Source organism: Acomys russatus, chromosome 21 (genome assembly GCF_903995435.1).
Source record: "Acomys russatus chromosome 21, mAcoRus1.1, whole genome shotgun sequence".
NCBI classification, from domain to species: Eukaryota; Metazoa; Chordata; class Mammalia; order Rodentia; family Muridae; genus Acomys; species Acomys russatus.
The window spans coordinates 33550607-33687309 of record NC_067157.1 but is presented as its reverse complement, the minus strand read 5'-3'; the positions used below and the strand labels follow the sequence as shown (position 1 = coordinate 33687309).

The 136703-nt window shown below is 43.4% G+C and overlaps 2 protein-coding genes across 2 annotated transcripts; both read right to left on the bottom strand.

Moving 5' to 3' along the window:
* Nucleotides 1-60888: 60888 nt before the first annotated feature.
* On the bottom strand, nucleotides 60889-63246 carry Slc35d3 (solute carrier family 35 member D3). Its single transcript, XM_051164275.1, has 2 exons — nucleotides 62792-63246; nucleotides 60889-61849 (listed from the first exon to the last, which is right to left on the bottom strand). The coding sequence occupies exons 1-2, from the start codon at nucleotides 63228-63230 to the stop codon at nucleotides 61023-61025; spliced, it is 1266 nt and encodes a 421-aa protein (XP_051020232.1). The 5' UTR covers nucleotides 63231-63246; the 3' UTR covers nucleotides 60889-61022.
* A 10091-nt stretch (nucleotides 63247-73337) lies between these two features.
* Nucleotides 73338-132290, bottom strand: Pex7 (peroxisomal biogenesis factor 7). Its single transcript, XM_051164228.1, has 10 exons — nucleotides 132085-132290; nucleotides 130455-130512; nucleotides 129145-129295; nucleotides 116568-116645; nucleotides 116071-116179; nucleotides 107564-107670; nucleotides 106135-106248; nucleotides 104507-104562; nucleotides 88158-88257; nucleotides 73338-73824 (listed from the first exon to the last, which is right to left on the bottom strand). The coding sequence occupies exons 1-10, from the start codon at nucleotides 132203-132205 to the stop codon at nucleotides 73756-73758; spliced, it is 963 nt and encodes a 320-aa protein (XP_051020185.1). The 5' UTR covers nucleotides 132206-132290; the 3' UTR covers nucleotides 73338-73755.
* Nucleotides 132291-136703: the final 4413 nt, after the last annotated feature.

Here is a 136703-nt window from a genome sequence, read left to right as displayed (position 1 = left end):
CATCAGCGTTTTATGTGTTTGTTTAATTATGAACTCAGTCCACAGAGACTCTTTCAGGAAGACAGATAGCATCCTATTTCCTCAGTCATATTTTTGGCAGAAGCAGACAGCTCTGGTAGGAGAGATAGATTCTAGGGTCATGGTCCTTTTGAAATTATCCACAAATCCAAACAGTTTCTGATTTAATGGTTTAATTTAGAGCATAATTGCATTAATCAGAGTGTTCTGTTCTTCTTGGTCTTTTGCAGAAATGATTCTGGTGGCTTGGAAGAACAGATTTATGATACAAACTGGAAGCCAAGTTCAGGAGTCAGAGAGGATAGGCTGTTTTTAAGAACAAAAAGAAAGATAACTGATAGTTTGGCTTTATTAATTCCATTCACACACAAAAATATTTATTCGTGAAGTGCCCACTACAGCCTTTAACATCCTCATCTCTGAAATACAAATATAAACTTTGTTATGGTTGTTAGGGGATATGGGGCCACTTAGAGCAAGCAGCACGTGGAGTGACAGCTGTGTGACACGGTCATGCAGATCTGTGTGCCACTGTGACACAGGAGAAAGATGCAAATGTATGCCTCGCCTAACTTTGGTTTTTTTTTTTTTTTTTTTTTTTTTTTCCTCACCTGAAACGACAATAGCAATTTGCTTCCTACTCTGTTCCTTCGCTGAAATCTTTCCGTGTTAACCCTCATTTTCTGCCTTTGTGAAAAGTATTCTAATTCTGGGCTGTCTTCCTGTCTCTTGTCACTGTAAGCATATCAGAGGTATTCAGCGTTTCAGTTGTCACCCAACATGAGAACATACAGAGGGAGACAGACAGACAAACAGAATCCCCAACTTAAAGAAGATTCAACTTAGATTTTTTTTTTAATTTGCTCATGAGATGAAAGGTGTGTGCATTCTATAAGAAACTGCGTACCTCCAGTTCTGAGAGTTGCTTGCTCTCTTGTCTAATGGTGTGGGAAGTCATTGTCCTTTTTAATGCTGGGGAGTAGCAGAGAGCCACAGCTTCTGGTCACACCTGTGGTCACGAAGGGGAAACAGCTCTATGGTGGACTGAGTTGCCATGGTAACTAGGATAGTGATGCTAACATTTGAGCGACTGTCTCCTCGAATCCGTATGTTAAAAGGTTGGTCCCCAAGGTCCCCAATTAAAGAGCCCTATGAGCCTCAAGAGGGTAGGGCTCAGGAGGACTTAGGTCAGATGCCCCTGAAGGGATTTGTGAGATCTCAGTCTCCCAGTCTTTGTTTCCTGTTTTGTGCTGTAAACACTGGTTCCCTTGGCCACTCCTGACCTAGTACTCCACCCTCAAAGAGGCCCAAATCCACGAGGCCGTCCATTTTCATTAGCTCAAACCCCCAGAACTGTGAGCCAAACATTATGATGTCTTTACTTTGTGACTAGCCTGTGCCAAGTATATTGCTATAACTATGCAAAGCTGACACCGTGTATTAAATTCATTTTCAAGTTATATTTTCAATCTATGACGAATTAATTAGAGTGATAACATTCATACAATCAAGCCAGTGGCATATTTCTTATAGGGCAAGGTCACTACTTCTCAGATGTGGGAGGCAGTGCATGCGGTTTGCTGGATGTTGAACCCAGGGCTGGATGCATGCTTGTCATAAAAATATAGTAGGACTAGTTTGAGCCCTGCAACCCACATAAAGGTGGAAGGCAACAATCGATTCCACAAAGTCGTTCCCTGTCCTCCGCCTGCCCACTATGGCAGGCACACAACGATAATAACAAATGGTAAAAAAAAAATTAAGTCCAAGGCTCTTGCCATATATTTTCACAGGCAAAAGTTTGGCAAAAAAATTCTATTAAAATAAAAAGTTAAAAATTAGAATCACTGATTACTAAAGGTTTACCACTGAAGCTTACTTTCATAACCTAGAAATGAGTGACAACTGCAGCCTGGACCAAAGCCATATAACCCAGGCACTGAGACAGTCTGCACAGAAACCAGTGCCCCAAAACTCTTCTGCTTTCCTGCAGAACAGGGACTCAGAGAGTTCACACTCTTGATTTTGATGTTGTCCAAATAACTGTGCTGGTTTCCTTGGCTGGCTTGTGGCAGATGAAACCAACAATGTCTTAAGTAGCAGAATGCTTCTAAAATATTGAGGGTGGTTATCAATATCTTTCAAGGAAAAAAACCACAGTTGTCTGGAGACAGCCACTGACAGTTGTATCCACACAGCACTCTTGAATGCGTGTAATAAGGCTGAGCTGAGGGCCTGGCCCTAGCCAGTCACAGTGCGCGCTCCTAGGACACAACAACAGTCAAGAACTTGGTGCCCACTCGAGAGTTACACTGTACTATAAAACAACACTATAATAATGGAAATGGAGATTGACTGGGATTTTGCCAGAGCAATAAGCTAAAATGCACTTAAGTGCTCCCGATGAGAAAATTAAAGCCCTGAATTAAAGCAGTGGCCATAAAGTCAGAGAGTGGGTCTTTGAGCTTGGCTTTCTGTTTGGGTGATTAAACACTGTGACCCTGATGCAATTTACAGAAGAAGAACAATAGTTTACAGTTCCAGAGGATTAGAGTCCACGGAGGTGGGAATATCATGGCCACAGGTAAGGTGGCTAGAACAGCAAGGGACTCACATCTTAACCCGAAACACAAAGCAATGGCAGGAGTCTTTAAACTCCCAAACCCTGACTGCAGCAAGGCTGCTCCTGCTACCTCCTGCAACACTACCGCCAACTAGAGGCCGAGCGTTCAAATACATAAGCCTGTGAGGAACACTCTTGCTTGAGCCACCATGGTGGACAAGACTTGAAAGATCAAAGGCGTGAAGAGAGTTTCTGGTGAGGTTGAGAGACTAGGTGTGAGGAGCGGGGAGCCTAGGACACAGCTCAGAGTTGGCTGGCATGAAAGTGTTTGGTGCTCCTGACTGTGCACGATCATCATTTTTATCCCACGGACATTCGAAATGGGGACTTGGAAACCATGAAGAAAAGGTCAGGGGAAAGAAGCATCTCATTTTAAATGGCTGGTGCACAGAGAGCCTTGTAAGTTCCTTGAGGGCAGGGCACACATCCTATTCCCTATATTCTCAGTGTCCAAATGTGGTAGGTACATCATCATCATCATCATCATCCATTTACTTGATTCCTAAAAACCAATCAAAGTCATCTTAACCTTTTCTCATCATCTCCCAGTAGCAAGTGAAAAGACCAGTAGCGGTCTTTTGTCCCTTAGCTAATCGCAGTGCCCTCATACCGTCCAGGCCCTCAAGAGCTCAGACTGGCTTCCAGCTTGCTACGTAGCTAAGGCTGGTCTTGAACTCCTCGTTTTCTTTTGTTTTGTTTTGTTTTGTTTTTTCCATATGCTGAGACATGATGTACCACCACACCTGACCATATTTTTATCTTTTAACTTGTTTCTCTTCAGGGAATTGAAAGGTCTGTATTGTCTAAGGGGACAAGAGTTTGTGACAGCAAACTTTTTATCTATCCAGGCTTCAACTGTTCTTGCCTTTTGGTTGTTTTGTGTTTTGTTGCCATCTGCCTGGCTCAGCAGGAGCAAGGAGCACTGAGGGAACTCTTCCACTCTCCATGTGTCACTGGCACACTGTATGCTTACAGATCCAGGCAAGGGGTGCCACTCCCTGAAGAGAGGAAATTTCCCTTTTCCAAATTTGGAGCAAATTGTCCCCTGAAACCTTCCCAGGCCCTAGTATGTTCCAGGGAGGCAGGAAAAACTCATCTTTACCTGAAAACAAATCAAGATGTACTCTAAGGAAAGGATCTGAATTAGGTCAGATGTGGACAGAGGAAAGAACAGTCTAGACATATTATGGAGCTTCTTGGAAAAGAATGCTTTCATGAATTTAATTACTGAATCTACTGTGCCGATTGCTTTAAAAATTTTTCCCCCATTTGAATGTTTAGTTTTTAAGTCTGAGAAATGGAAGCGTTTTATCCTTTATCAAATAGTTCTAAGTCAGGGTTGATCTGTCTGACAAAAAGAAAAAGAAAAAGAAAAAGGCAGTTTTAAGATCTCAGTTGTCTGGAAAGCAGGAACACAAACAACCCCAAAAATCTCACAAGGAAACAAGAACCAAAACCCCTCCCAAGTATGTTTATTCTTTCATGAGAAATATACTCTATTATATCAGAATCAGCTCACCGAATCTGTGAGGTTGAATAGCAGGTTTTGCACTCCCCAGTCTCTGCTTGGCAGCATCATGTGTAAGCTGCTAAATGACAAAAACATGGCAGTGGGCTTAGTGCATCTGTCTCCTAGCCAGAGGAACCATTCTTGCTTTATCTACTTTGTTTGTAATCTTTTGGAAATAGTAGTGATTTCCTACAAACCTGAGGTGAGCGATTTTCACCTTAGCTACATCTTGCAGGGAGTTCATTCTGAAAGCATTTTAGCAGGGGAGAGGGAGGTCTCAGGCTGCCTGGGGCAGAGAGTGGGTGATGCAGCAGCCAGGACACTTGGGCATCACTGGTTCTTATCATCCTACTGTCCCCAGTGAGGGGCCATGGTGATGAGATAAAGATTTGGTTAAGACTAGAACTGACCCAGTGTTGGGAAGATAAGTGGAAAGTGCAGTGGGAGGGAGGGTACCAGGTGGGTGGGTGGGGCAGTGACTAGACTCTATTCCGTTTGTGCACGGACACTACCATCTCCCTATTAGGAAAGGATCCCGCATGATCAGGACGCGACAGTTTTCTGAGAAGACTGTGAGATCAGATGGAGTCATTTTTGGATATAAACGCCTGTGGCTTCCCCTGCGCAGTTCAGGGAAGACTTAATTGCTGTGTTCTGCCTCCTTGCACTCCTCTCCCTGCACTTAACCACCCACCTTCCAGGAGCACATCTGCAGGCTCCGCAAAGACCTGGAAGGCAGCCACGATTCTGTCCCACACTCAGCACTGTCTCAAATGCCAGACTTGCAGGGATTCTGCAAGAGGGCAGAGGGCACCAGAGCAGTTAGGGGAAAGTTCTGTTGATCCGGAGCAACAGCTTCCTAGGAACAAATTAAAACCTGGAATCTTCTGTGCTGAAGAGAAAGCAGAGTCTGTGTGTCTCACAATAAATGAAAATGTGTGTGTGTGTGTGTGTGTGTGTGTGTGTGTGTGTATTTATGCATTTTTGGTACTGGGGATTAAAGGCAGGATATTGTACTTGTCTCTTCACTGAACTGCAAACAGCCACTATCCCTGTCTCCAAAGTTTAATTCAAAGCCTAGTCTTCCATACTGATGCTGGAAATGCAAATACAAACACGAAATGGTCATATTCACTCACTCCCCTGTTGGGCAGGTAAGGTCTTTGTGAAATCTGTGCAAATTTTGAATCCTTAGTAATTTTGTTTTCTTTCATACCGAATGTGTGTCCTCGAATGATATTTAACAGGTTAAGACATTTACTTATACAATTATACATTTGTGTATCAGGTTCTTTTTTTTATTAATTTATTCATATTACATCTCAATAGTTATCCCATCCTTTGTATCCGCCCATTCCTCCCTCCCTCCCATTTTCCCCTTACTCCCCTCCCCTATGACTGTGACTGAGGGGGACCTCCTCCCCCTGTATATGCTCATAGGGTATCAAGTCTCTTCTTGGTAGCCTGCTATCCTTCCTCTGAGTGCCACCAGGCCTCCCCATCCAGGGGATGTGTATGGTCAAATATGGGGCACCAGAGTACATGTGAAAGTCATACCCCACCCTCCACTCAACTGTGGAGAATGTCCTGTCCATTGGCTAGATCTGGGTAGGGGTTTGAAGTTTATGGCCTGTATTGACCTTGGCTGGTGCCATAGTTTGAACCCGATACACAGCCTGTACAGGAGAGAACTTCCTGAACAGACTGTGTATCCGGTTCTAATTAAGCGCAGCACAGCTTTTCTAAGGGAACTTCTGTTCCACATCTAACATTAAAATAGAGGTAAGTTCACTTGAGCTCAATGACTCACTTATCTACCATGGTGAAGACCTAGTCCATGGTGCAGGCACGCCAGACAAGCTCTCCATCACTGAACTTTATCCTTGCCCTTCTAGTTTTTTCAGACGTGTGGGTCACCACCCGCAGAGGGCTCAAATGACCCTTTCACAGGGGTCATCTAAGACCACAGATATTTACATCACATTCACAGCAGTAGCAAAATTAGAATTAAGAAGTAGCAACAAAAATAATTATATGGTTATGGGTCACCATAACACGAGGAGCTGTGTTAAAGGGTCGCAGCGTTAGGAAGGTTGAGAGCCGCTGCTTTAGATGATTACAGTTCAAGCATCCCCGGGTTGTCCCCACTTTTCCTGTGGCTGAACTGAAGAACCACCATTGCTCTTGCTGAGAGTGGTATGTGGGTCGTTGGTACCAGGTGACGTCATCTGCTGTCGGGTCCTTATTCTAACACATTTTGAATCTGAGCTTCTATGACGCATCGTCTCCCTTTTTAACATGGCTGGAAAGATCCTACTCATTTAATTCTTACTATTTCATCTTCACAGTTTTTGCTAGAGGCTTTGGTCCTTAAAGATATACTAGCCCAAGGGCTTCTCTGTTCCTGAGGGTGGGGCCAATCACAGATTAAATGTGTCTAAAATAGAATTTCCACTGTTTCTTTTTCAAATAAATTCCTCCCTTCTGTTTTTGCTTTTTGAGGCAGGGTTTCTCTGTGTAGCCTTGGCTGTCCTGGATCACTTTTTAGACCAGGCTGGCCTCGAACTCACAAAGATCCACCTGCCTCTGCCTCCTGGAGTGCTGATGCAATGGGATTGATTGACCGTTTTTATTGGAGATGCAGTTTCTTTTCAGATCTTTGCTACTGTAGATGCAGGGATGGGAATCTTAGAGGTTGGTGTCTGCTCAATCTTTTTGATAATATAAACAGACCCGATTTCTTTTTCACCACAGCTCTGCTCATGGCCTCACCCTGTCTGCTTCAGTATGAACTGACTCTGTTGATTCAGAAGATGGTACTGCCTTCATGGGATTCTCCATATCAGCTCCTCTGGTGTAGACTCGTCATTGTGGTTGCTGCATCTTGCTATTTCTCACTTTGGGTTTCTGGGCTAGAGGCTGTCTAGAGTCGGCCAGAGTGACCTTGATAATCTCATGTCCCCTGCCATTTCTCAGCATTGCCCCTTTCGGTCCTTTCTTTACACATCTCAAAGTTTAACTTCCACTGAAACAAACTATGCTTTAGTTCAAAATCACAGCAACGTTAAAACAAATACAGAAAAGTTGGGGCAAAAAAACCCAAACAAACAAACCAAACCATTTCCCAAGGGGAAAAAAAACCCAACCCATTTCTCTCTTTTTGTGTAATCTTTCAGAATATTTTATTATATCTCATTTATTTATGTAGAGGTGTGTGTGTGTGTGTGTGTGTGCGCAAAGTTGTGTGTGCATGTGTGTGTACGCATATATTTGTATGAGATTTGTGTGAGAGTGCATGCATGGCACAGTGCACATGTGATGGTCAGAGGGCAACACACAGAAACCAGTTCTTTTCTTCCACCCAGGGGCCAGGGATGGTACTCAGACAGCCTCTCTGAGCTGTCTGTCTGGCCCATGCTCTTTTTTTAAGTCAAGGTGCATACTTATCCACCTCCACAGCCAGGTTGAAGTCAGGTAGACCTTGATGGACCTTCTCACACGGTATCAGTCTCCTGTAAAGCTCTGTAGTGACTTTCCACAGGTACAAGAGTGTAGCCCTGGTACTTCCATGGTCCCTCTGTCCCCTGCCTCATGTCCCAGCTGGCTTCTCTTGCTTTACTGTGACCACATGTCTCTCTCTCACCCTCCCATGCACACTGATTCAAGCCAGCAAGGGACCGCTGCCCTGCTCTCCCCTGTCCATAAACCCTTGTCTGGATTGTGGTTTGTGTGCTTTAGCTCAAAACCACTGCCAACCCCAATGTACATTAGATTTTTCCTCCATGGTATACTTTTACACATAAAATTAAATCTTCTGAAACAATAATAAAAAGAGGTCTTTTTAAGTCTTTTTAACTTTCTTGGCAGTTTTCCCAGAAGGCCCATCACTACCTGGTGAATGTACACTTTTCCTTTCTTTTGAATGGCATGTGTTTTTATCAAAGTTCAATTGACTTCATTTGTGTGGCTTTATCTCCTGATACTAATTCATAAGATTTGAAGATTTCGTTTTTTAATTTTTCTTTTTTTTAATTAATTAAACTTTTTTAATTTTTACATATACATTTATATTATTACACATATATACAATAAACTACCTATAGCAAGAAGAACCATGATACAATCAGGAATTATATAAATGTTATATTCTTAGTGTTTTGGGTGTTTTTATTTGACAGCCTTGAAGAAAACATCTTTCCTATCTTGGTGCATCGCTATTCAGTAGTGTTACCTACAATGTCGTTGTGCCAGATATCTGAGAGAAAAGACCTAAAGAAGGGATGGTTTATTTTGTCTCATGTTTTCAGAGGAATTAGTCCATGATTGGCTGGCTGCATTTCTAGGGGTCTGATGAGAGGCAGAAACGTCATGAGGAAAATCTATTCACCTCATGCCAGTTCAAGAATGGATACACTCTTGTAGGTTGGTTTATTATGACGGGCAGATCTGGGCCCAGGGGTCCTGCTCAAACTATGGCACCAGCCAAGGACAATACATGCAGTAAACTTCGAACCCCTACCCAGATCTAGCCAATGGATAGGTCATTCTCCACAGTTGAATGGAGAGTGGGGACTGACTTTCACACAAACTATGGTGCCCCATATTTGACCACACACATCCCCTGGATGGGGAGGCCTGGTGGCACTCAGAGGAAGGATAGCAGACTACCAAGAAGAGACTTGATACCCTATGAGCATATACAGGGGGGAGAAGGTCCACCTCAGTCACAGTCATAGGGAAGGGGAGTAGGGGGAAAGCGGGAGGGAGGGAGGGAGGAATGGGAAGATACAAGGGATGGGATAACAATTTAGATGTAATATGAATAAATTAATAAAATATATTTTTTAAAAAAGAATGGATACACTTTTGACAGACACGCCCCCAGTAGCCTCCTTCATCAAGCCAGGCTCCACCTCCTCAGCAGCCCATGTGGTGCGGACTCAACGCATTGACTCATTGATCCAATTGCCACCCCCTGGGGACCACACCTTTAACACATGAGCCTTTGGGGGAACATTTTATACCCGAACCATAACTGTCTTTGGGAGATTCTGGGCAACTGAGACAGGAACGGAGAGTGTTCTTCAGATAGAGGAGAGACATAGGCAGACTTTGGCAACTCTAAGTCTATCATTTATTTCTTGAATTGTGGCATTGTCCCTGTAATGTCTAGACTTGGTATAGAGTTTGAAGATTTGTGGGTATATGATTTCTTTGCCTAGTTGTAGGCGTTCCTTTTTCAATAACTCAAAATCTTCTTTAAGGAATTAAAAAAAACACACACACACAAGGAATATGCTTAAACAAGAGAAGTGATGGGACAGGGAGGAAAAGATGAGGTTTCTGGAGTCACACTAAGTTCTTGGAAGGCTGAACTGGGCTGCCTGTCCAGTGCCAACTCCTGAATTGTCTTGAATCACACGCAAGGAGAGGCACTATGTGGCCCTTTGTCCGTGTGGCCAAGGCCAGGTTCGTGGGAGTCTATGGGAAACACACTTTCAAGCTCATGAATTGCTCGGAAGAAAAAGAAGAAAGGAAGATGACTTATTTTATGTTTTGTATTGGATATTTAGGGATGGGAGATATTTTAGAGACCATCTATTTTAACCCTTTCCCCTGGGGGGTGGGGGAGGGAGGAATTCTCTCTTCAAAGGTTTTAGCACAAACCAGTCTATGCTTCACCCACGCAGTGGTGGAAAACTCAACCTCATGCAGTTAAGGATCAAGAGCTGCCACTTAATCACTTAAAGTTCTTCCAGACTTGGAACTGAACTCTGTCTTCTAGCAACTCCTAGGTGTCCGGATTCCACTCGGTGACATATCAGGCTGTGTCCAACGTCCGCTTCACTGCAGAGTCTTTGCCTATGGTACCTTCTTTCTCACTTCTCTGTACATTCAGACTCCAGATCCCTTTAAGGTAGTGTTCTGGCTAGTTAAAAGCCTTGCTGAAGTGTAATGCTCAGAAAAAACACACTGCTCCTAGGTTTTTAGATTAGGTTATAGTCAAATGCCACTAAATGTCTCCCTGACAGTTGCACTTCTATGTATACAAATATCTTTTTTTGTTTTGTTTTGTTTTGTTTGAGACAGGGTCTCTCTGTGTAGCCTTGGCTCTTCTGGACTCACTTTGTAGATCAGGCTGGCCTCGAACTCACAATGTTCAGGCCTGCCTCTGCATCCCGAGTGCTGGGATTAAAGGCATGCACCACCATGCCAGGCCTTTATACAAATATCTTAACTATACTTCTGTTTTTATTTTTATTCTTCCTCCTTAATCCCAGCACTTGGGAGGCAGAGGCAGGAGGATCACTGTGAGTTCGAGGCCAGCCTGGTCTACAAAGCGAGTCTGGGACAGCCAAGGCTACACAGAGAGACCCTGTCTCGAAAAACCAAAACCAAAACAAACAAAACACCTAAAGCATTATGCTCAGAGAAAATAATTTCCACCATACTGTTAAACTCTGCTATAAATAAAACTGATACATCAAAATGTACTCATTAGTTAAAATAAAATAGTCTATTAGACATCTTTAGGGTGAAAGGAGCGAGTACCAACAATTCAACATGCTCTCCATTCGGGGGTATATGTATGAAACTGTCTCTACAGCAGGGCTTGTTTGGGCTGGGCAACTCTTTGTTATTGGGCTTCTTTGTGCAGAATAGGATGTTTAATGGTACCCCAATTCTATCTCCATTAGATGTACTCCCTCCCCCAGGCATGACAATAAAAAGTGTCTCCAGGCCAGATGTGATGGCGCATGGCTGTAGGGCCAGCCACTGAGGAAGCCTATGGCCAGAGAACTGCTTGGGCCCACATGCCCAACAGCAGCTTAGGTTCCAAACCTATTTCCAGGTAAACCTGGGCCTCACAGTGAGACTCTGATCTCAAAAAACAAAAAAGAAAGTCTCCAGACATTGTCAATGTCCCCTGGGGGACAAAACAGTCCCCAACAGAGGATAGTTTCTCTGCCCTAATACACTTACAGTGGTAAAATCCATGTGGGATCTAATTATAAATAATTGAAACTGTTTCCATTCCTAGCTGCTCTGTGATCAATAAATATATATATATGCACATATATCTCAATGTATTTTATATAATAAAAATTAAAATTATTAAAATGCCAAACAGCCATACTATTATTATGAATTATATCCATTTAAAAATAAATAAATAAAAGCTTTAAAAAAAAAACCATGGTAGATAGAAAATTTATGGTTGATGTAATGTAAGGAACCAAAGAGGGAAAAAGAGAAAAAAAACCTAAGATAATTTCACTTGAGTTCATCTAGAAGATGTGGGGGTGGGAATGTATGGGCCAGAGAGACTAATTTATGACCCAATGCACCCAGCCAGGATGATCAACTCTGTTTAATGGTCTTATTATGGTTATCACACTGGGCAGGCTTGCGCTCTGGGCTGTGCAAAGAGTTTTTTCCTTGCTGTCCTGATTTCCTTGGAGCTGAGCACAACCCAGGACATCAGATTTTACTCCTGTCGCTGTCTGGAAGACAAATTCTCTTTACCCGCTATTACCCCATGGGCAAGATATGACACTTGGCTTCATTTACTTCTCAGTGGTGGAACTTTCTTTCTTTTGCTTAACATACTTATTTTATTTTATTTTTTTAATGTGCATGGGGGGGGTTTTGCTTGTCTGTATACCATGTCCCTGCCTGGTGCCTGGGGTAGACAGAAGAGGGCATCTGATCCCGCTAAAACTGGAGTTACAGATGGATGTGAGCTGCCATGTGGGTGCTGGGAATTGAACCTGGGTCCTCTGCAAGAACAGCTAGTGCTCTTAACCTTTGAGACATCGTGTCAGTCACAGTGGTGGCATTTTGATGTATCAGTTATTTAGGAGTTACAGGCTATGAGTGTAGCTTCAGTGATGAGTGTTTTTATGAGTAAAAGAAATCTAATGTGGAACCGGTAAGTAAAGCCCTGGACTTGCGTGATAACTAGTAATAAGACAGGTAGCATCGGTCAAGAACCCTGACACCCTTACACTTGGTCCTCAGGGACAGATTCCCTTGAGGATATAGAGGAGACAATGGAGCCTGGCCACAGAAGAAAGGGGACAATATAAGCACATGGGCACAATAAAATGAATTTAGATACCCTTAGCTAAAAATGAGTAAACATTAACATTACTCACTCAAAAATCTTCAAGTGATCCTACAACTAGTTGTTGTTGTTGTTGTTGTTGTGGTGGTGGTGGTGGTGGTGGTGGTATTTTCCCAGTACAACATACATCACTGATTTCTTCTTTCTACTATGCTTGAAGGAGCTAAGTACCCTTGTAGGAAGAAGTTGAACTGTCAATTGAAGCCGAGTTATCTCCTCTGCGTACATAGCAAGCACATCCCTTAGGAGCATGTCCCTCCCACCATCTTTGGAACTGTCTTCCACATGAGCCCCACACGTGACAAAAGAGGACAGGTGTGGCCGCAACACAGGGAACAGATGGGCGTGTGACATCGTAGGCACAGATCTGTAGGCTGGGATAAGCCAGTGAGGTTCTTTGCCCCACACACTTAGAATTTAGGCTCTAATTAGCTGGGCAGTATGGAGTGCTTTACCTCAGGACAGAAGCAGCTGATCAGGAAGAAGAGGCTGAGAGGAGCACTATTGGGAAGTTGGAGGGGAGGCACCGAATGACCTTAGTTCAGTCAGAATTGACTGTACACTTTCAGCACCTACCTAATGCAAAAAAAAGAATGTGCGAGGCTTGTTTTTTATTTTCCAAAAGCAAGCAGGAAATGTTATTAAATATACTAAAGTATAAATATGTTTTCTCCTTAAAATATTTCACAGGGGCTGGTGGTATAGCATAGCCTGGTGGTAGAGTATTGTCCTGGCACACGCAAGGCCCTAAGTTCAATCCCCAGCACTGCAAAAGAACAGAAGAGGAAATTGTTCCTGAAGCACAGTAAAGGACTCTGTGTTGCCTAGATGGGGAGGCCATGGTGAAATACAACAAGCCGAGTGGCTTAAACAAGTGACTTGCGTTTTCTCACCATCCTGAAGAGCACAAGTTTACAACCAAGATGGCCTCAGGGCTGGTCATGCTGCAGCGCTTCTTCCCAGCTTGCAGATGTCACGCACCAGCTCCCTGTATCCCTGCACAGCTGTCCTGAGTGAGACAAGACTGCCGAAACCTCTAGTTTCTTCTGCCTCTCACAAGGACAGTGGTCCTACAGGACTCGAGCCCCACCCCCAGGGCCATTTAATCCTGGTCACCTCATTAAAGACCCTTTTCTCCACATCCGTCACACTGGGACTCAAAGTGGTTCTGTCAACACACAGCAAGAGGGAATACTAATCCACAGCTTGTCAATTAAAGAAAATACTTAGTGTCATGATTTTGCATATCAAGCAATAATTTGTGTGATATCTTGGTTGAGCGTCATATTTTCCTTTCATTTCTGCATAGGTATAAACTAAGTCATCAAAACGCTTTCTTCTGGCAGTTTCATTTTCAATCACTATAATTAAAAGTAACGGTAAGTTTCTCTTCAAAAATGAAGACTGCAAGCATTTTTTGGTAATTTTAATTTTGAGGAAGGTATTTCTGATGATTCAACAATTAAGGACATTTTCTGAGCTGTGACAATACCCAGTATATTTCTGATAAATTATTTTTGAAATAAGAATATCAAAAAATCCAGGACTGATAATTATTACAGAAGAATATTTTACAAAGATTTGATTTTTCATACAAACCAGTTTCAAATCAGTATGAATTTGATTTTAAATGCAAATTTGTACAATGGTATTATGTTTCCTTTTACATTTTGTCTGCCTTGGGGAGACGCTGAAAAAACTTACTCTACAGTTTGTATATTACCAATATTTCTGTTTATCTGCTATCACTAAGTCATTAACTGCAAAAGAAAATTGAATTTAAAAGTGCCTGCTTTGTTAGTGACTGAGTCATCTGAGTCTTCATATGTAAATGTTCTATTCCATCAGTTGAGCTCCTCTTTAAATTTGATTTCTATGGCTGGGAGATGGCTCTGTGCTTAAGAACACTGGCTGTTCTTCCAGAGACCCTGAGTTCAATTCCCAGCAACCACATGGTAGCTCACAAACACCTGTAATGGGATCTGGTGCTCTCTTCCGGCATGCAGGTATAAATGCAGACTGAGTACTCATATATTAATAAATAAATAAAGCTGGTTTCTACTTCCAAATTTGTGAATATTTTATCGTTCAAAAGGTTGTGATAATTTTCAAAAACAGAATTTAAACTTTAAAAAAATCTTAACTCCCTGAAAGGCTTTATCACAACATCAATGTGTACATTTTTATTTTGTAAAAATTTACTAGCAAACTTTTATTTGCTGCAATTATTAGCCAAGGAGTTAAGATGTGTGCATGTCCTTCAGAAATAGACTGGTAAACTGGTCCCTGGGCAAGATCTTGGTGGAGCCAGCATAGAAACCTTTTCCTTGCTGCTGCTGCTGCTGCTACTGCTGGTCATGGTGATAGTGATGGTGATGGTGATAGTGATGGTGATGGTGATGGTGATGGTGATAGTGATGGTGATGGTGGTGATGGTGATAGTGATGGTGATGGTGATAGTGATGGTGATAGTGATGGTGATGGTGGTGATGGTGATAGTGATGGTGATGGTGATAGTGATGGTGATGGTGATAGTGATGGTGGTGGTGATGGTGATGATAATGATGGTGACACTGCTACCATCACCAACCTGGGATAGGGCAAAAGTTCTGGCTCTGTGGCCAAACACATTGCTAAATTCTTTTGCCTACCCCCTCCCCCAAGACAGGATTTTCTCTGTGTAGTCTTGGCTATCCTAGACTTGCTTTATAGAACAGGCTGGACTCGAACTCACAGAAATCCTCCTGCCTCTGCCTTTTTGTTTAAATCTAAAGAATATATATATACATATATATGTATATCAATGACTGAAAAATGATAACATACGAAGTATAAAAGATTTGGTATCAAAATGAAAAAAAAACTCAAAGATTTGAAAATATGAGCCATCATACTCTGACTAGGGAATGGAGCCACCCACCCTTGGCTGCAGCTTCCCAAACCAATTAACATAATAAAGGCAATCCTTCACCCAAGCTGCCCTCCCAGATCATTCTAGATTTTATCACACTGACAATTAAAATTAACTATCCCAATGATTAATTGCTGTTTGATTCATACTACTCTTGATTTTATTAGTGAGTATTTCTGGTAATGTTCCCAACAAAATTTAAGCATGACGTAACTCAGTCTCTACAGATGAATTATTCATCTTTTCATTAGACCTATGTAGGGACCTGGAAGTCAGCTCAAGGCTCCAGAATACCAAATTCCCAGCACAAAGAAGATTCATTTGCCCCAGGGAGACAAAAGGCAGGAATAAGGGACAAAGACAGGAGAAAAAGGATGAAAGAGAAGGGGGAGGGAACAAATGAAATGAGGAAAGGGCATTTGTCTCAGGGTCAAAGGGCTGCCTCTGGATGAAGAGGAGACAGACGTGACCCATAGGAAAATGACAGTTTATAAAGGTAAAGGAGAAAACCTCATGTTACGATGAGGTGTTTAACTTTAATTGGGCATGTTAAATAGGGCAGCCAAAGGGGACTTTTAATTGCTGAACGTCAATACTTTGACAGCTGGACCTTGGTAGTCAGCCTCAGGAGGAAGTGACATAATAAAGGAATAGACCTTGGTCTCTAGCTTTAGGAATGTAGCTAAAGGTGTTTAGCAAGGCAGGAGGAATAGGAGGAAGGCCAAGGCCTGCCAGAGCCATGTTTGCCATGCTCAGGCTGGCTGGCCAGGGTTCCTTCAATCTTATTTTCTTTCTTTTTTTTCCCCCTACTTTTTTACTTTCTCTCTGCACTCTGAAAATGACGAAGATGCTTTGAAATGCATGCAATTGTATGGGCAACTTTTCCTTATAAATGCAAATTCAGTCTGTTTCTCTTTAGAGTAAATTTCAGAACTCATTCTGGTTATACCGGCCTGTAAGGTCAGCAGTTTAGAAGGCTGAGGCAGGAGATCAAAGGTTCAAGACTTAACTGAGATACAGATTAAATTCAAGGCCACATCCAAGCAACTTAGTGAGACCCTGTCTCATAATATAAGAAGAGCTCTGGCGATATAGCAGTTCAGTGCTGGTGCCCTTGGCCCCACCAGTGAAGCCCTGAATTGCACTGGGGAGAGGCAGTTCTAGAAAGAGAGAGATTTATTACACCTAAAACTGTAAAAAAAAAAAAAAAAAAAAAATCAATGCCAATATATTGAGCCAGGCCTGGTGTTGCACTCTTGTCTGCCTTCTTCCTGCTCCCCTCCCTCTTCTGAGGAATGAAGACAGAGGGCCGGAGGGTCGAAGGGCAGGTCTCACCACCCTGAGAAGACAGCTCGCCACCCTGAGAAGACAGCTGGACCACTGTGCACTGCAAGCTTCCTGAAACTGCTACACAAAGCCTAAGCTGCCGATTGTCTCTGCATTTGCTGTAGCAGGACATCTTGGCTTCTCTCTCTCTCTCTCTCTCTCTCTCTCTCTCTCTCTCTCTCTCTCTCTCTCTCTCTGTCTCTCTTCCTCACCCCCACACCCCCCACTCCCCACCCCCAGTTTCTATTCCCTGCAGCCAAATGCAGTGTTTATAGAGACACCCCTTGCAGCGTTGTCTCCATTTGCGTGGCCTTCTCACACTGTGCTTCCACTCCTGCCCAGCAATACCTACCTCCCCTCTAGCCTAGGACTGGCCTCAGGCTCTGAAACCACCGGGGCTCCCATACACCTCCCCACCCACCCACCACCATCCCCCCACTGACCCCCAACCCTCTCACCCCCATCTCCGCAGCTACCTGCGGTTAGGAATTCTTCAGGAAGGATCCATACATTTTGTACCACCTTGCAGTATGCCTGACTTCCTAATCCCCTTCCTCCTACCAGTTTCTCACAAGGGCACGTTTGTATAGACTGCTCTCAGGGGAGTCCTCATTTTCTGGACCACTTCTTGGGAACCCAACCTAAGGCATATTGTGAGATGCCTGTGTCCGACAAGTGTTGCCTTGGAACAAAGGTAATTTACAAAATAATCAGCTTTGTGTCTCCTTGCTTCTTTGGTTTGTTTTGTTTATGAGACAGGGTCTTTCAGCATAGCTCAGACTGGCCTCACATCCATGATTTTCCTCCCTCTTGTCTTCCAAATGATGAGATTATAAGTGTCACATGCCCTGATGACAAGCCATGGTTGTCCCATGTCAGAAGAAACCTTCCACCCTCATCACACATCCAGGCTGAGAAGCCTTTAAAAAGTTCAAATGTAACAGTTACACTTAATTGGTTTAAATACACCCACAACTGGTACTACTCCCTGGAAACTGCTCCCAGTTTGACACCAACAAAAAGAAAAATAAGGGGCTGGGCGTGGTGGTGCACACCTTTAATCCCAGCACTTGGAAGGCAGAGGCAAGCGGATCACTGAGTTTGAAGCCAGCCTGGTCTACAAAGGAAATCTAAGACAGCCAATGCTACATAGAGAAACCCTGTCTCGAAAACCAAACAAACAAAAAAGAATATGAGGAAAAATACAGAGAATACAAAACATATTTGTTGACTGGAGGAGGGGGCTCCTTCTCACACCTGAGAGCAGTGTTAATGAAGACACTTTCCAGCATGGTAGCTGCTCCTGAAGAACATAGCTTGACACCCTAAGCCTCCTGTCACCTCCAAAGATATGATTACCTACTCTTAAAGTCCCAGCAGGCACGCTGGTCTTTTCTGTTGGCGATAGGAAATCCATTTCACAGCTCTGTTTTGCAGATAAAAGAAAACAGTTTTATTCACAGACTGCATCTCTCTTACCTTGATGTTGTTAGAGATCTCGATGCTGATGAGGCTGTAATTGTCTCTAACGACCTAAATCAATATTTTCACTGAGAAAATTGCTCAGTTCTGGCACAGAAACCAAACTGAGCCACTGAGGTCCTGGCTAGCAGTACCCGCCTGAGGCCTGAAACCGAAACTGATGGTTCAGTCTCCCTTGAGGCTGACTCAACTCCCTCCCACTGCCAGGGGCATGGTGCGTTAGTGAAGAGACACACAGACACCTCGTAGGAAGCAAAGGGGCCCTCTGAATTCAATTCTGGAAGGGAAAAAAAAATACTCCTTCTGTTTTGAGAAGAAATAATTTTCTTAAGATTGAAAAGTTCTTCCTGCCTTAAGGAATCTTTCTCAATAATACATTGCCTTGTGGCTCCTTTTTTTTTTTTTTTTTATTTTTTTATTTTTTTATTGATTCTGTTAATTTAGAGTTCTACCAAGCTGGGTTTAGAAAATATCCCAATATAAAGCTTCATTAATTGTAAAGATTCGCTGAACTGGCTGGGAGGAAAACTTCCACCTTGGGTTTATTTAATATTTGAGCTCAATGCTTTTGATTTTAAAAAGAGGCAAGCAACCCACTGCTGCTCTGAGACCAGAGAGGCGCAGGCTTTGTCCTGATCTATGGTGGATAAGAAGGTGGCTGCGTGCCCTGCAGAAGTGTTTCTATTACATTATCAGAAACCTACTCCTGAAGAAAGAGGAAAGTGTGCAAATGAACCGACCCTGCGCTTTTGTTTTGTTTTGTTTTTCACAGAATCCGAGGACAGAGTGTACGTGTAAACTCGCTGGCAGCGTGAGGAAGCTAAAAGCCCTCTGGACGTCATGAGCACCCTGCTGCACTCAGAACATCAGGGCTCCCTGCATATCTGCACGTTCGTCTTGCACGTGGCCCAACACGCTTGCCACCTGGTCTTTCTGGCGTGAGCTCTCAGCTGCAGAGCTCATCACAGAACTGACTGGATAAGCTAAATCCTCAAGAGGGGAAGCTAATTGGGCTCACTCACTGTTGAGCCAACCTGGCTGCTGGCTCCCTACCCCTCAGGTCAGGGGCTCAGTCCCAGCAGCCACCTGATGCCTGATGCCACCTAACATCAAATGATCTGTGACAGAAAGCTATGGGCAACTTAACAGCCTTAGATGGTTTGTTTTCCTAAAGATACTATGCAGTATACTGTGGAGCATATTAGAGTTTATGTAATAATGCAAGAGTACTCTAACATATTATTTATCCTTGTTGCAGCAGATAATACATCTATGGCCTTAAGAACAAGAGAGATTATCAATAGGTACCAGTGAGGAATTTGATAAATTCAGCAACTATTCCTGGTTGTCTAAAAGCACCATTAAAAAGGCAAATTGCAAACCTATTAAAATTTGTGATAGAAAAAGAAAAAAGAAAGAATAATGAAAAGAGAGAGAAGAAATGTTACAAGGTAGTAAGTCTCCTTACTAGCTCTCAGTGGAATAAATGGATGGAGACTGTGAAAACATCATTCATACACAGAAAGATTCTCATGAGAAATTAATATGCAAGTAAGTAAAGATTTAAGCAATTGACATCTCCAGGGTGCTTATGTGGATTAAATACACGGTCTCCTGCAATGACTTTAGAGGAGTTCAGATGTGTTCAGGGTAGTAACACCACAGACCCTGCAATGATTTCAGGAGCACATCTTGGTGAATCTTTTAGGTACATTTTTATACTATTTACCAAAAGCCTTAAAATAAATTGCTTTTCTAATGCTATGATAAAACACCATGATGAAGGTAATCTGTAGAAGAAAAATATTCTTTGGGCCTATAGTTCCAGAGGGGTGAGAGATGGATCACAGCGAGGATGTGCTACACATGGAGACAGGCATGGCAGCTGAAATACCAAGCCCAGAGCTTTCATCTTGAACTGCAAGCATGAAGCAGAGAAGATCATACTGGAAATGTCTTGAGTTTTTATATCCCGAAGCCCAACTCCACTGACACAATTCCTCCAGCAAGGCCACACCTCCTAAGCCTTCCCAAACAGTGCCACCAGCTGGGGACCAAGTATTTAGATACATGAGCCTATAATGGACATTCTCGTTCCAAACCACCGCAAATGTATTCATGCACCGCTGCTGGGAATTTATCACACACGTTCCAATAGCTGTGTGAGACCATTACCCTACATCCCTTATAAAACAGGAAATCATCAACAATAAAATAATGATTTATGATATTATAAAGCAGAGGTAGACATCAGAATCTGAGAAAGCACAACTACATGTGTGTGTAACCACGGCATTGAGGGTTGGAAACAGGCAGATTCCCTTTTAGCCGGCCAGTCTAGCCAGAAATGACAAGCTTCCCGTTCAGAGAGAGACTGTGTCAAAACAATAAGACTAAAAGTGATATTGGAAGCCAACCAAAATTCTGCTCTTGACTCCACATGCACACACACACACACACACACACACACACACACACACCCCTACACACTCCCACGCATACACTGTACATATAATATATTGTATATGTATGTACAGTGGAGAGAAGAGAAAAGGGGATGAATGGAGGGAGAGAGGGGAAGAGGAGGAGAGAGAGGGAAGAGGGAAAGAGAGATTCTTTAGACCTTGTAGCTGAGACTAGTGCTAGGGGCACTGTTGGACAGTATGGACGTAGGCCCCTCCCATTCAAATTTCCTTTTGAGTGAATTAGTTGGAAGGTAAAACTCTAACCAGAGGTTAAGAATCATTGTGCCTGGGAAAATGGGAGGGAGGGAAGAATAGGAGGATACAAGGGATGGGATAAACATTGAGATGTAACAAGAATAAATTAATAAAAAAAAGAATCATTGTGCCTTACTAAGTCACATCCTGGATTAAAAGCAGTAGCTCACACAGAGGGTAGTTAACAAATGCAACTCTGTAAGGGCCTGTTTCCAGTTGTGTTTTACAGATTTAACACTCCTGCTTTTCCATCAACATCTGTATCAAAACCCAGTGTTCCGTATCTCCTTTGGTGTGTGTGTATACCACACATACAAAAACAAAACTGCTGGGTCCTTGTCCCACTCAGTATGCGTACAGCTCTCAAGGGACTGCTTAGCCTCTCTGTGACTTCCTTTTTTTTTTTTTTTAATCTGAATAATGGGAAATAGAAAGCTTAGCTTATAGGGGTTCCTGAAATGATGGGATAAAACAGAGAAACCAGGAGCTGTGGCTCACACCTGTAATCCCAGCCCATGAGAGCCTCACTCGGGAGGATCTGACGCCAGCTTGGCCTGCAGTATGAGACTCTGACTCAGGAAAGGGGGAAAAAAAAAAGATAAAACAGGATAATCACTTGAAGAGTGCCTATGACCCACTTACTGCATCATAAATGACAATGCTGAGACTAAATAAATGAGACTTTGCAGGCTCAATGACGCCATTATTAAAAATGTAATGAGAACCAAATGTGGTGGTGCATGCCTTTAATTCCAACACTCTGGAGGCAGAGGCAGGAGGATCTCTGAGGCTGAACCACACCAAACAAGAGACAAGTTTTTACAGTTCACAATCTCAGGGTTCACAACGGCATCAAATATTCTGCAACAGGAAAAAGCACATATATTAGGAAGTCTTTTTATCTGTTTTTTGTTTCTTGGAAACAGGGTCTCACAATGGAGCCCAGATGGCTTCAAACTCCCAGGGATCCTCCTGCCTCAGACCCTTGAGTGCCGAGTGTGCAGATGTAAACCGCCATGCCTGGTTGTGTAAATTTGCCTCGTGCATGTTCTTCCACTGTCATCAAAGAAACAGTTGATAGGTCCTCACGGCAGCTCTTGTCAGCTTGATTGCCAATATTTATAAACCTCGAAGTTTGCCAGTTTCACTTGAAATAAGGTACAGATTTTTTTTAATAGCTTCACACCCATGTTATTTATTCAGCTAGTATTTATTGGATGCCACTGTGCATAGATGTAGGTCCTGGGCCTACACTATTGAGCAAAGAGAACACTTCACACACAGACTTTACCTACTGCGGGAGGCAGATAAATAAGAAACAATACAGTTTCAGGGCAGACGCTCTCTGAAGAACAGCAGAGCAAGGTGCTGGTATCATTAAGCATAGGTAAGAGTGGTACTTAATACAGGAGTCAGGGAAAGTCTCTCTGCTGAGGCCATAGCTAATCAGAAGCCTAACACAAGGTGCAGACGCTGCGTGGAAGTGAATTTGTTGGTGGATTCATGGGGTAAGTCTAGAAAAAATGCAAGAAACTGAACTGCGTCTAGGGAAAGAATCTAGTGATCTGTGGGGGGAGGAGTGGAATAGGGGTGTGGCATTACCCTCTCTTGTATAACTCAAGCTATGGATATTGCATATGCAGTGCCTAGTGACGGGGATCAATTTCTCGTGCTGGTACAAAAGTTTCACTGGCGAAACAAGTCTGGAAGGATGCAGCCACCTGTGAGAGGTGGTGGGGCTTGACCTTGGGAGAAGTGGGGCTGCACATGTGCAGAAGTGATCAGACTCAGTACATCTTGACAATAGAAAACTGGCCAGTGGATAGATGTGACCTTCAAGGACGAAGAGATAGTGGCAACGCCACCCGCCGCTCCCCTCCCCAACCAGGTGTTTAAACAACACTAATGATATATATGGAAGAGGGAGCCCTTTAGATGGGATCAGCCTCAGGAGGATGGGGCAGGTGGCAGGTAGGCTGAGCACAACCCAGAGGCGTTGATGTGACAGAGAAGACTTGAAAGGGAACATAGAACCAGCAGCAATAAACGTTGTTGCACTGGAAAAGTAATGTGAAAGTGGAGAACAGATTTAGGGCCGTGAGGGTCATTAATGGCCTTGGTAAGGGCAGTGCCAGCACAGCGTAGGTTGGTAATGAACAGTTACTGTTTTAGCTCTTCAGATTATTTTATTTTATTTTATCTTATTGGCTTTTCGAGACAGGGTTTCTCTGGGTAGCCTTGGCTGTCCTGGACTCACTCTGTAGACCAGGCTGGCCTCAAACTCACAGCGATCTGCCTGCCTCTGCCTCCTGAGGGCTGCGATTAAAGGCATGCGCCACCACGCCTGGCACACTTCAGAATTTTTAACACTTTTATTCTCCATTGATATTTTAGGCTTTTTCATACTGAACTGAAAGACTTCTGCAGATACTTGTAATGTTAGTTGTGTATGGTCCCCTGGTTTTGTCACTTTAATTTTCCTAGGTGTTTCATTCATTTAGGTGTTTGCAGACATCTATTACTTTTGCAGTTAGAGTCATTAGCTTCCTAAGAAACAACAAATAGGCACCTGTATTTTCCTCCTTTTCTTTTATACCTTTTTGTATCTTATGTAATAATGTTATTCCTTTGAATTCTATTTTATACCAAGGATCCATCTAACTCTATCACTTGAACTCAAATCATTTAAAAACATCTATATTCCACTTACTGAGCAATTGTTTCTTTCCTTCTGGTTTATGGTGCTATCGACTATGGGTTAAAGTGTGTCCTCCAGAGAGCTATGCCGTCCTTTTCGATACATGGAAATAGGGTCACTGCAGATGCGCTTGCTGAAGAGGTCACATGTAAGTAGAGTGTGCCCTAAATCCATATGATTAGTGTGACATCATAGACACAGGTGCAGAGAGGAGAAAGCCAGACGAGTACAGAGGCACAGAGGACAAAGACAGACATTTGAAGACAGAGGCAAAAACTGAGGTACCACAAGCCGTGGCATGGATGGAGCCATAGAAGCTTAAAGAAATTGGTCCCCTTGAAACTTCTCAAAGCTCTCTCAGACTTTTGACGCCAAGAAAAATAGAATGGGTTACATTCTGGGCTGCACTGGGCTATTTCCTGAGGAAATGAATACATCATCTGCGCCAAACAGAATTTTCTTTAAACTGGGGTCTGTCCTGCGACTTCACTGACTGTATTACACTAGTGCTTTTACTAAGAGTATTACAGTTGATTTTATTAGCATTTTCTATTGGTTGTCTTTTCTGACTCTTAGAAGTTTCTCTTAGTTACTGTTCTATTGCTGTGAAGAGACACCATAACCAAGGCAGTTTATAAAAGAAAATGTCTGAATGGGGGATGTGCTTACAGTTTCAGAGGATTCGTCCATGCCCATCATGGTGGGGAGCATCATGGTGGGGAGCGTGGCGGCATGGCAGGAAGGCAGGAAGGCAGGCATAGCAGGCAGGCAGGCAGGCATAGCAGGCAGGCAGGCAGGCATAGCAGGCAGGCAGACAGGCAGATAGGCAGGCATGGTGCTGGAGCAGTAGCTGAGAGCTCATGTTTGATCTGAAAGTTGCAGGCAGAAAGAGAGAGAGAGATGAGACTGAGCCTATCGTGGGCTTCTGAAGCCTCAGATTTTATACCACCTGTGACATGCCTCCCCAAACAAGGCCACACTTCCTAATCCTTCCTAAACAGTCCACCAACCAGGAACCAGACATTCAGATATGTGAAACTATTTAAGCCACCACAATGCTGATCTTTACAATAATGGTACTATTTCCAGAATAGATATGACAAGCCTTATTTCCCCCAAACACAAATCTAATTATTTCCATACACACATTGTTTCAGAATTTAATAAGAATGTAAATTTGCACTGTAGGGTGGAGATGAAACTCGGGGGTAGAGCAATTGCCAAGGATGCTGAAAGCAGGGTCATGGTACAAGATTACACTAAACAACAAAATCTGCAGTTCTTTCACACACACAAAAAATATGCTTGCAACTTTTAGAAATCAGTTTAAACATAGCAATTCACATATTTTCCAGAAATTTAACACAGTATGTTTTTATAGCTTTCTAGATCACAAAGCATAAAAAAATACATGCTTATAGTTAAGAAAGAAAACTTCAAATTTTTAATTTTATTTTTCTCTCCTATATTTCATCCTGCATCCTGACTTCAATTTCCTTTCCCTCCACTCCTCTCAGCCCTTCCCCCCCCCCACACACACCACACCCCGTCCTCTAGATCCACTCATATTCTATTTGTCTTTGAAAATAAAAGCAGGCCTCCCAAGGATATTGACTATGACATGGAAAGTTACAATAAGACTAGGCACAAACCCTCAAGGTTGGGTGAGGTAACCCAGTAGGAGGAAAAGGGTTACAAGAGTAGGCAAAAGAGCCAGAGACAGCACCAATCAGGAACGCTTAATCCCAAGCCCCGCCCTGTTTCCCTACTTCTTCCACTTCCCTGGATTCTTGCCTGGATACATCTTTTAAGGCCCCTCAGGAGCTGCCTGAGGCAGGCTTCAAGCCACCCATATGAGAAGTGTTTCTTTCTCTTACTAAAGTTACCACTTTCTGACTGTAGTTCATCTTGTATTTATGCATTGCATAACAGAACTATCTTTTATCTATGACTTATTAACTTTTATTAGTTTGAACAACATTTTTTTTAAACCACATTATGCCCGGAACACCCATTAGCCAATAAAAATTAGATCTGCTAATTCCACCTGTTCCTCCTAATTTTGTTCTTCCAAATGACCAGTTTTTTTGGGGGGGGGGGGTGGTAATAAGTGATGAAAACTGGTGCTTTTGTAGAGAAGAACCCGTGTTTAAAAGCAGCCTTACACAGGTTGTTGTTAGTCCCTGTAACCATGCCTCCTCCTAGCAGACAAGGACATGAGCACGCCTGTGATGTTTTCCAGTGTGGTGAAATCAGAAAGACTGCAAGCAAGCTCTGGCTTTGTTTCGCACTCTATCCTATGGGTCCCTACTGCTTCATTCGTTTAATGATGTTGTATCACACATCACCGGGGGCTTCAGGGCTTTTGGATTTATTTTGGTTTTGCTTCATAAGCAGCAGCAGGAGAGAGACAGGCCTGTGAGGAAATCTGCGTGGGAGAGGAGGCACTAGTTATGAGCAAGCTGTTCAGGCGGCAGCTGAAGAATGGTGTGGCGATGTGGCCCGTGACCTTCCCCGTGACTTCCGGGAGCAGCCTTGATGTCTTGAAGGCCAGGTCAGTTTCTGAGACCACACCCTGGACTGATGAACTAGGTCAGGGTTACCTAAGCATCACACAATCACGTACCTTAGCGTCTCCACCAGAAACAGAATCTACCTTGCACTTTTCATTCAGTCACCCATCAACAAAGACTTAAGGGGGACTGACTGTGCTCTGGGACCCAGAGAACCCACACCTTTTTTTTTTTTAAACAAAGTAATACTAATGTCTTTAGCTCATCCTCAGCAGAGAAGAAGGATATGCTAGTTGCCATGTGTCTCATTCTAAAGATATATACACAGTAACTTCACTTGAAAATGGTCTACTAAGCCAGGTATGGCAGTGCACACCTTTAGTTCCAGCATTCGGGAGGCAGAGGCTGGCAGATTGCTATGAGTTCGAGTCCAGCCTGGTCTACAAAGTGAGTCCAGGATGACTAAGGCCACACAGAGAAACTCTTGTCTTAAAAAACAAACATAAATAAACAAACAAAGAAAATGGCCTACTATGGCCTACTAAAGTCAATTTGGCATCTAGAACCCATGTGACACACCTGAGAAACAAAATCACCATCCTTCCTTTTAGTCCTAGCAGACTGTGCTCCAGTAGAATGGAGTGCAATTTTCCTTCATATGTTAATCTCTCTATCCCATCTTACAATAACAGCCTTTACTTGCTTAATTGCTGCAGTGTTCGATGCCTAGGAAACAGCCTGTACTAGTTCCTTACTATGCAGATCAAAGCAACACGAGATGTGTCAGACCCCATCCATCCCATCTGGGACATCAATAGAGACAATCAGTGTGGACAGGTGACTTTTAACCATATGGAAGTTGCTCATCCCCCATCCCGAACACTTGAGAGTATTTCAGCTTTTAGACCTGGGTAGAGGTGGGATATTTCCATATGCAGGATGGAATACCTCGGAGACAGCTCCCAAGTCTAGACATGAATTCATTTATGCTTCATGTGCACATTGTACTCATAGCCTGAAGGCCATTTTATTATTATTATTATTATTATTATTATTATTATTATTATTATTATTATTATCCATGCACCTGTATTTTGACTGTAACCAATCCTGTAAGGTCACATGTGGAATCTTTCCATTTATGATGTCATGTGGGTGCTGAAAGCATTTTGGATCTCAGCTCATCCCAAATTTTGGAGGCTCCATCTGCATTGATGAAGGACTTCACAGAGTAAAGACAGAAGCAGAGCCTAGTGAAGCTCCATGCTCACACTCTCAAAACACAGCCTAGGAACTCTTGCACACTGGGGAGTCCTGGGCCAGAGGTTTTTATTTATTTATTTTACCCCCTTGGTGGACTTGAATAAAGCCTAAACTCCCAAGCTCTCCCCTATTCATGAGTGCGCGTGCACACACGCACGCACACACACACACACACACACACACACACACACATTTATTTATTTATTTATTTATTATTTATTTATTTATTTTTTTTTTTTTTTTAATCACTGTGAGTTACTGCCCACCATTCAGTGACTGCCAATCACAGGGATGTGTAGGGGTTATGTGGTGAGCAGGTTTTCTAGTGGCTGGGCTGCGGGGTAGCCCTCCGTGCAAGGTGCGGTTCAAAAATTCTCTGGATATACAGCTGCTGATCTAACCCTCAACAGGGGCTGCGTCCCTCACTCCTCACTGCGTACAGCTCACAACTGGAGTGTGAATGCATTTGGTAATAGCCAGAAGGCTCCTGTTGTGGCCTCGGCTCTGTCAGTTACCAGCTAACCCTGTAAAAATAAATGCACGTCACCTTCTTGGTCTTTTTCTTCCTCTTTTATAAAACGAAGAGTGTCTTATAGGATTTGTAAGATCTCTTCCAAGGCTTCCATTCAAGCAACCAGATCCTAACTTCCCCTCTGTGAAAGCCCTTCCAATATTTAAATGAAGTTGGCCCATCACCTCTCCTCTGAAAACATGCCCTTCCCTTCTGAGTGTCCCCAGTCACACTCCTAGTTTCCAGATCCCTCCCTGCTCTGGCCATTCTACTCTGGAAGCAGGCCAGTTCATAAGCTCGGTTCAGATAAGGGGCACAGTGGAGCCTGCCTGGGACTCCTTCCAGGGCACCTGACCATGCCAGAACCAAGACTCAATTAGAACATCTGGTCACCTTCCCGTCCCCACAACCCTGCAGCACAACCAGCCACCAGCCTTGTGGATCTAATGAGTTAGATTTAAAATCCCGGCTATTAAGAAAAGATGATAAAAGTACCTGCTGATAATAAGGATAATATACGTTAAAAATATAGATAAAGAAGATAGTTAAAATTACATGTTTCCAAGACTTTTTAACATAAGAGAAACAGTAAGAAAACTCATTGAAATCTGTGCATAAGGGCACCTCGGTTCCCAAAGACTTGTTCTGAAGGGATGGGGTGAAGAAAAAGCCATCCTCTACCAGGCTAAACAGCCAGAGATGCTGCTGCCACCGTGTGGCAGTTGCTATGTTGTCTGTGTATGGACAGAAGGACTGCCATGCAATGACTGAGGAAAAGGTTTTCATTTTCGGAGTCCTGAGGCAGGGAGCCTGCACACCTGACAAAACACCTCACCCAGATTCCCTCCCCTTTAACAGTGACTATTACCCACACCAGAGATGATACAGCCTTACAGAGATGGAAGCGAAAATAAAAATAAATAAATAAATAAAGGAAAACTAGAGAGATACTTCAGAGCTGAGGCAGAAAAATATGGGAAAGCAAGCAAATCAGGGGCTCCTGGCACCCCGCCTCCCCATGTGCCCTTCACAACCCCCCAGGATGCTTTCCTGCCTCTTTCCACCTTTATGTCTGCAGATGTTGCTGCTTCACAAAAGTAAGGTGTGTAAAGGAGGAAAGACTGAAACAGGATGGCCTCAAGGCAAAACAGTCTACAATGATGCTTTCTAAACATGCACACACACGGGGGTGTTATGTAAAGGGAACCGCAATGCCCCTATTTTCTCCTAGTAGGTACCCCCATCCTTATAACATACCTCATTATGGCAGCCTGTTTCCGTCTCTTCCTGTAAGCCGTTCTTCAAGAGCATCTTGCTATTCTAATGCATGAAGCATGGATCTACATGTAGTGTACATACACATGTGCAGTGTATCTATGCCATTACATTTTCAGAGAAGGCATGAGAAAAAAAACCAAACAGGTTTTTAAGGAGTGTTAATATTGGCAGGAAGGATGGGGAGACACCAAGGTTGATAAGTCCTACCATAGACAGTATGTGCCTTAGAGTCAAGGATTGTGCATACAGCCCCTCACTGTCCCAAATGCCAAGCAGAAATGCTGTGCACAATGGGGACAGAGGAAGGGAGGGAAAGAATGCACACACACCCGTGTGTGCATGTAGGGCTACAAACTAGGGCAGGCATTTAATGGGCTAAACAATTAGCCCAGGGTGGTACACGCCTTTAATTCCAGTACTCGGGAGGCAGAGGCAGGCGGATCGCTGTGAGTTCGAGACCAGCCTGTTCTACAAAGGGAGTCGAAGACAACCAGGGCTACACAGAGAAACCCTGTCTCAGAAAAACAAAAACAAAAAAAATTAACACCACAAGTTGGCTTAGCTGGGGGTCCCTCAGAGATATCCTCTCCAGAAAGTTACCCCAAAAGAGCAGGCACCTACTTGGAGTTTCGCTGAGCTGCCACTGGCTCCTCTTCTGTTGTACACCTTTTGGGTTATTTTGGTTTGGCTTGGTTTTTTAAGACAAGGTTTCTCTTTATCATCCTGGCTGTCCTGGACTCAATTTGTAGACCAGGCTGACCTCAAACTTACAGAGATCTGCCTGCCTCTGCCTCTCTGAGTGCTGGGATTACAGACATATGCCACTGTGCCCAGCATCTGAGCACACACACCTTTTCATGAGAATAAATATGCCTCATACCTGTTCAACTAGACCCAAGGCAAAAAAGGTAGGCTGTCCCTTGAACCACTGACCCTGCCTCGGGTGGAGAAGAGAGGGTGATGGCTATAGGTCAGGCCAATCATACAATCTGCTTAATTACCAGCTCAGAGGGCGGTTTTATTAGGAATGATGGGCTCCCATCATATTTTACCACATGTGGATAAAGCATACAACTTTTAAATGTATTATTTTTATCACATGTATTTTTACTAGCCATCAATTTAAACGTATCAACTACCGCTGTGTCTCTTCATGCCATATACCCATGTATGCTCTGGCTCCTTGCATAAACAATGTGAAAGATGGATATGTAATACTGAGTGAGGCTCAGAAACCAACACTTCAAAGTTTGACACATCAATGCGCTGAGAACTTGGAACTAAAAGAACAACCTCACAACTAAGGCCTGTCTGATCTTCCCCTACACCCCTCTTTTCTCCCCCTAAATGTAGACTCCATCTTTCTCTAAGGGATCCCCTTTTTGGGCCTCCAGCGAGTTAGGTGGTAAGAAAGGGCAGAGGGTGGACACCACACAGGAGGAGTCATCAGACTGAGGTCTGCTTTTCTAGGTTCCCTTGTGGGCCCTAAAAATCCTCCCTTGTCCTCTAAAACTGCTTGCATCCTCGACTTCCCCTCTATTAGGAGGGCATTTAATCTTCCAGATGCCGCCAGGCTACTGGACCTCCACTTACCTGTGAGACCACCATGTTCATGATTAACTCACATATCTCCTCTCCTGTGAATCTGTGTACTGCCTGCTTATCCCAGGACATTCAGTTTTCAAACCTTTTCAGGGAGAGTGGATAGAGTGTTTCCTTCATCCCTATGATGATTGTGTGAGACAGACAGACAGACAGACAGACAATAAATAGGATATCAGAAAAGCAGCATGGATGTGAGGAGAAGAACAAGACCTTAACTTTTCAGAGTTAAGTGGGTCACGGTAAATACTTTCTTCTCTTTAACTCTTTACATTCTCACTTATGAATTAAAGAGTTTACTAAAGTCCCGTCCTTTCACCAGGTTTCATGTCATAAGACATCCTTACAGCTTGGGGGTGGTGTGTGTGGGTATTCATATTTGTCTTGCAAATATTTTCTGCCAGCTTTGTGATTTTTTTTTTCCTGAGCTGTCAATTATAATGTTATTTTGGTAGGAAATGCAGTCCATTTAGCCACGATCCATCAGCTCAGTTCCTCACAAGAGAGAATTTGTGCAACAGGTGTAGCCTCTTCCGTACAGTTTTAAATACACTGTCTTTGAGAAAGATAGGTGGGTGGGTGGGCAAACAGGGGAAGCAGAATGAACAAACATTTCTGCTGTCTAGCTTTAGGTATCATTCACTGGGGCACCAAGGAAATTAAGCGGCAGGTGTATGTCTTTCAGCAATTATAGGATTGGACATTGTCCCAGTTCTAAGAGCAGGTGCCTGGTGAGGTCTGTAGCCTGAGTCCACATAGGCAAGGCCCTCTGTTTGCCATCTTTCCAAAGGGCTCAGTGACATTTTCACTAGACTCGGCTCCCTTTCCTCAGAAACATCAGAGCCAGTATACTGCCCTTAGATGTTTAGGACGACAATGACAAGAAAAATCTCTGGTGATAGTTACATTTCCCTGGTCCCCTTTCCCTTAAAAAAAATCTTAGAATTTACAGAGAGTCCCTAGAAAGTCAAATGCTATTTTCTTCTTTTGAAGTATTTCCTGTAAACACAGTAAGTAAATAAACACACGGGCACCACCACCATGTATTTTTCTAAGTGGGTAGATTTTGAGAGTCTTTAAAACTGTGATGGGTTATCAAATGTTCCCACAAGGACATTTTCATCCAGGACTTTCCTTCAAGGCCGCTTTCTGTTAATTCTGTGAAATGGTGGCTTTGTTTGCTTACTCCCAGTTCATACAGGAAACCCCAGCATGCAAAGCTCATGGTAGGGTCCCGCAGGATAAGAAGTTCCAGGCAAGAGCTTCTCTGTGGCTCCTCAGCTCAACTGAGGCCCTCCACTGCCAGCACCACCTTATGATTGTCACTTTAGCACCCACTTCCTGCAGCTGCCTTCTGCCTGATTAGAAGGGCTAAAAGGCCTCTGGTGACAAGCCCTCAGGGCATTTCTCCAACCCTTTAGGAAACAGAAGGAAACACAGGGTTCTAATTAGAGACCTAGGGACGGACCACTAATAAACAGTTGGAGCAGTCTTCAAGAGAAGAGTGTGTGGATGTGAGCAACCACGGGTCCTTCTGTATCGCTTCCCACATCTCGGCCAGTCTCCCTGTTCTGGCCTATCCTTGTCTGTCTTTCTTCTCCTCTTTTTCATTTCATTTCAGGATAACTTTGAGTATACAGCTCACAGCCCCATTATTAAGAATTTCTGCTTTTGTATGAGATCTTGGGGGGGGGGGTCAAATATCAGATATCCTGCATATCAGATATTTACCTAATGACTCACAACTAGCAAAATTACACTCATGAAGTAGCAAGGAAATGATGTTATGGTTGGAGGTCACCACAACATGAGGAGCTGTATTAAAGGGGTGCAGCATTAGGAAAGGCGGGAACCACAGGGCTAGTGGCTGATGCTAAGGTGCCCCAGGAGCTTTTGTCAGCATGAACCTCAGAATCCCCAGACCTTTACCAACACTCAAATTATTTTTGCCATGTTGAGAAATGAAGATTTTTTTTTCAAATATATATTATTACTATGTGAACATTTCTTTATTAATTAACTATCATTTGTAATTTAATTCTTTGGAAAATGGATTTTCCCTGATGTCTAATAGAGTACTCAAATTTTTCTTATTGACTGTATTGCCTTTTCTATGTATTAACATTTTCTATGTATTAACATTAGCCTTTTGTCTGACACAGGTTGAAATGTTTTCCTTAAATGTTAATGGTGAGGGATTTTGCTACCTTAAAATTAACATATGTGTCTACACATAGATGAGCCATCCATTCCCAGAGAATTCATTCATTCACTTTCTTTGCTTCTGTTCCTTCTAAAAAGTCATTTTTAAAGCTAAGTGTTTTCACACGCAGCCAACATGAATGTGTAAGAAACAGCTGGCATGGATAAAGAAAGAAATACATTGTAAGCAAACTGTATAAAAATATTACTGTTGAAGGACCACAAGTTTTAGAATCGTAATTTTATAGTAAGTTTGAAGATGGGGAAAAGCAAACTGATGAGTGATTCACTCGTTCCATGTGGAGGCCCAGAGCAATCGAATGACGCCACGAGTCCCAGTATTACAACTGATCAAACAGAACCAAAGCGCAACCATCTGGCTTCAGAACGAACTCTACAGCCAGTGTCAACTTCTCTGAAACCCAAGACTCTTAGCCAGACTACAGGGGTCTGAATCATTATCCGAGCACGCTGATAGTGGAGACCGGAGACCGGAAGATCGGAAGTTTCAAGGCCATCCTTAGCTAAGCACCAAGTTCCAAACCCACGTGGAATACATGAAACACCGTCTAAAGAAAAGAAAATTCTATCTCCTGCAAAACCCCATGCCCGGGTTTATCACTGCCGCCTCAAACACCTCGTGTGGCAGCTTTACTTTCGGTATTTTGATGACTTCACGATGGTGGCATCTCACTGTTTTGGCTCAGGAAAAGTTAATGGCTGCCAGTCTACTGCAAAACAAAAATGCAGGGGCGGGGTGGGGTGGGGGGTCCTGTGGAGGTTGTGGGAGAGGCTGACCTTTTCTTTTCCTATGGGTTTTTTTTTCCCCTCGCCTTTTCCCTCCTTCCTAGCATTTTCTCCTTTGCTAGTTCATGTCATGATGCTAGGGGCACCGGAATTCTTACAGGGTGAGGGAAGAATGTGGCATGCTCCAGGGAGGGGGTGAGAACAGTGGGAGGGATCCAGGAGGTGATGGAGACTCCAAACCCCCAGCTATCCCGTTCCTACTTAAAGCATACAAATTCAAAAACTGCTCACAATTGCAAGATGGCACTTGGTGTTGGAACAGGAGCCCCTTTATGGGCACAGGGCTCCTAGGTCTGTCTCGGTCCCATGACCAGGTGGTGGCAGGATCCGTCCCACAGTCCTCCCAGAACTCAGTCTGCGTGCACTGTGCCATAATTAACTCCTTTCCTGCTCTGCTCATGGCCACAGCCCACCACTCGCGACCCCCACCACCCGCAGCCACCAAGCTGGTAGAGATAAACAGAGGCACAGGGAAGACAGAGAGCCAAGGCGCCCTTCTGAGTGAGGTCGGCTGCTGCCCAGAAAGCAGGCACTTAATTACCCGCCCTCTAGGACTGCTTTTTGATACTATTCCTAGACCCAATTAGCCTGAACCTTTCATTTAAATGCAACTTGAAAATGCACAAACAAATGACTATGGCACTGTATTTTAACGGTTTAAACAGCCCCGTTTGTTCAGCTAAAGCGGATGAATAGCTTTCCAGAAATACACAGAAGGGCACTTTGGGTCTGATGAATGCCGAACAATGACAGCTGCGAAGCCACAAAGGAAGTGCCACTTAGGTGGCATTTGCTAATGAGTTGTCTTTGGAAAGAGAAAGGGAAAAGTTGTTAAAATGATGGGGAAGCCTTCTCCCGTATCTACTTTATGAATTAAGAATTCCCTCCATTATCACTTTGGGGTTTGATCTGGTTAAAGCCGGCTAGAAACAGGTGACTGACGACACTGAATGACAGAATGCTGTGTCAGAGACCTTCGGGTTTTTGTCTTTTTTTTTTTTCTTTCTTTAACTTCTGGATTAAATAGCTATTGTTTACCCAGGAATATCCCATCATTGATTGTATTATCACACAATACATTAGCTAGACGGTGTGTGTGTGTGTGTGTGTGTGTGTGTGTGTGTGTGTGTGTGTGTGTGTTTGCTTAAAAGCCACAATTAGCAGACTTTCAGGGAAAAGCCAGTGAGTGGTTTATTTCAGTGAACACAGCTAAAGGTTAAGCTAAAAACTGAGAAGCTCATTTTCTTTTTTCAATTTTGACATCATGCATCCAGAATTAGTTATCAATTCAGCTTCGTGAACTTCGAATTCAAGCAAAGATTTTAATTTTCAATCTTGCTCTGCTTCCATTCTCATTTAGAGATGGCTTTTAAATATTAGCTTAATTGATTTTCCGGCTGGAGCTAACCCTAACCGGGGTGATTTTGAATTACATTCCTAACAACATAAATCCAAAAGCAAACATCTCCCTGAATTAATACAGACCTGTCACTTTGCTCACGAGTAGACAGATCAGAAACTCAGCCTGCCTCTGAATGATGCCGGAACCGGTCACATATGTTGCCCTACCCATTCGGTTCCCTGCAAACAAAAGGGCAGACGTTTGAAGGTGAAGAGAGATCTATTTCCAGTTGAGAGAGAACCAGGGCTGGGTTATTCCAGCTCAAAGGACATTTTAACATAATTTGGAATGAGGAAGCAGCATCCACTTATAAATCTGGGCTAAAGACAGAAACCAGCGACACAGAAGCCACCTGCTTAACTGGATGGCATGTCCTCTTCCTGTTTTCTGATCTTGGACCTCTTTGGTGAAGCCCATTCTGGTCTTCATATTAGTTCCTTTCCTCATTAACTCCTGGAATAGAAACCGACCTCTCCAATGCCGTGTCTCTCAATCAAATGTGCGTTATTTTGTAGGCTGGTTTTCTGAATACAAGTCAGTAACATTGGCTTCTGAGTCCTGTGCTGGTGGCGCGAGTCAGTGGCCCATAAGTAACACCTAGAGGCCGGACACAAAACTGAATGAACTCTTCTGCATCCTTCAGTTCTCTGTTTTCCTACTTGGCTGATGCTGCCTTCTCCCTCTTCGCTGACCTCTCTACACCCTGTGCCCATCCTCCCTCACTGCAGCCTTCAGAATAGTCTTGTCTCTTTTCCCATTAAACCCCATCGCTCTCTAAACAGCACTCCTCAGATGGTGGTACAGAAACCTGTTCATGGATCCTAAAAGGTCTGCGGAAAATCATTGAGGATGAAGAAGATCGTGCGATCCCGAGGAACCTGAGATTATCCCGGGAACAGCGGGTCCTTGAGGCCCATCTCTTATTATATCAATATCCTTCCCCACCACAAAGAAAGGGAAGCACTGCCTCACTTACTCCTGCCTCCTCCTCCCGGGCAATTTAAATCCCTTTCTGTGGGTTCTTGGTCTCACTGATAAAGGAATCTAAAACTTGACCCAGAATGGAGCTCAAGGACTATTTTATTAGAGTTCAAAGAAAAACACCAGGGCAGGTAGGTTCTAAATCCCCAGGCTGCGTGGAAGAAGGGGCCAGAGAAAAGGAGCAAAAGCTATGACTGTTTAGTTAGATGTGAAAGTAGAAGGCGTCCAGAGAGGGGTTATCTTCAGAGAAACAGTGAGGAATCGCGGGGGGGGGGGGGCATGCTAAGGCTTTTTGGTTGATCTGATACAGAAATAGAAAAAAGAAAAGTCATAGTGTGTGTGTGTGTGTGTGTGTCAGAACTCAGAAGAGCAGATAGGCTCAGCAGTGCTGCGAGCTCTGCAGGCAGCTGCATGGGGGAGGGGAAGTACAGTATCTCATTAAAAGGGGTAATTATCCCTCCCAACTCCCTAATGCATCTTCAGGGAATCCAGTTTCCTGTAGGGTGGTGTTCTGCCCTGATGACTGCTAGGCCCATAGGGGTTAATTCTGAGAGAGGAGATTATAGTATGAAATATTCTTGCCTCTGTAGTTTATCAGAATGTCATATCTCCACCCAGGGCCAGACGTGGAACTCAGATTCCATTCTTGTGACAGTTAATGGGCCTCACCAGAGCCCTGATACCTGCACCTTTTTTGTTTGGTATTTTAAGTCTTAAGGAGAGGCAGCTGTGAAGCCGTTATTTCTGGCATTGTCGAAGAAACAGAGATGTGGTCCAAAGCTGACTATGAAGGAGTTCATCCTCAGTGGCCGCAAAGGTGCTAGTTTCTATCTATCGACTTTACATTACCGGGTGCTGGTATTGCCTCGAGCTTAAAACCCTTAGAGCCATCTAGGATGAAATCAATTTAAAATCTTGGGTTTGGTACCAAATGGTGATTAGTCTTCATAAAGCAGTGGTACCTGGAGTTTTCAAAAGGAAAGGTCTTTTGTGCAATCGCCAAGCAAAGAGGCCAAGAAAGAAGAAGAGGAAGAGGAAAAGAGGGAGACAAGACAGACAGAAACACAGAAACATACACACACACACACACACACACACACACACACACACACACACACACACAAAGACTTGGGACACCCAACTTTACCTCTCATATCAGCTGTGAATGAAGTTTATTAGAAGGAAATGGGGGAAATTACTTGTTGGTACGATGTTCAGAAGCCAGAATTTTATGGTTCTTTTGTCCAGGTGTGAACAGCCACACTTCTTTATGGGTCACATGAATTTTTTAATGTGGATTTTGAACTTGTGACATCAAACACCCTAGACCACCAAGATGGCTTCTGTGTATCTCTGTTCTTGAAAAGCCAATTCCAAACCATCCTTGAATGGATTCTGATAGCTTTCCTTTTCCCTGCCCTGCCCCCACTAAAACCTTTAAAATGTTATTACCTAAGATGTGTGTCTGCATGTGTCTAGGTCTAAGCTGATTTCAGAGTGCTGAGAGTGTGAGTCAGTCACAGCCAGTGACATCCAATCCTTCTTGCAGATCGCTATGACTTTGTCAGGATGTATGCTCATGGATCGTTTACGGCAGTGAGACGGTCTGAGAAATGCGACATTTGACAAATTTGTCCCTCTGGTAATACCACAGAGAGGTTATAGGCACAAAGCTGAGCCCAGAGGGCACCCATTGAGATATCCGGATTCTTTTTTTTTTTTTTTTTTTCAAGACAGGGTTTCTCTGTGTGGCCTTGGCCATCCTGGACTCACTTTGTAGACCAGGCTGGCCTCGAACTCACAACAATCCGCCTGCCTCTGCCTCCCGAGTGCTGGGATTAAAGGCATGCGCCACCACGCCCGGCGAGATATCCAGACTCTTGTCTCAGAACAAAGAATTGGACCAGAGACAAATGGATGATGAGAAGTGTAGAAAGGATATATATAAAGGAGACATATATATATACACACACACACACACACACACATATATATACACACACATTCATGCACACATATACATAGATACACATATACATATATACGTGTGTACACATGTATATACACACACATATATATACACACACATTCATGCACACATATACATAGATACACATATACATATATACGTGTGTACACATGTATATACACACACATATATATACACACACATTCATGCACACATATACATAGATACACATATACATATATACGTGTGTACACATGTATATACACACACACACACACACACACAGACACACACATATATATATATATATTCCTAAGGAAGAGAAAGGCAGTCAGAGAACAGAAGTGGACTAGAAAGCTGGAACATGACCAGGTCCAATGGCCATGATTCCTGGTCTTTCACGTCCTCCCGTGGTCTTGATTGCTGGCTTTTTCTTGTGTATGCTCTGTTTTTGTTTGTTTGTAGGCTTATTTATTTCCTTAATTTATTTATTTTATTCTATGAATATAAGTGCCTTGTCTGCATGTACATATGTGCACCACATGTATGTCTGGTACCTGCAGAGGTCAGAAGGGTCAGATCCCTTGGAACTAAAGTTATAAATAGCTGTGAGTCACCGTGTGGGTACTGAAACTGAACTCAGCAAAAGCGGTAAGTGTTCCTTTTTAAAATTTTTATTTATTTATTTATTTATTATGTATACAGTACTCTGGCTGCCTGTACACCTTCAGGCTAGAAGAGGGCATCAGATCACATTACAGATGGTTGTGAGCCACCATGTGGTTGCTGGGAACCGAACTCAAGACCTCTGGAGGAGCAGTCAGTGCCCTTTACCTCTGAGCCATCTCTCCAGCATCATGGTAAGTGCTCTTAACCCCTGAGCCATCTCTGCAGGACCTAATGTGCTCTGTTGTTTGCAAGAAGCTCAGTTAGGAAGGGTTTCCAGGCTTCCTCGGCCAACTGTTCTCTTTCATATTGTTAATCTTGATGGCCTTTCTTCCTGTTCCTCTGCTGCCACACAGCCACTTACAAAAATAAGAAAGAGCAGCTGGTATGTCACAAGGCAACATAGTCTCATGGGACCACCACCATGTGTCTGTCTGTCTCAAGCTGTGAGTTTCTTTCCCTGTAACAAAACTCTTCTCATCCATACCAACTTATTTTAGTGAATAGTTTCTCAACACTTAGATTTACAAAGGTAAGAGATGATAAGAATGGGAGCCAAGCCTTATCTTTTCTCACTAACAATAATATCACTCCATAAACACTTGATACAACTTTTTAAAGCCCGTCTATATCACAAGAGTTGTACTTATAATATAATTTTGGCTGATATTTAGAATCTTTAACATTAATAATACAAGGACACGAAGGACCAACTCAAAAGAACCTATTAGTTGCGATAATAACCCAAAAGGTCTTCAAACATTTACGGTACTATAATCAAAGGAAATTAAAAGCTAATTTCCATTTTTAATTTGTGTGTGTCTGGCTGTCCTGGAACTCATTTTGTAGACCAGGCTCATCTGAAACTCAGAGATCCACCTGCCTCTACCTCCTGAGTACTAGGATTAAAGGTGTGCGTCATCACCATCCAGCTAATTATTTATTTTTTGTTCCAGAAATATATTCAAGCTTTGAAGCATAGAGAATATATAACAAAACGTTCTACAGGTGAATAGAATTGAAATATGATTCCAAAGAGTTTAAAAGATAAGGAAATAAGTAAAAAAAAAAATGTCCTTATTATGTTTAAACAAGACTCTAATGAATGCATTAAAATTATATATATATAAATTTTAATAAAGCAAAAGTAGAAATTGAATCCTTTGCAACTATACACATTTAAGTTGAAAGTTCTAGATAACCAGCTTTAAAATGTTCAAGAAACATACAATTCCGAATTTTAGCCTTTGGAAACTCACAAACAGAAGTGCTGTCAGCCCCCACTCTGCCCACCCCCCCCCCAAGGCCCCACTCAAGATTGACAACCAGAATGTTTTGTCCACATTCCTAGTACAGTGGTTGAGAGCACACACATTGTTACCAGGAAAGTTCCAAGCATAGTCCTCCCTGTCAAGGATCCAATAAGCATTTGTATTTGTATGGCCCTGTGAATTTCTTCATTTGAAAACACAATGATTTAAGAATAGTGCCGTATTAGCTCAATGAGTGTTCTCCCAAAGAGCATTTTAAATAGAAATGGGAAAAAAGTCCTCAAAGATTGGATCCTTCTGTGTTTGTGGACGCTGTTCTCACAGGAAACCCAGCACTCAGGGTCCCACTTATAAAACAAGGGAAATAATACACTTTACAGCATTTCAAGGGAAGGCTAAAGTAGAGAGGTCCAGAGCGTTTGCCAGTGTTCACCTGTGGCTTACATCCAGTAGATGCTCACGGGTTCTGACCCAAGCAAAGCATCTCTAAGCCAACTCCTGGTTATCATTTTCTCACGCTCCTCCCTCTCCTTCTCTCATTCAAACACACGGGCAGCCACCTGACTGTGAACACTGTCTGTAAGGGAGAAAAAAAAACAAAACAAAACAGTATCTTGGCCAGGTGTGGTGGCATACACTTTCAATCCCAGCACTCAAGGAGGCAGAGGCAGGTGGACCTCTGTAAGTTCAAGGCCAGCCTGGTCTACAAAGAGAGTTCCAGGACAGTCAGGGCTATACAGAGAAACCCTGTCTCAAAAACAAAAACAAAACAAAACAAAAACAACAACAACCAAAACCCAAAAACAACCCCCAAGGAAAAAAAAAGTTTCTTTTCTTCACCCATCACTAGCATAAGACAGATTTACTAGAGGAGAGCATGCAAATTTACTTAAGTGATGTTTTACCTGGCAATAAGGCCTCAGAAATAAATCATTAGGTCAATTATTTAGTTTCTCTGAGGCTCAGGACCCCCATTCATAAAATGGGGGAAGTACCACTCTGCAGAATCTCAAGGGGATTTTTCTTTATCCATTGGTGGACTCTAGAGAGATTCCACATCTTGGCAATTGTGTGCATCTGTACCAGAGTAGGTATAAACAGCAGTGTACAGGTATAACTGTAGGAAGCTGATTTTGATCCCTTCCTTTCTGCCTCGCGCCCTCTCTCCCTTCCCCTCCGCCCCTACCCCCACCATCTTCACCAGCATTTGTTGACTTTTTGATAATAGGCATTCTAACTAGGATGAGATGGAATCTCAGGGTAGTTTTGCATTTCTAATTTGCGTTCTTCTAAAGGCTAAAGAGATTGAATTAATTTTTCATGTGTGTGTGTGTGTATATGTGTGTATATATACAGCCACTGCATATCCTCATTTGAAAATAAACTATCACTTAAAGATAAACTTAACAGCATGCTCCACCAAAGAGTGTTATGAATAGAAATACAAAATAATTCCTCTGTCATGAATGTAGTGCATAAATATATGTCGTGTCTAGGGACAATTCAACAACCGGAATCCAGGCACCGAGCCCTGAGTGCAGATGGCTCAGAACAACACTCCAGAAAGAAGACTGTACCAAGAAGAGGGAATTCAAGGCCACGCCCTTCCTGCCTTTGCTTTAACATTGAGAAGACAAATTTGATCCCCTCCCCACCTCCCCATTCACAGCCACTTGTTCTCTTTCTAGTTTAACACCACCAAGCACATTTGCTTTTGTTTGATGCTTGGCTTTACAGAGTCACCAAGGTGCTAACTCTTCTCACCTGCAACTGTCCTGTAAGGAAGGAAGATTTTTTTTTCAAAGACAGACACTTACTTGAGCCCCTCATATTGACCACCCAGATTATCGACGCAATGATCTTCAAGGAATTACAATTTCCTAAGGGGTTTTATACTGGAAGAAAGAAAAGGGCTTTGACTAAAGCCTGGTGCCATCCAGAATAGGACCTTGTCTCCCAAGAAGACAATGTTTCATACAATACTGACAACTTGTGAGACTATGGAAGAGAGTCCGTAGATTGTCAGTGATGGGTGAGACCACACCCTGACCAGGACCACCTAGTGATCTGCCTTTCAGAAAAAGACCTTGTCCAGATCAACACAGTGTAGAATTATAATGTTAAAACTCCTGATAAATAGAATATCCTAAAGAAAAGGTCCTCATCAACCTAGGGACTGGCTCCATCACCTCCTACCCTTGAAACCCAGTATCCTAGAGAGCATCTTCATTTCCCAGGAAATCAAACTCACTAGTGAACCCACTATGCAAAAAAAAAAAAAAAAAAAGCCTCATAAATGGGTGCAATGCACACACTGACGCCAAAGGCTGTAGGATAAGATACTATCAGAGGAGGGCGGAGGCTTAGGAAGCCACTTTCAGGTGGGTCAGGAGTTGACAGGGAAGCCTGTGTCACGGAAGGGACTCAGCTATGACTTTGCAATTCCAGTCTTATTTCTTCTCTGTTCAATTGTCTCAGTAGCAACAGCAAGCAGAGAGCTAAGAGCTGGGTCCCAGCGGAGGAACTAATGCCTGTGTTTACTGGTTTAAAGGATTTGTAGGCAAAAAAAAAAAAAAAAAAAAAAAAAAAAAAAAAAAAAAAATAGACCTTGGCTATTAACTGTGAAAGGGAACCTGCTCAAATAATTATCCTTGCATTTCCGTTTTATTAGTAAAACACTGCGAATGGAGAAAGACTCTGATTAAATAGACCCTGCAAGAGACGTTCTCTCTCCTAGCAAAGAGAGTCCTTATGACTGCAAGGTACCTGATTCAGAGACATCCACAAAAGGCACAAGACTGCATCCCTGTTGCATGCTCCCCCACCCTGTACCATTTTTAACTCAATGACTTTCCAGCCCCACATAGTCATGGAATAGATAAGCTTTTCCTTGTAAATTAGGTGGATCTAGACTTTGATGCAGAATAGCAATGAGAGAGTTATTAATAAAGGTAAGATTAAGCAACAATCGCCTTTGCATTATTATCTTCTGGTTTATGTTAGTACTTCTAAAGGAGCAGCTGGGGTGGTACACATCACAACTAGCACTTACTTACCTTGCTTCAAAGGAAGAAATAGCTTTGTTGCAGTGCAATTGTCGGACTCCTGTTTAGCTTTCATCTCATGCTAATGGACAATCTGCTTTCTATCTTACGGTTGGGATTTTTTCCCCCTCTATTTTATAATCAGGATGCAAATTCCTTATTTCACTTTGATACGTTTACAAAGAAAGATTCGAATGATCTGTTGTTCCCTTTAAGTGTAGTATTGAAATCTCATTCTATGCCTTTCTTCTAGATACTTCATAAGAATATTTCTCAAACCAACAACTTTGTTCTAGCCACCACCGAGGTTTATTGGAGGAGGGGGAGGTTGGAACATTGTTGCAGAGATGAAAAAGCTCTCAGGCAGATGTCATAAGTTTGAGACAAATTAAGAAAAAGCAGGTTGGGAGGAGCCTGATGCTGTGGGTGGTAGACTCAGAAGGCTGTTCACAGCCTGACATGTTTCAGATCTTTTGACACGGTCATGCAAGCAATAGAAACTTATATGGTTTTTAGTCTCCCAGGTAGCAGAATGATAATGTGGGAGGATTAGGAGGAAAATGAGTTTCTCTCTCTCTCTCTCTCTCTCTCTCTCTCTCTCTCTCTCTCTCTCTCTCTCTCTCTCTCTCTCTCTCTCAATTTAAATTAGTTCCAAGCTAGTTCTAAACTCTGGCAAGGTGGATAGACTACCCAGTTCACATACACTCACACCTCCTGACTCCTCCACACCACAGTCAACGTTTCCCAAGGACTTGTTTTAACCAAATCACAGCTCAGCTCACTCAGATTGTGTGTGTGGAGGGACCGGTATGTGTGGCCACAGTGTCCATGTCCCAAGAAGTCCATGCCTCTAGTGAGAAAGTCAGACAAATGAGCACAGAAGGAGAGTAACTGAAGGAGGGCTACTGACTGTGTGCCAGGCCCCTGACCCAACTGGGACAGCATAGGGAGTGTGACAGAAGCCTTCTCAGAGGAGGTGACGGCTCACATTGTATTGAAAGGTGGAGAGGTTGTTCATGGGTAGAAAGGACACGTCTGACAGTTTCCAAGATGTAAGATGATCAGGTTCTAGAAGAAAGAAGTTTGGAGAAGAGAGGCCAGCACCAAAGCTTTATGGAGGGTGTGCAAGAGACTTGATTTTATTCTGGGATGGGTGGGACGTCATTGTTAGCATAATAAAGGGGGGTCATCCCGGGTTTGCATTAGCAGATTGTCACTTCCTCCCCAAGTGACTCCAATCAAGGCTAGCTTGCCAGGACAAAATGCTCATTGGAAGCCATGTGTGTGAGCACAAAAGGACACATAAGACTCAGGAAAAAAGGGCAGGCTGTAGGAGCTAGTGAGCTGGACCGAGGCAGTGACTGGAACTCAAGGCACTGGCATAGATGATACAATTTGAGACTCTGGACAAGGGTATCCTAGAGGAGGGAAAAGTGGGGCAAGAGGCACGAGTGGGCACAGCTTGGATGGGATGCATCTCATCAGTGGAAATATTCCTTGGGCAACTGATATATAAAAGTGGAATTCAACTAAAAAGCAGGGTACATTTGGGTACTACCTGGGGTGCAGAAGTCATGGGTGAGGGAAAGACACAGTATCTAAAGGACTCTGGAAAAGAGACAAAAAGGGTTCGGCAAATGAGCAAAATGAAACCCATGAGAGCCTGCCGATGCCAGCAGCCCAGAGCGACAGCCCAGGTGAAAGCCAGAGTTCAGAGACTAAATACAGCTGGGAAATCTGAAGGAACAGGGCTATAGACTCCAGTTTAAGGCCTGGGAGGGAGGGTGGAAGAGAGAAAGGGAGGGAGGGACGGAGGGATGGAGGGAAGGGGAGGGAGAGATAGACACAGACAGAGAGAGAGAAAAAAAGAGAGAAGGAGGGAGGGAGAGAGAGAGAAGTGAATTATGGGTGTGTGTCATTCCATTTCCTGCCTTGAGCCGTAGTTCTCAACTTTACTAATGATGTGACCCTTTAATATAGTACATCGTGTTGTAGTGACCCCCCCCCCAACAACAAATTTGTTTTGCTACTTCAAACTGTAATGTTGTCGCTGTTATGGATCATCATGTAAATATTTTTGGAGACAGAGGTTTGCCAACAGGATAGAAACCTATAGATTGAGAACTGCTGACATGCAGGAGGTTTCATCCAGCATTCACAAGGCCAAGGCTCTAGGTTCCATCCCCAGCAATAAAAAGGAAAACTACTACAAACATACATACTTTCGTATACAAATGTACATATATTTTTAATGTTCTTTTACTTCCTGTTCAGTGAGAACGCTAGCTCTAATCTAATTCTAAGGAAAAATAACAAATACTAGTATATGTGGTCCAGGAATTGATACTTGTGATGTATATGGTCCAGGAATCAATACTCCTGGTGTATGTGGTCCAGGAATTGATACTTCTCGTCTATGTGGTCCAGGAATTGATGCTCCTGGTCTATGTGGTCCAGGAATCGATGCTCTTGGTCTATGTGGTCTAGGAATTCCCAGTTGCACTGGTGCACAGCAGAAGCCTCACTGGAGTTTGTCCCTTTGTTCTATAGAAATCCCACCACATTAACATTTTTGTGCTCTCTCTATTCAAGCTTCAGGGAAACTGAGTCAGAAATTTCTCTGGCTTGTCCAAAGTTGGTGGCAGAAGCTGGGGATAGGTCAGGGGCCTTGCACATGCTAAACACATGCTCTACCACTGAGCCACAGAAGCATATTCCTTCTGTCTGTAGCTAAGGCACTGATGCCCTGGGGTAAGGGGAAGGCTGTTAAGAACTAAGTAGCCAACTGCAGAAGCCAGACTAGGTAAAAATCCATGTTTGAGTTCTTGCTTCTCTGACTCCCATCTATTCACATGAGCACACAATCCTATTCTTTCCAAACCCTATTTAAATCTAGGAGGAAGTAGGCTGGTTTTAGCACCGTAAGTGGCTGGCTCAGCATATTCAAGTCTTTACACTGAGCACACAACACCTTTCCTTTGCAGTTTCACAAGAACACATCCAATAAGCGATTTTAGACTTTTTTTCTTTACACCAGGCTTCTTAGTCTATTTAAATTTAAATTTTTCTGGGCATAGCATGGTGGCTTATATTTGTAATTTCAGAGCGTGGGATGATAAGGCATAAGTGCAAGGCCACCTTGGGCCACCTTGGTGAGTTCTGGAACAGGCTGGGCTACCAAGTAGGATGATGTTCAGGAAAAATGAAAGAAAAGCCCTCTAGAGTTAATTCCCAGCACAATAAGACAAGCATGGTATCAGAAGTCTGTTTCCTCAGTGAGTTTGAGGTCAGTCTGTACTATATGAGACCCTGTCTCAAACAATAAATTAATGAATAACTTACATTCTAACTTTCTTTTGCTTTGCAGTGTGCAACAGTGAACACATCTTAGTTTTTCCCCTGGCAAATTTTCACAAGATGAACACACCAAGGTAACCAGCACCCAAGCGACTGAATCTTCTGGAAAATTATTTGTTCTTTGTTCCCATAGTTATAAAGCTCACTTGGTAATTCAACTCTACCTCAGAGTGAATTTAGAAGGGCTAGCTAATTATAGCTTTAAATGTAAAACACTTTGACAAACTTGAAGTAGGTAGAGAGCTTCTTAAATTGATTATAATGTCACATGGTTTCTACTGAAATTATTTCACCTGGGAGAATGTCAAACTGTCCTCATTAGCAAATCACAGAAGGAACTGTGTTTGAAATTCAACTTAACAGAGGCTTGTGAATCTTTAAGCTATCGAAGCCTTGTTCCCTGAGATATTCCTGTTTAGAGTCTCTGAGTCAAGCCCCTCCCCCTTTACATTGCTTTCTCTCCTTTCTCCTTCCCCCAGCAACCGGAAGTTCTGCGTTGGAAAGACTGGTTGCCTCACCACAAACTCCATGGACTGTGAGCTAGTCCTGTCCTCAGCTGCCACAGGTCCCCAGCCTCAGTTCCCGGTTTGCACACATTCTAACACTGCTCTGTGGTGTGGAGAGCCATATCCAGGTTCGAACTCCATCCATCCACACGCTACCTGAGACAGCTCAGGTGGGTTCAACACAGGAGTGATGCAAGAGAGTAACTGGTGCTTTTCCTACCTCTCTGGTAGGGGTGGGATAGAGGAATGAGCCCCCGTGAAACAGACCAATGGTGGAACAGAGCCCCTGATGTAAACTGCAGGCAGCGCACAGGATGCCCAGCACACAGGCTGGGGAGTTGGCTCAGTGGGTTAGGCACTTCTCTCCCAGGCATGAGAACCTAAATTTAATCCCCAGAACCCATATGGAAAATGATGTGGTTAATTTAGAGGTACGGTCTAATAAATGTTTATTATTAGGCTATAACTAATATGGTGGTGTTTTCTAACCCACTGTCAATCAATACAAACACAGACGTCTGTTATATTTTTAAATAGCCTTGAGTCACCTGGGGCAGGGCAGATATTAATCCCCTAAACTACCTCCCACATTGCCCTACCCAATCCCATGCCAACTGCTTCTAATAATTTCTATTGAGCTCCCGCCCGTCCATAATCCCAAATACTTACTAATGTTCTTCATCTGGGCCGAGCCCTCCATCCACGCCAGCCATGGACTTCTTACTCCACCTCACTCACGGCAGCGGCCTCCTCCTTCCTTCTCCGCTTCCTCCACTGTCTCCTTCCCAAGATCCTCTTCAGGTCTCTGACTGCTTCCCTTCCCAAGATCCTCTCTGTCTTCCAAAGCCCATGAACTTTAGCCACGCCTATCCCATTTGCCTGCCCAGGTGTATCTGCTTTTTATTGGTCAAATAGAAATAAGTTTTTAGCAAGGTTACTCAGCAATATTTGTGGGTACATTTAAAGACAGGCAGCAGTAATTAGCATCAAAATACATAAGCTCAGCCTCCAACAGAAAAGGCCAGGCAAGATCATGCATGTTTGCAGTTCCAGCACTGGGAAGGCAGAGACAGGCAGGTTCTTGGAATTTCATGGCCAGATAACCAAGCCTACTTGGAAGCTATCAGGAGGACTGTTTCCCTTTCTGTTTTGGTTTGAATGTGAATCACCCCACCCCTACCCCAACCCCCACAGGCTCATGTGCTTAAATACCTGGCTCTCAGTCGGTGACACTGTTTGGGGAGAAGTTTAAAATTTTCTTAAAACAGTAATGTGGTTTGTAACAATAGTCAATATAAAATCCCTGTTTGAGGGAGATTGTGGAGACTGTTGCACATGGGGCCTGGCTGTCAGATGCCAGGCCAGAAGGGAAGGACTTGAGGCTCATAGGCCAGCTTGCTCCTTTATCCAAGTTCTCTGCTTCCTAATTCCAGCTACACAGTCCTACCACCATGAGCACCGCCCATGCCTTCTTCGCCATGTGGACTATACTGTCTCAAACGATGACCCAAAATAAATGCCTGTACCTCACCTTTAACATGCTTTTAAAACACTTTTTATAGATGCTTATAAGCCACCATGTGGTTGCTGGGAATTGAACTCAGGGCCTCTGGAAGAGCAGACAGTGGTCTTAACCGCTGAGCCATCTCTCCAGCCCCCTTTAACTTGCTTTTGTTGGGTATTCTGTCCTTCACTTTTCTTAAGACAGTGAGGTGTCACTGTTTAGACCAGGCTGGCCTTGAACTCACAGAAATCTGCCTGCCACTGTTTCTTGAATAAAGACATGCATCACCATGCCTGCATTACCACTCTTTGTTTGTTTATTCCTTAAGCAAGATCTGTTTGTGTAGCTCTGACACTAACACACACTTTTTAATAGTTATTTTGACCCACCTAGTCATGTACATAATCTCAGGTAATTCATTTTTCTTTTGCTTCCCATCTGAAAAGATCTCGATATATTGCTTTGGATTCTGTCTTCTTCACTAATTCTTAGATTTTTAAGTCACCCACTATGTACATGTTTCTGGTTAACTATGAACATTAACTCTTCTGAAAGCAGGAACAAAGTCTTTTTTTTTTTTTTTTTTTAATCAAAGTTTGTTAGTTAAAAGCTCGTAAAAACAGTAACTTGTGCAGAAGCCCAAACAAGGCTGCTTTGAGTAACAACCAGGCTGACCACTCACAGGACTCCTGGAGAGGAGAGTCAACATTCATAAGCAGGCTGCCAGCATTTCTCCTTCTAACTGAACTCTCTGGCTACTTAATTTATGTCAATTACCAACAAGCTGTTTCTGTCTTAGGTTTGGCTAATTTTCATAAGACACAGATAAGCTTGCTTAGGAAATAACTCGCTCTCAAACAACTGTATGGCTCTTAACACCTTATTAATGTTCTCTCTGTGAAAACAGCGTCCCCTGAGGAACACGTTCTTGCTCTTCCTTGGATGCCCAAGGTGCCATCATAGCCGAACGCTAATCAGTGAGTTTTGAGTAGGTGATTGGCTAGAGTAGTGTTGTCAGACCACTATTGCACACAACAAGCAAAACAACTATCCCCCAGGATAGCTACCAAAACCTTCTCACTGTGTAATAATATAAATGTATATGTGAAAATAAAATAAAATACTTTAAAAAGAAAAAAAAACCCATCTCACACAAGTGGTTCCCTACAAAATGTCTTGTACTCAGCTTCAACCACTTTGAACCATCTCAAAAAAACAAAAACAACAACAACAACAAAAAAAAAACATCACTTTACATATCTTCCCCTGACAATTATTCTCTTAGCAGAGAGCAACACCCATCCTTGGGCAATTCCTGTGAGGCAGAAGAATAGAAGGAAATGAGGATGGTACTTGAGAATGCACGTAAATGAGGGAGGTGGGAACTTCACTGACCTGCTCAGACAAAGCGCTCTTTATGCATCTTGAACACTTGGTATTACTGAGTACTTCAAATGCAAAATATGCACATATCTGTTTTGCTCATTAAGATGTCTGTTCAACCAAGTGTGCTGCACCTCATTTAAATAATTATCTAATGGAGCACATCGCACTTCTATTCTGTGTCTTAAGGGTGTTCAATCAGGAGACTCTCTAGCACTCTTAGGGAAGTTTGTTAATGAAACGATCTGGAGACTGAACCGGATATATCCAGCCTTGGGAGAACCCTCAAAGTGAGGTCCATAAAAATGGTCACTGTCACTATTCCTCAGGAGCTAAGAGTACTGCATTTCAGCAGACATTCGAATGTGCCCTCAGACGCACACCCTCAGGACATCTGGGTTGAAGAGGCCACCCTCTCTAGTTTTCCACAGCTGGGCTCTTCCTGTTTGTCTAGCCTTGCAAATATCCCCGAGGACCCTTTTCTGTTACTGAATCTGAAAACAGACCCAAACAACAGACCGTGTGAGTCTCTCACTGTCCAGCTTACGTAACACATTTCTCTCCCAGGTTTAAGGATAGCCTCATTTTTCAGCCAGAGAATAATAACCCACTTTAGTGAAAAGAGAAGAAGAAATTAGATGTTGTCTGTGCTGTAATTTGGTGCTGGTATTTTTTTTTTTTTTTACAACAATCTCCAAACAGAAAATTCAGTGTGGATTTCAGCAAGTTGCCAATTTTCAAGGGTCCCTTTGTTGCCAGCGTGTTGTTCATTTCATAATGAATGTGTTTGGGGAATTTAGGTTAGTTTAGAAAATAAATCTAATAAGTCTAAACACATGCTAGATGCACCAGATGACATTTGCACACTGAGTGAGCTCATACTTAGGGCCAATCAGATGCAAAAAACCAAGGTCACAGGAAAACTAATACAAAGTAGCCCCAGTCCTGCCCTGGCCAGTCTAATAATGGGGGCATAAGTACAGAAACACACAAGACCACAGGACGGTCCTGTGCCAGGTGTTTAATAAATCCTTCTAGAAAAGCCACAGGAGGTTGGCAAGGAGCTTTAGTTTGTGGAAATACCCTACTTAAAGAAACTGTGTCTAAATTATTTCTGCAAAGCAAATCAATTATCAGTTTTTTTGGTTTTTGTTTTGGGTGGTGTTGTTTTTGTTTTATATTTTTGTTTTTAGACAGGGTTTCTCTGGCTAGCCCTGGCTATCCTGGACCTCACTCTGTAGACCAGGCTGCCTCAGTCTCAGAGATCCGCCTGCCTCCTGAGTGCTGGCATTAAAGGCGTGTGCCACCACTGTCCAGTCAATTATGATATATTTAACTTCCAAGGAGGAGTTGAGGTCTGGGAAGGTAGAGGTTTAAATTTCCAGTAAAAGAAAAAAAAAGAATACAAATTTTTAAAACATTTGGGATATACTCATTATTTTATTTTAAAAATTAAAAAAAAAAAAGGGAGCTCTTTGAGCATATTGGTTTTCAAAGAGGAAAATGAAATTCCCCAAGGCAACAGGGGCCCTTGCCATGAGGAACATGGTCCTGGCTTCAGGGTCTCCACCCTGTGGTGATAGGGTACGGTGAAAATGGGAGGAGTCAGTTCAGAGCAGGAGTGGTATCTAGCCATGTCCAACCGCAGGTCTGCATACCCTGGCACACACCTTTTGGCCCCCACCACGGCCACCCTAGAGGTGGGCACAGGTTAAACTTCCTCTCTCCTTGTAAGGCCATGTCCAGCAAGCACCTGGAATTCTGCTTCATACAAATAAGGCTTTCCCAGCCTTGGCCCTAGCCAGTGACGTATACTCACCCCAAAAGGCTCTACCCATACCCCAAAGGTCTAAATAGCCTTTGACTCCTCCTAGTTAAACAAGCTGCTCAGTGAAGCCTGGTGGGCGACAGCCTTGTCGTCATTCATACTCTTCTCTGGCTTCTGGCTTCAGTTCACTTTCTTACTAGCTCCCCCTGCTCCTCCTCCTCCTCCTCCTCCTCCTCCTCCTCCTTCTTATTTTATTTTATTTATTTATTTATTTTTGGTTTTATGAGACAGGGTCTCTCTGTATTAGCCTTGGCTGTCCTGGACTCACTTTGCAGACGAGGCTGGCCTCGAACTCACAGCAATCCACCTGCCTCTGCCTCCCGAGTGCTGGGATTAAAGACATGCGCCACCATGCCCGGCTTCTTCTTCTTCTTCTTCTTCTTCTTCTTCTTCTTCTTCTTCTTCTTCTTCTTCTTCCTCTTCCTCCTCCTCCTCCTCCTCCTCCTCCTCCTCCTCCTCCTCCTCCTTCTTATTGCATTGTCCTTAGATACTTCCAACCTTCATTATCATAACTCCTTGCTGACTTAGTGGCTGCTACTCAGTTAAGACCTACATTTCTCCATTTCAGCATGTGCGGCCACACTGGGAGGCTTCTGATGCACCCAGTCTAGTCATTCCTTTTTATTAGTTCTATCGATCACCTTCCCAGAGGAATCACAGAAACCCTGGCACCGAGATATTTCACAGAAAGAAGAAAAAAAAAATTCAGCTTCCAAGAGCTATTTCAAATAAGGCTCAAAGATTAAAAGAAAGGGCAGGACAACTTCACCCTTTGTTTTTTGTCTGACCTATTTCTACCTTCCCTGTCTGAATTGTTAACAATGCTCTGTATTATTTTTTTAGACAAGCACCCTATCCCCTCTTTATTTAAAAAAAAAAATATTTCTTTATGAACATTTTTATTGAAGTGAGTCAAGGCAGGTCTAGAATCTAACTGCAGTTAGCCCCAGGGCCCTGGGGTGCTGGGCAGGAGCGCTGGCTCAGTGGCAGTCCAGTCTCTGTAGCAAACCATCCCGCTTGGCTGCCTTTGATGCAGCCACGTCCCTGCATCAGATTCAATTATAGCATTTGCTTTTCCAAGAACAGCACTATAGGCAAGCCAGACTTACCTATCTGACCATTTTAAAGGGAGTTTATAATCCACAATGATTTCCAACTAAGTTCGAAAACTAAAGTTGAGCTTTCGTTTTATGATTTGGGTTTCTTTTGTCAGTCAGCCAACTAATATATTCATTGAGGGTTAGGCACATGACCTGTGAGTGTCGATAAGAAGGCTGGAATGTCGCCTTTTCTGAGGCGTACTGTTTGGCCTCCATCTCTCTTTCTATAGTCATCTCTCTGTATGGTTATGAAATGAAAGAGGAAGATCTTTACTTACAAAGTCATTCATCAACTGAGAAAGGCAGTGCTGTCCCGTGGCTGCAGCAGTGCTTTGGAAGGCGTAGGTAATATTGAACAAAGTGGATTTCCCTTTGTACCACTGCAGTGACAGTAAGTGCCTAAAGAAATGGCTGCTTACCAACTCGGTAATAATTTTTATGAAGTATGCTGCAGAGTTTGGAAGATGGCCACTAGGTGCATTGCAAAAATGTTTTTTTTTTTTTTTTCGTTTCCTTTCTGCTTGTCCAATTCATTATTCCTTAAGGAAGAGCATGAACTAGTCTTTTGAACTGAGTTGCTTATTATAGAAGGCTGTAAGGGTACCTGGGCATAGCAATTATTGATGAGGGAGAATGGGAGTCCTCTGGAGAGCCCAGCAATCAGTGAAAAAGCACTCTGCGTATAGCCAGGCTATTGGATTCCAGTCATGATCTGTCTTCGCTGCTGTGGATCCAAGATGGGGTGCCACAGAGCAGAGATTTATAGCTGGTGATGTATACTAAAATCACACAATAGCATTCCAGCTGTAGCTGCATGGAAAGCCAGCCCCAAGATCAACAACACTTCCTATTTGTTAAGCAATCTCAAATACCAGAAATATGTACAGGCTACCTGAAGCCTGGTAGCAAAACAAAAGTCACCAAATTTGGTCACTGGGTCCAGATATTAAATTTTCTGTGTTAAGTACCCAAAACATGAAAACGAATAGATTTTTATCGAGACATTTGGCATGAGATGAGTCGAATCAAATTTTCTCTCTTCTATACACCAAAGGGCATTGATTGACAAGCAGGAAAATGATGCGTCATGCTTATTTGTCATCATAGGAGGGAGATGTACCAAGCAACGATGCCTGGTGTTCTGTCTTGTTACTTAGCAGGCCAGTGAAGGCATCAGGAAGCCTGGCTCTTCCCCACGTTCCCGGAAGCTGCCCTCAACACAGTGCTCTTTCTTGTGACTGTCTCTCAGGGTGTGAGCTATCAGCCCTCTGCATCTTCACCAATTGCCGCTAAAGACAAAATCAAGGAGTCTCTTCCTAGCATAAAAAGAAGACCGCTCCGGAGCCCCTTCCCACAAACCCTTGTTCCTTCGTCTCATTTGCTAGCACTTGGTCACAGGTGTTCTCCCTAAGCCAATCAGTGGCCAAGAGACACTAATTTGCGTGACTGGGACGGGGAGAGGGCAAATGGACCAGCAATTCTGCATTTTGCAAAACTTCCCATGATAACTTTCCATGTGAGTTTGGTGTGGTGGCGTAAAGGGGAGGGGCTTAATAAACGGTTGTATCAGTTGGCTTTGCCGTGGCCGTGACCAAACACTTGCAGAGTCGACTTAAGAGAGAAAATGTCTGGCTAGAACATCATGGCCGCTGAAGCCTGTGCCAGAGGAAGGCAGCCCATACATACAGCTCACGACAGAAACCAGCGAGCACCACAGAAAAGGTCCTGGGATAACACCTCCAAAAACCCGCCCTCATTCACCTGCTTCCACACACCTGGACCCATCTTCTGGCTTCCACTCTCTCCAAATCGGAGGACTACCAGGCAGAGTCCTAAGGTTCAAAACCGCAGCCCTCGGACAGCATTTCCTACACAAGCCATAGCAATGGTCTTCAACACTCCAAAGAGCGGTTAAAAAACAAAGTGAAGTAAGTCTTCCCTTTCATTTTAGAGAACACTTTCTAACCCTTCTGGTTACTTATTAAGAAAAAAAAAATGAGAATATGGGAGTTTAAGTGCACAGTGAGGGTGCCCATGAGGAAAGGACCCCTTCTGAATTAGAGGGACTAGCCATGTAGCTTCCTGGAAGGCCCAAGGAGAAACAGAAAACTCATTGCGCAGCGACTGCTGAGTCTAGATGCCAATTTCTCTTTTTCCACCCTGAAGCGCCCCTGTTATAGGAGGCTTTGAGTCTTCAGTACATTGTAAACCACACCCCCGAAGCTAGCTTTCTATCGGCCGCATTTTCAGTAGAACAAGTTTCCAGGAGTAGGCTGAGAAGAGCAATCTAAAAAGCAGTCTCTGAAGAGCAAGAACTTAATCGGTCCAAATAGGCAAGCAAATTCAACGAGGTGAGAACTGCCCAGGCCAGGGGAGGACTGGGTAGAAAAGAGTAACTCGCCATGGAGGCATGACGTTCTAAAGTCAGACCGTGGTTGTCCTGGGTAGGTTTCCCTGTTGCTGTGATAAAACACTGAACAGAAGCCACTTGGCAAGGAAAGGTGTAGCTCACCCTACAGCTTATAGTCCAGTCACTGAGGGAAGGCAAGGCGGGAACTCAAGGCAGAAACTGAAGCAGGGACAATAGCGGGACACTGGCTCGACATCCATGCCTCTCCAAGCCTCAGCCTGCTTTCTTACATACCCCAGAGTGGCACCAGCTGCTGTGGGCTGAGCATTCCCACATAATGATGAACCAGCAAAAGGCTCCCAGACACTTGTCTACAAGTCGGTCTGAGAAAACCGACTTCTCAGTTGAGGCTTTCTCTTTACAGTTGACTCCAGCTTGTATCAAGTTGACAGAAAAAAAAAAAGAGCCAGCACTGTGTTGATGACCGTACAATCCTGCAAATACACTAATGCCTAATAGTTGAGCTTTTAGACTGAGCAATTTTATGGCACCTAACATATTTTGATTGTATTCTAAAATTTAAAAAAAAAAAAAAAAAAAGATCAACACAAAAGCCACCCAGAACATTGAGCAGTGGAAGTAGGAGAGGGAGGACGAGCCAGGAATCTTGAGAAATCCAGTGAGGGAGTGGACTTTTCAAAGTCACAGAAAGAGAAAAGGTGAAAGGGTTGTTTTAACTTGAGTATTAAAGGAGCCATTGATCCAAATGCTGGCTAGCCAGGTATATTGGATTATAACATGAACTAAGCCCTCTCCTAGACTTGGCTTGTCAGAATGCCTCAACTCTCTTCTGCTAACTTACAAACAGAATTCTACACACACACACACACACACACACACACACACACACAAATATTTTTCTTAAGAAAGAAATTGTCATCCATTTCTATCTTCATAGGAAAAAAAAAAAAAGGATGAACAAACTAAAAACCAGTGATTGCTTTTTGACCCATTTGAGAACTGAAGACAAGGATCAAATTACCACCCCAAACTCTGGAGGGCTAAGTTAATGCAGAAAGTCACAGTAAACCTTACCTGAATCAGAACCACTGGAGCTGTAATTGGTAGAAATACCTAGATGATGAGTTTTGTAATTTACATGTGAGATTGGCTGTCTATGATCACAGTGGGTAACTAACTGGGGGCCACAGTCTTAGGCACATTCATATGGTCATAAGTTTGGCATCTAGGAATTTCACAATTGGAAGAGGACTAAAAAGACCCCCAAGCCTCCAGGCAGAGACAGATGAAAAGTAATCTCAACAAGGCATGCCCAGGAGCGGTTTCCATAATAAGGATCCCTCTCTGGGCACAAAGATGTAGCAGAGCCTCTCCTATCTGGAGGAAAGGCTTTTATTCCTCCTATATTAAACCTCCATAGCTTTCCTGCCTCATCTATGAGGAGAAGAAAGGCTAAGAACATTTGCAAAGGGGAAAAAAAAAAAAAACAAACCAGGGATACGGGTCCACTAAGACTGAGACTTGCTAAGAATGCATAGCTGAGATAGGGATTTAGACAAGGATTAGATGGATGAAGAAAGGATGGATGGATTGAAGATGGGTAGACGGATGGATAGATAATTCAAGCTTGTACCATGGATGATGGGTGATATGTTTATATGATAAAATACTATTCATCAATAAAATGAAATTATTTTATTTGTAGCACTATGGCTGGAACTAACGGATACTGCGTTAAGTTAAATAAGTCAAGCACAGAAAGACAATTACCACACGTTCTCACTCAAGTGTGCAAGCGAAAAATGCTTGTTTCACAGAACTAGAGTGTTGAACAGTGGTAATTTAGAGCCTGGGGGTAGGGTAACTTATCACATAACAAAATACAGTTAAACAGAGGATCCTAAGAGTTATTTATATTCTATAAATAACTAGAGAGGGATTTGAAATTTCTCAAAACAAATGACAAATGTTTAGAGAAAAATAATATCTTATATTCTCTTCTGGTGTTGTGATGGAACACGCTCAGCAAAAGCAGCTTTGGAGAGGAAAAGGGTTTATTTCATCTTACACCTGCAGGTCACAGTCCATCACTGAAGGAACTCAAGGTGTGGACTGAGAGGCAAGGACCGTGAGGTAGGAACCATAGAGGAATGCTTCCTGCTGGCTCACTCACTGGCTCACATTGTGATGGTTTCAATATCCTCAGCCTGGATGGGCCTTTCTACAGCAACTAATGATCAGGACGGTCCCTGAAATGTCATTTACCTCGAAGTGGTCCATACCCTCCCCTAATAGTCACATCAGCAGAGTTCCGTTTCAGTGACTGGACTGCAGCAGAAAGAGCTGAAGGCAATAGAGAGAAAAAGCAAGCATGGCACTATAGTTGCGGCAAACAGTACAGAGCCCAATTTGCAGCCCTGTGAGCAAGACACCTTGTTTAGAGGCCCATTTGTCTCGGCTCCTGTCCCCTAGGGTATCCATCTTCTGGCTTACCACACTAAGAAAATCATTAAGTGTTGTTGTGTCGCCATTTCTAGGATGGTGAAGAGCCTCCCGAACTGAAATTCACGAGGAAGCTATAAGTCATGAGGCCCCTCCCTGAGCTTATGCATGACACAAATCATTGCCAGGGAGAGGAGACTCTTGCAAGGTCCAGCTGCAAGTTGAGCAAAGAGCTCTAGGGATGCGGCTTCTGTGAGTCACCAGCCATCCTAGGAGGGTCTTTGGTGATGCAACCGTCTCTGAGTCGTCCATACTTCTATAACCCCTCACTCCTGTTCCTTGTAAGAAACTCCCCGAGCTGGGTGTGGTAGCGCATGCCTTTAATCCCAGCACTTGGGAGGCAAAGGCAGGTGGATCTCTGTGAGTTCGAGGCCAGCCTGGTCTACAAAGGGAGTCCAGCATAGTCAAGACTACACAGAGAAACCTTGTCTCCAAAACCAAACCAAACCAAACCAAAACCAAAAAGCTCCCCCAAAGGTCATGGGTCAAGCTAGACCTGGGTGATTTATTTCTTGGGTCTATGGTTGGTATCTAAGATCAGTCTGTTCATGTCTCCTCAGGGCAAGTCAAGCTGCAGGCATGCTAAATAGCAAGAAAACAAGTTTAAAGAGGCAAAGGAAATGTCTGAATTGGATCCGATATGGATGCCACAGGCTTTAGCATTATCTGAGAGGGAATTATAAACATCCGTGCTGAGGTCTCTCATGAGGACAGTATGCAAGAACAGGCAGATACTGAAAGCAGAGGGCTGGAAACTGAAGAAGAATAAAAAAGAAATGCATCGATAGCAACAAAAACAAAACCCACTAGTGTGACAAAAAATGAAGGAAGTCCTCTGACCGGCTCAGGTAAGGAAAGAGTCAGATGAGGCCATTAAAAAATAAAATAAAAATAAAAGTTCCTAAGCTGAGAGCTGGTGTGATGGTCTCTGCCTATAATCGTAGACCTTGAAAAGTGGATACAGGAAGGTGAGGGGTCGAAGGCACTGCCCTGTGGCCCATGATGCAATTTCTCCCAGGAATTATTCATTCTGTCAGGCTAGGTATTTTTATTTTCAAATTTTAGCATTTCTTTTTGATCCTTCCTCAGTTTCCATCCCTCTGTTTGTGGTGTCTGTCTTCTTTCGGGTACTGTCTGTTGTTTGTATGAGAGACGTTAAGTAGAGACTCCCACATTTTGTCTAAAGAGTGCAACAGAACTTTTGTTATTTATCTTTTGGGTTTTTTTTTTTTTTTTTTTTTTTTTTTTTTATCCTATCACTATAATCACCTCCAACCTGACTAGATTTTAGTGCCAAACCATCTGATTAAAGGGCGGTTTAACTGTTGATATGGGGACATTTAAAATATGCAGTAACATTTTAAGAAATCATAAGTAACTTAGAGTAAAACAAACTAGCCTCTATTAACATGGGTAGGTTATCTTCCAGTTAGCTTTGAGCCACAGAGCTAACAATAAGGCTTCTGGGAGGAATTCTGCCTCGAGACTTCGGCTTAGGGGCCGTGCCCTGAGTTCAAAGTGCCGAAGATTTCAGACTAGCCACCCCCCCCCCAACCTCCGCTATCATGAATTCCTTAATATTCCCCTTCTCCTATAGCTCTAAAAGGCTCTAAGAGAATGTTTCATCAATTTTGTTGCAATCTGTGACCAAAGAGAGTTTTTGTTCAGAAAAAAAAGAAAAAAAAATTTTTTTTTGTCTTTGATGGTGCTATAAAAAGAAATCCCAGGCTCCTTCAACTTTGTTTCTTTTCATTAATTCTCAGCTTGGTGTAACAGGACATTGCCCTCTGGCATGCTGCTGTCAAAATTAGTCCTTTTATTTTAATTTTTAAAGTCATTGTAGTTCAGGTCATCCACTTCTAACTTCTGTCATACAAGGGCCCTTGAATGTTGCTGGCACTCCTGGAGGCAACTGATTGCTTGGGAAAGGCAGTAAAGCAGGATCAATCATAACCACAGTCCAGTGTGCTTTCTGGATTGCGGAGACTGATAAGGAACCAGAAGTCAACTTCTGCTCCTGATTTTTAGGTTGTTTTGGTTTTTGTAAATGACATAAAAATATAAGATGCCACTATCTGGCCCTCTCAGGAAGACGCTGGCTAACAAGAGTAGCCTCGGCATCACAGTACCTCTCAGTATTTCCCTTTGGTGGTTGCTGCCGTCTATTCTATCGAAATTTCCATTTCCAGTGGCACCTAGTAGGAGTAGCTTTCATTCTTCAGTAGGAGATGGTAGTTTACCTCTTTATAGTTTTCTTCACTGGAAATTCCCTGTTGTTGTTTTTGTTTTATCACTTTAAATTCAACTGCACCGAGTAATTTAGAATGGTCTCAGTGGCAGCTGGGAGTGTAGCTCAGTTGGCAGAGTGCCTGCCTAGCACGAGGGAAGCCCTCAATCCACAGCACCACATCACGTTAAGCTGGTCATTACATGCTAGTAATCCCAACACAGGGAAGGTAAAAGCAGGAAGGTCAGAGGTTCAAAGTTATCACTGTAAAAAGGGAAAATGATAGGTTCCCACTTTCACAAAGCCACTATATTCCACAAGTGGAAAGCATTTTCCAACTGCCCAACAAAATATAAACGTTTCTGAAACAAACTTTAACAGTTTATCTCTTTACAGATAGACTCACACTTTATTTTTGACAAATATAAGATAGAAAAATATTATAATGCGAATATAGCAGTTGCTCTTTTTGTAACAGAGTTTGGGGTATGCAGTGCAGACCAAGGTGGCCTGTCGCCCTTCTGGCTGTTCTACGGTCAACACTGAATTATATTCCAGCCACTGCATTTGCTTGAAAGAGTATCACATGGGAAAAATGGACTTTTAAAAGGTTATAGCATTCAATAATAAATATTATAAAGCAGAGAACCCAAGCAGCCTTTAAGATATATAATTACAAAGAGCAAACTTTAGACTTCATAATCAAAGCTAAGAACACATGTCTTCAAAATAGCTTCAACATTTCCTTTCAATATATAATAGAATCATTCAATAATCATTTTTAATAACCGAAGAAAAATTCGAGTAAACACAATATTGCAGATGACCCAAAGAGTAAACAATTCAGTGTGTTTATAAATGTCATTTCAACATTATACTCTTTGCCTAACAGGCAATAAAAACTAGTTCTGTCATCAGAAATGTGCCCCTGAATGTGACCTCTGAACTTAATCAGTGATGTCATCATTGCTACAAGCCATCTTTGGAAGGGGTGGCTGAGGGACTCTTGGTACATGCAGATATTTGGTTATGATCCTAAAGACAAAAAAAAAAAAAAAAAAAAAAAAAAAATCAATGTCTAGAAGTCTGAGACTGAAATCATTTTGTTAAGCACCCGCACTGGTCTCCTTCTGTGGCACCTCAGGCAAAGTCCCACTAAACAATTAATAAATAATAAGGGCTAAATTTTTCTCTCTTGGTCCCTTTCAGCTTTTCTTTGCTTCTCTTCCTCCACTCCTCAGAATAAAACTGGAGGCCCCTCCTTAAATGTTTAATGGAAAATAACCGTATGTACATATGTACATACATGCATGTCTTTTTCAAGGGCTGGGTAACTCCTCGTTTTCTATCAAATAATCCTTCTTCATATACTTAGTTCCCCTAAGTAACCTCCACACCTCCAAGTAAGCGTCCTTTAAGGACCTCCTACTCCCTTCCTCAGAAAGCTGTTCTGCTCTTGAACTCGTAGCCAGTGAGTGCCCCCTGGGGCTGCCCCTTGACTCTTGCCCGCCTTGCTGTATGGAGCCACCTGCCCCTTCCTCACCCTCTGGCCCGCTATTTCCGCCCTCGGCGGGCAGCTCCTCTAAAGCGAAAGGCAACTGGTCCCCACTCGGCAGTGGTTCGTCTCCCTCTGCCTGCGATTCCAAATCCTCATAGTTACTTTGCCTCCTGGTCTCCAGGAATTTGGCCACGCAGTAAATGATGGAGCCCAGGGTGTTCACCACAACGCCGGCAATGAACAAGGAGGTGGGCTCCACGTCGCTGAAGGCCACCATGCCCACCGTGATAGTGGCGATGCTCTTCACCACGCCCACGAAGCTGGTGGTCACCGCGGAGTTGATGTAGGTACAGTGCAGTGTAGTGAAGTTCATGGCACACCCGATCAAGATACAGGCCACAAAGATGGAAACCATGGCCGGGTCCTTCCAGCCTGGGAAAGTCCAGGCGTGGATGGAGTCGGTGCTGGCGAAGGAGCAGATGACCAGCAGTGGGGTGGCGGAGACCGCGATGACATACTGTGCGGTGAGGGGCCCGTGCTCCGTGTCTGCGCTCGCCTTCTGGATCAGCACCAGGTAGGCTGCGTGCACCAACACCGCCAACACACCGGTCACGTAACCAATGGGGTCGCCTGTCAGGTCGCCAGCTCCTGAGCGCACCAAGACGGTCCAGTCAGCCGCGGGAAAGAAAGAGAAGACACAGGGTTGGTTTGGGTGGGTATCCACTCCCGGAAGCTTGTCCCCTTGGAAAACCCCGCTTAGCGTCCCATTTCTGCCCACGAATTTCCCGAGTACCCAACAGAAACCTTTCTTGCCTCCATTACAGTGTCAAAAATGCGATAGTCAAACATAGTCAATGCACCCCTTCGTCCTCCAGCCAGGAAGAAGGCCACTGAGAGCTCAGATGCTCTTGAGTTAGGCGCCTTGGCGTCCCTGAGACTGCAAGGAGGTCACCTGGGCGGGTGGTTCCTCTACCCCGCCCCGTGGGCACCAGAAGGGAGAGGGAACCCCAGCTAGTCGTCTCAACCGGGCTCTGGCGCGGGCCCCGGAAAAGGGGTTTCCCGGCTGCCCGCAGCTGAATCCCGCAGGGTCCTCCCGGCCCCTCCCGCACCTGAGCCTCGGGCGGGTCCCTTCTTCCTAGCGCTTGGGTATTCCGGAGGAGACCGGGTCGCCTACGCTTAGCTCCCATCTCTCCAGCCCCACAGCCCTGAGTGATCCGAGGAAGTTCCCGGCCCCCTTCCTTCCGGCTCAGTCCGGGGCTGGACTCCAGCTCTAGATTCATGCGACTTTCCAACCCTCCTGGAGGAAAAGGCTGAACAAGAAAGACCCGGGTGGGGGCGACACGCGGAGAAAAGGGGCGGGGGACGGAAGCCGGGACACCTGGGTAGGTGGGGAGGGCTGACGAAGGAGGTTGGAAGGCTGTGGGTCTTAGAAGAAAAGTCCCTTTTGTGAGCTCAGCGACCACTCAAAGATCTCCGCCTCTCTCTGCCTCAGTCTCCCTATCTGGCTATGAGGGCGTTGCACCGAGTGGTCCCCGCGGTCTCTATCGAGTGGGGTGGATGGACTAGGGGTTGGCGCGGGTCCCCGCTCACCTGCCAGGGCGGCGCCGCAGGTGGTGATGAGCACGGCCGCCAGCACCCCTGGCGAGGGCGCGCCGTTCTTGAGCACCAGCACACCGATGAGCATGGTGACTAGGGGAAGGCAGCGCTTGAAGACTACGTACATGGGCAGGCTGAGGCCGCGTAGCGACCAGAGAGTGAGGCTGGACTGCAGCGTGGAAAGCACAGCGACCCCCGCGAAGGAGCGAGCCAAACTCAGGCCGAAAGGGGGCACGGCGATGAGCCCCAGGCGCCGCAGTAGCTCCAGGCTCAGCGCCGCGGTGGAGCTGGTCAGGCACTGCACCAGGGTCAGGAAGGAGAACTGGTAGCGGCTGATGAGGAACTTGAGCAAGATGTTGAGGGAGCCAGAGAAGACCCCGTGTGCAATAGCCACGGAGATGCCCAGCACGCGGCCCCGGCACAGCTGCCGCATAGCGCCGACCCCGCCGCACTCCGCTGTGGCGGAGCTCGGAACTAGCAGGAGGGCAGCGGAGAGACGCGGAGCGAGGGCGGCGGGGGCGCGGGCCCGGCAGCCGGGCGAGGCGAAAGGCAGGGAGTGCGGGCTGGGCTGCGGAGGGCAGCTCCAGCCGGGCGTCCTCGCGGCTCGGCGGCTTCGCGTGAGACTGCCCCGCAGCTCCCGGGAGGCGGGGGCGGGGGACTCCGAAAAGTGGCAAGTGGGGCTGGGTGGGGGGGTGATGGATCTGAGAGGAGTGGCGGGAATCCTAGCGAACGCCACTTGGAAGTAGGTGAGGAACGGCGATGAGCTGTGTCCCGCGTGGCTCCCGGGTCTGGAGGACGCTGTACCTAGTGCGGGCTGGAGGCAGTACACGCTGGGTCGGCTACCGTGGGGCGGGATGGTTATGGGGCGGGACGAGCCTGCGCCCCTTGGGCATCCAGCGCCCACCTGAGTCGGCTCTCGGGGCGCGGTTCCTCCTCCCCTCCTACAGCGGCAGAGCAGTGGGGTGCGTGCTGGGGATCCCTGCCCAGCTAAAACCCGTATTAGAAACTGCAGCGCTCCAGCATTGAGCACCGTTCATTGGTCGCAACAAGTGACGGCGCCCCCAGCCCGGTGGCCCGCGAGTTGCAGCGGATTTTCCACCCACGGTCTCGCCCTGTAGTGTACAAGAAACGAGACACGTCGGTGCTGGAGGGTGGCGGGGCCCTTGGCACCCAAGATCCCAGTGCCTTGAAAGAACTAGCTGCTGGGCAGTGCTTTGGAGCCCCGAGGTTGGCCTTTTCTGGTGGCTGGCTATAAGCTTGAATTCTGCGCCGGTCTCAGGAAAGGTCCTGGGACCGCGCGTGGCCCTCATGAAGGATGGAGTCTGGGCAGCGGATCGTGGGCATGGAGGGACACATTTAATTTAGGCAGAGATAAATTAGGCAAAAGAGTAGGGACTGTGGGGAGGAGCAAGCAGACAATACAAGTAGTGGAGGAGCTTGGCGGGGAAGGAGCCCCAGAGGTGGAGAGGTAGAGCTAGGGTTAGGGTTGCTGGGCTGCCGCTTGACAAAAGGGAGAAAGCAGAGGGCGGGGCGCGGCAGCGATAAACCTTAGTTTCTCCACCCTGTCGGGAGGGGAGGTCCCCTATAACGGTTTTTTGGATCCCAGAGAACTGGTTTCAGCCCGCTAGACAGTCACAGGCAGCTACGGGGAGTAGGATTGTGTGGCTATCACTTTCCCCGGCCAGAAACTACACCTCTGCCCCGAAGTACTTGTGAAATGTGTATTTGTTTCTCCCTGTAAGAGAAAAAGAAATACACTTTTCTTTTTGTGACTCCCCCATTCCAGTGAGGCTTTGATTTGAATTCATTTGCGGGGAAAGTTAAGCTCCGACCCTCAGCTAACGCAGCAGGAGCAGAGCCACTATAGCCGGGATTCTGCCATCTCCAGCCACAGTAGTTTTCACGCTACTTGAAATTTGTAGTGATGGCCAGGCTTTGCCTGAGAAGTGGAGGTCTTGATATCTTGGCGGCATCGCTCTCCTTTCAATCACTGGGGCCTCATCTCTTTGCCACCGGAATTTTAAACGTCTAACCTTCAAAATATCACATCTCCTTGCATAAATTTCCTCAAAATCTATTGTCTTCATGTTTTTTACACTTCTATACTGAACCCTATAGTAGAGTACAGATGTAGAGACTGATTATTAGCCCAGCAGGGAGATGACAATCAGAGCAGGAATCCCAGGCTCACTGCAGCTCCTGATGAGGGCCAGTTTTTGTACTGTGGGTGCATTAGTGAGAGGGCGCGCCATCTCAGGCAGTCCTCACTTAGCCTAGCTAGTGCCCAGCCATCAGCATGTCCCTGACAGGTGTGCACTCAGGACCACATAGAGCTGACTTTGCAGGAATAACCCCAGAGGCATTGCGAGGAAAGCTTCCGGTTCCCCTAGCAGCTCTTGGGCTTTGGTTCCCCTGGGAACTCTTCAGCTTTATTACTATAAGCTGCGGTTACGCACTATTAGCTATTTAAGAGACTCTGGTTTTACAAGGGCTTAGGAAAGGCTAACAGTCGCACAAACTATGTGTATGGTTTAAGGGCATATTCAAAATATACAGAGCTCAAGACTGAATGGGAAGATTCCTGAGATTCCTGTTTCCCCGGACCACTCCAATTATAGGGTCGCTGCTGCAAGCCGTCCATCCTATTGTAAGCGAATACGATACAGAAGCGGCTGTACAGCCCTAGTTTTGGAATGATTCATTTCTGCCAGCAATTATAATTGCTTCCATTTGTGACACTAACATTAGGTGGAAGATTGGGGGCTGACTCAGCTACCTTACCCTTCTCATTTAGGCAAGACTGCTTAGCTTACATTTCTGATTCCACAGACGCGATATGAAACAGCAGATTTTTCTCTGCAGTATTATATGTAATTCTCTAATAGGACTTAACAAATTAACCCCATCTCCAACAGAAGTAGTTACTTGATAAGTTCCTAGAGAAAAATCAAAATAAATATCATAGTATATTTATTAAGATCAGTGGAACCAGAATTTGGATCTGAAGTCACAAAGCCATTTGACCAATTGGAATCAAGTCACCAAAGGTCTAGACGCAAGCTCTTTATCTTTAGAGCTACTCAATAAATATTAGTGGCATAAAAATCAATCTTTCAGTTCATTCATTCAGCAAACATACTGAGCAAATATTCTGTCCTAGGTAGTCTGTCAGGGGGGATTCAAGGGTGAGCCCTCAGCTGGTCCTTGGGAGCATACACGGGGGAGAGACAGCACAGGAGGAAAATACAGCAAGAGACACAACACCCAGGAAGTACATCCACTCAACAGGGAGCAGAGATGCCTTTCTGGAGAAAGAAGTAAGGTCCTAAATAATTCTACAAGGAAATGCTGTCCTCATTGTTCACCATAGACCACACAACTCTGCTCACAGCTGGCTGCCCTTCAGTCCTTTCCACATGTGGTCATACACTGAATAGGACTTTAAAAAGTAAAATTGGACCGAGAAGAGACTTGATACCCTATGAGCATATACAGGGGGAGGTAATCCCCCTCAGGAACAGTCATAGGGGAGGGAAGTAAGGGGAAAATGGGAGGGAGGGAAGAATGGGAGGACACAAGGGATGGGATAACCATTGATATGTAACAAGAATAAATTAATAAAAAAAATTTAAAAAATTTTACACACATAAAAACTTGGAAAGATAGCTAGAAACATAGTAGTTTTTTAATACACTAAAAACCAGTTAGACTGAAGAAATAGAAAGTGATCCAGTCATAAAATTCAAATACCTAGTATAATTGTGGCATTCAATAAACATTGATGTACTGAATACTAAAAAAAAGTAAAATTGGGAGGTCATTTGTATGCATCTGAAGCTTGTGTGTGTGTGTGTGTGTGTGTGTGTGTGTGTGTGTGTGTGTGTGTGTTTAAAGCACTTTGTGGTAATCAACTTTCAAGGTAGTTTCATTCCCGGTGGGGCCCTGTTTTCCTGGACTGTAGTTGGTCTTGGTAACCAATGGAACGTGGCAGGAATGTGTGTGTTACTCCAGAAGCTTGGATTTTGGATTTTCTCTTCATCACTTCTGGGGAGGCCCAATGCCCTCTCATTGGGACACCTCACACGGCCTACGGGGAGTCTATGTGGCGGGTAACAGAGACGTACAAACAACCATGCAACAGCTCATCTGAATGTCATGAGAAAACCCAAGGCTGAATCAATCAGCCAAGTCATTTCTGTTACCTGACCACAGAACTGTAAGTCACTAAGGGTGGCTCTTAACTACATATCCTAATAGCAACACATTTTCCTATGTCAGAATGAGAGAGAGAGAGAGAGAGAGAGAGAGAGAGAGAGAGAGAGAGAGAGAGAGAGAGAGAGAGAAAGGGGAGAGTGTGTTGATGTTGCAAGCAAGGGCATTGGAGACTGGAGGTCAACCTTGGGTGCTACCCCACAAAAGCTGTACACCATGGGGCTTTTGTTTTGTGCATCAATATGCATGTGCACACCCATCCACAGAGTCTAGAAGAAGGTGTGGGATCCCTTGGAGCTGGACTTCTAGGAAGTTGTGAGCCCCTGATGTGGGCACTGGGAACTGATGCTCTTAACCCCTGAACCATCTCAGTATCTGATATAGGATCTTTCTCTGGCACCTGGGGCTTGAAGATTAAGCTAGGCTGACAGGCCAATGAACCGCCCCCCCCCCCGGGCCTGTGCAGTGGTAGATTACAACCATGACCCACTGTATTCACCTTTTCAGATGGGATCGGGAGATGTTTCATATTCTCATGTTTGATTGTAACAGACTGAGCTGTTACTGCAGCCCTCAGACACTCTAAATGGCTGTAGAAATATGATCTTTTCCTCTTTTCTCCTTCTCCCTCTTCTCCTCCTCCCCCTCTCCTTCCTCTCCCTCCTCTTCTTTCCTGTAATGGGAACTGAACTCAGGGTCTCATACACCCCAGGTAAGTGTTTTGTCACTGAGCTATATCGCCAGCCATTAGGCATTCTGAGAATACTGGGAGAGGAGCTGCTGGGCGGCAGAGGAACTTACCGAATTGACTTGCTGCTGAAACAGTGTAAAACCATGCTCTCATGTTAACCAGCACTGGATTTTATCAGTAGTTTAAATGCTTGCCAGAGTGATATGCACAAAATGGGGGGAGACACCTCACTTTAATTAGTATTTGCTTGTCATCAGTGAGGGAGAACCTACTGAACATTTTTGAACATTTGTAAACTCTCCATTGGTAACCTATGTCTATTTGTGTTTTGTGTCTAGTAATTTTTTTTAAAGACTAATTATTTTTATATATGTGTAAGCGTGTGTGTTGATGCTGTGTGTGTCTGGTTGCTTGCAGAGGCCAGAAAAAGGTGCTGGACACTGGAGGCTAAAAACCAAACATATATTTGGTTGATAGAGAAACAAGTGTTAACTGCTGAACTACTTCTCTAGCCCGCCTATTGATTTTTAAGAGTTATTTATAAATTCTGAATAGTGGGGCTGGGGTGATGGCTCAGTCAGTAAAATGCTTGCCTCACAATGATGCAGACCTGAGTTTGATCCCCAGAACCCATGAAAATATAGCTGGAAGTGGTGCACACTTGTAACTGCAGTGCTGGGGGAGGTGGAGATTCGCCCAAGTGGATGTCCAGGCTTTATCAGCCAACCAACCTAGCCTTATCATCGAGTTCCAGGCCAGTGAGAGACTCTGTAAAACACCAAGGTGGGAGTATACACTGCACATATTATGTGTACCTGCACACACATGAACATGCATCCACATACACATAAAATAATAAACTCTGGCGGTTAGCCAACAAGGGCTAATGCAGCCTTGAAAGTATATCCTTTCTTTATGCCCTCTCTCCATCAGCTCTGAGAACTGTGAGTTTGCTATTTTAGGGTTTGGTGTCAATCTTTTCCTTTAGTCATTTCATGTAACTTTTAAAAATGATGAGTAAGAACTTGCCAAGCCAAAGGCAGAACACCTAAAGCACACAGCCTAGTTTGAGCAGAGATGGGATTGAGAACTTGCATGCTTTCTACAGGCTTTTGTGAATATCCTGGTGCTGTAGGAGATGACTTGCTACAGGCAGGAACTAGAACTAAGATGTCTGGTTAGGATTCCCTTAGGCAATCCTGCAGGCAGAGAAAGGTTTCACAATACAATTGGGATAATCTAGTTACATTTTAGCCCAGTCTTTGGCAGCAGCACACAGGAGGGTGGCCCTGAAATAGAGTGGCTACTTAAGAGACTGGTAGCAACTTTTCAGGGAAACTGAGGCAGAGGAGCTCCGGCCGAGGGGTAAAGGACCAGGACATTAAGTGACCTGTTCAATGTGTGAGGAGAGAGGCCTTTAGCTGATCTAAACTGACATTTAACTTGACTCTTCCTTGGTAACTAATGAAAAAGTGAACGCAGGAGGAAGATGCTGGTTTAGTGAGCAAGATGACTTCAGCTCAAAGAAAATATGTTCCCTGGCTAATGGGAGACTCAGTGGGAGAAGGCAGGAGGCAAGCAGTATTCAGTTCATATGTTTTAAAAAAAGAATTAAGTAGAATGACACATCTAAGAGAAGACCTGTTAAGTAAGAAATTACTAAGGATTCATCTTTGGAAAAGCCAAGTTACTACTAAGACACTCAGTGAAGAAATAAGTGTGGAAGGAAAAAGCAGCGTTGGCACTCTGCCTGTTCTGGAGTGAAAATGGGCTTCATAGGGTCACCCAGGCTCAGGCTCAATGTCTTCGCTTTGGGGGCTGGAAAGTCCTCTCGAAATGATCAGCCTAGTCACCAGAGCTACACCTCAATTCTTTCTCAGCAAGCCCATTCCCCTTCTTAGAGAGATGGTCATGTGGCAGGGGCACAGGCTTAGGCTTCAATTATTATTTGCTATGTGTTGTGACTCCTGGCACATTGGCTTCCTTGTGTAGAAAACAGGGTGGCACTGAAAATGTAAGTAATAAAAATTTAGAAGGACTGCATACTAGCTGGGCACGGTGGTGCATGCCTTTAATCCCAGCAGGAGAGGCAGAGGTATAAAACAGTGTTTGTTCCTCTTAACCTCACTTTTACATAAATGAGACTCTTTAATAACTCATTTATAAAGTTTTACAACACAATCTTGAACAGTTTAAGTCTGTTCTTAACCATCTATGTTATTCTAACTCCATCTTTGCCAAAATCCCCAAATTACTTGCTTTTTAGTTCTTTCTTTGCTCCAGCTAAATCTTCATCACCTCTCCTGCATCTCTACCCGTGGCTGAATCCCCTACTTCCTCTTCTAACTCCTCTTCCCCTGGCTAACAGGATTCTTTCCTCTGCTCAGTGATTGGCTGTAAGCCGCTTTATTGGCATAGCAGGGGACAATTGGAGAGCAGAGTTTACACACCATTGAGACAGGAGATTCTCAGAACAAGGATTATTACCAGATATGGAGGATACAGAAATCATCACTTGAATTACACAATAACCTTATCCCTACACTACCCTGATGGCAGATGGGTCCTTGACTCCATCACACTGTCCTGTCACAACAGGTGCAAGGGCATCCTGGAAGCAGACAGGATGGCTGGTACAGCAGGTGGTCACAGGTCTAAGGTGATGTCCCCCAGGAAGAGCTTTTTATCAAGAAGTCACTGAGCTCATAAGCTACCAAGAATTTAACGTGCATGTCCCTTTCCTTTTAGAGCTGGGTCTAAAAGTGGGTCTTTTTCATTTTCCAATACTTGCTCTGGTGCCAACCTGGTAACACCCCCTCATAGCTGCAAGCCAGAGTCTAAACATCTCTCACGTCCATAAACACAGGGGAAATGGATCAAGGGAGATGCTAGGGAATTTTGTTGTTTGGGTTTTGTTCTTTGAAACAGGGTCTCACTTTTATAGTCCAGGGTGCCTCAGACTCACTGTGTTTGCCCAGGCTGCAATCCTCTTACGGCAGCCTCTCAAGTGTTAGAATTATAGGCCTGCAGCACCACACTTAGCAAAAGCTATTAAAAAGGTTTAAATTCTGTTATGATAAGTTCATGTATGAATAATGTGCATTCTGATTATAAGCTCCTCCAATTTACCTCCCATCTGTTACCCCTCCTCCCTACTAGACTCCTTGCTACACTCATGACTTCTGTTTTTGAGACCCACTGAGTTTAAGCATGTTATTTGCATGACCATGAATTTGGAACCATCTGCTGTATGCATGGTGTGTTACTCTGTTACAATAATCCCTCATATCAAAAAGGGAAAACAACTTCATTTCATTGTTAAAAAAAAAAAAAAAAAAAAAAAAAAAAACCCAAAAATGGTCTTTTACAGGTTCTGTTGATACAGAGCACCCACTGTGGACCCGTTTTTATTGAGACACACCTTGGTGAGATGCTATCAGTCGGTGTGGAGGGAAAGGAGGAGGAGGAGGAAAAGCAGTAACAAACTGTAACAAAGAGTTGGGCTTTCTTGCTCCCTCCATCCCACTTGTTAAGCAATGTCCACTTCAAAAGGAGGGTCCGAGAAAACAGGTATCCATGCCCTGAGATGAACCATCCATTTAGCAAATATGCTCTGAGTGTCTTCTATGTGCCAGGCATGGTAATAAGACAGCCCAGGTCCTCAGGCCATGGACACTGAGCTGCATAGCTGACCATGTTTCTACTTTATGAAGCCGGAAAGCTTAGAAGCAAATCTTTGGTCCAGTCAGTATCAGTTACAGAACTCTGTGGTACGCGTTTCCCAGGCCTGTTCTGGCTCCTCTTCTCTCATGCTCTACTTCTAAATTTATGCCGTTTTGTGCCTCCAGTCGTCTTCATGTTGTGTTTTCTGGAACAAGGCATATTTATGTAGGCCATAACACAGTTGAATGCATTTTTGTTCTGACTGGTACAAGTATAGTTTGTTTAAAACAAACAAACAAACAAAAAAAAAAAATCAAAAAAACAAAAAATCGGGCTGGAGAGATGGCTTAGCAGTTCAGAGTACTGGCTGCTCTTCCAGAGGTCCTGGGTTCAATTCCCAGCAACCACATGGTGGCTCACAACCACCTATAATAAGATCCAATGACCTCTTCTGGCCTGCAGGTGTACATGCAGATAAAGCATTCATATACATAAAATAAATAAATAATAAAATAACAAATTAAAAAAAAAAAACCTCTTGGGCCAGGCATGGTGGCGCATGTCTTTAATCCCAGCACTCGGGAAGCAGAGGCAGGTGGATCTCTCTCTGTGAGTTCAAGGGCAGCCTGGTCTACAAAGAGAGTCCAGGACAGCCAGGGCTACATGGAGAAACCCTGTCTCAAAAAACGAAAACAAAAACCAAACCAAACCAAACAAACAAAACCTCTCCAAAGGTTGGCTATCCAGTTTCCCCAGCACGCTTGTCTTTCCTCCAGTGTGCATTTTTGGAATATTTGTGAGATAGCATGGCTGTAACTGTGTGCATTCATTTTGGGTCTTCAGTTTTGTTCTGTGCATCTACTTGACTGGTGTGCGTCAGTTTGCTGTTTTTATTTCCACAGCTCTATAATATGGCGGGAAAGCTGGGATGGAAATCCCTCTAGCACTGTTCTTCTTGCTCAGGATGGCCTTGGCTGTTCGATGTCTTGGTGCTCCCCTATGAACTTTAGGACTTTTTTTTTTTTTTTTTTCTATTTCGGTGGAGAATGTCGTGGGGATTTTGATTAGGATTGCGTTCAATTTGTAAACTGCTTTTGGTAGGTAGGATGGTCATCTTCACAACATTAACCCTACCAATCCAGAGGCATGGGAGCTGTTTCCATCTTCTGATCTAAGGGCTGATGAGAGAGGAAAGGCTCTGGCCACACAGCCTGACATCCTGGCTTCCATCAGGACCTACACAGTGAGAAGTGAAGAACCTACTCTTGAAAGTTGTCCTCATATTCACTCTCAAAGTAAATATTTCACAAAATTAACATTCTCAAAAGATTAACAGTTAGAATTTCTGCCATTTATATCAAGCATACTTGACATACAAAATAAGTGCTATATAAAATATTTTGCTTTACTAATTTTTCTACTTTATCCTTTTCCAGTCCCTGTAATTTTTTCATTAAGGAAGGTAGCCAAGAGGGTTTAAAAAGTATAATTTAAAACTGCTTTAAATAATAACCAGAAGCCTTAGTAGGAGCAAAAGCTTTTTGCTCAATGGTCTCTTTTTGTTTTCGTTTTTGTTTTTTGGATAGGAAGGTGATGACGAGGTCTCATTTGGTAGCCCAAACTAGCCTAAGACTTGCAATCCTCCTGTCTTTGCTTCCAAAAGCCTAGGACTATAGGTGTGTGAAGCCATGCCTGGGTAAAAGTTTTGATAGTGGAGAACTGGGAAAAGAAAAACAAATTAGTCATGGGTACAGTACCTAAGAGGATCTGAATACAAAAATGAATTGTTAAGTCACATATTTCCATAGCTCACAGCTCAGCATCCTCCTGAGGGTGAATTTCACTCAGTGCAAATGCCAGACACATGGCGATGCTCAATAACTTAGATCTATATTAGAGTGCATACATGAACATCAGCTGTGTCTATAATAATACAAAAGTATAGCCTTACACATATACAGTACAGTTTTAAAAATGCAATATCACTGGGATATCATAAATAATATATGATCAAGAAATGCAATTTATTTGGATTTTTATCAACAGGAGTAGTTATATTTTACATCCAAAATGACAAAGTAAAAATGAAATATATTACCACCCACGTAATTTACAAACCTCTCATATTTTAGTCCATTTTACAACATAAAGATAACATTCTAATAGACATTATGAGATACATCATAACAATTATTCTTTAGGATTCCAGAAAATATGGCTTATGTACCAGGCTAACAATATAATACGATGTCTTTATCGGCTGGTTCCAATGTAAGTTTAGAATTCTGAAATCTCAGTGCATGGAAAGGCCTGATTTCTATCCTTTAGTTAATGATTTGATGTTAAGTAGTTCGTCCGTCAATACCCCAGCTTCTGACTAGATCAGCGCATCTTAACCAGGAGCTGAGAGACAAGCAGGGTCATAGATCTTTATGCTTTCGTCCCAGGAGCAGTCGGCCACCTACAAAACACAAAGCCAGGGGACATGCAGAGCACAGGAGTCAAAGCCCTGACCACTGAGCATGCAGGTCACCTACTGTCAGCACAGTTTTAAATAAAACACACAGGGAGATTGTTCTGATTGAAAGCTATTTCCTCTTTTAAAGATATGCTTTGGGGACTGTTTGCAACAGACTGAAGGTGCTGCAGATTTCCTCCCTCCTGAGACAGTGTTGAGAAGATGTGCTCCTAGCCTGAGGGATGAGGCTATCTGCTCAACAGTTTAACGGTTTTCTGACAGTAAAGACATAGGGAGGCCAATGAAGAGCATCACAGGACGGTGTCTAGAGAGATTTGAGTACACGTCAGGAGGTATAAGCTGGGTGTGGGTGGGTGGTCAGGGTGTAGCTCTTCTGACCACAAAGTGGCTCATTTGAGGTTAGTTTGGACACACCCTCAAGATGCTGAACACATCTCTGTGGGCCTGCATCAAAAGACTTCACAGAGCCACGGCATCACAGCTAAATGCCTAGGCCCTAAACCACTTTGGGACACAACTATTTACTCCCAGGTGTGTGTTTTCAAATGCTGGGACTTTTGGGTGAACACCACACATTACAGAGAAAAGATTAAAAGAAATGAGACTTAGGTTTCTAATACAACGTATCTATAAATTGTGTTTCTGAATCCCAATCCATTCTTCTTCAATCCGACTCCCCCCCCCCCATTTCTTATTTAGTCAGGATTTATGATAATTAACAAATGTCAAGGCCATGGAATGACAAATGTTCTTAAGGCTATACTTGAATAGTAATACAGGAGAGACCAAAACTTTAATGATAAGGAATTATAAATATATTCACACAAATTAATGCAAATAACTATGGCATCTCTCTATCAATTAAACCATTTATAAAATTCTACATATTGAATGAAATAAGCTTAAAAATCTAGTGTTAAAAAAAAAAAAAAGACCAAAGACAACCCCCCCCCCCGTGTCTCCATAGGTGGTGTGTATGGCATGCATGGTGCACGGTAGAAGCCCCTTAGTGAGGAAGAGGTATGTACTGTGCACGTGGTCCCCGGCAGGTCTCCCAGGAGTCACCTCAGTACCTGGACAGCTGCAGGAAGCACTGCTTCCCTTAATGCAAGGACTGCAGTCACTGCAGGGCGACCTTACTATTTCATAGCACCTATCTATGGCTCACCTGACCAAAAAATGCTTTAAATGCTGACAAAAAAACTTCTAAAGTAAATACCATTGTTGAAGGGAGGGACAGCTAGAAGCTTCCCATAATATATACATACCTGAAGGCAATCTAAAAGAGACCACCAAACAATGGGAAAAACAGGGCCCCGGCTGGACATCTCTTGTGGCCAAGTGAAGTTTCCAGTCCCAGCAATGGGGAACATCTAATTGAGTTCTTAGTCAAAGGGGTCCCATGGGAACCCTCAAACAACCTGGTGTATCGCCAAGGCTATTGGTGGCCCTCCACAAACTGACAGCAAAGCCTTACTGCTGAAGAGAACACCTTCAAAACTCACTGAACATGGAGAAGTCAAGCTAGTGCCTACACAAGAGCCTTCATCCCTGTGTTCTAACACCTTTGGTATAGGCAGGTTCTCTGCACGCTACCAAAACAGACAAACACCAACCCAGCTACAAACCATTCAGTCTACAAGACTGAACATGCTTTGTGCAATAGTGGCACAAAGCATGTGGGAGTAACCAACTACCATCTGACGTAAGACCCACTCCATGAGACGGCTCCCATAACCACCCTGCTTGGGTGGCCAAGAACCTGAGACTAGGCAGGCCAGGGACCTGCTAAAGGAATGTATCAATAAAATAACTCCTAATGGCATTTGGCTGTACTCATAGATCTGTGCCTTGCTAATTCATCACCAGACAAGCTTCCTCCCGCAGCAGATGGGAACAAATACAGAGACCCACAGCCAGACCCACAGTCAGACATTAAGCAGAGAGTGAGAGACCTTGGGACACTCGGTCCTAAAAGGTATCGTATCCTTCCCCTCAGAGCTCAGGGAACTCTGCAGAAGAGGAAGAGGAAAGAGTATAGGAGCTAGAGGGGATAGAGGAACCAAGGCCTCCTAGACACAAAGGGCTGGTGCACACAGGAACTCACGGAGGCTGTGGCAGCATGCACAGGGTCTACATGGACCATCACTAGATGGGTCCTAGAGCTGGCCTCAGTGTCCTAGCCTTGTTCTCTAAGTATGGTCCCAGGATCAGCATCCCTTGGGGCTGACATACAGCTTAGAGTCTTCAAATCAAAATCCTCAACAGGTTTCAAACATCAGTAAGCAAAACATGGTCTGTGCACACACAGAGGGAGGGGTCAATAACTTGAAGCTCCTGAGACCTCAAAAGTGTAAATGAAGGATATTTTCCAGGTATGCATTAAAGTGCTCTGCAGCCCTGCCTAATACACAGCTAGGACTGAAGACCTCAGAAACAGGGCACAATGTACAACAATTTCTTAACTGGATTTTTGGCATTTAAGACAGTTTTATGAGAGAACTTTGTTTGTAGAAACTTTTTGTTGTTGACTGAAAGAAATGCAAAGCTGGGAGCGAGGCATGGTCATGCCTGTCTATAAGGGGGTTGGGGCAGGAGATCGGGAGCTCAAGGGCATTCTTAGTGACACACTGAGCTCAAGCCCAACTCTCGGGTTGTATTAAGAACCTGTTTCAAACAAAACAAACCAAGTTTCAGCAGAAGTAATATATACTTAGGAAAGAATTCTCTTCCTTCTTTGATGAAAAGGTAGCAACAGGTATCAAAGATGTAATGGAAAAAACCCTAGGGGATATTTTCATTTAAAATCCAAGTTTGATAAGGAAGAAAACAGAGGTAGGATTGTAAATCTGATGGTAGTCTGGCACAATACAGTCAGACTCTGTCTTTAACAAGGGGGGAAAAAAAAAGATAAAGCACGAACTGTCTTCTCACAAACCCCCAGCCTCCCCAGTGCATTCCTAAGCCAAGGTCTATGCATCTTCTGGGTACTAGTCTGCAAAAGCTACATCTAGAATACATTCCCAGAGACATGGGGAAGCAGCGCCAAGCATCACAGTTATAGTAACAACTGTTACTAACAATAATTTAAGTTATAACAAGTTAATTGTTTTACCTACTTGAGGTTTACTATCTAACAATACTGTACCCCGTTGGGCTCTAACTGGCCTATGGTGATTTGTATATTAACCCACAGTGCCAAATAAAATGTATAATGACTTAGCAAACTCCAAACTAGCAAAAAGCAAAATCTACTCTGGGAAAACACTAGCTTCCGGTAGAGGTGATTGCATCGTGAGACCTGCATAGTGTGCCTTGTGACAGCCAGAGAGCACACACATGCTCAAGGACAGACTAGAGCCTCTAACAGCATTCATACACAGGCATAAACTATCTAAGTTGTACTTACACATGGAGGATTAACCAGAAAGCACCTGTAGGCGTCTGCTGGGCTGGGGACAGTGGAAAAAGGGAAATGCACTTGGCAGAGGATAAGGAAAACTGAAAGAACTAAAACCTCCAGCCTGAGTAAGCAACTAATATTCTGATGAAAAACTTAATGTTTGGACATGAGGCCTTTTTTTTCCTGAATGTGCCTCAGGGTTTCTGGAGGGCTGGCTGCCAAAGCATGTCTCCATGTGACCCACTTTCCTAATGGGATGACTGTATGCGGAAGGGCAGGAGCCTCCAGGTTCCACAGTCTCTCCTCAAGGGTCTCAGGTGGAAATGTATTCTGCAACCTGCCAGCTACGAAGGGTACACTCATTCCTTAGAGCTTTTGAATTTCTTTTAACCTGAATCCCAAATACAAACTGCTTCATAAGAACTCAGAATTGGTATCAACACTACAGGCAAAATGGTGATTTGTCAAAATGCCCCATTTTTGTATTTAATGTAAAATTTGAAGAGAATCTATTTTCATTATTTGTAAAATCTGCAACCTTTCAAGGTAGTGACAATAATTTCATGGGCTTATGGTCTATTCCATGTAAGTTCTACTTCAATTATATTTCTTACTTTTATACATTAAAATAGTTCTAATCTTAAAAATATGTACATTATAGAATTATTGCACTAAATGGTCAATTTCCTTAGAACACACAATGAAGCATTCTTTTTAAAAATATGTATGTATGTATGTATGTATGTATGTATGTACGTATGTACGTATGTATACAGCATTCTGTCTGCATGTACACCTGCATGCCAGAAGAGGACACCAGATCTCATTTTAGATGTTTGTGAGCCATCATGTGGGTGCTGGGAACTGAACTCAGGACCTTTAGAAGAGCAGCCAGTGCTCTTAAACCTCTGAGCCATCTCTCCAGCCCCAATGAAGCATTCTTGGAAAACAGAACAGAAATGAATTATTTATCAAAACTAGCTAAATATAGCTATGGCATATATACCACAACATCACCACAGACAGAATGCTTGAGATCAATGATATAAATGAATATTATGGCACTTCCTGTGTGCCAACTCCTAGGCAACATGCCAAACAGACCCAAAGACATGAGTGAAACAAATGTGTTCAACAGGGACTTTATGATAGAAACTCATCTTTTGTGGATCAAACAAAAATATCAGAGAAGAGGGCTGGAGTGATGACTCGTAAGTTAACAGCACTGGCTACTCTTTCAGAGGATCCAGGTTCAATCCCCAGCACCATACAGCAGCTCACTACCATGTGAAACTCAAGTGACCAGACACCCTCTTCTGGCCTCTGTGGGTACCAAGCACACATGGGGTTCACAGAACTACATGTAGGCAGAACACCGTATGCATAAAATAAGTAAATAAACACAATAATGAAAAGCAGAGGACATGTGTAGTATTGATGGCGCTATGGATGGTGCTATGGATTGTGCTATGGATGGTGCTGTGGATGGTGCTATGGATTGCGCTGTGGATGGTGCTGTGGATGGCGCTATGGATGGTGCTATGGATTGTGCTATGGATGGTGCTGTGGATGGCGCTGTGGATGGTGCTGTGGATGGTGCTATGGATGGCGCTGTGGATGGTGCTGTGGATGGTGCTGTGGATGGTGCTGTGGATGGTGCTGTGGATGGTGCTATGGATTGCGCTGTGGATGGTGCTATGGATTGCGCTGTGGATGGTGCTATGGATGGTGCTGTGGATGGTGCTATGGATGGTGCTGTGGATGGTGCTGTGGATGGTGCTGTGGATGGTGCTGTGGATGGTGCTATGGATTGCGCTGTGGATGGTGCTGTGGATGGTGCTATGGATGGCGCTGTGGATGGTGCTGTGGATGGTGCTATGGATGGTGCTGTGGATGGTGCTGTGGATGGTGCTGTGGATGGTGCTGTGGATGGTGCTGTGGATGGTGCTATGGATGGTGCTGTGGATGGTGCTATGGATGGCGCTGTGGATGGTGCTGTGGATGGCGCTATGGATGGTGCTGTGGATGGTGCTGTGCATGGTGCCATGGATGGTGCTGTGGATGGCGCTATGGATTGTGCTATGGATGGTGCTGTGGATGGTGCTGTGGATGGTGCTGTGGATGGTGCTGTGGATGGTGCTGTGCATGGTGCCATGGATGGTGCTGTGGATGGTGCTGTGGATGGCACTATGGATGGTGCTGTGCATGGTGCTATGGATGGTGCTGTGGATGGCGCTATGGATGGTGCTGTGGATGGCGCTATGGATGGTGCTGTGGATGGTGCTATGGATGGTGCTGTGGATGGCGCTATGGATGGTGCTGTGGATGGCGCTATGGATGGTGCTGTGGATGGCGCTATGGATGGTGCTGTGGATGGCGCTATGGATGGCGCTATGGATGGTGCTGTGGATGGCGCTATGGATGGCGCTATGGATGGTGCTATGGATGGTGCTGTGGATGGCGCTATGGATGGCGCTGTGGATGGTGCTATGGATGGTGCTGTGGATGGCGCTATGGATGGTGCTGTGGATGGCGCTATGGATGGCGCTGTGGATGGTGCTATGGATGGTGCTGTGGATGGCGCTATGGATGGTGCTGTGGATGGCGCTATGGATGGTGTTGTGCATGGTGCCATAGATGGTGCTGTGGATGGCGCTATGGATGGTGCTGTGGATGGCACTATGGATGGCGCTATGGATGGTACCGTGGATGGTGCTGTGGATGGCACTATGGATGGTGCTGTGGATGGTGCTATGGATGGTGCTGTGGATGGCGCTATGGATGGTGCTGTGGATGGCACTATGGATGGCACTATGGATGGTGCTGTGGATGGCGCTATGGATGGTGCTATGGATGGTGCTGTGGATGCGCTATGGATGGTGCCGTGGATGGCACTATGGATGGCACTATGGATGGTGCCATGGATGGTGCTGTGGATGGCGCTATGGATGCAGCTTGTAGAGAACAGAGACTGCACTGAAAATGGCAAGCTGCAAACATGAACACAGGATGTGAATTTACATATTTAATTTTATTAATTACTAAGTATGTGTGCACATGCTACTGACACAGCAGTTCATCCTAAATACGCTAATGTGGCCATTTGTGTAACCAAGAATTACCAGGGATCCATCAAGAGATTGACTTTACTGACAAGCTTTCTAGTTCCTATTTATCATTGTACTATTTTCTCTCAACTTTGTGGACAACTGCTTTTGCCCTTGGGAAACTTGCTCAATCTACTGTAATTATCTGCATGACATATGGCCTCCTTAGCAAGGATGAAGAGAAGAGAAAGATGCACAGAAAGGGGTGTAGGGGGAATCCACTAATGGTCAACTTTACATTTTGAAACAGCAGTTCCATCACTGTTAGCATGTGATGACGGTAGATCTTGGCTGCCAACTGGATGGGGTCTGTGATCAGTTAACATGACAGTCACTCAGCACTCCTGTGAAGGACTTCCTGGATCAAGACTACTGAAGCTGGAAGGCCCGCCCTCAATGTGTGCACCACCTTCTGGTGGCAGGCCAGGTTACAGGGTAGGGAGCTGTTTCCTGCTTTCCCACTGCTCACTATGCTGCTGTTGCTACTACACCCTTTGCTGGTAACAGAACCACCAGCCACTTAGGGCTCCCAACCTAGACAGAAGACCAGCTTTTCAGGAATCCTCCAGGCTTGCAGCACAAGACTGGGCAGGCCAAGCCACCCAGGCTCCTGAGCCTCATGTTAATCAATTACAGGATTAATGCAAATGCAGAGTTGACCAATACAGGTTGAAGAGTCCTTTAGAGTCATCTCTTCACTTATATAATACATACAACATAAATATCTAGTACTTTACATTATTATATTGATGCTTCTAGCATCAAAATACATTTAAATTCTTTAAACAATTATTTCTAAATTAAAAAATAAGGAAGGGAAGAGATGGAGGAGAGAGAGAATATTTATCGTCCTGCATGGTGAAAGGTAGAAATATGTGTCATAGGGAGAAGTGGAGAAGAATGAGGGAATTTAGGAACAGTACATAATAAAATGTAATTGGTCTGCAACAGGGCTGCGAAGGAAAGAAGCAGAATTAGAAACACAATTTATAACAAATCTTGGAAACAAACATTAAAAGTTCAGATTCTGTTCTGAAGATTACCTTTGAAGGTTTTGAGGCAAAGATGACAGAATGACAACTTGAACCGTGTGGATTTGCAAATTTAGACTGGTCTGTTATACACCGTTAACATGCTAACACAGAGCTGGCACACTCCCAACAGTGGCAGGCAGGCACAAGCGCTGAAGCAGTGCACCGTCCTGAACTATGTGATAAGATTTCCTGTTCTAGTACCCTGCGCTTACAGACACTGTAAGGTCAAAGCACAGCGGGGAGCCAAGCTGAATTTAAAGGCTGCAAAGGAACACACAGGAAGTATGGAAACAGGTCCAACAGGACAGATGTGTGCCATTTGCTTCCCACATTTCCAACTCACTCAGGACACAGTCACTGTTAGAACATCAGCTACCTCGGGGTGTGCAAACTGGAGAACTCCAGGAAGGTAGTAAAAGCTGACTGGATCACAGACTACAAGGCTAAGCACGGCCAGAAGACTGTGGTAGGCAATGAAGGGACGCCACTGAAGTGACAAGTTATGGTGGATGTCTGACAACTGTGCAGTATAAATCACCTGAGAGACGTGGGTCTCCAAGCTCAGAGAACAACCCTTACACTTGGCACTCCAACTGTAGAGGATCAGGTAGCTGCTTTAACACTCCATCTTTTACTTGGGGTGGGCACGTTTTTTCATTTTAGTAGTTCTTCGACTTTGAGACAGGGTCTCACGACGTCGTAATCTTGACTGGACTCTCGTTTGCAGCAAACACCCTGCTTCTCTGGCTCTGCAGTGCTGATGTTACAGGCGTGTGTCGCAAACACCTAGGTCATGTTTCTAACGCGTTTGCTGGTTGATTTGAAGGACTGAATCCTAGACTTCATGCTTGTGAGGTCAACACACATTTTTAAAATTAGAAAGCTTATACTTAAACTAAAGTTTAAATCTTTAATGACTAAAAACCCAATATTTATGTAGCAGTTCTTTTTAGAGAGACCACAATCTTCCAAATGTAACTGCCTAGATGAGAAAATAGTTAATTTTTATTAAATAGGTAGAGATGATAATTTGCAATAAACTAATAATGTCCATGTTAAAATATCCTGAGGAAAGAAAGAACTGTGGGAGGACTGTAAAGAAAGACACATAAATCTGCACTTGGCTCTGTTACTAAGTATGAACAAGCATTCAAAAGACCAGGACTAATGCTGCAGAGCACAAAGGAGCTCTACAGATAAATTAATACATAAAAGGAGTTTCCGTTACATAAGTGGGTATATTACAGGCCAAGTATCACAGGCCTCAAAACAGAAAAGGGCTCTCCCATTTAGCCATAATAAGGATAAAGGAAGAAAGAGAAAATGCAAGGACTGTATGAATCATGATCAGAGAGAAAAATATCAAAGGCAAGTGTCTTGAGTGAAGGTGGCTGAGCGAGTTCACAAGGGAAGACGATGACTATTTCTCAGCAATTATCCTTAAAGATCGATCCCAGACATTTGTTTGTCAGGTTTTAAACCTTTAAAGAGAAGATCTTAACACTCTGTCGAGAAGAAGGGTGTGTAAGAATGTCTTTGGGCCTGTTTTTTTCAGATCTTTAAGAATGGAGACACTAAAAAGAACAAGGATTTTAAATATGAGGCTCAGACTGTCCATAGATAACACCGGCAAGGTCCCACCACTGCTAAGATCACAAGATGGACAGGTTTTTGAGTGGATATGGAAAGATACTATGAGGTGAGAGGTGGTTTTTTTTTTCCTAATTTTCAAAAAAGATTTATTTGTTTATTTTATGTATATGAGAGCTCTATCTGCATGTACATCTGCATGTACACCTGCAGGCCAAAAGAGGGCATCAGATCCCAGTATAGATGGTTGTGAGCCCCCGTGTGGTTGGTGGGAATTGAACTCAGGACCTCTGGAAGAACAGACAATGCTCTTAACCACTGAGACATCTCTCCAGCCCTGAGAAGTATTTTCTAAGGGAATAAAATATGGACAAAGGGTCATATTACACTGACTTGCAATCAATAAATTTGGCACACATTATAAGAAGGATAATTAAGAGATATCAAAACTAACTTCAACCATCAACACCACCAATAGTGAACACGGCAAACTATACATAACTACAAATTCTTTCCATTTCCTGAATGCTCAAGTCTACAGACAGAGTGGTGTTTGACTTCCATGGTCAGTCCCAAGATGCCTTGCAGCTTTTGCACTTGCTGTCTTAGAAGCACATAACGGCTAGATAAAGCTGAGCTTCTTCACAAGATTCTGGACGGCAACCAGACAAATGTGAATAAGGTCACTGCGGGTCAGCATGCTCTAATTAAGTTCCCAACTGTCAGGTACCATATGAGGGCTCCAGGTGAGACCAGCACAGAGAACTGATGGGCCCAAATTGCTCACTCACAAACCTCTGTGTAAATAGCACAATTGTTTTAAGCCACTAAGCTGCGGAGTAGTTTAACCAACAAAAGAGAACTGTTCAAATGGCAGAGGTGGGGGAAGAAACAGACAGGTGAAGAGCTTGGTTCACATCTTCCCTAGAAAGGAATTAAAATTTTTACTTAGTGAAAACATAAATTTTAATAACAAAGTGTTTTGAGGGGCTGGGAGTGTGGCTTATTGGTGGAGTGCTTGCTTAGCATTTGTGAGGCCCTAGGTTTGAACCCCGGCACTTGGAGAAAAAAAAATGAATTATAACTCTATTGAAATTACAAATGTGAAAAAGGGGATAAATACTGGTTGGGATCATCATCCTAGCTTGAAAGGAAAGAGAGTTTAGTGTCTACAACAAAATATAAATAAATGAAAACAAAAATGATCATTTTACGGGGAAGAGTATGACAAGAATATGGCTGAAAATACAGAAAGTAATTGTGTCTTAGGACTCAGTGTTGAAAAATCTTGTCTTCAAATGCAAAGTCCAGTAATTCAAAAGTCTTAACCTATAACTCTCCCACTTCCTCACATATCTCTTGCTCTTAATGTGCTTTTAGCAACATGATTAGTTTGTTTATCTTACATACAGCGTTGATATGATTGGGTTTAAAAGGTTTTACATACAAGATCAAATCATCTGTGGAGAGATCATTTTACTTTTCTTTTACAATTTAGATTTTTTTATTTCTTTAAAAAAAATTAGATTTGTTTATTTTGCATGCATGAATGTTCTGCCTGAGTGTATGCATGTGTACCACATGTAGACTTGGTGCTTCAAAGGTTAGAAGAGGATCAGGTCCCATGGAGCTGGAGTTATGGATGGTTATAAGCCATCATGTGGGTGCTGGGACCCACGTTAGGTTCTCTGCAAGAGCAGCAGGTGCTCTTCACTGCTGAACCATCTTTCCAGCCACAGTGCTAGACTTCCAAATGTATTCTAAAGAAACAATGGAAAGGTGGACATCCTTTGTCATGTGCCTGACTGTAGAGGAAGTACTTTCAGTCTCTTATTATTAAGATATTGGCTATTATGGCGAGATAACGGTTTTTAAAAATTTCATCTTCCCTTAAATCTGTTGATCAATTAGTTCTCTTTTTCTAAATTTCTTAAAGGTTACTACAGAGTTTATACCTTTATGTTGAAACTGTCACAATTACTCTCAGATAATATAGCTTCAAATAATACAGTCAGAAGAATATCTTTCACAATGGTTCTTTCTAATTCTTCACGTCCACGTTCTATTACTCTACAGACTTTACTTTTGTTTAAAACTGTCTCCTGTGACCAAGCTGTATTCTGTTTACCAGATATCCCACTTAAATATCTAAAATGAGAGCTATCTCAAACATTATTCTTTTAAAAATGTGTATGTGTATGCATGCACATGGGCATATTGTAGATGTACGATTGTAGGCACACATGGAGGTCAGAGGACAATTTCAGGCATTGGTCCTCACCTTCCACTTTGGTTGAGACAGGGTCTCCTACTCACTGTTGCATGGTCCAGGCGAGCTGACCAGAGAGTTTCTGTAGACTCTACTGCCTCTGACCGCCATCTTGCTGTCAGAGAGCTGGGATTGGAGATTACTACTTCTGGGTGTTTTTGAGTTCTGGGAATCTGAACTCAGGGTCTCATTCTTGGATGGAAAACACTTTATGCAGTGGGTCACCCCAGCCTCTCAAGCATGACTCCTATCTGTTTCTCTTTCAAACAGCCTCCTCTTACGCTAGCTCACTAGATCAGACCACTGCCTTCCTTGCTTCCAAGGGCCAACTCGTAGGAGTAAAACTCTGCCCATTTTCATTAGTGACTGCAATTGTTCCCATCTTCAAAGTTGTAGACAGAACCATATGAAAGGCCCAGCATATGATACAGTACAACTTAATACATTACGAATCTTTCCATCGCTAACTCACCAATATCCTTTCTCTAGGTTATTTCAAAAGAACCCAAGCTGGATTTCTAGTTTTCACATTTACCTACAGTCTATTAGTCTATAGCTACCAGAACTGTCTTTCAACGACAAATCAGGTTTTTTTCATTTCTATCGTTTTATCTTCAAACCTTCAATGGTTTTATAGTTGTCATTATCCTAGGACTCAAACACAGTGTGGTCTGTAATCCTTACACAATCCAGCCTCTTCCTACATCTCATAATTCTCCATCTCATTCTCTAGGCTCCAGTCACAATCACTTTCTTGCTGTTCTTTACAAGGTGGCCACAAGCCAGAAGAAAACATTCACCAGAAACTGACCCTGTTGGACTTGTCAGAATTTCTGGTCAACCAAAAGTAAAGCTATCTAGTCTGTTGTATTTTGCTTTGACAATCTGAGCACATATTAATATAGGAAAAATGTAGAAGTCTGTTAATTACCCACATTTGGTGTCTTAAAAATGTATTAAGTAAATCCATATAAAATTTTAAATTCTAGTATTTAAAATAAATACTATAACTCAGAAAGATGTGCATTCTTTCGTTCTCTTGTGCTGGCTACTCCCTTACCAAGGGTCTGTGGCAAACTGTTATCATTGCCAGTTGACTTATTTTCTTTTCATATCTTCAACATCTGCTCACTCAAACAGATCTTAGATTACGTCTCAGTTCTATTAAGTCAAATACTTATCCTGACTATGCACCCTTCCTAGAACCAATCACAGTCACCCAATGGTCTTATTTAACAAACTAATTATTTATGATGGCAGGAGACATATTTATTTCTATTTCTCCAATCAGTGCCTCCCACAAGGTCCGGCATATGAAAATATATGTTGAAGGAACATCTGAGAGGAAGTACTCCTATTTCGAGTACTATGTCACATATGTCACATATGTCACATCTGAGCCATGGATTATAAGTTAAAGATTCTTGCTTCTCTACTCCTAGCTGCTCTCAAGAGCAACTCCACTTCTTTGGTACAAATGAAATTTGCTGGCACATGCCAATTGTCAGGCTACAGACAAACACGACTTTTATTGCTTAAGGATGTATATCCTGGTTGGTTAATAACCCTCCAATCAGTGACTTTTAATTACTTGGTCTATAGGAGATCTAGGAAACACTGGGTATTTTTCAGGCTGGCATGAGGAACCACAACAACCAAGGACACAGAGGAGCTGCAGATGCTATCACAGTCCTGGCCAGAGTCCCATAGAGAACAGGTAAGAAAATACGTATCAGTGGATTTTTGGTGTACATTTGTATCTAATCCTTTGTATTGCTACGTCTCAATGGTGCCTTACAGCCTCTTCAAAATTAGAATAGCAAATAACTACAATTACCGTCTCTAAAACTGTCAGTGAGAAACATCTCTCAGAAAAGGAGCTGGGTCACTTAAGGCATGTTATACTTACACTAAAGACAATTCCACTTCATTTTCCTTTTTGATAGGTTATTAAGCCAGTTTAAAACAATTATCTTAGTTGTAATATGAATGTTCAAAAGCTTATTGGGACTATTTTAAGCTTAGAATTATGTTACTAAGTCCCTAAAATGAAGGAGGGCTGTATGCTTACTTCAACTTGTGCATGCAGTACTAAGAATGACCTTTTCTTTGTAATCTCTAAAATTTAGCACAAACACAAAACTCTTTAAATCAGCCTAGACCCTCCTTGTATTAGTGTGTCTTATCTATATTTCCACAGACGATCGCTCAACATATGACGGTGCTTCTGGCCTGACCTTACAATTTATAACACTAAAACAACTTTTTAATCAACGCTGAAAAAAATACCTCAAGTTCTCAAGAGGACAGAAGAGAGAAAAAAAATGAAGTTTATTGACTAAAACAGAAATTTTCTTCTGCTTTGTTCTCTATCTGAAACCTCCCATTGGGCCTGGAATGTGGAGATGACGGAGATAGTCTAGAGAGAAACAATCTGCCAGGTATGTCAAGGCTTAGTGCTGAGACAAAGACGACAGGTGCCCAACTCCTGCCAAGCTCTGGGGGCAGACACACCCCTTTCTCCTTGCCCTTTCCTCTGCTGAAGAGGCTGAACAAAGTCTTCAGCACTTTACATGATATCTTGGAAAGGTTCCTTTTCCTGTTAGAGAATTCAAACCTGCCCTCCCCACATTTTATTATCTAAGATCATCAATGACAAACAAGACAATCTTATAACAAACTATGACAGAGCACCTCAAAAAGGCTCAGCAAAGGTTTAAGAGGAAAGCTTTGAGTCATTTTTCCTCAGACTCCATTCTTGTCCTTTCAGCACTCATTTACATGTGGAGAAGGTCAGGTGAACTGAATGAGTGTTCCCTGAGGGCCACACGGGCCACACAGGCCACTTGGGCCACTGTGACAACTCGCTGCTAACTGTGCAGGTAGAAAAACCATGGAATTGTACCCATTACCTCAGTGGGGCTCTGGAGACTTAGATCTAAGCCACAGGTAAACTCTGTGTGGTGCTCCACTGTTTCCAGAAGCGGATCAGGCTTTGAAAAATTCCAGAATCTGTGATGAGAAAAAGAGAGAGGGGAGAAAAAGAAAATACATGTGCTAAAATACTTTTATTACAAAGTAGATATATGGCATAGAAAAGAGTTTATTACAACAGGCCCCACTATTGATTTACATAAAATATAAAATATAGAAAGCACGTACTCCATTCTATTAGATCAAAGAACAAAATAGAATTACCAATCTGCCAAATTTGAAAAAATTATTGTGTTTTCATTTTAGTAGTTTATAAAATGGAACCTTAAAAACTTTTTGGTTAGAAAAAAATTGTTAAACTCTGCAAGGGCATTGGAGGTGAGAAACTGTGCTTTCTTTCATAGGTGTTTCTAAAGCAGTCTGGAAAACAAGAATATTGGATGAGATGAACTCTTAACATTTTATGATTTTTAAATTCTATTTCATTTCTGAACAAGTAATATGAAAAGCACTTAGATTTAATTCACATTTCAACTGCAATTCAAATTCTTTAAAATGAACCTGTTTTCTTGTGAATGTCACTGTAAATTCTGAAACTCTCTTTTCAGGCATAGCTTTCTTAGAGATTCCCCATCAATGCCATTTCCAGAGTCAAGCCAAGGTTTTATGCTCTGCTTCTCTTTCACAGACTGAGAATGACAATATTTACCACAATGCAGCTCTGATTTCTGCTGTTCAGAACATTTTCTCTATTTTCAATACATAAAATAGTACTTGAGCTTTCTAAAGCTTTATCTGTTTAACATCTTATTTATATTAAACACACTATAAAAACAGCACATTCAGAATCCTGGGAATCATCTCTTGATTCAGCTTTCCTAATGATGTACAGCATGGAACACACTGACGGTTGGGCTGGTCCCTCTGAAAGAGGGTAAACATACAGAACCAACAGTTCCAGTCTGTTTAGCCTGGTGGTATCATTTCCCTAATAAACACAGTCCTGGCCCTATTAGGTTTGAAAAGGACTGTTGCTATGGATCATCCCCTGTGTGGGTAGCTGAGAGATACAGAACAAATAGCTCATTATCTGATTACTGAGAGCTACAGAATACTTAGGGAGTGGATTTTACTTTTGAAAATGTGTCTTTTCAGAAGAAATTGAGGGTTCAAGCCACAAACCTTCTCAGAAACGCTAATGGTGGTTTTCTTGCTCTTGCATACTTGTTCCTAGACAGTGAACTGTACCAAGATCAAATTTTCTGAATCTTAATGATGTTTATATAAGCAAAAGTAAACTTGTAATTGCACAGTTTTGTTTCTGAAAACTAGTTACACACTGATTTACATTATTAGAGACAATAATCAGATGAGTTTGCATATATACAAAATGTTTCAACCATTCAAATGTTTTTTAAAAATGCACGTTTAGTATGACAAAAATGAGTTAAAGGAAAATTAAAGGTAGGAAAGCAAGTTGGAATCATAAATGAAATTAATAAATTACGATACATCCTATGAAGCCGCATATACGTGACAGGGAGGAACTTCAACATGATAAGCTTTCTAGCAGCCACTAGGAAATGAACACATCATCTGGCCCTGGACTTGCATCTATAAGCAAGTCACTTGAGAAATTATAGCCAAGATTATGTTTATATAATGAAAATGTTATTGAGATCTCTTCAATACACAGACATGTACTGTCACTTGTCAGTCAATGGCATCGCCCACAGGATCTTTAGTGGTCCACTGACATGACTCAGGTACCCACTCAGCTCTTTGATTTCACTGGGGACTGGGTTTATTTTGGTAGCCTGGGTAAGCTAAATCATCTTTATGTAAATGGTAACAACTGGCTTCTTATATTAGAACACAATTTCTGTTCCTGCTGCTGTGAGCCAGTTCAGGAAGTGCTGCATGAGCACAAAGGAGTGGGCTTCACACAGATGACAAGGCCTGAAACAAGGACAAGTGTGTGGAGCGACCCAAACGGGCTGCAAGTGTGAGGAGGCTGAGAGACTTCAATGAAGGCCATTCGGATGTGCTCAGTATACAACTAAATGGGCCCTGAAGGCCCCATCTCTACACCTAGTCACAGCCACCATAACTGCAGGAACATCTATCAAGTATTCATATGAGCTTATTTAAAAAAAAAAAAAATTCAAACAAAACTCAAGCAAAATACACGTTAAAAGCTCCTACAAATTTAAAGACAACTAAAAGTCCAAAGTAAGACACCAAAACAAGCAACACACCACCACAGGAACATCTCAGAGGCACACACGAGGAGCAACACACCACCACAGGAACATCTCAGAGGCACACACGAGGAGCAACACACCACCACAGGAACATCTCAGAGGCACACACGAGGAGCAACACACCACCACAGGAACATCTCAGAGGCACACACGAGGAGCACTGAGGTAAAAAGGAAGGGAAGATTCCATATAACCCAGAGCAGCAAATGCGACAATGGCCAACCATGAAGGGATTTGCTAGCCTGGAGAAGTGTGGCTTTTATTTTGTATTCTCTTCTACTTTTTTGTTTCCTTTCAGTTTTTTGAGACAAAGTCTCTGTAGCCCAGGGTAGTCTTGAGCTGGCTATGCATCTAAGACTAGCCTTCAACTCCTCATCCTCCTGCCTCAGCTTCCTGAGTGCTGGCATGACAGGTGTGCTATGCTGTGCCCCACTTCTGAAGCTTCAATTTTCTCAACCTCAAAAGAAACAGGAGCCAGGAGACACACACACACACACACACACACACACACACACTAGTTTGGGTACACTAAAATGTATTTTTAAAACATTAAATATGGTAAATCCACAAGCTAAATAAACTGAGAAAACAAACTAGGCAGTACACCAGCAGACTGTAATTTATCTTCAAACTGCAAATGGATTTTTTCCCCCAAGACAGAGTTTCTCTGTGTAGCCTTGGCTATCTTGGATTCACTCTGTAGACCAGGATGGCCTCAAACTCACAGAGATCTACCCACCTCTGCCTCCTGTGTGCTTGCAAATGGATTTTTAGGAACAGAAGAAAGACCCGCACCATTTCCCTCAGTTCCTCTGCACTAGCAGAAGGAATACTTGTAACAGTAGCCATGGTGGACAGTCTAGTAGGCCCACTCCCAGAATGGCTACGCTTATCTCCGTCTATGCTCCACCAGAAAGACTGCGCTATGAGAGGCCAAGTGTGTGTTTCTCCAGGTCTCCTCGCTGTGCGATGATGCAAGCAGCCTGTTCTTTCCTTGCAGCCTGGACACACCATGGCAGGGCAGGGCTGTTCTCTCCTGGTAGAAGGCGCCCACAGACAGCATCAGGCTGGGCAGATAAGGCACAGTGTTTTCAAGTGAAATGTTTGCTCTGGTGCAGCATATACAGTACTCGGTGCCTTTTTGTCTCTTGGCTGATAAAATCACTGACTATTTAAGCTCTCTGATGAGAAGTAAATACTGGACAAGACTCCAATGATTAAAATATGACAGAACTATAGAGCATTTTTCATTTAAATTGGAGATCATATTACAAGTTACTTTTTGCCTTTTGACTCCACAGTTCTTCAAGAAAGCAAGTAAAAAAAGTATTAAATAGAACACCAAACTGTTTCAGGAACTGAACAGGAGCTACTGTGTTTCACTGAAAAGTAATCTGAAATATATAAAGTAGTATTTCTCAAATTTAGGCAACAGACGAGTTTAGTAAAACTTTAAAGTATAAAAGGTCATCCTTTCCTTTGACCAACTACAGCCTACGAGTTAGCCATCAATCTGTTATGACTCTTTGCTACCACAAGAAAAAGGCAGGGACCCGCTTTGGCTAATTTCAGTGTGTTGTGCATGTATTAGCTAGCTACAGTTGTGTTTTCACAATTGTAAATAAATGCCACCACCATAATCCCTCCCATTTGTATTACAAATGAATAAAGAGCAGAAAAGGCCTCACTTCTTTCATATTCATTCAATTATTTATCAACAACGTATTGTCCTACTACATAGCACCCTACAGGTCCTACCTAAGCACCACAGACCACAGGAATGGGGTTCAGCCTTCCTTCGGCTCACATGTCAGAGGAGTAGACTGACAGATTCCCTCCCTTTCTTTTTAATTGCAAAAGTAGAACTAGGAGGTTAGTTCAGAGGTTCAGCAGCGTTCATGAGGTCTGGGCTCAGTCTCCAGCAATGAAAGTAAGAACGTAAGTAAATGAAGTAAAAGCTATCAGAACACACGTGGAAGCAACACTGGCCCGTGTGTCCCTCCCCCTACCCAAGGCAATGCAGTACAATGTAAGACTGACAACCAGAGGGAGGAGCAGTGAGCTTGGGTCTGCAGGCTGAGGACAAGGCAGGTAGAAAGAGAAAGGGACCCGGCAGGGTTAACAGGAGCAAGAGCAGAGAAAGGCCTAGAACAGGGCATGGGGAGCTGTATCACAAGAAGCCACCAGGGTCAGACTGTGTCTTGTAGCCCAGGCTGACACTGAACTCACCATGTAGGGCTCATTTGGGGACAGCAATGATGAAAAAAAAAAAAAAAAAGATAGATTGGAGATATATTTAAGTAGAATAAATGGGATGATTAATGGAACAAAGAAATTCAGGATGTTTCCCATGTTTCTAGGTTATGTGGATTAATTTACAGATCTGTCATCTTCTGGCGGCCTTGAATTGAGGGACAGAGTCATATTCTTTGAATTTCTTGCCTGTATAAAGGGTCTGAGATGGGCTGTATGCACCTGTGTGCACAAATCTGCTTTTGGACATCACCTACATTTCAAGGTACATACAGATATGTGTTCATTTCACAGCTAAGGGGAACAGGCTAAGGACAATCTTGTGACCCTGTGGTCCTAATGGACAGAAGCCCCAAAGCACATCCTGCTAACACTACATCCACTACGTTTTCTGATCGATCAACGGAGGCCAGGAGAGCATATGTAGGCACCATCTAGGAGTCTCCAGATCGCTTTAACACTCTAAAGGTTCAAATAGGCTTGCATCAACTCAGTTTCCCCCACCTTCTCAAACTACACAGAGCATCCCATACCCTGGAGCCCATGCCAGAACGCCATTAGCCAAACAACTTACATTCAAGCCACACCCTAAGGAAGTGATGAGCCAGCATAAATGTGAACTCCCACAGCAAAGCGCAGAGCCCTCTTTCCTCTTCTAACATCTTGGGGAGCACTCAGCCCGTCCTCTGGTCAGCTGCACTGCCTCGTCCTAGCTTACATTAACCCAGTTGCTGGTCAGCTCCTTCTGTCACCAAAGAGACTCAGCTATGGTAGTAAATTTTAAGAAACAGGAAATCCCTATGGTGACAAAAGAAGTTGACTGTTGAGTAGGCTCATAAAATCCAACAGTAAGACTCAGGATGAAATCATGGCTTACTGCTTAATTGTCTTATCATTTTTAGGGGGTGGTTAAAAATAAAAACTAGCCTAGCAAAACAATTTTGCAAAGAGGAAAAAGTCATCTACTCAAAAATAATTATCAGTATCTAATGCTTGCTGATTTGCACAAATGGAAAGCTATTTGGTTTTTCGTTTTGTTTTGATTCTGGAACTAATAACTATACTAAAATTAAATTTAAAACACAAAAGCTCTAATTGCCTGGTAATGTAAAATAAATTAATGACTAATTTTGGAAAACTACTCAACATTTTCCAAAAATGACTTTTAAATAGCCACAGATATCCAGAGGCCATGTCCTGTTTACAAAATTTCATGGTGAAACATAACAAAAATTCTAGACTTAGCTTCTCTATCAAAATGAATTAATTATAATATTTCAATTAAAACTTTAATCAGATCAATATTTTCAAGAGGTGGGCTCCAATTCATCACAGCAAGCATCAAGGCTAGAGTACTTGACAAATTACAGAAAACCATTAGGTTGATGGAAGGCTGGCTCTGGGAGCACTCATGGCTATGGTCCACAGGCACACAGGATGAGGTATAAAGAACTCCACATCTCAACAAAGGCAGTAAAAGAAAAAGCTTCCATAGACCCATTGTTTATCAGTACAAATAATCATGAAACCTTTTTTTGCAACTCAATTTTAAACAAACATTTTAGGAAAAAGAAATAAAGTTGAGAAACTTCCTATGAAATAGTATCAATATTGGTATCTTGACAGATAATGTTATACAAATAGCCTATGTGCATTTGGACTATTAACTACCACAGGAAAGTGAGAACCAGAGCTAATGAGAATTCTGCAGAAGAGCAGACAGATGATGCTGTCTAGCACGTGTGCCTTAGAGCATCACATCCAAATAGTAAAAATGGTTAAACTTAGAGCCAGTGCCCAGCTGTGCTGTGGCTACTTCTTAGCTACACGATATGAAACAGTTCATGCCCTCACTCTGAAGCCAGATAGCTATGAATTCATCCACCAGGGCTGCAAGGTTGGAGACAGTCTGCATGACGATGTACAGTCTGCCCCTACTCAGCAGACACTGGACACAGAGATGGGGAGGAGACAAGAGGAGCCAAAGATGGAGAGAGAAACACAGAAAGAGCAGACCAATAATGCTAATGCTGTTTCTTTTCTTGTGACAGGTCATGAGACAGTGATGAAGAGAAAGAAAAATCAGTTCCCAAAAGGAGCTGAAAGCAGCAGGACACATTCGGAGTGAAGGAGCCTCAGTTCTTCCCCAGACCCTGCTGCACTCCTGTCCTAAGAAACATTTCCCCTTCCCACTAACTGTAAAGGGTCTCTGTTTTACACACATGTGCACATGCAGGCACACACATGCCTAAATAATAGAAAGACAAGAAACTGCGGAATTTAAGGTGAACACAGAGAAGTAATTAGTGTTTTTACTCTCTGTGTAGCTCATTGCATTGAATTGAATTCATATTCTAGACTGTAGTTTCAGGCCAGACCTCAAGGGTGAATTATTTGCCCCTGAGTTTTCAGAGCATATTAAACTACGACCAGCTGACTTGTAGAACATAGTTGATCTAAGTAAACAGGCTCACTCTTGTGCAAATAGCGAACAGGAGGAAAGACCAAGGTTTTCTGCTCAACTACGTCTGTGCCTCTTAAAAACTGTAAGGCACGGGGGAGGCCCTAATGGGGCAGTCGTCTCCAGTGCAGCCTTCCCAGCCCTGTTTCAGAGGCAACCACTGTCGGCTCTTCTCATTGTTGCTTCTGACTTTGCTTTATCTTCCTAATCACACACTCAGAATTTACTGAACCTTTTTTTTTTCCCAGATACGCCTTTTACTCCCTACTACAGAACGAGATAAAGCAATATATCCTTAAGAAAAACAGACATACACAACAAAACTTATTTAATTGCCTTACTGAAACTACACAACAGAACTCTAAAAAACATAATGCAAATTAACTGTCAAAACCCGTAAATTTCCCATTGGAACTAGTCAGCACAATTCAAGTTCAAAGCAGGGCTTCCCGTTGCACTACACCAAAGCTAATCCCTCACTCCCTCTCACCTATTCTTGTATCTGCCTCAGGCTTCCAATTACACAGTTACTTGAGTTGATTCTTTTATTTTTGGATGATGAGCATTTTTTATTATAATTTATTCACATTACATCCCAATAGGTATCCCTTCATTCTTAATGTTCTTATCTTCCCATTTCCGCCCTCCCTCCCGCTTCTGCCCCATTCCCCTCCTCTAGACCCCTGACAGGGTGGGGCTCTCCTTCCCCATCATCTGGCCACAGTCCATCAAGTCTCATCAGAATAGTTTGCATCCCCTTCTTCTGTGTGCCCACAGGGCCGCCCTGCCAAGGGGCAGTGATCAAATCGTGGGCCCCAGAGTGCATGTCAGAGGATCAGAACACCCTTCCCCCCACCCACCCCCACATGGAAAATTAGCTGTCACATCGGAACAGGGATTCTAGGTGCTCTGCTTGCATTATCCTTGGTTGGCCCCTATGTCCAGATCCTCCGACCTTGATGGTCTCCCTGTGGGGCTCCTGACCCCTCCAGCTCCTTCCATCCCCCATACAATTCTTCTATACAATTCTCAGCACTCTGCCCAGAGTCCCCAGCTTTGATTCTCAGCATCTGTCTGGATCCCCGGCTGGATAGTCTCTCAGAGGACATCTATGTTGGGCTAATATTCACTTATGAGTATATACCATGTGTGTCTTTCTGGGTCCAGGTTACTTCACTCAGGATGACAGTCTCTAGTTCCATACATTTGCCTGCAAATTTCAAGATTTCCTTGTTTTTAAGAATTGAATAGTATTCCATTGTGTACATGGACCACATTTGTTCTTCTTCTGTTGAGAGGCATCTAGGTTGTTTTCAGATTCTGGCTATTACAAACACAGCTGCTATGAATGTAGTCGAACAAATATCTTTGTTGTATGGTGGATCATCTTTCAGGTATACGCCCAGGAGTGGTATAGCTAGGTCTTATGGTAGCACTAGTTCTAATTTTCTGAGAAATCCTCAGATTGATTTCCAAAGTGGTTGTACAAGCTTGCACTCCCACCAGCAAATGGAGGAGTGTTCCCCTTTCTCCACATCCTCACCAGCATGTGCTGTCACTTGAGTTTTTGATTTTTAGCCATTCTGATGGGTGTAAGATGGAATCTCAGCCACTTTGATTTGCATTTCTCTGATGACTAAGGACATTGAGCATTTCCTTAAGTGTTTCTCAGCCATTCAATATTCCTCTGTTGAGAACTCTCTGTTTAGCTCTGTACTCCATTTTTCAATTGGATTATTTGGTTTGTTGGTATTTAATTTCTTGGGTTCTTTACATATTTTGGATATTAGCCCTTTGTCGGATGTAGGGTTGGGGAAGATCTTTTCCCAACCTGTAGGCTGTTGTTTTGTTCTATTGACAGTGTCCTTTGCCTTACAGAAGCTTTTCAGTTTCATGAGGTCCCTCTTATTAATTGCTGATCTTAGAGCCTGAGCTGTTGGTGTTCTGCTCAGGAAGTTGTCTCCTGTGCCAATGAGCTCAAGGCTCTTCCCCACTTTCTCTTCTAACAGATTTAGTGTGTCTGGTTTTATGTTGAGGTCTTTAATCCATTTGGACTTGAATTTTGTGCAGGGTGATAAATATGGATGTATTTGCATTTTTCTAACATGTAGCCATCCAATTAGACTAGCACCATTTGTTGAAGATGCTATCTTTTCTGCATTGTTCTGGTTGATTCTTAAAGAAAATTGTTTTACTAATGAATTCTGAAAATGTTTTGCACTTAAAAATCAGGGTAATACAACTACCCCAATGATCAAAATAGGCCAATTTCTCCTTAAAACATTTATTATTCAAACAGGATACATTAAAGTCAGTTTTCTTAATGACTACTTCAAAATGACTAAAGTAAAATCATGTTTTTGAGCTTTTATAATTAGAATGACCAAAGCTGTCATAATTTTCCACCTAATTTAAATTCACTTATATTTGTAAACATTTATTTAGCATATCTCAACTGCCAAAGACAAGCAAAAAATGTCCAAGTCCCAGTCTGGAATCAAACAGTGTACTCTATAAACACAAAATGCATTTAATACTAAAGTGTCCTTGAAAGAACCAAATACCCTCCTTAAAAAGACAACTGCATTGAGATACCCGCCTAATGTCAGAGAAGTCTACCAACTGTGCTGCAACACCGAAAATGTGCTTGGTTGACAGAGATATTTATGTTTAACATATCTCAAAGGGGCAGCATTTAGACACATCTTTGATCATTCTATTAGCTCAGTCACAGGTCTTGAAAAGGTTAACAACTAACATCATACACCAGTCACATGATGAAAACCGCAGAGGAACCAGAAGCTACATGGCTACACCCGGCCGCACTTCTTATCTGTTTGCTTTTGCTGACCTTTTTTTGTGGGGAAGGGGCTAGGTAAAGTTGAAATGGAAGGGTTGTGAGGCAGAGTACATAGCCAGCCACGCCATCTGTTTACTCTGGCTGACCTTTTTTAGGGGGAGGGGAAGACACAGCATCGGCCTGTGGAAATCTCTGCTAATAAGCACAAGGATCAAAAGCTCCTCACACTGACAGGCAGATGCCACAAGGGAGCATGAGAGTGAGCCCATGGAGAGCGTGACAACGCGCCCACGAGTAAGTGTGAGTGTGACAACACGTCCACAAGTAAGTGTGAGTGTGACGAGAACACGTATTTTGTTGGATATGCATTTTGCCCAGATTCTAAGTTAGTACAGTCCAATTAAAGAGCATTCTCCTGCTTTGCAATGAAATAACTGATCCTTATCTTACTCCAAATTAAATATCATATCATTATTAAGAAGCATTTTAGTATCATATTTAACATGAGTAAATATTTTACTTTTCATGAGTGTTTTTATTTTGAAAATTACCAATCGCACATTTCAAAGACTGATAATAATAAATACGATATATTCTTCTTCTAGTTTCACCATTAAAAATTTACCATATTTGCTTACTTTCCTCTCTCTACATCCATGTATGTGTGTGTATGCATGTACAATAATTTTGCTAGTTATTTAAAAGTAAATTTCAGACATCATGCCTTAATTGCCTGTGATTTTGTTAGGTTTTATAAATTTTAATCATAAATATTAGACAATACATTTATAGTGAAGTGGTATAAGTATACAATTTCTTTAAAGAAAACTAAAATTTGCAGAATATCTAGTATGTGCCAGATATGATATGAATAGCTTCTATTTAATTATATTTAAAGTCATAAAAAGTTATGGAGGAAATAAAGGATAAGGGAGATAGATGGCATAAAAGATTAAATATAAATCAATTAAATAAAGTTATTTATTAAATAACTGACCATATGACTTAAATATACCAAATAAACATTGAATATGTAATAAATAGTGCTAAGTATAAGTATATAACTATATAGTTTATATATACATATGAAATATGTCTGGTGATAGAAAAGTCTAGGATTGTAAATGCTCTTTTTCTATCATGTTGTCTCCATAAAAAGATTCTTTAACAAAAATGTACATAATATATAGTAATTTAGAGAACAAATGTAAATAGACATGGCTACTTGGCTATGGCTCTGAATATCATGCCGTACATACTCACAGGTGCACGGCGGCCCCTGTTCTGGTTCCCACTGCACTGCACTGCTGGGTTCACTCCTACCTCACTCCCACTCACACAGCTCCTCCACGGCTTTGAGCAATACAATTATCTCATTAATGTAATGCTAGGGAAAGCATGAACCATTAACACCTCAAGTCTCCCTGAGGTACCTACATCTTTACATAGGAAACTTATTACTGCTGGAATCTATTTGAGAACATCTGCTATTTTTTTAGACACTAATTCTGTGCCAAAAGCATTCTGGGTACTACCTCACTGAGTTCTCCAAACATTCCTACAAAGGAGGTACCGTTTCCATCAACCCATGGCAGCAAATAGAGGAGGCAGCCTTCCTCCTCAAGTCACACACTCACTGCATTAAGAGATGCCTCACTCAGTGAGTATCCTCAAATTTCTCCACAGAGTAAGGGTTGTGAAGGGACAGGACTGGTTCTGTATCTTCTGGTCCTCTAGTTTTACTTCTCTCCTAACCCCAAGGGGAGGAGAACAACAAAAAGCTGAGTGCAGGTTGACTGTTCCTGCTCTAAAATAACCACTTTGCCTTTGAAGAATAGAGCTGAAATGGGCCTCAGTCCAAAGACAGATGGTCTGTTACCACCAACTCAGCCGTTAAGGCTGACAACAGCGAGGCATTTAGACAGCACTAGGTGTGTCAGCATTCACGCATGTTAGCTCACTAGATCATCACAACTATCTCATGCTGTGTGCTCCATCACCTCCACTTTATTAATGTGGAATCCAGGTAACTTGCTCAAGTGGATATGGCTAGGAGATGGCCTGCCTCTGTTACTAGGGCACCCACGCATATGCCAGGCCCTACTGACTCTAGACTGCATTTTCAATTATTCTCTGCCTGTATGTGTGACTACGTAGCCCTTCCTATACAAAATTGGCAGGCTTAAAGCTGCTTCTATTCCTCAACATTCTTTTTTATCACCCCTGCCACGGCTGGGATGTAAACTCTCCTCTACAGGCTCATGTGTTTGAGGTTGGCCTTGAAGCAGGACATCACTGGAGAAAGGAAGGCGAGGGCAGGCCTTAAGGTTTCTTAGCCCCAGGAACTTCCTGTCCTGTGTCTCCTTCCTGACTGTGGGGAGACACACGTGACAATTACCTTCCTTCCCCTGCTGCTAGTCTGTATGGACTCCAAGTGTAACCAAAAGATGCCTTTCTTCCTGGAAATTGTATCTTGTTAGGTATTTCATCACATCAACAAGAAAACTTAAACACAAAATTTTAAAAATTTAAGAAAAAATTTAAGAGCCGGGCAGTGGTGGCGCACACCTTTAATCCCAGCACTTGGGAGGCAGAGGCAGAGGCAGGCGGATTGCTGTGAGTTTGAGGCCAGCCTGGTCTACAAAGTGAGTCCAGGACAGCCAAGGCTACACAGAGAAGCCCTGTCTCAAAAAAACAAACAAAAACAAAAACAAAAAGCAAAAAATAAAAGAAGAAGAAGAAGAAGAAGAAGAAGAAGAAGAAGAAGAAGAAGAAGAAGAAGAAGAAATGCAAGTAACTACATATTTCTCCAGCCACATATTTCATAGCTGGGGGCTTAAAATTCCAGAGGGCTGGAGGGAATGCCTTGGAGGCAGGCAGGCATGGCATCAGAGCAGTCCCTGAAAGCTTACATCCTGACGCACAAACAGGAAGCACTGAACTAACTGGGAATGGCATGGGTTATTGAAACCTCAAAGCCTGCCCCAAATGACACATCTCCTCCAATAAGACCTCTTGATGCTTCCCAAACACCAGCTGGAGACCAGCTGGAGACCAAGTACTCACATATATTAACCTCTGGGAGCAGTGCTCCTCAAACCCTCACAGCATCTACACAGTTTTGTAACTGAGACATCGATATTGCTAGGTTGAGAGAGATACCATCTGAGAATGGATGCACACAGCCTGAGAGCCATAGCACTAAATTCCTAGCATATTTTTCTTGCCAAAATACCTTAAAAATTAACTTTTGGTTTGATTTCTTACTACTAAAGGCCATATGTAAAAATATTTTAAAGCTTAGAATATTTATGAAAATATCAAGAATCTGAAGTATTAACTCTAAGGCTAAAACGACCATTTTGGCTTTGTAAACTATGAAAAGTCTATTGGTAACTATTTGATACATATTTGCTACAACACAGAAGACAACATGTTGATCTTTCTAATATAAATTATTATTGGATGGAGTTCTTTAGGGTGTCTCGTATACCACATACTTAATTTACTGGTTTTATCTATGAGATGGCTGGGGTAACACCCACTTGCAACACAAATCTTTCTTAGACCCTGCTAGCACAGCAAACATGGCTCAGCAGGGTGGAGAACTAGCCTAGCAGACAGTACAGTAGGGAAAGGCAATATGCTGAAATCTGTTATAACATGCACAGAAACACAAGACTGCACTTGTATGAAGAGGTCAAAGGGCACCTTACGGGAGTTGGTTCTCTCATCCCACCATATAGGTCCCAGGGTCAGAACTCAGGTCATCAGGCTTGGGGGCAGGCTATACCTGTTGAGCCATCCCACCAGCCCTACTATGAAACATTTTGGACTTAGTGTTATCTTGAGTGAATTTTAAACAATTACTGTAAAGAGATTGCATCATGGTGGGCTTATATCTTGGTAAACCCATCACAAACTGAAAATATTTTAAGTTAAAAGTACATTTATCACTGGGAGATGGTCTTTAATGCCAGCACTCGGGAGGCAGAGGCAGGCAGAGCTCTATGACTCAAGGCCAGCCTGGTCTACAGACCGCGTTCCAGGATAGCCAAGGCTACACAGACAGAGAAACCCTGTCTCAATCATCCCCAAAATGTAGTGATCACTCTGAATCCACCTAACATCGAAGCTCCACACACACAATTGCATCTACTTCTGGACGTCACAGGGCCACAGGCATTTTGCTCTCTCCTGCTGACCAACACTGAAAAAGAAGACTGGCAAAGTGGCCAGCCCTAAAATAACATATTCACAGGCCACACTACATGGACCCACCAGGCTCTATGTGTATGTCTATGCATTTATTTAGATGTCACAATAATAATCAAAGAAAAAGAGGCCAACAATTTGAGAGGGAGAAGGTGACATGGGGAAAGTTTGAAGAAAGAAAAGGAAGGGAGAAAATAATGTAATTATATTTTAATTTAAGGCAATTGTAATTAAAAAGAAGAAAAATAATTGCTACCAAAATTAAATATTTTAAAAAGCTACCGGATCATACTGTTAGCCCAGGAAAAGACTGAAATGCAAATTACAGTTTCTGCTGTAGACACACTGCTTTCATATAATAATAAGGTTTTTTTTTTTTTTTTTCGAGACAGGGTCTCTCTGTGAAGCCTTGGTTGTCCTGGACTCGCTGTGTAGACCAGACTGGGCTTGAACTCACAGCAATCTACCTGCCTCTGCCTCTCGAGTGCTGGGAATAAAGGCATGTGCCACCACTGCCCAGCTACAATAATGTCTTAAGAAGAAGTCCAGGCATATCCTTATGAAACATATTGTTTATTAGGTAAAGGGAGTTCAACCATTTTTATAAAATTGGAACTTTTTACTTGACTTAGCTTTATTAAATAATAGACAATAAGACGGGGCTGCTGAGGTAGCTCAGCAGGTAAAGGCTCTTGCTGCCAACGCTGATGACCTCATCTGAGTTAGATCTCACATCTTTCTAGGGACCTTGAGCTGTCTTCTAACCTCCATGAAAATATGAATCAATAAATGTAATAGACAATGTTAGAGCACCAAAACAAACAAACAGTCTGCAATATGAGTTTACATATTAGATTTAACATTTTATGTCTTACTCAAATGTGATCTACTCTACAAGCAAAAGACTCAAAGCTCCTGCTGGATATCATGTACACATACTTAAATATAACACAAACTTGCATTTTACATTCTAAAATACCGCATGTTTCAATACGATGGATAGTAACAAGGTCATCAAAGATAAATATGCAACCTCAGTTGGTAAGGTGATCAGTTTCAGACATAGAAAACTTTGGAAATCCAAAGTCTGGATCCTTGTCTGGAAATCCCTGAGTCACCCATGTGATAAAATGTGACAGAAAGACTGAGTCTCCTCACACCCTGCTCAGCCTGGCTGAAGCATCAGATATGTGTGGCCATCCTTCCTGAGGCTTCTGTAACATGCGGCTCTGGGGCCTCTTCCTGCCTGGGTGAAATATACCCTTCTTCCCAGCAGTATTAATTCTCTACTGAAAACAGCATCCTTCTGCTCCACTTTCCTCACACACATCCACTTAGTGTGTTCACTGTTGTAGATGTTGTAGACTGGACTATCAGTAAATTAATGGACTTTAAGATACATTCACACAACTCTGTCAGCAGTTAACCTGCAGCTCCATAGTTCTACCCTGGAAATGGTTGGGGTGGATGGCAAGCGAGCGACAAGTTTTCCTCCTGTCCATTGGTGCTGTCTTCTATAAACTCTGCAATCGCTGGGTGGTGGTGGTGCATGCCTTTAATCTCAGCAATTGGGAGGTAGAGGAGGTGGATCACTGTGAGTTCGAGGTCAACCTGGTCTACAAAGCGAGTCCAGGACAGTCAAGGCTATACAGAGAAACTCTGTCTCGAAACACCAAAACTAAACAAACAAAACTGCAATCATACGATTCATTATTTTACAAACGAAACGTGGATGGTGGCGCATGCTTTCAATCCCAGCTCCAGAGAGGTAGAAGTAAGAGATTCCGGAGGGCAAAGTCACTCTCAGCTGCATGTGGAGTTCACTGGTAGATGGTACAGGTGGCAAGACCAATAAACAAAAGGAAACGAAACACTCTCGCCGCTGCCGCACCCCACCCCACCCACCACCTGGCTACAGGGTAAGTCTATTCCCCAGTTTGTCAGCATTCTCACATGACCTCCATCCAGAAAAGCAAGTTAGAGGCGTGTACCTCCTGTCAAGGCATCGCCTCAGTCTGTTCTATCAGGACACAGTGAATGAAGAAAGTCACAGGAATTCTGCTAGCTCAACCACTGGCTGGGAAGGAACAGGAGAGGACTGCTGGGTGGTTAACCCAACGAGGCAATAGAAGCTCAATGCTTAGTGTCCTCACATGAACCAGCTCAGACTATAGAGCACTAAGGACAAGAGGGTGTGGCTTCCAGAGTTACTAGTTAGGAGGAAAGAAGAGGAAAGGCAGGAAAGATCCGTATTATTAGTAAAACAATCCACTATATCTCAGATAAAAATGCTACTTGATAGCCCACACAAAAAGTATATAAAAATCTCTGTACCTTACAGTAAAATCATAGGAGCAGGAGGCCAGCACTGACTCGTGAAACGGTGAGAACTGCAGGAGAGAAAGTCAGGTGTAGTCATGGCTGCCACTCCAAGGGTCCCTCCACAGCACAACATCTGAGCTTCCAGGACACTACCTAGAACCTGCCTTTCTGGGTCTTACCTGCTTATTTTGACCTTTCAAGTATCCATTTATAGCAAAATCTTTTCTTTTTACATCCTCCAAAGAAAATCCCCCAAGCTCTGAAGAGATGATTTACAACATGAATTCCTAAATGTTGCTATTCTGAAAAAAACTAAATACAAATTCTCACTAGCTTCCTAAGCATGACTCCATAAACGTGAGGGATTAAAGAGTGTGGTAGTGTAGGGACAGATGACAGTTACAGAATTTGCCAGTGTCCAGTGTCCCAGCTTAACCGTGAAATGTCCCTTGTAGGCTCATGCATTTGAAGAGTTGGGGAGAGTTAGTGCAGCTGTTTTGGGAGGTTGTGCGATCTTTTAGACGTGAGGCCTCACTGTATAATTTTGGGTTATAAGCATAGACCTCCTGACTACGAGCTGGTTTACTTGTACCCAGTCAAGGCAATGTGAGCAAACTGCTCTGCAGGCTCCCACACGATCCCACACCAAGCTAGTCCAAGCCACCTGCCTTGCCACCACGAAATTGTGAACTACATCTATCTTTCCATAAGTAACTTCTGTCAGGTTTTTTGTCTTAGTGACAAGAAATGTGACCAGTATTAGCATCATCAACATAAATGATGAACAACTGACTGGTTTCACAGCTGTATTTGATGAGTGTTTGTCTTACTAGCACTTTGGGTGTACTTGCTTTTACTTATTTATGTTCAGTGTGTGGTCCTAGAGATTGAAACCAGGGCCTCATGCATTCTGTGAATGTACTCTGCCACTGAGTTCAATCACAGGCATGTGTGCGTGGTGTGTGTGTGTATGTGAATGTGTGTGTGTGCACATGTGTGTATGTGTGTGCACATGTGGTGTGTGTGTGTGTGGTATGTGTGGTGTGTATGTGTGCACGTGTGCATGTGTGTGGTATATATGTGGTGTGTGTGTGTGTGTGTGTGTGTGTGTGTCAGAGAAGGGTCTCAGGCAGTCTAGGCCAGCCTCAAGCTTACTGAGGATCATCATAACTACCAACCCTCCTGTTTCTACTGTCCGAGTGCTGGATCGCAGCCGTGTGCCACCATGCCCAGTGTTATGTGATAATGGGGATCAAGCCCAGGGCCTCTAGGCTGAGCAAGCACTGACTACACCTGAATAGTACTTCACACAGTTTGTAAAATACTTTTACTACATTACCTTAATTTGTTCCCATAAAAAAAAAAAAACTTTCTATAGCTGGGCATGGTGGTGGCACACACGTTTAATCCCAGCACTCAGGAGGCAGAGGCAGGAGGACTGTAAGGAGAGGTCACCTCGCCTACACAATGAGGCTGTGTGAGCCGAGGACAGAGCTCGGTGGCCCAGCACTCCCTCGCGTGCAATGCCCCGGGCTGATCCCAGCACTATAAGACTTCAGGACCTAAATACATGCTTCACTGACTACCCTGCTGTTCATGTTTTTATTCTGTGTGCAAAAAAATAAAGATTAAAAACTTACTTTCACCCTCCTAATAGCATACGTGTGACCAAGAAGTTCAAATACAGGTTGTCGTACATTCCTTAAGTCCCAGCCTCTCAGACTACAGTCAACTGCTCCTGTCACCACCAAGTTCTGAAAACAAACAAACAAAGCAAAACTATGACAGCTTTGCCATTAAATAGTACTAAAATTTTCCCACTAGAAACAATAACACACTTTGGTAGTTAAATATATACCCAGGATTTATTTTTAAAGTTGTAAAGCAAGTAGAGAAAGGAGCCAAAATAGTCATTTCATAGCAAAAACACATATATATCAAGAGGAAAGAAACTAGCTGTGTTTACTGTTTAGGACAGAACACTACACACACGGGGAGAAGGCAAAGTCCCAAACAGCACTGTAGATTTTTAACTTACCTTTTCAATTAGTAATAGACACATAAGAGATTTGGGTAGATCAGTCCATCTTTCTCTTTAAAAGGTTTAAAACATACTCTGAGGTCTTACCAGGCATTAAAGAGCAGGGCACTAGGCTGGCAATGTATGTAGCTCAGTGATAGAAAGCTTACTCAGCAAGCAGGAATGCATCTGAGTCCACTCCTCAATAAATGCACAACACACACACACACACACACACACACACACACACACACACACACACACACACATGCATACACATATACACATACACACCTATGCACACACATATACACACTTGCACACATACATGCACACACACATACACATGCATATAAACACACACACACACACACACACACACACACACACACACACACTTTCTTTTTATTTAAGGAATTCTGCCAATGTGGTATTCTTTTAACTTTCACAAGTTATTTAAATCTAGGGAAAAGAGAACAAGGTAGATATTTTTAGCTTTCAGTCAAAAGCCTGCTGAGGAGTAAAGACAGCATGCTAACACGTTTAATCCGCCCTTGTATTCCCACTTTTAATTCTTACACTCAGATGTTTTGGCTGAAGCATTACAGAAAGTCTCACATGGGCACCACCATCTTACAGAAGCATGGACGTTAGTTTGGCTTAAAAAAAAAAAGATAAGACAAAATTCTTAAAACTGATGCACTGTAAAATTAAACACTGAGTTATAAGCAGTTCAACAGCCTGACCAGCCATGTGAAAAAGAAAGCAAGGCAGACAATGGCATGGAGCAGCAGGGCTAAGAGCGACCATGCACATACAAATTACACAAATTGTAAAGCAGTTTCCCAAAACAAACCAGAAAGGCTGCACTGCTGAACTTTTAAGACAATCCAGCCCTGGTTTTGCCTGTTTGGGGAGCACTAAGGCCATTTAATGCTAACGCAAGTCAGTCACCTGCTCATTGCTGGTGACAGAAACACCACCAAAGTGTACATCAACAAGACAGAAAAGGGGCGTGTCAGCATGCTCCACGGAGCTACACACTGTACCTCGTTGTATTTGCACCAGTCACAGCTCAGGATCTCTGTCTGGTGTGCTGGAATCACTAGCCGAACTCCTGCGGTCTTCACATCCCAAATTCTCAGAGTCTGGTCACCTGATAGAAAGAGAAGACTAGGTCAACTCCCACACCCACCTGGGTGCTCACTGTCAGGATACTGCCCCACCCCTGACATAGCTTTAAACCATCACAGTGAGTAAGAACCACTCACAGTGATGAGCCACAAAGAGTGAAACCAAGATGGCGCTTTTATATCAAGGAGGAAAACGTGACTCTCACCATGGGAAGCGGAAATGGAGATGTCTGCACCCTTAGGAGCATCTGTTTGTTGTCTGCACTGATGCTGAAGAGAGCGCTCATGGCTACCAGCATGAGAAGCACACACTGTACAACCGAACCCTGCCTCTGCCTCCTCCTTCTGGGTTTTATATTTGCTACATTTTAGTGGGGCAGCTAGAGGAAATCTTTCTCCTTGGGGGAAAAAAAAGCTCAAAAATTATAAAGAATAGCCAGCTGGTGGTGGCACACGCCTTTAATCCCAGCACTTGGGAGGCAGAGGCAGGTGGATCTCTGAGTTCGAGACCAGACTGATCTACAGAGTGAGTTGCGGGATAGAAGGGGCTACAGAGAGAAACCCTGTCTCACTATAAAGAAAAACAATGATGAAGATTATATTTTGCGTTATTAAAAATAAGGCTGGCAGGCTGGAGAGATGGCTCGGCAGTTAAGAGCACTGACTGCTCTTCCAGAGGTCCAGAGTTCAGTTCCCAGCAACCACATGGCAGCTCACAACCATCTGTAATGTGATATGGTGCCCTCTTCTGGCCTGCAGGAATACATGCAGGCAGAGCACTGTTTACATAATAATAAATAAATAAATCTTAAAAAAAAACAAACAAACAAGGCTGGCATTGTTTAAATGCATAGTCACTTTGATGGATGAAAGTAAGCACTATTTTGGGATCTAAGAATGGTAGGGATGAAAGAATGAATTTTAATGTATCAAGTAGGAATAGTTCTGGTATACAAGAGAGCTCCAGGTATCTTCAATGGCCCTAAAAATAATCACCACCCAGGAGAACTTGTTTCGGGGTCTCAAACAGCCAGGATGAAAGCATCTCTTGTGGCCTCTTCTAGTGTTCAGTGCCTATGGTGTCTGGTCTGTAGCCATACCCTTTTCCCAGGAACAGCATATGCCCTCCATAGCAAATGACTCTGAAATGACCTATGGCTCTAGAAAGACTCAGGCTGTAGCCAGCAGCCGAAGGTGGGTGTTCAGTTGCTTTGCTTAAAAAACAAACAAACAAACAAACAAACAAACAAACAGAATTTACCAAGCGTAATATTTGGGAGCTGCTGGCCCCCAAGCACCTCACACAGAGAAAGCTGGGTCAAATTACAAAGCAGGGTGAACTCCAGGTAAGAGGTACAAACCCGTGGTCGGAGCATCGCTTCCCATTCTAAGGTTTTCACAAAGACCTAGGATAGTTCTAGTTCTATCACTTGCAAAGACACACAGCACTCTGGGGAGAGTAAGTGAGATTCTCCCTAAACTTCTGCATCTAGAAAGTCAAGTCCCAGAGGAAAACATCTGAGTCAGTACAAGGCTTCTATGGAATCATATGAAATGCCAAGTGATGCTCACGCTTCTCCAAACTCTCTAACACAAAGTTGGAAACCATAAAGTCACTATAACAAGAATAAAACACTTCGGAAGTCCTATGGGCTTGTATTCCCTGGAGAATACCGTATCTGCACGTGTGAATTGATTTCAAGCACCAACATATCACAGTGAGTGCAGAGTAGATGAAGTGACTAACTTAGCACAGGGAAAGGGGCCCTGGAGGACACATTAAACAATATCTGTTATTAGAAGGCAAATATGGCCACCCTGGGGGCGGGAGGGCGAGCAGTGACTTGCAAAGATCAGGGTCCTCTGGTGCAATCCTACTTCTTGATACCAGTACTGGTTACAAAGATGTGTTATGAAAACCATCAAGTTGCAGGTTTAAGGTTACACACTGTCCTATATGTGGATAAAAGACTGAAAACAAAGGCTGTGTAAATGGCTCCTCTATTTCTCAGACACCATCTCTGGCTCTGCACCATCATATTCAGGTGCATTTCCTTTTAAAAGCCATAGTTTTTAGGTCCATCCTCTCTACAGTTAAGGAAACGTCCCTGCAGATGCTAAGGTTCTGCTTACTTGGTATGCTGAACTCTCCCAGCCACCAGGACCTACACTGTTTTTGTTTGATTGCTTGGTTGGTTGGTTGGTTGGTTGGTTGGTTGGTTGGCTTTTTAAATGATTATTTCCAGAAAGTTGGCCTTTCAGTGTCATGCAGGCATTTATGGGGGCATTATGGTGGCACCAGAGGCCCACCTGAATTCCCAGAATCCTCCCAGTTTCAGGTCTGCACTGATGGCAGACCTAGCAGAAGGGGAAGTGATGTCATACACACAGGAAGTATAGGGAAATTGGGAGAGGCTGCAAACAGTCTGAAGTGTGGTATGAAGTGAACTGAGCAACAAAAGAGCACTTTGGGCCCCAAATAAATTAATTTAATTGAAACACCAGATGCCTGTCAGCTGTAATAAGACTTTTTCTTACAGCAGAATGAGGCTTATCTAACAGAGCCTGGAACCCACACATTCAGGCCAGGCTATGACTTATGCAATTATATGGAGTCTGTAATAACAATAATTTAGTTTTCATGGTTCAAAAGAAAGTTTGCTTCACATGAATCCTCTTTATATAAACAGTGCAGATATTCTTCCTATCTGCCCCACATAGTTTATTAAAATGAATCCTGTGTTAATATAACTATCATGGATCACATAGAATACAATGTCCTCTGAGAGCTACTGGTATGGGCACAATTCTTCCCTTTGGGTATTAACTAAGCTAATGACAACAAATTTCTATGTTTGTGATGTGGTGTGGTGTGGTATGGTATGTTGTGGGGTGTGTGTGTGTGTGTCTGTGTCTGTGTCTGTGTGTGTAGTGTATGCACATTAGTGTGCATGTGCACATACCATGTATCTGCCCATGTGGAGGCCAGAACAGGACATCAGGTGTCTTCTCTCATCCCTCTGTGCCCTTACCCACTAAGCCATCTCCCAAACCCTAACAGCTATATTTTTATATACTATCTTAAATACGCTACTTTCGACACTTGGATGATCTATTTGTGTGCCACGGAGTTAGATATAAAAATACATCATGATTGTATACCATGTAAGCATTCACCTTCCCACTAAAGAAGAGTGTTTTGTCACTCAGGGTCTCCTTGCCATAGCTGTGTGATTGAGACGGTTTTTATGAGAGATTTTGCTTTGTTTTAGCAAGGCTTTATCTGTGATCCAGATGACAAACTGAATCGTTAAACACCATACTACAACTCACAGCCAACAGGAAAGTCACAGGATTCTCAAAGACTTCCCCTCTGATCTCAGCACTGAGGCCATTGTGAAGGTGTTTAAAATGCTGACAGGTGTACCCATGAACAACATGTTAGCTCCCATCACATCAGCAGAGAAAGACCGTAAGTTCAGCAGCTCCTACAGAGCTGCCCCAAGCCTACGAGGTACTACCCAACCCAGGCTGAGCACTCCACTCCTCAGCAGAACTAAGATGGCTCAGAGCTTCCCCAGTGATTCAGAGGTGTGCTGGCTGCCGGTGACAGCACACATAAACAACAAAGGTTAGTCTGGTACTCTTCAGGGTACCCTGTCACCACACTCCGTCGCCACACGAGGTCTCCTTCCCAGGGCCCTTCTCCTGCATCCAGACAGGCAGTGTTTACACTGATGCAGGGTAGCTTAGTCATCATGACAACCTCGTGACACATTTCTGTCACCACCATTGTTTTGAAGTAATGATGAGATGTGGGCTAAACAGCATGGCCAAAGACAGCCACATCAAAGTGAACAAGTGAGACGGGATGCCAGGCTCCTCTCCTCCTCCTCCTCCCTCTCCTCTTCCTCTTTGTATCTCAGCTGTTTTCTTACTAAAGAGGGCTCAAGGAGAGTAGAGAAGTGCTATTGGTCACCGCCGACTCTCCAGTGCCCAGCAGCAGTGGACATCCCATTGCTGTCCTATGGACAAACTGACAACGTCTCAAAAATCAAAACAAACCTTACAAATGTTTCCAAAATTCTAATAAATGAGACTTGCATATCTTATGTAATAATAATCAAAGAATTTTAGCCATGAAAGGTATTTAGCCATAAAAGAATACACAGATGCTATAGGAAATATATAAAAAAAACAAGACAAGAAGTCACATTTGGTGACACAACCAAATAACCCCATCACTAAGGAGACCGAGGCAGGCCGTCGGCAAGCAGAAGGCCAGTTTGGCCTACATAGTGAGACTTTTGGTGACTTAAAAATCTGTCTGTCTGTCTGTCTCCCCCCACCTCCCCGTCTGTCTGTGTGTGTGTCTGTCTCTGTCTCTCTCATACAAACACACACACACACACACACACACACACACACACACACACTCAAGATAAGCAAAGAAAATCTGCTAAGCAGTAGGCTTAACTGCTCTAGCTAAGGTACAATCCGAGTTTATTACCATACCTGTACCACAAATCCTATGGATAATTTTTAAGTCTTTTCAAAATTATTTAGTAGGCTAATAATTGAAAATTAGCAGAAAGTAAAATTTCACAAAGTGGGAAGCGTTTCTTTGGTAAACCAACTTTATAACAGCTTTACTGTATCCAATTTCACAGGAAAGGTTTTAAGTTATTCTTTGTTGTGTTTTAAGGAACATACTTTATAGCTCACAAGTCCTTGCTTAATTTAATTCATCAAATCCCATGATTTGTGTTAAGCCTCGAGTGTGCAGTCATCTGGGTGAATGCTGGCTCCCCTAATATACCCACCTACTCTCAGGGAGGCGGGGCTCGCCCCATCCTCATCACTTGTACTCTACCGTCTTCTCCTGTTCTCCATTCTCAATTACAAGGCTGGCTCTACATGAATCAAAACATCACAACCCCTTCCTCAGGTACAGTGATTCACCCAGGGACACCAACCCATGAGCACCAATGACACAAAATTAGACTTTCTTAGATGTCCAAGAGAGAATCTCACGTTTTCTCATGGACAGAAGCTAGAATCAATACAGGGACTGAAGTTACTGCTATCTTGTCATCACCTGATACTGAAACCAAACAGAACAGAAGAAAGAGGCCTACACCCAGCCCTGCCCATAAAACCAGATCTGTCTGATTCCAGACATGCACACATGGCAGCAAGTAAATTATTGTCTGCCTTAAGGTCATTTGAACTCTTTAAAAAAAAAAATACTTTTAACTAAATCACTTCTTGACCTTCTAGCTAAGATGAAATGTTAAAAACTTTTAATTCAAGAAATCTTGGCCTGTATGATCACTACTTGTATTTCTTTTATTATTTTAATTTTATCAATTTATTCAGATTACAACTCAATTGTGCTACTTGTGTTTCTATGTGAGGGTAATGTAGTTTATAGACACGGTCAAATGGTCTGTCTGTCGGTTAAAGATGCTCTGTATGCAGCTGGGCGTGGTGGCGCACGCCTTTAATCCCAGCACTCGGGAGGCAGAGGCAGGCGAATCGCTGTGAGTTCGAGGCCAGCCTGGTCTACAAAGTGAGTCCAGGATGGCCAAGGCTACACAGAGAGACCCTGTCTCGAAAAACCAAAAAAAAAAAAAAGATGCTTTGTATATACTGCTCATTTACAATGTACAGTTTAAAAAGTAAGTGCTATGGTTATACATTACTTTTTTTTTTTTTTTTGCCATTCACTATCATACACTGAATATTTTATACACAATATCCAGTCAGAATTACATACACAAAGGTCAATGAAAATGGAAGAGGTAAAGGTGACTCAGCCCATATAAAGGACTTACCCACATAACTATGACACAGGTATTTAAATAAATGCACCTGTATCAGTTTAATCCCCAATGCCTTTTTGTGGGATTGATTAATCTAAAAGAATCGGCTAAGGGTATAACTCAGGGTTAGATTGAGTTTAAATTAAGAATAAGCACACACACACACACACACACACACACACACACACACACGTACACATACATGCACACACTCATTAAAACTTTAAATAACAAAAATAAACAAATGTACATATAATAGTAAGGTAAAAGGAGTTTTTTAAAACTTACCAGTAATTCACAAGTTTTACTTCCTGATATTTTTCATATATAAAATTATGATTGTTAGTTTAATTCGTATTTTACGTGTAACAAACTCAGCTTCAGGCATGGTGCAGCTCATTCTGAGGTACGTGTAATCTGTGTCACTAATTCACTCAGGGTTTGAAACAAGCCCTGTGAAACCACAAGCATAAGGCCAAGGACGGTCTTTCTTTAGTGGGAACCGATACCAATGCAATCCAACTTGCATCCTTACAAGAGTCTTACCTCCATCTGTGTTAGGACTTCTCAGCAACGGTAAAACTCTAACCACTAAAATGACCTGTGGTCAGCTGGCGGATTTGTTTCACAGCAAGCATGAAACCTATAACATTCACTAAACTGAAAGCATTAGAGATGATGAAATACATCTGTGTGCGTGGCTTTACAGTTAATTCCAAGTTAAGTACACTGATATTGCTATTGCTACCCTAGAAGGCGCAAAGAAAACTGAAGGTCGGAGCATGTTGCTCCATGCAAATAGTGCCCATCTAGCAAACAGGAAGGCCTGGGCTGGAGCCTCAGCACCACATAGAACTTGGCATGAGAAGAGGAGGATCAGGAGTTCAGGGTCCTGCTGGGTTTACCTGAAACCATGTCTGCCCCACCCCCACCTCCCCAAAAAGCTGGGATCTAGCTTAATGGCAGAGTGCTGGCCTAGTAAGTGTGAAGTCTTCATCAACCTCCAGAACTTCAAAAGAAAAAGAAAATGGAGCTAGGAAAAAAAATATCACTAGCCTCATTACAAAAGACCTGATGTTTCGAAAAATATTTAATTCCAATCACAGACTTTCAAGAAAGCTAGGATTAAACCTCAGAAATTTTACAGATAATTTTACACATAATTTTATACATAATTTTGATAAGCTGAGACTGTAGTATTCTTCATTTCAGAAAAGAATACTGGTAATTTTTGTCAAGGAAAAAAAGCATTTCTTAAATTAATGATACTTTCATATAGAGATATTACCATTACTTACTATTAGAATCTCAAAACTTACATAATCTAAATGGGCATTTATTTGTATACAAATTACCTAAAGGTTTCCAGGTGCCTTTAATCAAACAATTCAAGAGTTTAGGGGAAATGGATAGTTCTGAATTTTTAGAATTATAAAATATAAGAAATTAACAAAGGATCTCTGTGAATTTTACTTCTCTGAAAGCCATGTATATAATTCAGCACTCAGGGGCTGACAGAATTCACTGGCAAGAAAGTGGCGCTGCCTCCGCCTAGGGGCTGCCTGTCTTACGATGCTACAAGCTCATCACCTCCCTCTCCAGCTTCAGCCCTTTCTCCTCTGAAGAGCTCACTGTGCAAAAGAGCTTCTCATTCCTTCTTTCTCGTGCCAAGTTCCAAGCATCAACAAACATCCACTATAAAAGGCCAGAAGTAAATATTTTGGCTTTGAGAGCTATCAGTTTTGTAACAACTACTAAACTTTGCTAGGACTGCATGAAAGCAGCCACAGATGATATGTAAATGAACCGATGTGGCTATGGTCCAATAAAACTTTATTTACAAAACCGGTCTGTGAGTCATTTGACTCTGAGGGCTGTAGCTCCTGTCTATCTTCCCAGGATGCTCTGGTTAGTCGAATGCCTTCAGTTAAGCAACTGTGAGCCAAGGACACAATTTTATTCATCAAGCCAAGCATCTCCACTCCAAAGGCAACCTACACACTGAAACGCCCACCTGGCCTCATAGGGTCAAAAGTGCTCGGAAATAAAACAAAGATAAAAAACAAACCTTCTCTTTCAAATGTACTTTTAAATATGTTATGACTTTATAAATAACAAATCTGACCATACCAAAAAACTAACATTTATTCTTTATTTTATTTATTTATTTTGGTTTTTCAAGATAGGGTTTCTCTGTGTAGCCTTGGCTGTCCTGAACTCACTTTGTAGACCAGGCTGGCCTCGAACGCACAGCAATCCACCTGCCTCTGCCTCCCAGGCGCTGGGATTAATGGTTATATTCCTGGAAACACAATCTGGGACTTAGCTCTCAGCAAATTTTTGCCAAGAGATGACCAAAAAAAAAAAAAGGAACGATCATAAGGGCTGTGGCTGTAGCTCAGTGGCAGAGTGCCTAATCTGCTTGTCCAAACCTGGGGTCAACGTCCAGCATTGCAAAAGAAAAGATCAGCTATCCTAGGAGCACAAAATGGGTACTCACTCCCATTTTCTCAGAATCTAGAGTACACAGCGCCACCTAACGGTAAATACGTGGGACCCTTCACGACAAGTAAGGCTCCTGGGAAATCCAAATTTTACCTGAGGCTGAAGCAAAACAGCCAGGGATGTGGGGAGACCAGATTGTGCTGTAAATGACGCTCTCGTGGCCCCGAAAGGTACACAGAGAAGTTCCAACAGTTGGATCCCACTGAAAATAAATGGGCAGATCAATTACCCAACAAAGGTAAATGCGGATGTACACTTTTATATATACTGTTCAGCACTATATGTGTAACTATGACATGAATAGCACACATTTATATATACATACAAGATGTATATTTCAAAGACTTTCATGATTTATTTTTACATAAGATACTCTTTAAGGAACTAAAATAATCATTTCTAAGGTAATTATTAGGTTGTAGTCAAGATTAATGTTTTAAAAAATTCTGATAAACATTTTAATATACCTTTTAATACTTTTGAAAAGAAAATTAACTGATCACATTTAAAGCTATGAACTGTTTTGGGAAATGAAAGTTTCAATGGAATCTTGGAAGAAAACTGCTTTTAAATGAAGTAACACCACGTACCACTTTGACAGTCTTATCCCACGAGCCAGACACCACAAGCTGCTCACCTCTGGTTTGGCTCCAGTCAACACTATATGCCTAAAAACATAAATTCCTAGTGTTTAGAAAGCAAAACAGCATCAGGTTCAGAGTTTTATCTTAGCTCTTTGTAACAGCACCAGCCTGCTAGAACAGCTCACTCACTCTGCTAAAGCACCAAGCACCACTACCCATCTCTACATCAAGAAACGGGGACCCTGTCCATTCTCCCACGCTCACTCCTTAGAGACTGACTTAGGCACACTCTCAAATCCACCAACTAATGGTTACTTACAGCAGCACAAAGCAGTGTCAAAGCAGACAGTCATCTTAGAAAGCTTGCTTCCTCAGTGCTCATCAGAAAGCATTAAAATCCAATTAATATCCCCACCTGGCCTGTCTTAGAAAGAACTTTATTGGAACCAGTGGACCTTTCCGACCTCCTGCCTGGCAGCTTCAGTTACTACTCCAGTGCAGCCAGCAATTCACATCAGCCGTCTGAAAGCCGATGCTTTTCATTCATTATACAATAAATTATATACACATTATATACACTTCCTGTAACTGCATTCAGTGACCTATGTGCCTATAATTAGCCAGCAGGCTATTTTGACTCTTAAAGCTTTAGGTCTTACATTTGTGTAGGGAATATAGGTGTGCGGAGTTTGTTGTGAAGAAGCTGCAGGGTGACCATCAACAACACTGATCTTGACATTATTTCAAATGTCGATGCTTTGTCACTTGAGCCACTGTGGTGGTTTGAATAAGAACAGCCCCCATAGGCTCATATATTTGAATGCTTATTTATCAGGGAGTGGAACTGTTAGAAAGGATTAGAAAGATTAGGAAGTGTGACCTTGTTGGAAGAAGTGTGTTGCTGAGTGTGAGCTTTGAAGTTGCAAAGGGCTATGACTGCCAGGCCTAGTCATGCTCTCTGCCCACAGATAAGAGATGTAGCTCTCAGCTTCAGCTTCAGTGTCTGCCTGCACGCAGACATGCTCCCCGCCATAATGATGATAGACTAAACCTCTAAAACTGTGAGCAAGCCTATTGGAGGTTGGTCTGATGTATTTTATGCTAATTACTGCCTGCTGCCTCTGTACCCCTACTTGTACCTTGCCTAAGAGCCTAACCTGTTTGACCAATAAAAGGCCAGCGCACCAGGGGAGGGCAAATGGGATAGGCATGGCTAAAATTCCCAGGCTTTGGGAGACTGAGAGAATCTTAGAAGAAGAGACCAGAGAGGAGGAGAGGGGAGAAGGAAGAAGGCTGCGCCATGGGTTAGGTGAAGGAGAAGCACATGGCCGGTGTGGATGGATATTTGGCCCAGATGAAAATTAGCAAGTGATTGGGATTATGGATGGGAGGTATCTTGATAGAAATTATTAGAAGCAGTTGGCATAAGAAGTAGTTTAGGGGATTAATATCTGCCCCCAGGTAACTAAGGCTATTTTAAAATATAACAGGTGCCTGTGTCTTGATTGATTACTAGCAGGTTAGAAAATACTGTCGTAATAATAATTATAGGCCTAATAATGTTAATTATTAGGCCATACTGAAAAATTAACCACAACACACACCCTCAATTAAAAGTTTTCTTATATACGAGTTGCCTTGGCCATGGTGTCTCCTCACAGTAATAGAACAGTGATTAAGACAAGCATGGAATCCAAATAAGCCAGACTTAGAATAGAGGTAGCTAGAAGCTGGGAGGGTAGATGTAGAAGTGAGTTGGGCCAAACAGTGCAAACATTCAGTTGTAAAAATCAATACAGCCTAGAGATGTGAGGTGCAGCACAATACCTACAGTCTATAGTCACGTGTGCAAAAGCTGAAGAGCTGATCCCCTCCACACGGAAAATGGTGACTACATTAAGTGATGACTGAGGAGCATAGCTCAGGGCATAGCCACTAGGGTAAAACTTAAAATGTTGTTGTATGTGTTAAATATAATTTTCATTTATTAACTATACATCAATAAAATTGGTGGGTGTAAATTATTAATGTAAATGAAACATTTTAGGTTTTGAACATAAAGGCCGTTTTACACTTTTATTCCTTAAAATGCTGCATTATTCTCAGTGTGAGGTGTGATGGCGCACATCTATAATCCCAGCGCTTGAGAGGCAGAAGCAGAAAGCCAACTTGGTGCATGTAGTGAGTTCAAGGTGAGCCAAGGCTATGAAATGAGACCACATCTCAAATTCCAAGCAAACAAATTGTATTAACAGAATATCCCAAGTGCCTCACAATCTACCCTAGTCCTGCCCCCCAACTGCCAATGTTCCTGCAAGAAGAGAAAAAACAAACAAGCAAACAACAACAACAAGGTAGAGAGTGCTTGAGCAACACCAGAGATTGTCCACTGGCCTCTAGGTGTGTGTGCGTTCACACCGACATACACATAATACACACACACTCACATACACAAAAAATTAAATTAAGTGTACATTTTAAGTACAAAAGGAGTATTGTGATGGGAGAGTAGGCTTGACACCCAGAAAGTCAGGTTCCTGCAAAACTTGAGGCTGGCTGAGATGTCAGTTAGGAGGCTTAAGAAAGCTGAGGTGACATTCAGGGAGGTAGAGGCAGGCGGGTCTCTGTAAGTTTGAGGCCAGCCTGGTCTACAAAGCAAGTCCAGGACAGCCAAGGCTACACAGGGAAAAACCCTGTCTTAAAAAAAAAAAAAAACCAACAACAACAACAACAACAAAAGGGCAGGGCATGGTGGCGCATGCCTTTAATGCCAGCACTCAGGAGGCAGAGGAAGGCGGATCGCTGTGAGTTCAAGGCCAGCCTGGTCTACAAAGTGAGTCCAGGACAGCCAAGACTAACACAGAGAGACCCTGTCTCGAAAAACAAAAACAAAACTAAAAAAAAAAACCCAAACAAACAAACAAAAAACCACCAGTAACATAAAGGAGGCTGCACACAGTAGCACCTGCCTATGAACCCAGGGCCAAGGGTTAGAGGCAGAACACTGTGAGTTTAAAGTCAGTCTGGGCTGCATAGTAAGAGTCTCAAAGATATAGGCAGAAGACTCAGTACCCAGGGATCAGGGCTGGGAAGCACTGACAGATAACACCAAGGTTTCAGGGAACTGGGTTGAGGGCAGCATTTAAAGAGTAGAAGACTGGAGGAAGAAAGATATTATGAAACTTCATACATTCTGAGTGTCTAGGACAGATGGGCAATTACCTCGAGTTCAAAAAACAGTTCACAGCCTGAAAGATGCTTGGGGTTACAGCTGAAAAGAGACAGCCCCAGCATGAAGTCGATTCATTCACCCTGTCAACAGACACTAACTACTTAGTGGTGAGGGCGTGAAGGGGAGACGGTTGGCATGGTAGACAAGGCCAGCCTTCACGGACCTTACACGTCAGTAGACCATATCTATATATACATAAACATAAAACTGTGTCACTCTCTAAAAACCAGGAAGGGAAGCAGAATAACGAGACTTAACAAGGGCAGCCAGTTACTTCTCAGTACGAGGGAAGAACCCGCCCAGCAGAGACCTGAGCCTTATAAAACATTTCCCTTTGGGGAGAGAGAGCAGGAAAAAGGAAAAGCAAAGGACAAGTGTGCCCGCCCCCAGGAACAACAAGAGCCGAGAATAAGGAAAGGAACATCTTAAGGGGGCCATGCCTAAGGTCGGCTAGACGCTACTGTCACCTAACATCAACCGCTCTCGTTAGCACGGGGCTCTCTGCCTCCCCTCCCCAGCCAGCTCTGCTTGTTTTCACGCAGTGTAGCCTTTATCCAGCCTGCACAGAAGCATATTTATAAGCACAGATTAGTGTCACTGCCCTGTCCAAAGCCTTTCCTGCAGCTTTTCAGCTTCACTCAGCGCTGTGTGAGATTCATCCATGATGATGTGTGTGGCCCAAAGGTCAAAATCATGCAAAACTATGCACGGCTTTGGGATGCATACATAACTAAGGCACGAAGTGTAAACTGAAAACTGAAGAAAGCCATTGCTTCTGGGAAGAAGGAGGGACAAAGGGGAGAAGGAAGGATTACCAAGAGGTAATCAGGGGACTCCGAGCATGAGGAATGCTTTATTCCTTAAGCTGCATGGTAAATAACCGTGTCCAATGCACCACTGTCATATCTTACACACATTTTATATGTATGAGATGTTTCCTAACACTGGAAATCAGCAGTGCCTTCCCAGGGATCTTCGCTCAGCAGCCACGCCCGTGCCTGCGTGCTTGTCCTCCCAGTGCTCTCTGCTCAGCCTCTCACTGTTCTGCCTAATTCTGCATCCCCTGTCCCTCAGACTCAAGAATGCACTTCCTGCCCCTCCCAGACAAGGATCTCCCACCTTGCAGTGCTGTGTCCATGCTCAGCCCTTGCTGTGACCTCTCTCCATAGAGCGGGCAGGACTCCAGAAGACAAGGCAGTGAGGCCTGCTCATTTTCCCAGCTGAGCCAAGCACAGAGGCTCACACTCAGCCGAGCTAGGGAAGCTCTTGGAGTGCACAGCAAGGCCGAATGGAAGGCACATCAGCATGCTCATCTGTTTCTTCTCTATTTCCAGTTTCCTCCTCCAATACCACTAAAGAATGGGCATAACAAACAGTCAAATTAAATATAAACAAACAAAATGATAATGCAGTACCTGACTCTAAGTCTTAAGAGCGGCGTGCTATAAAGCCCTGTCTTATAAAATTACTTGGCATTGAATAAAACTAATTGGAAAAATAAGAGAGAGAAAAACAAACAAAAAACACTGGCAGTGTGTTGTGCCCCTTTACCAAAGCTGTACTTCATTGAAACCAGTTTAGGAGGATATATTTTATAACAGAAACCAACTCCCAAAGAGCTTGTGTTAATCTACCCTAAAGTACTGCCCTTTTGTAAGTTGGTCTACTTAATTAAAAATCGCCAAATAGAAACTCGCCCAGAATTTTCACTTACCTGAATGAAAGGAAAGGAGAAGTGATTTTTAATCACTGAGTGATTAAAAGGGCTGCATATTTCTTTTACTATAGGGCAAATCTGAAAGTGTGTATAAAGATACGGAGTGTTCCGCAGCTGTGTAGCTGGTGGCACTCTGTCCATCACTTTGCTCATCCTGTTCCACTGTCCAGCTATTTCCTGACTGACTGACTGTTGGCTGGAACATTTTACATCAGATTATCTCACTCCTAAGTACTCTAGAGTAAGGAACTTTCTCTTAACACTAGTAACAAGGTCATAGTCATCCCTGACAAGGCTAACAGTGGCTCCCTAGCCACCCCTAGTAGAATATACGTGTGATTCTGGAGTTCTGACTGCGGAGTCTCTTCTACGATGACAGGCCCCTGCCCACTTTCCTTTCCTCCCCACCTTCCTATCTGCTGAGGGAATGAAGCTGTTCACCCTGCACAGGTCACATGGTTGCATGCTGAATGTGACCATTTCCTCATGGCAGTCCATCGCTCTTCCTATTTCCTTGAAACTGGAAGTCAGGCCTGGAGGCTTAAACTTCTGATTGGCCCACTTTTCTGGTCCTAGATTGTTCGACCTTGGACTATGGTTTTAGCAGATGACCCTCTCCCAGAGTCATTACTCATTAGAGGCCACTAAATGCCCATTTGCTGTTGTTCTTTCTGCATATATTTCATAGGATTCTACTATAAGGAGTTTCCTAATCAACTTTTTGTTCCCTCCACAAAGAATCCATGCAGAGAAGGGAAGGCACGCCATGACCCCTCACTGAGCTTCAGGAAGAAGGAGTGGCAATCCTATTCATTTTTAAGACTGGTGACTTTCTTACTACTATCACAATTTCATGTAGAAATAAGTACGTGACTGTGTGGGTGTGGGTGTGGGTGTGCGAATCGGTGTTTTGATTCGTTCTTTCTGATGTTCAGACTGTGCTGTCTTTGGCTCCTGCGAGCCCCTTCAAACTGTCTCTTCTCGGCTTTGGACGCAGCTCCAGAGTCTTCCCGCAGCTTCCACACTTTCAGATACAAGAAAGCATCTGCGATTCATCCGTCTGCTTCCTCTGTAAGGCCCACTGATGTTACAGGACTATTTGGAAGCTACGCTCTAGACTGAGGATGCTCACTGCTGCAGACGAGCGCATGCTGCTCTCTACAGTGCAAAAGCCTGAGAAGCACACATTCTTAACAGAGTAAACACACATCTAAGGCTACAGAGATAGCTCACACCCAATTTAAAATAAATGTTCTATTCCCAACTTTCTGAGAAAGCACCACATTGATTTCCAAAGTGGTTATACGAACCACTTCGTACAAACTTGTACAGCCACTTTGGAAATCAATCTGGTGCTTTCTCAGAAAATTGGGAATAGTGCTACCTCTAGACCCAGTTATTCCACTTCTTGGATACTAGCCCAACAGGGATGTCCTCTGAGAGTCTTCACTCAGCAGGGGACTAGGACAATGTTGGGACTTGCTATTGGGACTCCACAAGTAAGAGAGGTAAGGGAGAATGGGGAAATGGACAGCTCATTCTCCATAGTTGCGGAGAGAGCTTGTAACAAAACTAAAAACAACTTCCAGTTTCATATATCAAATTATTAAATAAGACTGAATAAAGTCAGTCTTGGTGACACATTCTTATAATCCCAATACTTGAAAGGCTGAGGTAGGAGGATCACAAGATCAAAGACAATCTTGCCCACACAGTAACTTCAAGATCAGACTAGAATACACAGCCACCAAAGCAAAGACTTTGTTTTTAGGGGGAAAAATATTAAAGACTGAATAATTCTCCTAAATGTGTCTCCTAATGGATTCTAAAACAAGAGATGGAATTCTAATTCTTATCTATGGGTCCCTTGCTAGCTTGAAGACAGGCAGCATTAACACCCACACTGAGTCCATGAGAAAGACATGAGAGAGACAAGAGTAATGCTTGAAATCCTTCTCTGCTCAAACATGCTTTATTACAGTCTCTACCTACTTAAAACCACCATTTCTCATCTTTAAATTTTTAAAGAAAGGTGGCAGCTTGGGACCGTGGGGTTTGAATGATGAGGTCCTCAGTGCATTCTGAGGAGGATGACTGTGTTCCAGAGCTACACAGAGATGTTCACCCCTGAGAGTGGCCTGATTGGAAGGAAACACTTAGCGCAATGTATTAGAAATACCCAAGCAGAGATCATCCAAGATGGCATCAATCCTACACTGTGTCTGATCCGTGGAACAGCAGTGACTGCACAGCCACCAAAGGACCATACTGAGAGCTCCAAAACACAATGCTGGTGTTTCCCAGAAAGAAGGAAATCCTGTCATGTGGATCATCCATGCCCTCCGGCCGCAGGAGCATGGAACCATGATCCTGTGAGCTCCTAGGGACCCTGGGCCAGTGCCACTGCTTTTCGGGTTGCGTCCTGGTGTGGTGCAGGCCAAGGAGATGGCATTTGAGGAGGTGGTGCTGTTCAAATCGAGCCCGAGCAAGGACTGTACTGCCCACACCACAGGCCTCATGGAGCTCCTCTCATGGGCTAGGGCCATGCTCAGTGCCAAAAGCTGGATCGTGCAGAGGTAGATACTAAGGGCAGCACCAAGGCGGGGGTGGGGAGGGGGGAGAGGGGGCCATGGCAGATGGACCACATGATGAAACCAAAGACTTGGGAGGCGCAAATCAACAGAGCCACAAGTTCCCCAGGACAAGAAGCCGAGCTGGGCCAACATCAATGGTTTCTATGAGGAACTCAACGAAGACTTTGAGGGGCCTCCACTTGCCACCTGCTTGATGGCCCACAAGATCCAGTACCCACAGGAGTAGGAGGCCATCCAGGCCTTGATGGCTAGCAACAATCTGACAAATTGAATGGGAGCAGGTGAGCCGGCCCTGAGGATGTGGGAGCCCTGCCCTGAGGACACAGGAACTGGAGAACTGGCCCTACCCTGAGGACACAGGAGGGGGAGAGTGGGCCCTGCCATGGTAACAGCTGGCCCTGCCCTGATGACACAGGAAGGGGAGAGCAGGCCCTGCCCTAAGGACAGGGGATCAGGAGAGCAGGCCCTGTCCTGAGGACACAGGAGCAATCGAACTGGCCCAGCCATGATGACACAGAGCGGGAGAGCAGGCCTTGATCCAGGGCTCTGAGTCGACCTCACCCCAACATCTACCCCATGTATGACCTATTAGAATACTTGAAGGGGTCGGACCTGCAGATTCAAAGATTAAGAATCTCCTTTACACAAGGCAACAATGGGATATCTGACAGTAGTCCCAGTGAGGATCCGGTAACGATAGTGTAGGCCTCAAACCAGACCCATGACTCGTAGCAATGAACATTTGAAAGTAAACCTATGTGGACAAAAGGCTATACTGCATGATATACTACAGCTTCTGTGACAAGATTTTTTTGTTTGTCTGTTTGTTTTACTTTACTGGGGGGAGGAGAGGGATTTTGGTGCATAATGTGTAAATCATAGACATTCAATAAAAGTAAAAAAAAAAGAAAGAAAGAAAGAAAGAAAAAAGAAAAAAAGAAAAGAAAAGAAAGAAAGAAAGAAAAAGAAAGAAAAAAGAAAGAAAGAAAGAAAGAAAAGAAGAAAGAAGAAGAAAGAGAAAGAAAGAAAGAAAGAAAGAAAAAGTTTTGAGCTGGATACCGAAGGCAGGGTAGGCTCCTGGGAGGATATGGGAGTGACTCTATCTGAGACTCCCAGCTACAGGGGACATGGAGCCTGAAGTGGCCACCTCCTAGCCAGGCCAAATTTCTGGTAGAAGAAGAGGGACACCAACCCACCCACAAAAACCTTTGACGCCAAATTCACCCTGCTTACAGGATGTGCAGGGATAAAGATGGAACAGAGATTGAGGGAATGGCCAACCGATGACTCGCCCAACCTGAGACCCACACCATAGGAGAGAACCAACCCCTGACACCATTAATGAAGTTCTGTTATACCTGCAGAAAGGAGCCTAGCATGACTGTCCTCTGAGAAGCTCCACCCAGCAGCAGATAGAAACAGATGTTGAGACCCACAAACATTAGGTGGAGCTTGGGGAGTCTTGTGAAAGAGATGGGGGCAGGATAGAAGGTCTTGGAGGGGACAAGAACTCCTCAAGAAGACCAACAGAATCAACTAAGCTGGGCCCATAGGGGCTTACAGAGACTGAAGCACCAACGAAAGACTATGCATGGACTGGAGCTAGGTCCTCCACACATACGTAATTGATGGGCAGCTTAGTCTTCATGTGGGTCCCCTAGCAAGTGGAGCAGGGGTCATATCTGACACGGACTCTGTTGCCTGCTTCTGGATCACTTTCCCCTAGCTGTGCTGACTCATCGCCTCAGTGGAAGAGGATGTGCTTAGCTCTGATGTGACTTGATGTGCCAGGGTGGGTTTGTAAGGTTGGGGGGGGGTCCCCTTTTTTGAAGAGAAGAGGAGAGAGGAGGGGAAGATGGGACCAGGAGGAGAGGAGAGAGGGGCTGTGATTGGGAGATGTTAAATGAACAAATTTAATACAATTTTTAAAAAGAAAGTTTTGAATTTGGATAAATGGAATATGAATAACAATTGTACAAGGTAAAGCTACTGTTCTGGCTTCATCCCTATTGCTGTGACAAAAAGCAACAGGGGAGAGGAAAGAGACTCACAATCTGGGGTACTGTCCATCATATCAGCACAGTCCAGGCAGGAACCCAAGCAGCTGTCACATTATAGTCAAGTCAGGAGTAAAGAGAGATCAAGTGCACGGTGGGGCTTACTGCTCTCCTCTCCAGCGCTGCTCAGACCCTTGCCTGCGGAACAGCCCCACAGGGCCTAGAGTCTCTACAATCCTCAACAGGCCGATCTGATCTAGGTAATTCTTCATTCAGACTCTCTTCCAGCTGGGTGTGGTGGCGCACGCCTTTGATCCAGCACTTGGGAGGAAGAGGCAGGTGGATCGATGTGAGTTCTAGGCCAGCTTGGTCTACAAAGTGAGTCCAGGACAGCCAGGGCTACACAGAGAAACCCTGCTGCAGGGGTGGGGATGGAAGATGGGACCAGACTCTCTTCCAGGGTGATTGAGAGTCCAGGGCTGTGTTGAGTTAATAGTAATCAGCACAACTATTAAAGAGTGTTTACTTTTACATTTTGCCTATTATAATCTCCATCAAGATCACTGGAACTGAAGGCCTATGAAGTTAAAGCAGAGATTTCCAAACACTGCTAGACACTGGAGCCTCTGGGTCTCTTTAAATACCCTGACAACTTGCCCCAGCCCCAGACACTGTGACCTAAGCATGACAATTTTTAACGCATCGTGGGCAACGCTTAGTGTTCAGCAAAGTGTGAGAACAACTGCGATAAAACAAGTACTTTGCATGTTTTTCTCCTTTGAAATTTGGAAGTTTCAGATGTCTGAACTGTAGTGCAGTCCTACCATCCAAAGCAGATTAAGGTGGACACTGTAATCCGCTGCTTCAGGTGGTAGCTGTTAGAGAGGACTGCACTGTACACGGGGTCCACTGGGCAACGACCCAAACTCACTTTCCCAACTCCTCTGCCACCAATGTACCACACACACTGCATGCTCCAGTTAGACTAAGTGATTCGGTTTGCTTACATGACCCCAAACTTCTGGGGATTAGCATGCAGGTCTCATACATGCCTGGTACATAGTATATGCTACCAGCATAGGTAGCTCTTCTTCTTCAGAGAAAGGTGTGTGACACAAGAGTTTCTGCTACATAAAACCGGTGTGAGCACAAGAGAAGCCATTTTTCTGACCACAGTTAGTACAATATAGAAGTCAAATAAATGAGCTCCTTAAATAGAAACATACAAAAAGATTGAATGATCAGCCATCAGGGACATTCTAAACAGAATTTCCTAGAGAATATATAGAGCCCACTAGTTATATAAAAATGATCTATGCATTAATTACTATATATATAAAATCCCCGATGGCTCCTGACTATTACAAATAAATGTCTATAGCTGTGAACCCAATAGCTCATGACTACTATAAACAAATATAATGTCTATAGCTGTGAATCTGGTAGTTTGTCACTGTTACTTTTAGAACAAATGACATAGCTATTAGCATGAACTTGAAGAAAAACATTAAAGCAGCACACTGTTTCCTGTAGCTAGATCTTACTTTATGATCTGTTTGCTATCTCCTATCACATAAATACTTAATAAAAGGCAACAACATTTTAAGAAAAAATTTGAGAACAGTTTTAAAGAAAGAAAGTAAAAACATTATTTGTAACACAATTGTGTAAGAAAAAGCAAAAATAAGGAAGGTGTAATAGTTCATGCTTGTAATCCTAGCCCTTGGGACATGGAAGCAGGAAGGCCACCAGTTCAAGTTCATTTTCAGCTGCACAGTGGTCCTCAGGCCAGCCTGGGCTACAAGGCCCCCATCTGAATGGGATAACAACAGGAATGGTGGCACTTCACACTGTCCCGGCTTTGGACTTGCTGCTCTGAAGAGATTCCATCACTAAACATCCAGAAACCTAAGTTCCTCCCTCACCACAGTTGCCATTACCCAGGGATTTTCCTAAAGACGTGGTAATTTACAGCCACACTGTTCAAGGAGCCATCCCAACACAAGAAAGTAATGGCGAGTTTTCATTATTTTTAGCACTAGTTGTAGGGTGATCACATAACGCTAACGATCTTCCATATAATGAACACTCGTTGAAGGCCTCCGATGAGCCAGAGTAGGTGAGCACATGTACAAGTCTTCATTTGAAGCTTCCATTTCTACACTGAGGTTAAAACATTTAAGGTAAGACACCAAGAGAGTGTCTTACATTTTGGTTCCTTCAAAGTATAAACTACTTCTTGTACCCATTACACACACACAGTGTGAGAGAGAGAGAGAGAGAGAGAGGTGTGAGAGGTGTGAGAGGAGAAAGAGACAGACAGAGATATCAAGACACAAAAGCCATATATAGATTTAAATTTCCTTTATGGGGCTGGAGCGATGGCTCAGCAGTTAAGAGCACTTACTGCATTTGCAGAAGACCCAAGCTCAGTTCCCAGCATACACACCAGGTGACTGACAGATGTCTGTAACTCTAGTTCTTTGGGAAAACCTGATACCTCTAGCTGACATGGATACGTGCACTCACTTTTGCATGTACACACACACACACACACACACACACACACACACACACACACACACACAAATATTTAAAAAACAATAAATCCTTAATGTCCTTTAGTGAACTCAGCCTCCTACTTGGTACTTGATGCTGCGGCTTGAATCTATTGAGTCTCACTGAAGCTAAGGACGATCGTGAGACAGCCTGCCAACAGCCCGCCCACCCTCCCTTCAGGCAGGGCATGGCAGGCGTGTTCAAAGGGCATGATGAAAGCCTTGGTGCTCTGTGGAGCAACAGTGCCACAGGACACTGCTAGAGGCACTTTTATTGCCTAATAAGGAGACTGGCCTTTTCTCATCTTAGGCCGAGAAATACTTTATGTCTGAATAATAGCATAATAAGTGACATGTACTGAGGACAAGAAACGCTAAGGCTTGACCTGTCCCCTGAAAACATTTCCCTGTGTTCCTTCCCGAAGGGTTCATCAAGCAAAGAGTAAGAAAGAAGAGCAGCCCTCCCGGAGGGAGTCCCGTCATACCTCCTGGGTGTGCTCTTTATAGACCTGCAGGGGCCCTGTGGCTTTGGCGGTGTCCCAGAGCTGCAGTGAGCCGTCACCGCTGCAGGTGACAAGGACGTGTTCATTGTTTTCGCTCCACGTGACATCGAACAAGCCGTCATTCCAGTCAAAGCTACACCAGAAAAGAAGACACTCGCTCTGCAGAACAATCTTAGGTGGACTTACGTTACTGTTTCCTTCTCTAGTGGCTCACATATGGTAAGGCATTATCTCATATGGCCTTAAAAACTACGAGAGCTAAGCGAAGCAGGTTCCTCACAGAAGCCGCAGTGGGGTCAGAAAGGCTGGAAGTGCGGCCCGGGAGGTGCAGGGAGACTGGGAAAGCTAGAGTAAAAGGGGGTTTGCAGGCCACTGATATGACTCCATCTGCCGAGGACACGTTCACACCTCCGCTGGCTGTTGCCTGTGCCTCACTCAGTATGCACTTCAAAATACTGAGGCAAATCATTTTAAATATTCCCATAAATCCTTCACCAGAGCTGTATGATACTTACTGCATAAATCCTTCACCTGAGCTATGAATAGTTAGTCACTTTCTAACAGAATCTCTTTTCTCTGCCTTTGATTAGTCCCGATAGAAGTGCTATGAGTCCATCAACATGGAAGGCAGTACAGAGAGAAGGGAAACGCTGGGTAACCCACAAGCCTGGCGGGAGCTCTTGCTTAGGTAAAGCGAATGGGGCAATGTCACAGAGTGTACTACTTAGCTCGCTGTTCTGACTTTAAGGTGTATAATTTATAGATGGGCAATCATAACCTTGAGAACATGGCATAATCATAATTAGCAAGAATAATTTCTATATTATACCAATGCAGAAGTTTCTTTTATATCATAAATCAAGACCTACTAGCTCCGAATATTCAAAGAGTAACTGCATTAAGACTTGACAGTGGTTGAGAGTATGTGTATGCTTGCTTCATAATTAGAGCCGCCATAGTAGTTTGGAGACAATAGCCCCCATAGCTCATATGTTTGAATACCCAGTCCCCAGTTGATAGAACTGTTTGGGGAGGATTAGGAGAGGTGGTATTTTTAGAATGAGTGTGTCACTGAACGCAGGCTCTGGGGCTGCCCCATTCCCAGCATGCATCTCTCTCCTCCCACTTGTGGAAGAGGGTGTGAGCCCTCAACTGTTCCTGTAGCCCTGCCCTAGCTCTGCCATCATGGACTCTATCCCTCTAAGACCGTAAGTCCAAATTAAACACTTTCTTTCATAAGTTGCCTTGATCACAGTGGCTTCTCACAGCATTAGAAAATACAATCACCTTACCTTCTAAAAATCTGGAGTCCAGATTCACTTTGATCCAATACTAACAGGGTTCCACAGCCTAAAGAAAAAAACAAAACAAAACAAAACAAAACAAAACCAAGGTCATGTTGCTGAATCTTCTAGACATCTAGGATGAACTGTTGAGCTTTGTGGACCAGCTTTAACTACCTCAAAAAAAAATTTTTTTTTCCAAGACAGAGTTTCTCTGTGTAGCCTTGGCTGTCCTGGACTTGCTTTGTAGAGCAGGCTGGCCTCGAACTCACAGCGATACACCTGCTTCTGCCTCCCTAGTGCTGGGATTAAAGGCGTGAGTCACCACTGCCCAGCCAACTGCCTCAAATTTCCTGTAAGATAAGGGAACCACGTATACGAAAGGATCAGAAGCTACATAGTGTACGTCAGCGGTTAAATATTCAATTTACCATCTGGTCTGACTGGAATCCAAACACTACCACAGGGGAAAGATCCCAGAATGTCAACTCAAACCAGGCCAGGCGCTAGGCACGCAGACCTTTCAAGTTGGTGCTAACACCCCCACCGACAGAGGAGGGAGCCTCATGCTATGGACTTCTACGACTGTGATCCTGCCTTGCTGACCCGAGTAAAACACATCCACTACAGCGTGTTGAGACAAAGCATGTGGGCAAATACCATCTACTCTTTTGCTAAGCGTTGACAACAGTCAAGTTCAGATATCTGCCAGCAAGTAATTATTCTTGCTAAAAGACTAACGTCTCTTTCTCTCCCCACGCCACACTCTACTAATACCTGATCAAAGGGAGTCTGCGACTGAACTCTGCAAGGTAAGATAACTAATTATTAAGCTGGCACGCACACTCAGCTGTCACCAGAGTCACCCCTTATAACCTCTGGCTGCTCGCACTGGACCCAGTTTCTGGCCCCAGTACCCATTTGGTGGCTAACAACCATCAATAACAGGACCCAACACCGTCTTCAAACCTCCTCTTCTGACCTTAGTAGGCACCAGGCATGCCATGGTTCTCAGACACAAAAAAAAAAAATGTCTAGAAAACAACTCCCAAATATACCAACTCCTTATAAGAAACCTTTATAAAAGATATAAGCCTTCCTCCTAACTGTGGACAAGGACTGTAAACCCGACCGTGTAAGCCCGAAGCACTAATGATCAAAGAAAATAAGTTATTTATCACCAATATTCAGAAATCATATTTTTCCCCACAGTAGACGAAACAAATACTACAGATGGCGGACATTATGCAAGGGCTTGCGACACATTGTCCCAGTGCATAAATAACAGATGGGTTAATAAAATAAATGGCTTAAATAAATGGCTTGGGCATCTAGACATCTTTGCAAATGTATCCGCTTTCCATGAGACAACAGAAAGATAGCCCAGAACTTCCTAGTATTTTTTTCAAGATAGGGTTAGAGCCTCCCCTACGTTTCAGTAGAGGGTGGCTTTGAACTCGTGTTTCTGTTGCCTCCGCTTTCCAAGTGCAGAAGGGAAAGGACAAACTATGCGGGAACAGGTGCCCGAGCAGCGAGGCTCGACCTCCGTCGCCCCCTGGAGGCGGCGGGTGGCACCGCGCGTCTCAGCATGCACACGAGCTCAATCGCCCCGGAAGCGCGTCCCCGCGCGTGCGCTCACCCGCGATGCCGTAGTGCTGCGCTGCCGCGCAGGCCAGGCGGCCCGGCAGGTACGGGGAGAATTCGGCGGCGTAGCCGTGACGGCCTGGCACCCTCAGCGTCCGCGTCCGCGCCGCACTCATCCGGCCGCCACTCTGGCCTCCCCGGCAGGCTGGAAACAGTCCGGAGGCAGAAGGCAGTCCAGGAAGGCCGGGCGGAAGTGATGACGGAGGGGGGGGTTGGCGGGCGGGGATGCACCCGGAGTCCTGGGTTTTAATTGGACCACATAAATAAGGGCGCTGACGCCAGAGAGCCCATTTCTCTTTTGGGCAGAAATCCACTGTCCTGTTCTGGCTGAAAAAAGTAATTAGTCTTTCAGACTTCACTCTAGGCCAAAGGGAGAAGGCACGATTTAGGTGCGCTTCCAACAATTAGTGTGTTCATGCTTCATCGCAGCCTCCATGACGAGGCAACTTGTGTTTTATTAACCCTAGAGCTTTCAAAGATTTGCTATTCTGACATTTTCCTGATGATTACGAAATTTTTAAAAAGCCACAACAATTAGTGGGTCCAAAGGCAACAAATGGAGTGCTGTGTTGCCCAAGGTAGTTTGAAGCCAGACAACAATGAAGTTAAGGGAGAGGGCTGTTATCATATGCAATTAATTGTATATAAATGTTATGTAGTTGCACTATAGTGATATATCTGGGTAATTAAGGAAAACGTGGGCTCATTAATTGGTTTATTCAAATATTTGCCAAGCACATGCAGTGTGGAAGGTGAATGTGTATTTGCCATACCAAACCCTGAAGACCAAAAGAGATTGTTGTTAATAATTAAACCAGTCAACCAGCACAGACCAAGTCATAAATCAAGCACATTGCTAGGCTTTTGAATTCAAAAGCACCAATGGGGTACATGGTTGAACTCAAGAGATGGCAAGACGTGAAAGCTGTTAAGTGTAATAAAAATGCTATTGATGCTATGATAAATATACATGGGGGATTTTTTAAAAGAGGGGTGGCAGAGAAAACTTTAGAAAGGAGGTAATCTGTGGTGAGTTCATACAAACATGTTTTCTTTAAATAAAAAGTTGGAAGCCTTTGTGGGATCAAAAGAAGGGTGAAAAACCCAAGAGATTTAAATCCATAAGGGATTGTAGCTGCCAGGTCTCAGGCTGGCCCCATAGAGGGCATGGTGAGGAACACTTTGGAGTAGACTCTACCTGGCCAAGGAAAATTAAATGCTCCTACAGGAAGCATTGTATTGTATTATATTTATGCTGTGCCTGTTAAAGTTACTTTTATAAAATTGTGTTTGTTTCTCAGTTTCTCTCTTAACCTGGCTATCAGACAAATAATTAAGACTTTTACATTTGTTTATTAATAAGCTTCACAACATAATAACCAAGCAGTTATTACTCTATTCTATGCCAGGGATACTTGCACTTTGTAGCTCCAGCTCCTCTCCTGATGTCACCTCTCTGGTGGCTGAATCCCCGGCTTCCTCCTCTGGCTGGCAGGAAGCCCAGCCCTGTGCTCTCTCCCCTCCTCAGGGATAGGCCATAAGCTGCTGTATTGTCATATGGGGCACAATCAGGGAGCAGAGTTGACACAGCACAGAGGAAGGAGATTCTCAGAACAAGACTGCAACCAGATGTTGGGAGGGTGGGTAACAGAAACCAGCATTTGAATTACGTAATAGCCTCGTACTGACAGTGCCCTAGGAGACAGAGGCAGATGTTGAAGTTAGACTTGTCTACAGAGTGACTGTCCTGGGGACAGCTAGTCTACAGAGAGAAACCTGAAAAACAGAACAAGGACAACAGCAAAAATATTGCTCAAGCTGGGAGAATTTGCGCATTATCTTCTGTTGTAGATTTACATTGTTAATGAGTGGATCTCTATTAGGCAGAAACAACAGAGTTCTCACAGCGATGTGAGCATCTATTTGAGTGCCTGGTATCTCTGTCCCTAGCAGCACTGAGCACATAAAATATGACTTATAGTCTATAAAAGTATAGATATAAATATTTTTATGTAGGCTTCACCTTTTCCAAACCTACTTTATTTGGGGTTCTTTAAATGCTTATACCTCCCTTCCAACCCACCTACCCTAGATAGGAGAGAAAGGAGGTTTATGGGAACAGGAGAAGTAGACCTTTTGGAATTTAGTTCCTGGGAGCGATTCCCCTGGCATAGTTGGCAGGATTTCAGCAGACCAGCAATTCCAACAAAGTTGCTGCTGGAACCCCGAACATCAGCCGGAGCAGGAGCCTTTTGAAGTGGAGCGATGAACAGCCAAACAATACCAAGACCCAAAAAAGCCCCAGTCTCCTGGTTTTGGGTATATATATATATATATATATCTTCTCTCAGAGTCTGTACTAGGATGTGTTTCGGCTGGCAAAAACCAAGCCCCCCCCCCCAACGTGTTTCGACTTCTAAGTGGATAAACATCACCTGCTCTCTCACAAATCTATTTCTCCATCCCATACTTGGGATCAAAACAAAAGCATGTTTACATCCACTACATTTTTATACAAAAATGGCAATTATTGCAATCCTAGCATGTGTGAATCCGCCATCACGAACTCAGACATCTAAGAAACAGAGCATTTCTATGTCTGTGTCCCTCTAGGGAGTCAGGGAAGCCCTGGGTGAGTGTGGAAGGAATGGTTGGAGTCAGCCCTGGGTGAGTGTGTGAATAAAGACTAGATGAAGTCCTGCATGACCGTGTATTATTTGACAAGGCCTGGCCAGATCAACCCCACCAGTGCCTCAGACTCATGGGAATTGGCACAGCTTTACCTGAATGAGACCCAGAGAGATGGCTGAGACTTCCTCTGGTCTGAGTGTAAATGTTGACAGTGTGTGCAAGTACGAGTGTTCACAAGTGATGCGTGTGCGTGTGAAAACTGGCAACGGCAGCTTCCGCCTCCAGTATGCTTCCAGCCTGAGACTGCTTTCCTGAGAAAGCCTTGTCTTGCCCTCCCACAGAGACCAGTCAACTCCTCCTCCTCCTCCTCCTCCTCCTCCTCCTCCTCCTCCTCCCCCTGTGCTAGACCTAGTACACGTGCTGAGGTTCTCAGTTGCTGTTGAGTAGCTCTATCAGGGTAGTCACCACCTTTCACCATGTCCTCGCTGCCCTGGAACCAGTGATGCTGAAGCAGCCCATCCCTCTGATTCTGAACTGGTCCCTCCCCAGGGACACCTCGATGCTTGAATTCAGTGACTACATGCTTTCACCAAGGGTCTGGCCAGCTTCTGTGCCAGTCTGCCAAGCACCCAGAGTCAGGGACCACAATGGCTTTGTTGACCTAATTGAAATGCAAGAAAAAAAATAGAACTATAGGAAAACAGAAAATGCTAATTGTCCTATAGATCTATTGACATATATTAAAGGACATTGATCACTTTCTAATTCATAATAATAAATACGTGTGTTTTGTTTCTCTGAGCTGTAGTTAGCATATGAGAGTCACTCAGGGTGGGGTGTGTGTGTATGTGTGTGTGTGTGTGTGTGTGTGTGTGTGTGTGTGTGTGTGTGTGTGTGTGTTGTATGTGCATTTGCATTCAGGTAGCCATACCTTAATAATAAATACGTAGAGGCAGACATACTGGTACCTATGTCACCAATCACTTCCAAACCAGACAAGCCCCCAAGCCCCAAAATCTTACTCTTAATGCCTCAGAATCTTATGGAGTGACATTCATAAAGCAGACTTTTGGGACACACCAAAGGCATATCGACTCAAGATCTCAGGGGATGAAACTGAAAACTGGGTTCGTGCTGTGTAAAATGCCCTAGCATACAACCAGCTAAAGCCCAGCCCAGAAATCTGCCCCTTAAAAAACTCTGAAACTTTACCAGGAGGTGGCGACAGGGGAATTGCTAGGACTTACTGGTCACAAGTCTAGCTCTAGGTAGATCCTGTCTCAGGGGAATATGGTGGAGAGTGACAAAGAAGGACACTTGATATCCTTCTCTGGCCTCAGTGTGTGCACCACTATGGCTATCTGCACACAGATGCACACACACACACCCGCACATACACACACACACACACACACACATGCACACACACAATGCCACTCTGAGACTGAGTGACTCTCACATGCTAAATAAAGCACAGAGAAGAAAAACACATTTAAAGAAAAGTCCTCAGCTCTGGCAGGAACTTTAAAAATGGAAAAAGACACTGGACCTGCTAAAGGGATGGTGTGCTCCAAAGCAAGCTGGAATTGTCTTCTGGTAAGGCAGCGGGTGCATGACCTCACACACACTGCCAAGAGCAACAACCCCAGTCTCAGGCTGAGGGTCCCAAGACAGTCCCTGCTGGGGACCACTTATGCAATGAACAGCCTGAGCATTATATGGCATCTTCCTGCTAGAACCAGAGGACACCGCCAGACCTGAATCCACGCGTGGCAATGTGGTTATCAGTACAGGCTCCAGTAGCAGTGGGCTCATTTGTCAGTTATTATCAGCTTCATTGCTTAGAGCTGAAATCTGAATTCCAGTTATTTTCCTATTTCGATTTGACAATGATTATGCTACATGTAATGCTTGAGTCGCCCTAGAAGTTTACATTCATGGAATGTTTTTGTATGTCTGTTTGTCCCAGGACTTTTGCACTCA

Bases quoted from the DNA above. Each gene is read 5' to 3' on its own strand.
- Slc35d3 (XM_051164275.1), bottom strand. From the start codon at position 63,230: ATGCGGCAGCTGTGCCGGGGCCGCGTGCTGGGCATCTCCGTGGCTATT. The intron at 61,850-62,791 runs GTGAGCGGGGAC...TGGTGCGCTCAG, and splicing joins CTGCGGCGCCGCCCTGGCAG to GAGCTGGCGACCTGACAGGC.
- Pex7 (XM_051164228.1), bottom strand. From the start codon at position 132,205: ATGAGTGCGGCGCGGACGCGGACGCTGAGGGTGCCAGGCCGTCACGGC. The intron at 130,513-132,084 runs GTGAGCGCACGC...TTTTTTCTTTAG, and splicing joins GCAGCACTACGGCATCGCGG to GCTGTGGAACCCTGTTAGTA. The intron at 88,258-104,506 runs GTACAGAGATTT...TTCTCATCACAG, and splicing joins TCCTATGATTTTACTGTAAG to ATTCTGGAATTTTTCAAAGC.